Source organism: Girardinichthys multiradiatus, chromosome 3 (genome assembly GCF_021462225.1).
Source record: "Girardinichthys multiradiatus isolate DD_20200921_A chromosome 3, DD_fGirMul_XY1, whole genome shotgun sequence".
Lineage (NCBI taxonomy): Eukaryota > Metazoa > Chordata > Actinopteri > Cyprinodontiformes > Goodeidae > Girardinichthys > Girardinichthys multiradiatus.
The window spans coordinates 17,296,283-17,426,166 of NC_061796.1; the positions used below are offsets into that span (position 1 = coordinate 17,296,283).

Below are 129,884 nucleotides of genomic sequence, written 5' to 3' on the forward strand. Positions count from 1 at the left end.
GAAAGCAGGTAGAGCCTCCGTCATAGCCCTGGCTATAGGTTTAGGGCCATTGTACTGCTGGAAGCTCTCCATTTCTTTGTACTTTCTGACAGTTTTCTCTGTGAATTGGTTGCATTCGATTGTATTTAAGGGTATCTGAATACAAATGCACAACACACTTTTCAGAATTTTATTTGTAAACAAATTTACAACAATGTATCCTTGTCATTTCACTTTACATTTATGGAGTTATGTATACTAGTTTGTGTTGGTCTATCACAGTGTGATTGTAATGTGAATAAATGTAGAAAAAACAGCAGCAGGTCAGAGCAGATAATTCAGCTCTAAGGTTATTATCTTCACGTTGCTACTCTCCCATTTTCACAAATGTAAACACCTGCTGATTTTATACTCTTGAAACAACCTGACAACCAGGTTTCCATTAGTTGCCTGGGAACAACTTCACTGAGATTTCACCTTATTTTGCAGGGAACAGGTAGGTCCCTCTAAAACAAAACAGCAAGAGGCTTTATGTAGAAGGATTGTGGCTTTCATGATCAGTGTGTAATTGGGATTTAAAGTAAAATGTGTCAGCTCTTTTCCAGACTACTGATCGTTGTCATGTGTTCAGCACCTTGAAAGTCCAGATGCAACCCGGCTGCTGCTGCTTCATGCCTGGTTTGCATTATACAAGTACATGTCTGAAAAGCTAATTCATTTCAGTAATTCAGTTCAAAATGTAAAAATCACATTTAACACAGACTCATTACTCAGAATTATATATTTCATACAGAAATGCTATGTTCTGCACAATCATGGGGAAGACTACTAATTTGACTTTTGTCCAGCAGTCCTACCCTCCACATGGAAAGTAAGACACCAAAGGCCATTGGTAAAGCTGACTGTTCATAATGCTGAATCCAAGAACATTAATGGAAAGTTGAGAAAAAAGGGAAAAGTATGGTTAAACAGGATGCTCCAGCAGCAGAGACTAGCCGTAGCCGTGACAACTGTTGCATTTCTTGTGTTAAGTCTATTCTAAGCCAGAGATAACATCCAGAGCATCTTAACTGGGCTTAGGGGAAATTGATCTGGACTGTTGCTCCGTGGTGCAAAGTCCTCTTACAGATAAAAGTAAAATGTTGAATTTAATTTTGATATCAAGGTCCCAGAGTGTACAGGAAGAATTGAGAGGATTCAAGAATTCAAGTTGCTTGAGGTCCTGTTTGGAGTTTCCAAAGTCAGAGATGATTTATGGAGCTGTGGTTTATGACTACAGCTGTCAAATAGGACATTTTAGAGCTTGATGCTTCCCTAGGCTGACAAGCATTATGGAGATGCCAAAGACCTGGGTGTGGTTGACTGGTCAGCTAACTGGCCTGACCTGTTAACTGGTGTACGATCAAAAGGAAGAGGAGACACCAGAACCAACAATGCACACAGGCTGAAAGCTGCAATTACAGCAAGTGGGCTTTCTTAACATCTCTGCAGAACCACAAAGTGAACGCCTCCATGCCATGCTGCAATGATGCAAAAATTCATGCAAATGGAACCTCAGAGGATTGAGTGCAAAAACTGTAGAGTACATGGAAATAGTTAGTAGGCCAACATTTCTGTATCAAACATCATTTTATTAGTATGATGTAATATTCCATCTTTGTGAGAAACTAAATTTTGGGTTTTTATTAGCTCTAAGTAATAATCTTTAAACTCAACAGAAATAAGCACTCAAAATAAATCACTGCAAGTAATCTATCAATTTAATAAATTAATTTAATTTAAATTTTATTTCAAAGTTATTCTAATTTATTATGGTGCACCTGTATTATGAAAGTAGCACCAAAGAATCGGGGGAAAAAAAGTCAACAATCCTCCAAACAGGAAAATCAGAAAATCAAATTCATTGATGGATTCATGCCCGACGGCTGCTAGACCAGTCTCAGGGGAAAACACCAAAATCAAGTCAATAGGAAATATGAAGCTGGAGACTCCAAACACTGAGCAGGATGAAAAAGGAGAATGCCGTCAAGATCCTCAAGGGTTTCCTTCTCTGCTAAAAAAGCTTTTGATAAGGTACCCAAAGAGAACCAGCTGCTGTCAGTAGAAAGATCTACTGAGCCTCAGTGTGAACAGTAGGAAAGCCATACCTCACAAATGATCGAGGTTTTTTTTTCTACCAGCTCCACCTAGTTAGATATGGATCAGTTACCAGTAATATCCATCTGTAAATAGCTGAACAATAGTTGAGTAATGTATATCATAAGTATGTTTTACTGGAGGTAAATGTGAAACAAAATGTTGCAAAGCATTGTATGTAAAAACATCCAAATCAGTAATGTAGTAGCGTCAGTTAAAACTACATAAAATGTTTTCACCATTAATCTTACAGTTTGTCTAAAATCACTTTAATTAGTATTTTAGACCTGAATAATGGAAAAATCTTGTAGGAGCACAATTTGTTGTAGGTCTCTTATAGGACCGCTAGGGGGAGCTATATACCTGGTCTGGAGTCACTGAGGTAGCCTCAACCGTTCCTTCCTTTTTAACCTCAACTGTTAAATCCTTTTTATTTGGAGCAACGTTTTAATTCAGAAACCTCAGGAACGTCTGCAGACAGTTAATAGCATACTCATGTGCATATTCAGATTAGTGCAGTTATTTTGTTTCTCCCTCTGGGTTATATTTTACAAAGCAACAATATTTAGCTAATAAACACATTTATGTTAGATAACAGATTTCCACATATACAGGTCCTTCTCAAAAAATTAGCATATTGTGATAAAGTTCATTATTTTCCATAATGTCATGATGAAAATTTAACATTCATATATTTTAGATTCATTGCACACTAACTGAAATATTTCAGGTCTTTTATTGTCTTAATACGGATGATTTTGGCATACAGCTCATGAAAACCCAAAATTCCTATCTCACAAAATTAGCATATCATTAAAAGGGTCTCTAAACGAGCTATGAACCTAATAATCTGAATCAACGAGTTAACTCTAAACACCTGCAAAAGATTCCTGAGGCCTTAAAAACTCCCAGCCAGGTTCATCACTCAAAACCCCAATCATGGGTAAGACTGCCGACCTGACTGCTGTCCAGAAGGCCACTATTGACACCCTCAAGCAAGAGGGTAAGACACAGAAAGAAATTTCTGAACGAATAGGCTGTTCCCAGAGTGCTGTATCAAGGCACCTCGGTGGGAAGTCTGTGGGAAGGAAAAAGTGTGGCAGAAAACGCTGCACAACGAGAAGAGGTGACCGGACCCTGAGGAAGATTGTGGAGAAGGGCAGATTCCAGACCTTGGGGGACCTGCGGAAGCAGTGGACTGAGTCTGGAGTAGAAACATCCAGAGCCACCGTGCACAGGCGTGTGCAGGAAATGGGCTACAGGTGCCGCATTCCCCAGGTCAAGCCACTTTTGAACCAGAAACAGCGGCAGAAGCGCCTGACCTGGGCTACAGAGAAGCAGCACTGGACTGTTGCTCAGTGGTCCAAAGTACTTTTTTCGGATGAAAGCAAATTCTGCATGTCATTCGGAAATCAAGGTGCCAGAGTCTGGAGGAAGACTGGGGAGAAGGAAATGCCAAAATGCCAGAAGTCCAGTGTCAAGTACCCACAGTCAGTGATGGTCTGGGGTGCCGTGTCAGCTGCTGGTGTTGGTCCACTGTGTTTTATCAAGGGCAGGGTCAATGCAGCTAGCTATCAGGAGATTTTGGAGCACTTCATGCTTCCATCTGCTGAAAAGCTTTATGGAGATGAAGATTTCATTTTTCAGCATGACCTGGCACCTGCTCACAGTGCCAAAACCACTGGTAAATGGTTTACTGACCATGGTATCACTGTGCTCAATTGGCCTGCCAACTCTCCTGACCTGAACCCCATAGAGAATCTGTGGGATATTGTGAAGAGAACGTTGAGAGACTCAAGACCCAACACTCTGGATGAGCTAAAGGCCGCTATCGAAGCATCCTGGGCCTCCATAAGACCTCAGCAGTGCCACAGGCTGATTGCCTCCATGCCACGCCGCATTGAAGCAGTCATTTCTGCCAAAGGATTCCCGACCAAGTATTGAGTGCATAACTGTACATGATTATTTGAAGGTTGACGTTTTTTGTATTAAAAACACTTTTCTTTCATTGGTCGGATGAAATATGCTAATTTTGTGAGATAGGAATTTTGGGTTTTCATGAGCTGTATGCCACAATCATCCAAATTAAGACAATAAAAGACCTGAAATATTTCAGTTAGTGTGCAATGAATCTAAAATATATGAATGTTAAATTTTCATCATTACATAATGGAAAATAATGAACTTTATCACAATATGCTAATATTTTGAGAAGGACCTGTATAGAAACTGATTTAGCAAACCAAACGGCCTAAGACCCCAAAAGCGCAGCTGTTCCATACCTGAACCTACAGGCGGCAGAACTGCTGCAAAGACCCAGCTTCCTTAAAGGGGTCCAATGGGTGATAGAAGCCGATTCAACTCTTTGAACAAACAATTTTTGTGTTGTGCCTTTTATTTTATATAAACAATGCATGTTTAATAAAATGACCCCTTTATTCAAGCAGCACACTCCATACACAATAAAAACTCCATCTACATGGCATAAAATATGAACAGATCAGTGGATCAATACAAATACATTTATCAGTGTTAAGCTTGTCATGATACTGAACTTTCAAACTCGATGCTGATACTAAAAAATACTCTATACATTTTTCTACACTACTTTTTTTTTTTTAAAGGCACAGTGTTCTTTCTAGTTAAGAGAAAAAAAAAAGAGTAAAGAATGACTTTAAACTTCCTTAATTAGAGCGAAAGCAATAAGTAGGGGACAATTCAGCCTTCATTTAGAAAAATACGTCATTTAAAAGTGTCATTAACCTGCTTGGCAAAACTGTAGACAACATTTGGTAAAAGTGTTGCTGTCCTTTATGGAAGTGTGTAGCTTTGATTTAGTCATGCAGTTTTTTTTATTTTAATTGTTTAGCAGTGCGCATCACCGCTGTCGAAAGGAAGTGCTACAACTAATGTAAATAGGTCAGTTTATATTGATTTTGACACACATGAGCATCTGAATATTTAAATTTCTTAGTATCAATTGTTTCAAAATATTGCTTATTATAACCCTAATCAGTGTAGATAGCATAGGTGACTTGAAAAAGATTTATAAATCACTCCAAAAAAATATTTTACAATTCCATTAAATCCTTAAAACAAAAACGAAACTCCTTATGAGAATGATATTGGCAAACGCCGAAGAAATCAGGTTAATTATGAGACGTGCTGCGTCAGAAAGGCTCGTATTCTCTGTAGGAGTTCCTTCTTTACGCTGTCTGGCACCAAGGCTGCAAAAAAGAGACACTGATGAGCTCATTTACTTGACTTTGCTGGTAAGCATGATTGTAAACAGTTTTATAAAATCCCACAATATTCAACTTAGCTGCTGTTCCCGTGTTGAAAAACATGTTATACAGGTCTAAAAGTAAGGAAATGAGGTGGATTTTGTGGAACGTCAAGTTGAAGTATGTGTGTCACAATCTAAACTAAACCTGAAGCTAAACTGGGAAGATCAAACAGCTTGGAATGTCATCATCTGCTCATCCTATAATGTTTATTATTCATTCTGGGTGTTGAACTCAGTGTTTAACTGGGTCTGGAGGAGGTCTGTGTCTATGTGAATCAAGATGGGTGCAACACTGTGGTTGTTGGGGAACAACTCTCCCCAGGGAACTTCCCCCAATATCTATGTGCCTTGTTTAAGTTCACCTCAAAGCTAGTGCTGATATGGCAACCCAAACCCTGGCCGAGTCCATACAACGACTACGGGGGAATGCACTGGATGCTCCAATATTGGTAATGGGTGATTTTAATTAATGTACAGGTCCTTCTCAAAATATTAGCATATTGTGATAAAGTTCATTATTTTCCATAATGTCATGATGAAAATGTAACCATCATATATTTTAGATTCATTGCACACTAACTGAAATATTTCAGGTCTTTTATTGTCTTAATACGGATGATTTTGGCATACAGCTCATGAAAACCCAAAATTCCTATCTCACAAAATTAGCATATCATTAAAAGGGTCTCTAAACGAGCTATGAACCTAATCATCTGAATCAACGAGTTAACTCTAAACACCTGCAAAAGATTCCTGAGGCCTTTAAAACTCCCAGCCTGGTTCATCACTCAAAACCCCAATCATGGGTAAGACTGCTGACCTGACTGCTGTCCAGAAGGCCACTATTGACACCCTCAAGCAAGAGGGTAAGACACAGAAAGACATTTCTGAACGAATAGGCTGTTCCCAGAGTGCTGTATCAAGGCACCTCAGTGGGAAGTCTGTGGGAAGGAAAAAGTGTGGCAGAAAACGCTGCACAACGAGAAGAGGTGACCGGACCCTGAGGAAGATTGTGGAGAAGGGCCGATTCCAGACCTTGGGGGACCTGCGGAAGCAGTGGACTGAGTCTGGAGTAGAAACATCCAGAGCCACCGTGCACAGGCGTGTGCAGGAAATGGGCTACAGGTGCCGCATTCCCCAGGTCAAGCCACTTTTGAACCAGAAACAGCGGCAGAAGCGCCTGACCTGGGCTACAGAGAAGCAGCACTGGACTGTTGCTCAGTGGTCCAAAGTACTTTTTTCGGATGAAAGCAAATTCTGCATGTCATTCGAAAATCAAGGTGCCAGAGTCTGGAGGAAGACTGGGGAGAAGGAAATGCCAAAATGCCAGAAGTCCAGTGTCAAATACCCACAGTCAGTGATGGTCTGGGGTGCCGTGTCAGCTGCTGGTGTTGGTCCACTGTGTTTTATCAAGGGCAGGGTCAATGTAGCTAGCTATCAGGAGATTTTGGAGCACTTCATGCTTCCATCTGCTGAAAAGCTTTATGGAGATGAAGATTTCATTTTTCAGCACGACCTGGCACCTGCTCACAGTGCCAAAACCACTGGTAAATGGTTTACTGACCATGGTATCACTGTGCTCAATTGGCCTGCCAACTCTCCTGACCTGAACCCCATAGAGAATCTGTGGGATATTGTGAAGAGAATGTTGAGAGACTCAAGACCCAACACTCTGGATGAGCTAAAGGCCGCTATCGAAGCATCCTGGGCCTCCATAAGACCTCAGCAGTGCCACAGGCTGATTGCCTCCATGCCACGCCGCATTGAAGCAGTCATTTCTGCAAAAGGATTCCCGACCAAGTATTGAGTGCATAACTGTACATGATTATTTGAAGGTTGACGTTTTTTGTATTAAAAACACAAGGACCTGTACATAGCCTATTAGTCCTCGTTATTCTTTAATTCTTCTTGGTAGTTAGTTGGATTGTTTTAACATAGTAAAGAGTTTGTTGATTGAAATATGTTTAACTTTGAGTTGACTTATTATTGTTAATAAATTCTTGTATTTTAAGAAATTGTGTGAATTCATTCCATATATGTGCAGAGTTTATGCTGTTCAATAATGTCAGAGCTCGTCTCACACCTTTCTATTTTGTCCTAATACCATCGCCTTACTGGGCCGGTATTCAGAGGATAACCTTTAACAGACTGAAATATTATTTGATTAAATATTAAAATATTAATATAAATATTAAATAATATTTTCAGATTCAAAGTCACAACAAGTGATGATCAACGACCAAACAGTAGAGCCAGTGCCACAGTATAAATACATGGGAGTAGTCATTAATGAAACGCTGAGTTTTGAGTTGCAGCTAGATTGCGTGGTAAAGAAAGCACACCAGCGTATGCACTTATATCGTAAGCTCTGTACTTTTATTCTTATTTTATTGAATGTGTTCTTACATTTGCTTGTATTTGTTGGTACGAGTCACTTTCCATTAAAAATAAGAATCACTTGCAAAGTATTGTCAAGGTTTGCAGTAATATTGCTGGCATATTGCTTAATGATTTGAGTTCATAATTCTAAATCCTTAAAGAAAGCTAGGATCATTCTGGCTGATCCTAGCCATCCTCTGGGGGCAGAGTTCACCCTTTTACCATCAGGACGGAGATACAAAATGCCATATCGTAAGACGGAGTGAAAAAAAATCCTTTATCCCCGCTGCTATTAGCCTGCTCAATTCCAGGTCCACATTGTAAAGACTAAATTCGTTTTTTATTATTATTATTTTTTTTTTTGTGTGTGTGTGTGTGGTTGTTTTTGTGTTTTCACTTCTGTCTGCATTACAAATTGCTCCTTGAGGAGAAGTTTACTTGACTCCCACTTGTGTGGGAATACATTTCTTTATGTTCTCTGAGTGCTCTCCAAAAAATAACTGGAGGCACTGACGGCAGTATCCCGGCCCGAGGGCTGTTCTGCATTCAACAGCAAGATTTTGCATCTTATGTATTACGACAGATAACCAGACTCATGATTAAAAATCACATTTTTAACCCAAAAAATTAAAAGATAACACTGTTTGGCCACCGTTTCCTGAGACTATAGTATCAATCTGTTATTTCACAGCTAGCAGGCAGCTACAAACACCCAGAAACATTACCAACACAATCAGGGTGAGTTACCTCTTCCTTTGGGAGTGACCTCCAAAACAATGTCCTCTACGGTCACATGCTCCAAACCCTTTTCTTTGATGACCTCTGCATAATCAAAACACATAAAATATAAATATTAACCTATTAGAAGAGACTAAACTTAAGGAATAAAACAAATGATCGAGTTTAAAGCTAATCTCATTGACAGATTAAGATTTAGTGCACAGCAGAAAAAAAAACAAAAAACTTAATGTTAGACATAAAGCAAAAAAAAAAAGAACTCCAAAAATGGATGTTAAACTACAAAGGAGGCTTAATAAATATCACCTCGGACATCATATGATAGGTAACATGCAAGCGGGTTCTTTAAAGAGTATTAACACTGTCAAATGTACAATACCTGTAAAGAGGATTTCTTTAACATTCACAATAAAGTAATACTGTAACAACATGCTTACCCTTCTACATTACACAGCAACAAAACAAGCAGGCACAGATTAAATGAAGTCTCTAATGTTGAGGAATTTGTTCATATGCAGCTGTGTAAGAATTTGGCTTTTATCAAGAGTTTATCACTTTGGCATTAAAAAAGATAATGACAGATTTTATTCCCTGCAGCTTCTGGTATTACACCAAATTCTTTGACCATTGGACAGAGGCCGCTGTGACTTCTGTATACAACTTGTTCTCAAAGCACCACAGACATAAGCTGATCTGTAATACAGATGGCCATTCCGATCGCTGTTACAAGAAAATGTGCCTTGCTGTAACTTAAAGGGTTTGAACCTCAAACCAAACTTCTAACCTACAGGAGGACTTTCCTGTCTCTCTACAGCATACTAAACTATTTTTCCCCACTAAAATGATCTTCAAATATTAACTCTCTCCCTTTAGCTCTATTATTGTCCAACTTTCTAACAAAATGAAAAGATATCTGACAATCTGTATTTCAGGAGAGCTGCATTTGGCGGCGGTGCTTTAGAGAGCAGAATGAAGTTTGTAGAAGTAACAGTGCCCCCTAGAGTCACAATATTTGACTACCACAGAACTCAGTATAACAGTATAATCTGAGCAATGTGATCAGGCCGCATTGTTCAGACTGGCAGCTGGAGATGCAAGTAAAAACCTCATCTGAGTTCTCTGACATCAGTTATATCTGATATAACAGGAAGTCTAAAGGCCTCGGTGTTAATACACAGGAAGTTCTGGTACTGCTGAGATTGAAAGCTCAGAGCATATTTGAGTCGGGAGAGAACAATTAATTTTGGATCTGGCTGATTGGGCTAACTAAACTGTGGGCAAGTAAGAGCCCCTTTTCTTTCATCATGCACACCTTGGATAGAAAAATGTTCCACCCATGACAAACACACATACACTAAGCATAGCTAAAAAAAAACATCATATTGTAATTTTATGCCTAAATTTATTATCTGGGAACCTTCGTGTGTTCCTGTGTTTAAAGCCAACATTTTTCGTGTCTGATTTTCAATTGAAGCAGAATATGATTTTTTTTCAACATTTGGCCCCAAAAGGTTTCAGAGCGATTGTAAAGAGGAAATTCAGTGTTTTCAGCTTTAAACAGCTAAGAGCCTTAATGGAGCTTTTCCAGCGTAAAGAGTGACCTCTCCCAGCAGTAGACCTTATTTTGAAGGTGAGCAGAGTGTTTTTCTTGTTGTTAACCTGGAAACAGGTAACCACACCAGGGCTGAAAAAGCCTCCTGCATTAGGTAACCATTTCACGATAAAGTCCATCGACAGACAATAGTCTGTGACAAATATCCATTAAAAGAAGAAAAAAACTCAGTACCTTCTCTTAGTGCTGGGCGATAAGACAATACATATCGTGGGGACGATAGAAAAGTGTATTGTGCTACTTCTCTTCTATCGTTTCTAACATAATTTTATCAATTATTCAAGCAAATATTTCATAAAGTAGGCTACGACAAATGTATTAGTGTTCTCACTTTGCATACACTCAGTTTATATAAGTGATAAACAAGAATAAAAATACGTTTTCCACAAAGAAGCTCCGTCTTGTGGTTTTGCGGCATGACGCTGCTTTACGTTATATGACTCACACGCCGGTTTGCGACATGCTTTACGTTATTTAACTCATGAGTGCTGAAAGATGGAGACGCCAGAGGCGGAAGTCTTATACCCGGGATTGCAACAAACAGCTACGCAGGCAGCCCAAGAAGAAGCTCTTTTACCAAAAAGAGGGGGTACGTCTGTTATTTGGATACATTTTGGGTTCAAGAAGCTGCTATCTGTTGTCATTTGATACACATATATTGCTGCATTAAATGTATTTTTCGCATTTGTGACAGTTCAGTTAAATGTCACTTTAAAATAAAGTTGGAAAAAAGTAAGCAATGAAATTATTATGTCATATTTTTCAGAGAATAACTGAAAAATTGTGGTATATCATGATATATATCGCTATTGTGATTTAAAATAGTCTATATCGTGATATATGGTTTTTTCCATATCGCCCAGCACTAACTTCTCTGATGACGTTAACGTTTTCCCACTGGTTATAAGTCACAGAACATTAGCAGTAGCTATTTCAGGGTGACCACACCAAGATTGCAGCACTGTTATATTTGTTTAATGGGCTTATTTGGTTTTTTTATGGAGTATTTGGTGACCTTTATTCAAAGCTAAATACAACTAGCTTATATGATAATGAGTAAATGTTGCCTAACTATGCTATACAATCATTTTAAAACAACAATATTGACTTTCCAGCCCAAATAAACCTGCTAAAACTCAGACAAGTTGGTAAATACACCAGATAAATTCAGTAGGCAGATATGATGATCAGCTGACATTAATCGCTCAACAACGCTGCCTTGTAGATAAATCCGTTGGTTCTTACGTGTGAAAATATTTTTTAACACAATGCTAAAGTGACTCGAGATAATTCTGAATATTATGCCATCTAAATTTCATTCACCTTTTCCCATCTTTAAACAAAAAAAAAAACAGAAACATAGAAGTAATGATTTTTAAAAGGAAGCCAACCCTGCGTCCCTAGCTGCCATATTATTTCTAGCATGCCGTTTTACAGTGTGGCTGTTTGTTACCTTTGCATTGGGCCTTCATTTGGTCCTCCCATCCACACTCAGTGAGCTTAGCTCTCAGCAGCTCCTTCAGTCTGTCAGTCAGATAGACACAGAGAGGAGCAGGTGACTTTTCTGCAAAATGCTCAATTAAATTACTAACACCTTCCAGTTGGCATTTTAGTTTGATTTAAACAAACGCAACAAAAGTTAGATCTACTGTCACACATCCACAGATATGTCTTACAGCCTCTGTGTTTTACCTGATATGTCTAAAGACCATCAGGTCCACCAAGCATGTGTTCTGAAGTGCAACAAATCAAATCACTTTGATCTTTTGAAAATATCGCTACACTCCTCTGCATCAATGGCACTTTTTTTTTTTTTTTTTACATTTTATCCCCTCTGAGGTCCTTCATTCTGTGAAGAAACAGGCGTCAACCAGGTGGCCCTTACTTCCAGGTGACACCAGCACATGTTGTACATGCATTTCACTCTAAAACCTGACAAAAACAGATCCTTCCAGGTACTGTTCAGAAGAACACCATACTTTAAGATGTTGGAGAGGGGAAATCGTATAAAGAAATGCAGAAAATTATAGACTGCTCAGGTAAAATGATCTCTGATGCTTTAAAATGAAAAGCAAAGCCAAAGAGAAGTGGAAGAAAACCAAAGACCACCCAGCATTTCCCTTACCATTACCCAAGGGACACCACTGTCAGGCAACCCCCAAACCCTGAATTGAAGCCACAGTCCACTCAGAAGGCAGTGAAGCATGGTGGTTCAGAAAGTTCGTCACTATGAGGCAGAACCAAGAAATGCAGAAAATGTTGTCAAATCATCCTGGGCTGGAACACCTGTTCCCAGGTGTCGACTCCATGCAACGCAGATGTGATGCAGTTCTCAGAAACAGTGGTTAAACAACTAAATATTAGTGTAGCGATTCACAGAAATGATCAATATTTTCTGTTTATACAGTAAATATTTGAGTTTGTAAAGGAAACAGACACTGCTGATTTATTGAACAGCCAATGTTCGTCTTTACAGACATGATTATTTAGCAATGGTTTTGGCTTTCTAAAGGACAATGTGTGTGTGAACAATTACTGGGCAGATTATAGAGTGCAGAGTTATTACGCAACTGAATGAAAAAATGAACAGTATCCTAACTTACTTGTTTATTTTCATCTCTTAAAAAGAGAATAACTCCTCAAAATTTACATATAAACATCTGACATTTCAAAGATAAAAAATAAAAAAAATCTGTAACCAATAAAGCTCGTCGTCTTTTCAATAACCGTCACAAGCCTGCCATTCATGAAGGCTACGGGTTTCTTGCTGACATCCAAGTCAAAGTGGAGATATTTACCTATGAATGAGCCAACCACAGACCTATCCATCTGATCTGTCAATAACCCCTCTCACGTCATCAGTTCATAAAACCATTGAAGAATCTACCTTCAGATATGTTTGGCCTACTCTTGAGGTTTCAGCTTATGTGTCTAGTTGAGCGGTGGTTAGGTATCTTTCAAGAGTGCTGCATCCCTCTTAAAGGTTTTTACAAAGTTGGTTAAATCTCTCTTTTGGCCCATTTTGCCTGAGGCACAGAGGCTACATAATAAGTATGCATGCCTTGATATTAGGTGTAGGTTTCCTTAGGCCACACCAGGAGACATTAAACAAACACACATCATCTGATATGCTTTAATAAAGTAATTTAATAAAATAAACACTCAAGCTCATACAGTTTGGAGTTGGAAAATATGCATAATAATTATATGGTTAAAATGCTTACTAATCACTATGCATTGTTTATTTAAGTAAATTGTAGTGTTTCTAGAAGATTATATGAAGACATATTATGGGTAAGAAATCCTACCCACCTATCTCTTTCTCCGGTCTCTGTCAGCTTCTGGTTTACCCGTGCTTTTAGTCTGGACTCTTTATTCATTGTGTTTGTTCTGGAAGGAGAAAACAAAAATAAAAGCACAGGTTAGTTAAAGCTCCAAAATAACTCGAACAAAACGTTTATACCAGCGGCTGAACCAACTGGTACAATAATACCGAGAGGAGCCAGCTATATTTAAACTACTAGCAGTAAAGTACTTAGGACAAAAACATTTTGGCTAAACTGTAGCGAGCTTTACACACGCCGAGATTCCACTCCTCGCGAGATTTGGCGCCCTAGTTGCATCAAAGAGTGAAAAATACGACGACCTTTAACATCGCTACATAAAGAAAGCAAGGTACGTTAGCCCTAATAATCCTAACTTTCTATAGTAAAGAAGTAAGCCAGCCGCCTCACTAACAATTTAACATAAAAAAAACATTTACAGTTTCACCATAGAGATCCCAGGATGGTGGAGCGCGGTTACCACAGCTGAAACTCCACGAACTTCCGGTGGAAGGCGGAAACACGTGATGTTCACTCTGAGAATTAACGCTTTCAGTCAGGAATCATCTAATCCCACTCAGGATTTCTTGTAGCTGTTTGATAAGAAAAAGAATTGATATATTGTTTTTCATGATTTTTCGCGTCGTTTTAGGTGGACAACATGCCCCTTTTAGCCAGTGAAATATATGTGTGATAAGCAAAAAGATGCATTTAAAATGAGTGAAAAGTATAAAATAATGTCAAGTTGCAAAATGCTGCTACAAATTTTATACTTTTCTCATTTTGTTTGGTATAATGAAAAAAATTAACTTGTTTCTGAATTCTTCTCTTCCACTTCTCAACCACTTTTTTAGCTCTTGAATCTTAACAGAACATATCTGCCTTCCTCCTGTTGAACTGTGATTTACTTATGAATATTTCTGCGAAAACAAACAAAAAATAATCATGGCAATTAACAAAAAGTAAATGACAATCATAACTGATGTCGATGGTACAGCAGGTAAAGTAAGTACTGAATACAATATTTTTCTCATAAATATATTTGTAATATTTCTGTTGTCATGATATTCACGATGGAATGTTACACGGGATAATTATTGAACACAGGAAGAAAAGGATATGCAAAAAGGCATAATAATGTTCATGCATATGGAATATGCTTTTATCCAAAGCGACTCACAAATAAAGATGTAACAATACAATTAATGTCAAAGCTGACAATAAGCTACTTAGAAGGAAGACCACTATTCAGGCTCTGCCAGAAGTGACTGAGATGACAGTGTAGAAATAAAGTGGAGGCAAAGAGGGAAGAGCAGAAAGAGGTACAGACCAACTAAATAATGCTAAAGAAAATATGAATATTATTGAAAATGTCATTTATCTCAGTAACTCACCTCACCAAACACATTAAATGGATGAATTAAATACAGACTGATGTTTTAAAGCCTTTATTTGTTAATTATGATGATTTTCAACTTACAGCTAATGAAAACAGTCAGTCAGTCATCTTCTATACCGCTTCTTCCATAGTGGGTCGTGGGGAAGCTGGTGCCTATCTCCAGCAGTCAATGGGCAAGAGGCAGGGTACACCCTGGACAGGTCGCCAGTCCATCACAGGGCGCTAATGAAAACATTATTTTTAAATTTAGAATAATCAGACCAATAAAGATAAACATTTTTGATTCAGAAATGTGGGCTTAATGAAAAGTTTGCTCAATACCTGCTCAAGGATGTAATTTTCAAAAAGCTATTTTAATCTGACAAACTAGCCTTATTGGAATGCATACTCTTATTGAACATGTCTGTAGTGCTTTGGAGCGGGTGGAGAAGTACAGGATAAGTGCTAGGGTAGGAGATGCTTTCTGAAGAGCTGGGTTTTCAAGAGTTTCTTCAAGATACCTGTTTTGGTAGCACTCAGTAGGTCATTACATCATCTTGGACCGACACATGAAAAGAATCTAGTCTTGAGTACTGCTAGCCGACAAGCCGTGACATAAGCCTGGCAATGTCAGGGCAGATTTGCTCTGCAAAAGGTGGAGGGGACCACTGACTTGACATGCTTCACAAGGAGGGTAAGCCACACATGTCCACTGTTAGTTGAAACTGGCTTTTTAAAGTTTGCATATTATTGATAGGTTGAGTGGACGGAAAAAGTGTAGTAGGAGACAGTGCACAAGCAACAGGGATAACTGCAGCCTTGAGTGGACAGCGAGGAAAAGCCCATTGGAGAATTTGGGGGATCATTTACAAGTTGAGGACTGCAGCTTGAGTCAGGGGTTCAGAAGTCACCACAAACAGGCATATTAAGGACATGAGTATTCCTTGTGTTGAGCCACACCAAAACCAGAGACATCAGCCATGTCTTACTTGTCATACCTAAGGAGAAAAAAGGCCCGGAATGGGCTGGATGAAAGTAAATGTTTAACTTCATTTAGAGATAAAATTCCCAGTCTGGACGAAGAGTGCAGAGACACAGTCGCTTGAGGCCCAGTGTGAGGTTTCCACAGTCTGTGATGATTTGAGGAGCTTTGTCATTTGCTGGTAGTGGCATGCTGTTTTATAACATCAAAAGTCAGCACAGCAGTCTAGCATGACATTTTAGAGCACTGCCATGCTTTATGGAAATGCTGATTTCATTTTCCAGCAGGACTTGTCATCTGCCCACACTGCCAAAGGTACCAATATCTACTTTAATATCCATTGAATCTCTGTGCCTGGCATGCCAGTAGATTGCTCCGACCTAAACCATAATAATCTGTGCAATATTAATCAGAGTCAGATGAAAGACACCAGAGCCAATGATGCAAACTAAAGGCTGCTATTACAGCAACCTGGGTTTCCTTAACAAGTTAGTAAAGCCACAGGCTGATTCCCTCCATATGTTGCATTGATACAGGAATTTAATCAAAAGGAGCCCTGACCAAGTAGTGTGTACATATACTGTACCATGCATGGACATACTTTTCAGTAGGCTATTTCTGTAATTAAAATACGTTTATTGGTCTTATACAGTCATATTCAAAAATAACAGTATTAAAATGTTTATTTACAGTAACTCAATTCACTAAGTTATAGACTTCTAGACTAATTACACAGACTGATGTTTTCAAGCCTCTATTTTCTGTTATGATTGCCTGCTCACATCACAGTTGTTGAAAACAATATTTAGGATTAGAATATAACAACCAAATAAAAAACTTTTATACAGAAACATGGGGCTAGTAAAAAAGCAGGTTTAATACCTGCATAAAGGTTTATTTTCAGAAGGTACCTTTAATCTGACATACAAGCCTCACCAGAACACTAATTCTAACACGATTCTAAGTTCCTGATAAACTGAATATGGGGTTTTCATTAGCTGTAATTACCATCACGATGAACACTTGAAATATATCACCGTGTGTAAAGAATGACAAGCTTTACTAATGTTCATCTACTGTTAGGTGGTTTGTGAAGCTGTGCTCAGGTAATTATTACTTTCAAATAATCGGGATGTTCATGTTTTGTACACTACCTGCCGATGGTGTACCTAATGAGTGTGACAAGTGTTTTTTTGTTTTTAGCAGGAAGACTATAAGGCAACATCTTAACAATTTAATCCTTATTCTGATCCTTTACTGGACAGGAAATTACTTGAGTATCGTATTTATTCATCCAAATCTTTTCGGTTTGGACCCTATTGGCTTCTTTGGCTGATAAAAAAAAAAGATGTTAAATTATCCAGTGATGACACATTAAGAATAGTTTAAAAAGTGTTCTTCAAAAAACAATGGAAACATACGAATCAATGTCTTTATTAAAAAAAACTTTAGGACTTGTACACCAGATTTACAATCTGTCATATCTGAACAAGGCTTGTCAACTCATTTCTCAGAGCAAGTCTTTGTTTATGCTCAGACACCATCCTTTTGAACATCAGGCCATACAGTGAGAAAAATTAAAAACAGAGACAGCAATGATTTATTTCTGGGAAAGATGTACAAACCAAAACAAAAATAAGTAAATGCTATAGTTTTTGATGAAAACCCAGTGGAAAAAAATTAGATAAGCTGACCTTTCCCCGAATAAATAAACACCAGTTTCAACACGGTTCTTAAAACTGTCCATCAGCACCCGCCCATTTAGGTTAAAAACAATCAAGATCTCTTGAGTTTTCACTTAATCACCCGATAAATAATAAGAACATCCTACGATTTGCAAACCTTTTTTAACAATGCAAGAAACAATTTGCCTCCTTGGACTTGCTTCCATGGAGCTTTTAAAATGCTTAAATAAAATATCATGCATACATATTTTAAATTCTTCACCTGGTTAGGTTGTCATGATAACAGAAGTCATTGTTAAAGCAATGGTCAGGACTTCTTTCTTACAGTAACACATTAAACCTCCAGTTAATAATCCTCTTCTTGGGTGAGGCAATTTCCTTTATTGCACTGGTGGTCCATATTTTAGAAAATGTATGTTTGCCAATCATATCAAAACAGGAAAAGCAATATTTCCTCCACCCAGAAATCCACCAATCACTGGATAATTAACATTAACATTAAGAAATAAATGCCTAGTAATGAATGGTAAACCAGCAGCCATTAGGTTGCCATAGGAACCCACAGCCATCATTCATAGTTTGAATAAATCAATCTATTAATCTCCATCTGCACCAAGTTTAAAAGCTCCAGCTTTCATTTAAACGCTGATTTCCAGTGTAGTAATGGCTTCACAGCACAAGGTGACAAAAATCAAGCCCCGATCATTAGAAAAAAAATTTAATTTACAGACTCCAAAAGACATAAATATTAAAAAAAACAGTAATTAGCAAACAAATGGATGACACTGATTTACAGTGATGCAATCTATAAATTACACTCCTTTTTTTCATGCGAGGCCATTAAAAGAAAGAAATACTAATATTATAGAATTTTTCAAAGTGGCAGAGAAAACTCACTTTCCTTTTATAAATGGTTCTGAGAAAGAAAACATTACATGCCATGAACCAGATTAGGTCAGAACCTAATGGTCTTCTATAGGTGTGTTTGAATTTTAATCTACACTTTGGTGCCTAATCTGCTCGAGACTGATGTGTTTAACAGTGCAGTTGCATAACAAACTGAAAAGGCTGCTGGTAGATATAGGAGGAGGAGGGTAGTTTGTCAACAGATAAAGTAGTGACTGATGATGATCCTGTTGGTAGGACTTCAAAGACTGATGATACATTTGATGTCTGTGCCTGCACCCCAATCCCTGTGGCTCAAAACTGAGCATTTCTAAAATGTTATGAGAGCTTGACTGCAATCTTTTGCTCCTTCTTTAGCATTCTCTGAGCCTCTTTCTCCATCTTCTTCTTCTGCTGTTCAATGAAGCGCTTTTCCCTCTCAGCCATCTTTTGTTCCCTGATAAAAAAGGAAAGAAGCAAGATGAGAAAACAGTCTTGCTCCTTGCATCATTCAGGTGGTTAATTATTGTGCAGACTGCCACCTGCTGGTCATGAAAAAAATCTATAATCTTTATGTGGAAAAATGTTACTGCAATTTAATGTGTAAATGACATTATTTTGAACAATGTTTACAGGAACTATATCAGTTCTAGACAGATCTAATTTACAGGTCTTCATCAAACCTGTAAATTAACAAATAGACATTTTCAACATGGAATCTATGGGAGGAACCACAGAAACCACAGCAGAGAAGCAAACTACCATGGATCAATTGATCAACTGGTGTCAAAGCATCTGAATGGCATCAGTGGGCCCCTGCTGGATCCCTTGCAATTTAGTTACCAGATCAGCAGATGATGCCGTCAATTTGAGACTACACCTCATGCACCACATCGACCATACAGGGACGTTCACTAGGACACTGTTTAAGGACCCATCTCTCAGCGCTGGCCCCCACCTGTCAGTGGAGCACCAGTTTCCTGACTGATCGGCAGTAGCAATTGAGGCTGCGGAGCATCTTCTCCTGCATAAGAATCATCAACATCGGCGATCCCAAGGGTTAAGTTCTCTCGCTATTCCTCCTACACAAATGACTGTACCTCAGCAGACCCATCTGTAGCATCTCACCCTCTTTTACCTGCACTGGTCGCATCTAGGAGAACACGCCACTACAGTGTCTTTGATCTCGCTGGACAACTAAACGACATCTTTGAAGGAACCATAAAGTACGTTCTGCTGTGTGTATCTGGTGAAAGCAAAACTGCTCTGAAGGAAAAAAGCAGGCCTACATTAAGCCTACATCAATGTGCGCCCAACCTATTGAAAAAATAAATCCAGGATAAATTCAAGCTTGTTCACCTTTTTTTTTACTTTAGTGTTAATGCTTGTTGCCTTCCGTGCCAGAAAACAAACAGCTCAAATAAACCATTAAAAGGCCAAAATAAAACAAGATGCATGCATATGATGAGTGTATGTAAACCTACCTGAACACCTCCTCTGCCTCCCAGGCAGCATCAGACTCATCCTCCCAGGCATTAGCGTCCTCCTGCCAGGTTTCCATTTCTCCCAGTTCAGCCTGTGAAAACGGATTGAAAGTATATTAGTGACTATAAAACTATGACTGCCACTTTTCTTTTTAAAGAGCCAAAAGTTATTACTTATGTTATGTTATCAACCTCCTCACTAAAAGTCGATTAGAAAGCTTCCCCATCATGAAGGAAAGCTTTTTCTTCTGCATCTCATTCATAGACATTTAATGTTCAAATGTTACATTATACACACGGATTTTTTTTTATTACTTTCTAAAACATTCAGCTCACAGTTCACACAAAAATGTGAATAAATGAAGAGGAGAAAACCTGCATAATGTTCAAGACAGAACAAGTGTATCTCACAGAGGGCGGATTGAAGGTCATCACATCCTGAGATGCTGCCAGCCTGCTGGAGAATCCTGCTGATCCATCAGGCACCAGGTAGTTCAAGGGCTCCCTCTTTTTCAGCACAATCTACAACGTAAAAAAGTTAAAATAAGACAAGAGTTCAGGCCCAAACTGATCCGTACTTGCTGTTTTTACTGACAACTAAGGGAGAGGGTGAAGATAAGCGCTACTGTTAAAGCATTCAGTAGAGATATCACTCAAGTCAAGGCTGTCTGTATTTTTTCCCCATATGTACATGCTCTCAATATTCTTTCATGTCTGTATTAGCCACGTCCATTTTCCATTAAAGTTCTAAACAACATAAGATCAGTTATTCATTTAGCAGTTTTCCTCTATGTGCATCAACTCTTCATTGATTGGGGCAAAGGTGGTAGGCGTCCTGTAACCGGTGAGTTGCTGGTTCAAACCCCCGCTCTGTCGATCTCAGTCGTTCACCCTCCTTGCCTGCTGATGGTGGTCAGAGGGCTCGGTGGTGCCGATTGTATGGCAGCCTCACTTCTGTTAGTGTGCCTCAGAGCATCTGTGGCTACAATGTAGCTTACCACTGTCAGTGTTTGAATGTGTGTATGAATGGGCCAATGACTGATTGTAGAGTAAAGCACTTTGGAGTCAATGGTTCTACCATTTATAGCACATGTACATATTTCATATTTTGAAAGCAACTTCAACTGAGGCAAACACTTCCAAGTGCACCCATCTAGAAATTGCACGGATCATTCAGTACCTTCTGCGTCTTCCTGATGGTAGGAGCCATGTCTTTGAAGTAATCAGGCTCTTCGTCTGCATCGTTGGGAGGAGGGGACACATTTCCATTACCACCTTCAATCCTAATACTTGTAGGAGCCTCTTCATCCCAGGAACTCCATTCTTCAATTTCTGGCTGTGGAAATCAGGAAGACGAACGATTATTTTATACAAATTCTGAATTCCAGCATTATACTTTTAGTGACTGATGCAGTTACTCACCTGTTTTGGTGAAGATGATGAAAAATCAACTGTTGTTGGAAGAGTTATTTGATCTCCGCTGAGCTTGCGGCCCCTTCCACTCCTGTTTCACACATTTAGATTAGTCGAAAAAATTATATGGAACCATAAAACTTTACTAAACACGAGCATAAGTTTACATTAATGAACAAAGATGGTTCCAGCAAACAGAACCTGATAAATCCATCGAAGTTGTACTGTAAAAATAGCAATTTTCCCTGCAGGGTAGAAATGGTCTTAAAACATTTACTCACTTTTTATAAAGAGGCCCAGTGCCTTGCAAGAGTACTCATACCCATTTACTTCTCACATTTTGTCACATCTCAGCCAGAAACTTTTATCATCTGAGTTTTTATCTGCAAGCCCAACACTTAGGGCCTGATGTTCCAAAGGTTTGCGAGTACCAAACCACACGCAAATCTGTTGGCATCTGCAAAAATGATCTACAACCCAGCTGCTAATCAGATTGCGTGTGCAAAATCAGCGGAACAGCGGGTGCACACTTTTTAGCACAATTGGCTTCGTGAATATGCAAAACATATGATTATGACTCAAGTGTGCAAATATATGGGAGGGGGATATGCAAATATAATCCTTTACCAGCCGCAACGTGATTTATCAAACTTGAAATAGATTGGCGATGCTGTTTTTGCATCTAGATGTAGCATGTTTGAATGCAGGTACTAACTGGGATGCAAAATTTTCTGCTGTCACTGTGGCCAGAAGGAGGCATATAGAATAATAAAGAGAGAGAGAATCATCTATCCATGTGTCAGCAGATATGGGTTGCCAAAAAAAAAAAAAAAAAAATCGATGAGAATAGAGGATTCTATGTAGGATTATCTAAGGTCTGATTTGGAGCCAATCACAAACAGAAGCCATGACATCTCTCCTATGTTAAAACTCCTTGCATCTGGATCATTCCAGCGCACCATCGCTGTCAGTGAGATCATCTGCTGCTGAAGCACAAATCTGATCATGAATATATGATCATCCGCCAGAGAAGCGTGCAACTGCACATTATGCAAAGGACCCACTGTGCTTTGATGTTGATAATATAATTAATAGGAAATAAATAAAGACAATGTAATGCAGATTAAATCCTTCATTTGCAAACTGGATGCTAACATAACTTTTTAGCAGGTGGAAAATCCCCATTTTAAGCTGGCCTATTACATATGGTGACAAAGACACTGTATCCTTTAACCTTGACTCTAAAACAAAACACATTGCCTTATTGACAGTAATATTGTGTCATTTCAGAGCAATCAGAGCTGGATCAGTTGGATTACGTTTTTTGCAACTGTACATATACAATAATAAATTACTTCAGGTCACCAAAAACCGTTTCACCAATCAAACACGTTGTATATCGTTAAAATATTGGCCTAACAAACAAAATGAATTCTGTACAATCATTGGAAAATAATTTATTTTTATCTAGATAAATGTTCAATGTACGTTCTTTGCAGGACAGTGATGTGACTGTGATATTTTTAAAATTAGCAAAGCTATAACATACAGAGAGCGCGACACAGCTCTGCCCTCCTGTGCAATGGCCAGTAATGATTCTGATTAAAGGTGAAGCAGGATGCAGTTTTTGCCTTAGTGGGTCTGTCTGGACCACAAAGCATCTGCTCACAGAACAATTTGAAACTCAACCTTCTGCTTGCGCTATGTACTCAGAGGCGCACTGCGCAAATGAACAGAGAGGGCAAATAATCTCGCCAGGGCAGAGGCTGCAATCACAAACCTGCTGTTGTGAATAGCGACGAGGAAGGTTAACAACCTGTAACAGCTCAGAAAAGCAGGAGCAGAGCGGAACAGAAGGAAAAAATAAATAAATCAGCAACTGGATCATTCATAATGATATGGTGCAACAAGACTGCATGCTTAAAGCAACACAGCTTTTGTTTGCTTTTCCATTTATTTCCACTGGGGCCGGTAGCAGGCAGCCAGTAGCACACGCAATTTCCTCATTTAAATAGAGCGGTCTGTACCTCTTTTGCACCTGTTATCCATTTTATGCAACAAGCCCACTTATTGCACATGCAATTTTTGTTTTTGCGCAAGCAATTTAGAGGCCCTTATTTGGCATCACAGAAGATCAGGGCCTGGGTGCATAATTGTAAAGTGTAAAAACAATTTTACATGGTTTTCAGAATTTCTTCCAAATAAATATGTGAAAAGTCTCAAGTTCCTTTGTCTTCAACACCTCTAAGTCAATAGTTTCTAGAACCATCGTTTGCTACAATTAGAGCTGCAAGTCTTGTGGAGTTTGTCAGAACCAGCTTTGCACATCTAGAAACTGAAAATGTTGCTCATTGGTTTTAGCAAAATAGCTCAGGCTCAGTCAGACTGAATGAAGATCGTCTGTGAATGGCCATTTTCAACTCTTGCCACAGACTCTCAATTTTACTTAGGACCGGACTTTGACTGTGCCATTTCAACATATGAAAATGCTTTGGGCTAAACCATTCCATTGTAGTTCTTGGCTGTATATTTAGGGTCACTGTCCTGCTGGAAATAGAACCGCCACCTCAGTCTCAAGTCTTATGCGACGTCTTGAAGTAGAGCGCATAACAAATAGATTCTCCTGCCTGAGCTAAAGATCTCTGCAGCTCCTCCAGAGGTAGCATGGGCTGCTTGTCTGGATAATGCTTGGATAATGGATTGAACAATTCTCTGTAAGGCGTTCAAAACTTTGGGATACAGTTTTATAACCTAAACCCCGTTTGTAAGTTCTCAACAACTTTATCACTGACTTGTCTGCAGGGTCATTGGTCTTCAATGGGATGCTGTTTGTTCATTATTGTTCTCTACAAACATCAGAGGCCTTCACACAGCAGCTGGATTTATACAGAGAAGAAATGACACATAGGTAGACTCTTTCCTGATGCACTTGATCTCTAAAAGGTAATGAGTAAAGGCGGCTGAATAGAAACGCACACGACACTTTTCAGATTTTTATTTGTTAAAAACAACATTGAAAACCTTTAACTATTTTTCTTCGAAATCATAATTATGAACTACTTTGAATCGGTCTATCGCACAATTTAACAATAAAATTAATTGAGGCTTGCGGTTGTAATGTGAAAAGGTTAAGGTGGGTTGTTGCTTTCCTAACTTACAAGGTGAAATCTGATCTATTCCACGTATAGTCCTCCCTGTAACCTGATGAACACAAACTGGTACAAGTAAACCATGTTATATAGAGCATCCAGTAATTATCAAAATGTCTCCGACACAAATATGTAAAAAGTAAAAGGCCGTAGATTGATCATGTAATATAAATGGATGTATCATTATATAAATAAAACATCTAACAGAAAAGGAATACATATATACATAAAATAAAGACATTTTCGTTATGCAACACGGAGACATTTAAATCTTCTTAAAGCGACAATAGTAAGCTAACACCCTAATCTTTTCATGGTAACAACTCCTTCACATGGTCCAAGTGTACAAAGTATTTCCAGTGATCAACTTTTTCTTGCCTGGTATCAATTGCCAGTGTTGCCTGACTGTGACCTTCATATTTAAGGTCTATAGCATAAGAAAAAAATAAAAACTCACCTGTGTAAACTTTGTCTTCATCCAACAATTAAATTTAACAAACAAGAGTCCCCGAGGTTTATCGGTTTCACTAAACTCTAAATGTTGTGTGGGGCTTCTGCCTACACAACATCTGACCAGATTCACAGGTGGGATAGTCAGACACCCACTTCGGCCATGTGACTGAGCTGTTTGGGTGCCAAGATAAAAAAATATTGCCTTATACAGGTCCTTCTCAAAATATTAGCATATTGTAATAAAGTTCATTATTTTCCATAATGTCATGATGAAAATTTAAGTCATATATTTTAGATTCATTGCACACTAACTGAAATATTTCAGGTCTTTTATTGTCTTAATACGGATGATTTTGGCATACAGCTCATGAAAACCCAAAATTCCTGTCTCACAAAATTAGCATATTTCATCCGACCAATAAAAGAAAAGTGTTTTTAATACAAAAAACGTCAACCTTCAAATAATCATGTACAGTTATGCACTCAATACTTGGTCGGGAATCCTTTTGCAGAAATGACTGCTTCAATGCGGCGTGGCATGGAGGCAATCAGCCTGTGGCACTGCTGAGGTCTTATGGAGGCCCAGGATGCTTCGATAGCGGCCTTTAGCTCATCCAGAGTGTTGGGTCTTGAATCTCTCAACGTTCTCTTCACAATATCCCACAGATTCTCTATGGGGTTCAGGTCAGGAGAGTTGGCAGGCCAATTGAGCACAGTGATACCATGGTCAGTAAACCATTTACCAGTGGTTTTTGCACTGTGAGCAGGTGCCAGGTCGTGCTGAAAAATGAAATCTTCATCTCCATAAAGCTTTTCAGCAGATGGAAGCATGAAGTCCTCCAAAATCTCCTGATAGCTAGCTGCATTGACCCTGCCCTTGATAAAACACAGTGGACCAACACCAGCAGCTGACACGGCACCCCAGACCATCACTGACTGTGGGTACTTGACACTGGACTTCTGGCATTTTGGCATTTCCTTCTCCCCAGTCTTCCTCCAGACTCTGGCACCTTGATTTCCGAATGACATGCAGAATTTGCTTTCATCCGAAAAAAGTACTTTGGACCACTGAGCAACAGTCCAGTGCTGCTTCTCTGTAGCCCAGGTCAGGCGCTTCTGCCGCTGTTTCTGGTTCAAAAGTGGCTTGACCTGGGGAATGCGGCACCTGTAGCCCATTTCCTGCACACGCCTGTACACGATGGCTCTGGATGTTTCCACTCCAGACTCAGTCCACTGCTTCCGCAGGTCCCCCAAGGTCTGGAATCGGCCCTTCTCCACAATCTTCCTCAGGGTCCGGTCACCTCTTCTCGTTGTGCAGCGCTTTCTGCCACACTTTTTCCTTCCCACAGACTTCCCACTGAGGTGCCTTGATACAGCACTCTGGGAACAGCCTATTTGTTCAGAAATGTCTTTCTGTGTCTTACCCTCTTGCTTGAGGGTGTCAATAGTGGCCTTCTGGACAGCAGTCAGGTCGGCAGTCTTACCCATGATTGGGGTTTTGAGTGATGAACCAGGCTGGGAGTTTTAAAGGCCTCAGGAATCTTTTGCAGGTGTTTAGAGTTAACTCGTTGATTCAGATGATTAGGTTCATAGCTCGTTTAGAGACCCTTTTAATGATATGCTAATTTTGTGAGATAGGAATTTTGGGTTTTCATGAGCTGTATGCCACAATCATCCGTATTAAGACAATAAAAGACCTGAAATATTTCAGTTAGTGTGCAATGAATCTAAAATATATGAATGTTAAATTTTCATCATGACATTATGGAAAATAATGAACTTTATCACAATATGCTAATATTTTGAGAAGGACCTGTATAATGAATAAAGTCAGCGAATCTGCAAAATATTGTGAATTCCAGGCTGTGTATAATCTAGGAGGTGATCTCACCCAGGAAGTCTATATTTCAATATTGCTGAATTTCTGGGTCAGTCCTTAATGCTATCATAAATTCATATCGCTCTAACAAGTTTCTTAACGGCAAAAATCGCTTTGCTCTCCATTTAGGACGAGCTGCTTCTTCTCACCAGTAAAAACACGGACCTCCGTGGATCACTGGTTCTCTGCTTTACCGAGACATGGCTGAGTGGAAACATCCCGGACCGCGCATTGCTGATGCCGGACTTCCAGCTGTTCAGAGCGGATCGCAGCGCGGAGCTATTGGGGAAGAGGCGAGGAGGCGGAATCTGCTTTTATATAAATGAAGTTTGGTGCAGAGACGTAAAAGTGCAGGGGAAAACATGTAGTCTGGATCTGGAGTCATTTTCCATAATCTGTAAGCCGTTTTATTCACCCAGAGAGTTTTCCTCATTTATAATAATTGGCTCATATTTTCCACCGCATGTCTTCACTTCTGCCGCGGAAAAACATCTCGCTGAGCTGATTACAGACGTGGAAAAAAAACACACGGACTCTTTCATCATAATACTGGGAGATTTTAACAGCGCAAACCTCCTCTCAAATGAACTCCCCAAATACCGACAGCATATTAAGTGTCCCATCAGAGACCAAAACACACTGGACCATTGTTACACAGCTTTAAATGACTCATATCATGCTGTTACCAGGGCTGCTCTGGGTTTTTTGGATCATTGTCTAATCCACCTCATCCCAACCTACAGACAGAGACTAAGAGCTTCCAAACCTGCGGTTCACACTGTTAAGAAGTGGACTGAGGAATCAAAGCAGACGCTACAGGCCTGCTTTGAATGCACAGACTGGACTGTTTTTGAAACTTCAACCACTGACTTAAACCAACTAACTGATGTGGTGACATCATACATCAGTTTCTGTGAGGACATGTGTGTGCAGACCAAGACCTTCTGCACCTTTGGGAACAATAAGCCATGGTTTGCTTCACACCTCAGGAATCTGCGCAGGGAAAAGGAAGAAGCTCACAGCAGAGGAGATTGGGCGCGGTACAGGCAGGCCAGGAACAAACTAACAAAAGCAAAAACCAACTAACAAAACCATCTCCTCTACATCCCATTCAGGAACAAATTCCTCCCATAAAGCAACCAACCCCCCACCATCAAATCCTCTGCCTGCACTAAAGATCTCCGAGGAAGAGGTAAACAGGCTCTTTCAGCGCATGAAAACAAAGAAAGCTGGAGGACCCGATAACGTCTCCCCATCATGTCTGAAAGCCTGTGCACATCAACTCGCTCCAATCTTCACGAGGATCTTCAACAAGTCACTGGACTTGTTACATGTTTCTAACAAGCCACATGAAGTCCAGTTTAGAAGTAAGCCATGTAAGGAACAAAGCAAACATTTGGAATAAGGGACCCTGGTCAGATGAGACCATATTGTTTCATGCACAAGCTTTAAGTGGAGGAAAACTAACATTGTGCACCACCCTGAACACACCAACCACAAGGTGGTTTCTTCGGTAGGTACAAGAAAAGTCAGACTTGATGAAAGGTCTAAACACAGCGCGATCCTGGAAAGAAAACCTGTTAGAAGCTGTAAAGAGTTGAGACTGGGGTAGATGTTCACAATCTATCAATGCACTGATCGTTCAAGTATCATGGCATGACTTCATCCAAGCATTTTAAAGCGCAGGAAGAGTCTAGTAAAAGCAGAGTTATAAATACAATTGAGAAATTGTGGCAAGGCATGAAAATTCAAGTTATTTGATATAGCCTGAACTATTTTGAAAAGAATGGGAAAGAAAAATCAGTCTCTGCGCATACCCAAAAGGACCTGCAGCTGTTATTGCAGCAAGTTTGGTTCCCAAAAATTAAAAAAATGCAGAATTAGTACACCACACTTTTCTGATATTTATTTGTTAAAAAAAAGAGGTTTTATGATTTTTAGAAAAACATAACATGTAAACTTTTAAATCACAGACTATTTGACTAATACTGGTGCTTACCTGCATATCAGCCTTTTCAAAAGGGAGAGTAAACTGGCTAAGCATGTGCAGATCTTGAACAGACGGAACTGAGAGATGGCCATGATGAAACTGAGCAGCTGGGGGGAAAAAGGGAAGCAAATTTCAGTGATAATCAGAACTCGATAAGCTCCACTAAACAACATTAATATTAACAAATGGCCAAAAATCAATTCTTAACAACTTAATCAGCAGACATAACGATAGTGTATCTATGACACTAGGATGCAGTTCCTCTGCGTTCATGTTTCTGATGTAGTATTAATAAGTTAAACACAATCTTTTAGTGAGCTTAATGCAAACACCGTTTGTCCTCGCGTTGTGGTTTGCACGTCTTCACATACAAATGTATACTCACCTAGAAAGATGTATGCAGGACGAATGATTCCTTCTTATGAGTAAGGAGACACAAGTTCATTTATTTGCTAACCGTTGCTTGCTAGCTTAGCCCACTGAGAAACATTGCATTTTTGAAACCTTTAAAACTTCTTCTCAAACGAGACATTGGCACAGACGAATAATATTGCTGTCACAACGAAAACATACACGTTATAGCTTTCCATACCACAAATATTTCGTGAAAAAAACCCTAAATTCGTGGCGTCGCTTATCTCCTTCCCATGGCTGCCATATTGGAAGTGGGAGGAGCCACATTCCTGTTGCATTTAGGTGCTGTCGGACAAAATAGGTTAGAAAGATTAATTTGCATTCATTTATAAATAGATTTAGCTTTATGCCGCATATTTAATGAACTGCCGTGTATGCAACGTCTACTAGTTAGCCAGAATAAATTAGAGTCTTTTTTTTTATTATTTCACCTGCTAATATTAGACAAATTCACTTCATTGTTGAAGCTGCCAGAGAGAAGGAAAAGAGGAAAACACAGCTACAGGGCAGGGATGTATATAGGTGCATGTACAAATGGTTGGTGTGACCTCACTTCTGGTTCATACCTTAACGTCGTTGTGATAGTGTGAGTGGCAGTTATGTTAAAACACAAAAAAACGAGAGTATGTTGCTGCAGACCATGTGGAGAATCTCCACTGCTCCCAAAAGCTGTGAATTTCCAAGACAGCTGGGTTCCTAGGGTTTTAGAAAGCCTGTGTGACTGTTTAGTCTGTTATGAAACTGTGACCATCAGCAGTAGATAGTATCACACAAGAGGGTAAATTAATAACAAAACCAAGCTTGATGTGTAGTACACAGTTAATAGAAAGAGCCTACACAGCCCTGTTGATGTGATGTAAAAAATTAGCCCAAGATAAATAATTGTTTTTGATGTAACATATATCCTGTACAGTTTAACTGAAAACAAATTAGTAAGATAAAAAAATGTAAAAAACAAAAAGCAGCAACCTGCTTGGTGTGGCATAAATGTCCACACCCTCTAACTACTACTTTGTTGAACGTGTTCTCATACAATTTTCTTTACTGTGCTCAATTGTATCCATTAGCTAAGGTTATCTCAACATCAACTTCAGTGAGAAGATTATATAAAAGGTAGATGTTTTATAGAATTCGAAAGATGGTTGGAAGTTAGAAGAATTGCTGGAAGAAACGTAATTCAGGAAAGGATTAACATCTAGACTATGGCTGGGATACTCAAGACTTAATTCAATATTACACATGCTGGGGAAACATGAGACTGGAAGAGGTGTATTCTGACGGGGAAATTAAACAATAGAACATATAATGTATAACTGTAGTAAATACCAAAACAGACCAAAAACTGAATTAAAAAGGAGTCTTGAACAGAAAAATATCATTGCAGTCTTATAAATCCCTTAAGAAAATGTCCTTCTGATGTGAGCTATAATATAAATTTTATTTGACGGTATCTGGATTATTAAAAAGAACAGCTTTTTAAGCATTTTTAGCAGCTTTTTTTTTTAGCTTATCCTGATTTACACACCTTACAGAACCTTACAGAACCTAAAACGTGTTTGCTAACTACCATTGAAAATCAAGAAGTATTAGGAATAAGCCAATCAACACCAGGCAAGAATGATATTTGTTATTTAATGTCCTGACACTTGAGTGACAGATCTCTGAAAGTTGTGCTGAATCTCTTCAATTGGATTTGGGAGTCAGGAAGAGTTCTTGCTGCATGGAAACAGTCGAATATAGATCCAGTGTTAAAGCCTGGTAAAAATGCAAATGACCCTTCTAATCACAGGCCCATTTCACTTACCTCTCAGTTGGGAAAAAAACAATGGAGATGATTGTAACAGACAGACTGACAAACTTTTTGGAAACCAAAAACTTAATCTGACATTATCAAAGTGGTTTTCGGAGAGAGAGAAATACAATGGACGCAATACTATGTTTGGAGTCAGAAGTAAGAAAAGCCCAAATAAACAAAGAAATGGTGGTGGCTGTCTTTTTTAATGTAGAAAAGACTAATTGTATGTTATGGAAGGACGGATTGCTGATAAAGTTGGCAAAACTGGATATTGCGGGTAAGCTTTATAATTGGGTATTATACTTTTTATTCGGGAGAAAAATTTAAGTAAGAGTTGGTGGCAAAAATGCTAGTTTATCTGTTGTTGAGAATGGTACTCCACAAGGTTGTGTATGTAGTCAGATTCTCTTCAACATCATGATAAATGACATCTTTGACAGTAGTATGGGCAAATCACTTTGTGAAGATGATGGGGCCTTTTGGATTCGGGGACCTAATCTAAAGTTCCTGCAGAAAAAGATGCAGGATGCAATTATGGTGGTGGAGGAATGGGCTAACAAATGGGACTTCAGAATGTCTGAAAGACCCAAGTTATTTGTTTTTTGAGTCGACATAAAGTAGTTTGTTTAAAACTTTACGGAAAAACAACTGAACAAGTGAGTGTTGTAAGGTTTCTGGGAGTTACCTTTGATGACAAGCTTACATGGATGCAGCACTTAGAATCAAATCAAAATAAATGTAAAAAAGTAAATAATTTGTTGAGGTGTTTATCTGGCCAGGATTGTGGGGGCAGCAAGGGGAGCATTGATGGGGATTTAACAGGCTCTCATGAGACCAGTCCTTGATTATGGCTACATAGCATACTTGTCAGCTCCCGAAAGTCATCTAGTTAAGCTCGATAGAAGACAGTCTCAACGGCTGTGTATATGTTGTGGAACTTTTAGGACATCTCCCATAGCTGCTTTACAGGTTTTTACAGGCTGGACAACCTCCGCTGAGGTTAAGAAGACTGAAATCACACAGATGGGTCCAAGTATCCAAACAGTGGCAGGACAGCGGCTGCAGTATATATCCTACAATATAATATTATGATTAAAAGAAGAACATTAGATCATCTTGCAGTGTACAGTGTCATAATGATTGCTATCATAATAGCACTAAACTGGTTGCTTGTTAATAATAAGCATTAGCAAAGCTGCTATTGCATCAGACAGTCAAACAACGTTATTAAGCATTATAACAAGTAAATCATGTTGATTTGGTGTATAAACTGCAATGCATATTGTTTCAATTGTATAATAATCATACTAATGTTCAATTTATTTGGATCCCTGCTCATATAGGCATTGAGGGAAATAAAGAGGCTGATACACTAGTGAAACAGGCCCTGAAGTTGGATGAAATTAACATTAACATTAAATTGAGCAAAGCTGAGGGAAAATCTGTTATTCTGGAAAGGGTCATTAAGATATGGCAAGAACAATGGGATTGTAGTGACACTGGTAGACATCTGTATCAAATACAAAGGAATGTGAGGGGTAATAGGTAAGGTACGTTTATTTATATAGCACTTTTCAGCAACGAGACACTCAAAGCACTGTACATACAATTACAATACAATCACAAAGAAAATAAACACAGATGACACAGAAAAACAAATCAAATGATAAAATCAAACAACAGAGGTAATTTAAAAAAAATAAAATAAAATAAAGAGAATAGAATGATGGATAAGAAAATGGAAGGAAAATTGGACTGAAAACGTAACTAATAATGTTTAGATAACACAGTCAAAGGCCACTTTAAAAAAATAAGTTTTTAATCTCGATTTAAAGCAATTTAGGATTTTGGCGCTTTTACAGTTTTCTGGGAATTTATTCCAGATTAGTGGAGCATAAGAACTAAAAGCTGCTTCTCCATGTTTGGTTCTGGTTCTGGGTGTGCAGAGTAGATTTGAGCGAGATGACCTGAGAGGTCTGGGTGGTTGATACACTGACAACAAGTCTGTTATGTATTTTGGTGCTAAGCCGTTCAATGATTTATAGACTAACAGAAGTATTTTAAAGTCTATTCTCTGAGCTACAGGGAGCCAGTGTAGGGACTTTAGAACCGGGCTGATGTGCTCCACTTTCTTAGTTTTAGTGAGGACGCGGGCAGCAGCGTTCTGGATCAACTGCAGCTGTCTGATTGACATTTTAGGCAGACCTGTGAAGACACCGTTGCAGTAATCAATTCTACTAAATATGAACGCATGAATTAGTTTTTCAAGGTCCTGCTGAGACATTAGTCCTTTAATCCTGGAAATGTTCTTTAGGTGATAGAAGGCCGACCTAGTTACTACCTATATGTGCCTCTGAAGGTTCAGGTCTGAGTCCATCACTACAACCAGGTTTCAAGCCTGACTGGTGGTTTCTAGCTGTATTAACTGAAGCTGTGTGCTAACTTTTAAACAATATTCCTTTGGTCCAAAGATTATTACTTAGTTTGGTTTTGATTCAGCTGAAGAAAATTTTTGGCCCATCCATGCATTGATTTTTTCTAAGCATTTACCCAGCGCTTGAATGGGTTCATAGTCACCTGGTGACATCGTAACGTATAGCTGTGTGTCGTCTGCATAGTTATGATAACTTACGTTATTGTTTATTAACAGGTGGAGGGATGGGAGCCGAAGAGAGGAGGCAGTGATGACTCGCCTCAGGATTGGTCATTCAGGCCTTAATGGATCTCTGTACCAAATAGGAAAACATCAGACAGAAACATGTAGCTATTTTGATCAATCAGAAAGTGTGGAATATGTTTTATTAGAATCTAACAAGTATATAAAAGAATGGCAACACTACTAAGTAGAGAAGAAAGGTAATGTATTAGGGGATACATGTTAAAAAACGAGTGATGGAATTTCTTAAAAATACTGTCCCAATACTCGCATTTCCACCTATGTGTCCCTGAATTGCGCGTTCCCGTTGATGGGTTCGAGTGCGTAGTGTGTCCCAATTCTCCAGAGTGGTCCTTAGCCCCGCCCCCTTTGTGTCCCACATCCGCCCTTCGGCGAAGCCCGCATCTATTTTGGGGAGTCAGTAGCACATAATTGAAATTAAGTTTCAAACAAACACTGGCGCCACGTCTAGAGTCGGTTGTAAAAGCCTCCTTCGGTTCCTGCACGTTCTTCTCCTCAAAACACTTGCTTGTTGCAGTTTTCAAATATTTTTCTTAGCAGCAAGACTGCAAAAACAGCGACGGGTCCCCCCATTTGGGATGTCGCAGTTACGGCGCAGAGGTGCAAGTCGATGACGTAACCCCTACTGTCCCACTTCTCCAATTTTGCACACTTGTAACCTGCGCATATAAACACCTACGTGCTATTATACATAAGTGCACACTTCATAGAGGGGCGTAGGATGTAGTGTAGTACAGATGTCCACACTCCAATCCGACAGATGGCGGTAAATGCACCTTAAGTTGGTTTGCCAACCGCCAGATAAACTCTAAAAGAAGAGGAAGAACAAAGACGCGCCAATCGGCATACGACTTGAACGGAAGTATCATATTTGAAATTTGTCAGTTGGGTATTTTTCATTTAAATATGCATCAGGTCTTATAAATAAGATACTTTTAGTGAGTGTAGTATTTGGAGCAGCATTAACAAGGTAAGGTGAATTTTCAGTTAGCTACATTTACGTTGCAAATTATATACAACGTCACTATGTTACTTAACTTGATATCACACGGTGGATTTATAAGCTAATCTATTCAACGCTGAAAACATTGCTGTTTGCTAGCAAACTTAGCTAGGATGTATCGTCAACAGGAAAGTCGATGTTTTTAAGAAAGAAAGTCTTCAGAATACATTTGTAACGAACATGTCAGTGTTTTTTGTTTTTTTTTTGCAGTTTTACGCATCTAACGTTTGGGAAAAGTTATAAACTTTGTAGCTTAACGTTATTGTTTTCCCTGACGTTGGTAAGTCAAATAACTTTGTCGGTTAGATTTTAAATGTCCATCAGGTATACCATAAATTTTTGTTAGAGTATTAAAGTCCTGAAGAGGTTTGATGGGCATAATTCTGTTTCCAGATCATATTTTATCAGGATTTATTTTGCCATACTTCTTGACTGTGATGAAACACGAGCAAATCCTTAGGAATGTGTTTATTGGCTTCTCGTTTTCAGATGGAAGACGAAGAACACACAGACAGAAAACAGCGGCTCGCCATGCTTTATCAAAAGCTCAACAAAATAAAAAAGTATCTCAACGAAGGTATTGAACGAGTTGCTGCCGCCGCACGAACAATTCAGTTTAGTGTGCCTTTGTTTACAGTCTTCATGACCCCGTGAACTCGCTCGTTTCAGATGACACAGACAACATTAACCAGGTCATCAGCTCAAACTCGCCTGAATCTTGCTTCTCGTATTTGACGGACCTGGAGAAGAAAGAAGATCCTGGGCTGGATCAGAACCATCTCACCAGGCTCATAGATTTTTATAGCAAGGTGTTCTCCAGTATGCCGCTGGGGAAACATTGTCACAATGAAAGCTATGCCAGGATGTTGGTCCGATTCGCAGAGCTGAAAGCGTGAGTAAATGTTACACTTCCAGCAATACATGCAAAGCCCTGTAATATTACCCCGTCAGGGTTTTCATGTTTTATTTTACAAGCACGATAGCCGGTGTAGATTACGATGATTAATGTGATGGACCAACACAAAGTACTGTATATTGTGCAATGGAAGAAAAACAAAACATGGTTTAAAAATGTTGACATACAACAATGCATTTATATTTTGCCCACCCAGTTACAGCTGCAGGTTTACTCGAGCAACACCGAGGTCTCTAGCAGCTCAACACGTACAGAATTATTCATCATTCATCTTTCCATGTAAGCTTAATCAGATTAAAAGCAGATGGTCTGTAAAAAGAAATTCAGCAAGTCAATTGGATTTAGGTCTAAACTTGGACTGTGTCATTCGATGACATGAATATTCTTTGATCCCCTCCGTTGCATTGCAGCTCTGGTTGTATATTTAATCTTGTTTTTGCTGTAGGGTGAATGTCAGTTTTATGCAGGGTCTAAAAGGTTTTCTTTTGGGATTGACCTGTATATAGCTCCATCCTTCTTCCCATCAAGTCTGAACAGTCTCCCTGTCCTTGCCGAAGAAAAACCTATAGCACGATGCTGCCACCACCATCTTTCACTGCGGCGATGGTGTGTTTGGGAGCAGGCAGAGAGCAGCTGCCCGTAATTAGACTGCCTTCATAGGATCAAACGGGAGGACGAGCCCGCTGAATCCACGGAGCACGAATATCAAATATCCAACCTAAAACAAACTTTGCTGCGGTCAGAAGTCCGCAGTTTTGTGCTTTTCTTTTTCTGCTCTCGGTGGAGGAGGACGCTTTTTCTCTGTCTCCCCCACCCTCCCATATCTGCCCTGCTTCAGCTCTTGTCTTCTTTTTGGAGCCTTATTTGCACATCTTCCAAAATTCTGAATCATGGATTTGGTCAGCTGGTCTCTCAATGCAATTGGTCAAATTTTCTCGACAAGAAGACAGGGTGGAGGAGAACCCTCTTGTCCAGATGGGACGTTTTTCTCCAGATACACAACGGACTCCTGGCAGAAGTGGAGGATTGTGTGTCTGTCGATAATGTCAGTCGAGGATGTGGAAGATATGTATATAATTGGATGTTTGATATCAGGATTTCTGCTTTTTGGAGTCAGCGGTTACCTGGCATAACAAGAAATTCGGAACACGTCAGCAGCTGTTCTGGCCATTGTAAGGCTGCCTGGCATGTGTGGAGGTATCTGCAGGGTGATCAATACTGACTGAGATGTTACGTGAGCTGAATCGCAGACTGGATGCGATCCTTACACAGGATCGCAGGCAGGTTGCGGTTTCTGGACTCAGGGGTGAAATAGGATAAATCTTGGAGAAAGTTATTTGCTTGGATCTGGCGAAAGACCAGGAATTTGGCTGTTTGGATTCGCCTTTGAGAAGCACCAGCGAGACTCTCAAGGCTGACGGAAAATTAAGAGTCAGCCTAACCCAAATAATTATTGTTTTTTGAATCTGGCTCCCCTGCACGGCCTTGATGGCTGGCTATCTTCAACTTCTCCTGGAAGTTATGTAAACATGACGCTCTGCTCCCTCTGGCCCCTCCCTTCCCTGAGGACATCTGTGGACCTGCTCAGAACTTTGTGGACGTTTGATGAACATTCCAACGTATCATCAAGGACAAGTGCTTCATGGACTTACTTGCACACACTCACTTGCTCAAGATAAACATATGCACCCCTCACACCACCTTCACCGTTCCCGGCATGATGTTGTTTTGTCAACTTGTTGCTTCTTTGTGCTGAGGTTTTCTGCTATCTCAAACTGTATCCTGCAAAGGATAAAGTGTGAAATATGATTTTTTTTTTTTCCTCTACTTCCCTAATGTGGCCTCTTTTCTCATCTAGCAAGGGCAGCGCCTGTGAGTGGGCAGCAAAGCCTTGGTGACCCGTTCCCCCCCTTGTCTTGTGTCATGATGTATGTTTGGATGGGTTGTACTGGAATTCTAATTTCCCCTCAGGGATCAATAAAGTATCTTTGAATTTGACTTTATTGCCATGTATTAGACAAAAACCTTATCATAAAGCCCAAGATTTTAACTTCTTCAGGCAAACTTTTATTGTTTCTTTCCACTGTTTTCTTCTGTTAGACTTCAGGACGTCAACGAGGCAGAGGTCAACTTCAACGTGGCGATATCTCACAGTCAGAACTTTGCGTTTGTCCACATTGCACATGCACAGTTTGAGCACTCCCGAGGTAGAGAAATGTTCTGTTCTAGCCCATGGTGGGATTTGGGTTTGACTGTTGAAATGCTTACAATGTGTATTTCATGTTGTGTTGTCAGGCAACATAAAAAAAGCCATTCAAATACTGCAGAATGCTGTTGAGGTGGACGCCAAACCATTAGAACTGCTGGAGGCAGCGCTGCACAGCATGCAGTCTGCAACGACAGGGATCTGTTCGGAGGATAAGGAAAACTTGGCATGTTAGTACCGAGTCATTTTATACTCAACAGTTTAGGGAATTGCAAAGTCAGTTTTTACAACACACAAATACCTTTCATATCTTACTACTTAGACTTATCTACATATTGTTTGCTGTTTTCTTTGTTTGTTTAGCATTATCGAATAAAAATGTTCAGGATTGTGTCAAAAAAGGCTCCGAATTCCATAAAGTGAGCAGAGTGTCTGACGGAACCGGCGACTTGCAGCTCTCCAGTATTTTTAGTGTGGGGTAAGAATGAAACAGATTTTTTTGTTTTATTAGTAGTAGTTTTTATCAAGGGAGAACAATAGATTTTTCTCTTTCCTCAGGGCGGAGCCAATGTCTGGGTCTTCAGATGATCAGTTTCCTGGCTGGAGACCAGGATCTCATCATAAAAGAGCAGTTGGCTTGGTGGGGTTCAATCTGCAGAATAACACAAATTACTACAATGTTCTTCAAATTTGAAACCTGTTTTTATGTTGTTTTTTGTTGTTGTTTATAGGCAGGGAGAGTACCTGTACTACCATTTTCAATTCCAGAAGATGATGATGATGTGTCTGAGAAAGTCTCCAAATCCAGCAATGTATCCATTTCCAGGAGTTTGTCCAGGTATCATCTAAATGTCTGTTGTTTTTTTTTTTTCCGTTTTATGTAGTTAAAGATGTATCAGAAGTATTTATGCCCCTTGCACTTTGTCACGTTGATAACACAAAGTTTGCTTTCTTGGATTTTTTTGAGGCAGTTAATAATAATTTTGCTAATCAATTAATCTGTTGACTATTTCTTCAGTTAATCAATTAATAATCGGTTAGCAAAAGGCGCTTGATTGGAGAGTTTTTTTTTTATATATACAATTAGAGGTGAAGCTAAAGCTATGCTACTGGAGGAGTTCTGGATAGTGCTTATTTACCATCAAATCAGATTTTTCTTTCATCTTAAATGCAAAATGTATATTTTTTTTTGTACAATTTTGGCCTAATTACAGCTCCGAGTGGTTTGTTTTTTCAGCAAATGGCATGATTTAGAGTTTGTATACTCTAGTTAACGATTATTCGATTACTAAAGTAATGGACCATTATTCCGATTAATTGTTTCAGCCCTAGTTTTTTTTTTTTTATAGACCAACACAAAGCAATGCAAAGTAGTGGAATGCAAAGAAAATGATGCATGGTTTTCAAAAGAAAAATCCTAAAACTGTAACATGAACATAATAAATATTACTCCTAATTCACTCTGATACCTCTCAATATAATTGAAGGCAAATACCTTGTAGGAGAAACTGCAAGCAACAAGGCAAAGCTAAATGTACACTTTTTGGTCTGCATTTAAAACAGCCGTACATCACCCTATACTGACTCTTCCCATTGTGAAACACGGTGGTGGCAGCATTATGTTCTGGTGATGCTGAATTCAAATACATGCCAGATTTTCAGGTTTTTATTTGGAAAAGAAAGAAATCATTTTCTTTCCACTTTATATGTGCTTTCTGTTGTTATATCACATAAAATCCTTGTAGAATTTGAGGTTTGTGGTTGTAATGTAACAAAATCTGCAGGTTTAACTGGTATGGATGGTTTTGCAAGGAACCCTTTTTATAGAAAACGGATTAATTACCATAATTGATAAACCCAAACTAGACATTATGCATTTGATGTTTACGGTTATCTTTCTTTGATTTGCTCTCAGACAAACATCTGAATTAAATGGGAGCTCAGTACTTGGAATGTCTTCCTTGAAGAAAAGTGTTGAAGGCAGAGGTGCTGTCAGAGATCAGGTGGGTACATAGAAGCTTGTTGACCAAGCTGTCTTGGGTTTCAGTGCAAAGGTGGTTTTAAATCTTCGATTCAATGTGTTACAAGCCATCAGCTCTCAGTCCGGGTAAAATCCAGTGGGAGGACCAGGCAAACTCAACCACAACACTCCTTCAGACACACGACGTGAGAGAGTCCTCCAAAATGGAAGGTAACTATTATGCAAACCTGCAGTATGCTGAATTTTGCGATTGCACAACAGAACTGAGCTGTCAGTGGAGATTAAGTCCCGTTTTCTGTTGTCATTTTACTTTGCAGATGTGACTTTCACTTTTGAACAAATTGTCAACTTCAGTTCTCCTGAGTCATGTTTGACATACCTGATGAACTTGGAGAAAAGAGGAAACCCCCAGACAGACGTCTGCCTTCTCAATAAGCTAAAGGACTGCTACTCAAAAGTTTTTGCCAGGCTGCCAATCAGACAGTACAGCAAAAACACCAGCTATGCCAGAATTCTTGTCAGATATGCAGAACTGAAGGGGTGAGTAAGATTGAAGCATTTCTCTTTATTTCTGGGGTTTTAACCACATTTCTGGCTGCTCACTGAATATCAGAGATGCACCAATCAGACTCTGACCTGCAGATTCTGATTGTAGCTAATAACACCAACTCTTTCATATGAACTACAGGTTTCTCGATAAATGCTGTGCTTCTGAATCCAGTGAAGAAAAGAGTTATAAGATTGTAGTACACTGCAAAAGTATTCACACCCCTGAAAACGTTTCTCATAATCACTAGCTATAATAACAAAATGTATTTTATTATAATTGTATATGATGGATGAAACGATGTGTGTGTGTGTATTTATATATAAATGTATATTCATCTACAGCTCCTTTTATTCTGTACGTGGTAGAACCAGAAATATTTCCTCTAGCATCCTAGAGACTTAATTCCTTTGACCCATTCTTGGATGCAGAATAACTCAATCAGATTGGGCGTGGGGCATCTGTTAACATCAATGTCCAAGTCTGGCCACACATTCTCAATTACAGGTCCTTCTCAAAATATTAGCATATTGTGATAAAGTTCATTATTTTCCATAATGTCATGATGAAAATTTAACATTCATATATTTTAGATTCATTGCACACTAACTGAAATATTTCAGGTCTTTTATTGTCTTAATACGGATGATTGTGGCATACAGCTCATGAAAACCCAAAATTCCTATTTCACAAAATTAGCATATTTCATCCGACCAATAAAAGAAAAGTGTTTTTAATACAAAAAACATCAACCTTCAAATAATCATGTACAGTTATGCACTCAATACTTGGTCGGGAATCCTTTTGCAGAAATGACTGCTTCAATGCGGCGTGGCATGGAGGCAATCAGCCTGTGGCACTGCTGAGGTCTTATGGAGGCCCAGGATGCTTCGATAGCGGCCTTCAGCTCATCCAGAGTGTTGGGTCTTGAATCTCTCAACGTTCTCTTCACAATATCCCACAGATTCTCTATGGGGTTCAGGTCAGGAGAGTTGGCAGGCCAATTGAGCACAGTGATACCATGGTCAGTAAACCATTTACCAGTGGTTTTGGCACTGTGAGCAGGTGCCAGGTCGTGCTGAAAAATGAAATCTTAATCTCCATAAAGCTTTTCAGCAGATGGAAGCATGAAGTGCTCCAAAATCTCCTGATAGCTAGCTGCATTGACCCTGCCCTTGATAAAACACAGTGGACCAACACCAGCAGCTGACACGGCACCCCAGACCATCACTGACTGTGGGTACTTGACACTGGACTTCTGGCATTTTGGCATTTCCTTCTCCCCAGTCTTCCTCCAGACTCTGGCACCTTGATTTCTGAATGACATGCAGAATTTGCTTTCATCCGAAAAAAGTACTTTGGACCACTGAGCAACAGTCCAGTGCTGCTTCTCTGTAGCCCAGGTCAGGCGCTTCTGCCGCTGTTTCTGGTTCAAAAGTGGCTTGACCTGGGAAATGCGGCACCTGTAGCCCATTTCCTGTACACGCCTGTGCACGGTGGCTCTGGATGTTTCTACTCCAGACTCAGTCCACTGCTTCCGCAGGTCCCCCAAGGTCTGGAATTGGCCCTTCTCCAAAATCTTCCTCAGGGTCCGGTCACCTCTTCTCCTTGTGCAGCGTTTTCTGCCACACTTTTTCCTTCCCACAGACTTCCCACTGAGGTGCCTTGATACAGCACTCTGAGAACAGCCTATTCGTTCAGAAATTTCTTTCTGTGTCTTACCCTCTTGCTTGAGGGTGTCAATAGTGGCCTTCTGGACAGCAGTCAGGTCGGCAGTCTTACCCATGATTGGGGTTTTGAGTGAGGAACCAGGCTGGGAGTTTTAAAGGCCTCAGGAATCTTTTGCAGGTGTTTAGAGTTAACTCGTTGATTCAGATGATTAGGTTCATAGCTCGTTTAGAGACCCTTTTAATGATATGCTAATTTTGTGAGATAGGAATTTTGGGTTTTCATGAGCTGTATGCCAAAATCATCCGTATTAAGACAATAAAAGACCTGAAATATTTCAGTTAGTGTGCAATGAATCTAAAATATATGAATGTTAAATTTTCATCATGACATTATGGAAAATAATGAACTTTATCACAATATGCTAATATTTTGAGAAGGACCTGTATATTTAGGTATAGACAGTAATTGGTTTGATCTAAACCATTTGGTTTCTGTTTTTATTAAAATTAAAACAATGCCCACCAGAGTATCTGTTAATTGTTAATATATTTAGACAAAGGAAAAGGCATCATGCTCAGTTTTAGTTCATTTAATGAGCAGCAAAAACAATCCAGATTACCATCTCTTTTTTTTTTTTTTTTTTTTTTTTTTTTTTAAGCAGGGTATTTTGACCTGTTTGAACTGGCTTTTATAGTTGGTAAACTGCTACTAAATATTACCATTTCTTATTCCTCCTGAAGGATTGAAGATCCAGATGAGGCAAGCGATCACTTCATAGTTGCAAGATCCAACTGCAAAGGCTTTGCTTTTGTCCACATTGCACATGCCCAGTTTGAGGTTTCTCAAGGTACTCTTTCTTATTTTTAAAATGGCTGGAAGCATTCACTTGAGTGGCTATTGGACTAAAAGCTTTGTCATCTGAAGAAATAAGTCACAAAGCCTGATGGTTATAATCTGAATTTGCTTGGTTGAGAAAGGTCTAGATGACTCATGTAGGGATAGAAGAGGAATCCTATATGCTGCATGTTGTGTATTCTCTGAAATGTTGGCATATGAAAGGCAATCTGTTGTAAAATGAGTTCTTCCTTCAATTCATACAATAGTATCACAAGTTCTTCCTTGTGTGTGACCCAGTTTAGCAATGTGACATTGTGGCTTTTCTTGCCAATTTCAGGTAATCTGGTCAAAGGAACTTCAATTTTGCACAAAGCTCTGGCATTACATGCCAAACCAGTGGAGCTCCTGATGACGGCCATGTGCAACCTGTCAGCTGGAGAAAAACAACTAATACCCCCCATAGAGGAGGACCCACCCGCAGGTAATGGTTCACCAAAGGAACACCTGTATGGCTCACTTTGAAGCAGGACGCTGCATCTTCTTCTGTTTGTCTTTTTAATCTATAAATGTGTGTCAGCAGCCGTAGCAGGAAGTGGGCCTAACGTTGGTGGAAACCAGGAAGTGCAGCATCTTGCTGGGATGCCTGTGAACCATTCTGTGGGACAACCTAAGCCTGCCAACGAGCTGCCTAAATCAGAATGGAAGATCCCAAAACTGGACGCCCGCCATGTTTCTCCAGAGGTCTGAGGATATTATTTATTTGTGTTTTCTCCATTTTTAAATCATTTATTCCAAATTTATTTAATTTGATTTATTCCTCAGAATAAACGGACTACACCTCCTGATCCCAGACCTGTTCCCCGTCTAGTGAAGTCTTTCCCCACTCCTTCCATCCAATGTCCGTCCAGACTGAACCCACAAACAGTCTGCCAGACACCTAAGGACTGCAGGAACCCACAGCCAAACAGGTAATTGCTTATTTTGCTTACACCCAGTATCTGGGTAGCATCTGGATTGTTTTAGCCTCATAGATTTTTAAAGGAATTGATCTCGGTGTGTATGTGCACTAAATGATGTTTCACACTTCATATCTCTCAGCTTTATTACTCCTGTGGTAAAGCGAGGCCCTGAGGCGGCAGTGGCGCCTCACAGAGCTGAAGCCGTTCAGCAGCCGTGCACACCTCTGAGCCACACACCTGGCTTCCGGACTCCACAGGTGCAGCATGTTTATGGCCTATTACAGATTTTCATCCTATGCACTGGATTTGTTATATTTGTGTGTACTATTAATTGGTCGACATTCCACTCAAAACATAAATCTAATTGTAACTTATGTCGGAGATACTTTCTTATTTTGCCAAGTTACAACTAAAATGTCAATGTATTATGTGGTTGACCAACACCAAGTATGGCATTAAAACCAAAATTCATAACTTCTTCCAAATCAGTATCTGGCAAAAGTAGGGATTTGGCGCCCTGAGTCGGTGCTTGTAGAACTACTTTCCCTGCAGTTACAACAAGAGGTCTTGTGCGGTATGGTATGTACTTGGATTTAGGGTTCCTATGATGTCTGGAATGGCATTTCAATATTTATTTACACAGCTCAGAAAAATAAAGGGAACACTTAAACAACACAATATAACTCCAAGTAAATCAAACTTCTGTGAAATGAAACTGTCCACTTAGGAAGCAACACTGATTGACAATCAACTTCACATGTTGTTCAAATGGAAAAGACAACAGGGGGAAATCTTTGGTGATTATCAAGACACTCAATAAAGGAGTGGTTCTGTAGGTGGGGACCACAGACCACTTCTCAGTACCTATGCTTTCTGGCTGATGTTTTGGTCACTTTTGAATGTTGGTGGTGCTTTCACACTCGTGGTGGCATGAGATGGACTCTACAACCCACACAAGTGGCTCAGGTAGTGCAGCTCATCCAGGATGGCACATCAATGCGAGCTCTGGCAAGAAGGTTTACTGTGTCTGTCAGCATAGTGTCCAGAGCCTGGAGGCGCAACCAGGAGACAGGCCAGTACACCAGGAGACATGGAGGAGGTTGTAGGAGGGCAACAACCCAGCAGCAGGACCGCTACCTCCGCCTTTATGCAAGGAGGAACAGGATGAGCACTGCCAGAGCCCTGCAAAATGACCTCCAGCAGGCCACAAATGTGCATGTGTCTGCACAAACGGTTAGAAACCGACTCCATGAGGATGGTATGAGGGCCTGACGTCCATGAATGGGGGTTGTGCTCACAGCCCAACACCGTGCAGGACGCTTGGCATTTGCCAGAGAACGCCAGGATTGGCAAATTCACCACTGGTGCCCTGTGCTCTTCACAGATGAAAGCAGGTTCACACTGAGCACATGTGAGAGACATGACGGAGTCTGGAGACACCGTGGAGAACGATCTGTTGCCTGCAACATCCTTCAGCATGACTGGTTTGGCAGTGGGTCTGTAATGGTGTGGGGTGGCAGTTCTTTGGAGGGCCTCCATGTGCTCGCCAGAGGTAGCCTGACTGCCATTAGGTACCAAGATGAGATCCTCAGACCCCTTGTGAGACCATATGCTGGTGAGGTTGGCCCTGGGTTCCTCCTAATACAGGACAATGCTAGACCTCATGTGGATGGAGTGTGCCAGCAGTTCCTGCAAGATGAAGACAATGAAGCTATGGACTGGCCCGCCTGTTCCCCAGACCTGAATCTGAATGAGCACATCTGGGACATCATGTCTCGCTCCATCCACCAACGTCACGTTGCACCACAGACTGTCCAGGAGTTGGTGGATGCTTTAACTGGGCCATTGTAACACCTGAATTGTCTTTGTTGTCCTACTGACAGCTCTGCCTCAGCCTCAAGTCTTTTGCAGCCTCCTAACGGTTAACTTGTATTTAGCTCCAACAATTTTCCCATCAACTCAGACCAACATAGCTCTCTCTGCCTAAGAAAACCACCCCCATGACATGATGATGCTGCCTCCATGTTTTACCCTGGGGGTGGTGTGTTCAGGGTGATGTGCAGGGTTGGCCTTCAACAACACAGGGTGGTTTGCATGTTGACAAAAATAATTGAAATTTGTTCTCATTTGACCAAAGCAAAGAGTACCCTACAAGGCTTGTGGCCAAATGGAAACAGGGTTTTTTTAAAGCTTCAGAACACAAATGTTTGGTTTTATTTAGGGGTATCAGAGCAAAGGTCGATAAAACATGCGCACCACACTTTTTAGGTCTTTCTTTCAAAATAATTTTAAATACAAGGTATAATTTTCCTTTTCCAATTATGTACTGCTGTGTTTTGGTCTATCACAAAACCCCAACTGAACTCTTTTTGGGTGTTTGTAAAGCGACAAAATGTGAAAAGGTTCAGTGTATGACTTCAGCTGAAATTCCCTCTAGACTGTCTTAATGGACTATATATGGACTGTTTTTCATTTAAGGCCTTCAGTTCTTTTTCAAACGAAACTATCACAATAAAGGGGAAGCAGTTCTTCGTCCTCAAGATGATTGGACGGGGCGGCTCAAGCAAGGTAAAGAAAAGTATCACTGATGGCGTCAAAAACACAACCCTTCCAAAATGAAGTGGACCTTTTTAACAGTTTTTTCTTTTTTTGCAGGTCTACCAGGTTCTTGATCACAAAAAGCAGCTATTTGCAGTGAAATACGTGGATCTGGAGGAGGCTGATGCTCAGACGGTAGAAAGTTACAAAAATGAAATTGAGCATCTGAACCACCTGCAGCAGTACAGCGACCAAATTATCAAGCTCTATGACTAGTAAGTTCATGCCTCATCTGGAAACGGTGTATTGGTGAATCAGTGGAGCTGATTTTTTTTTTTTTTTTTTGTATGGAAGTAAAATAGTCTCATGAGAATCAAACATTAGTTCATAACACAGAATTTCTATCCTGTGTAATTATTTATTTTTATTTTTTGGTACTTAAAATTTGCCAGCAAAAAATTAGCCTGAAAAAAATTCAACTGTTGACCTGGTTACTCAAGCCAAAGCAATCAGCAATAGATTGATTTGAGCGGCTGATGATGCATTTTAATGTTGGATACTAACCGCCAAGAAGAGTCGAGCAGCTTTTAGCCAATCAATTTATACTCATTGACTGCATGACTCACCAGTTTGCTTCTGCAGAGGCTCTTGTTTTGACCCAGACGGAAGGGACGAAGCTGAAGTTGGCTTCCAGTTGGAGCTTCTGATTCAGGAAACGGTTAAAGGTTTTGGAGCAGGACAAGATCTCAGGTGGTCTAGATACAAAAAAAGCACTGATATGTAAACTTTTACAAATCCCCAAATGTGTTTATAAGATTCTGCTATTGGATCAGTTTAAAAATGATCAAGGTAATGAAAAATGGGGTGGTATTGCCCTTTAACTGTTTCCCTAATCGGACGCTACAACCGGAAGCCAACTTCAGCTTTGTCACTTCCTTCTGGGTCAAAAGAAGAGCCTCTGCAGAAGCATACTGAGTCACATAATCAAATGAGCGTAATTTGATTGGCTAAAAGCCGCTTGAATCTTGGATTTTTTTCTTCTTTTTATTTTAGCGGGAGGCATCCGACATTAAGATTCATCATCAGCCGCTTGACTCGATCGAGTGATGATTGCTTGGCTTGAGTCACCAGAAGGTCAACACATTTGCAGGCAAATGTTTGCAGATGAAATTGTTCCTGACGAATTTTAAGTAAAAAGAAAAAAATCACATATATAATTGTACAGGACAACATTTCAGAGTTATAAATTCAATGTCTAAAATATAATTATTCTGATTCTAATGAGACTATTTTACTTCCATAGTTTTTACCAACCACCTCTAGCTGGTCTGTATCCTCACCTTCTGTTAACATAGGACTCAGTGTGTCATTTTTACTTGGCTGTAACGTTCTGATGGTTCCACGCGTGTTTGCAGTGAAATAACCAACAGCTACATCTACATGCTGATGGAGTGCGGGAACTTGGATCTGAACACCTGGTTGCGAAACCGCCAAACTGTCAACCCGCTTGAGAGGAAGTTCTTCTGGAAAAACATGCTGGAGGCCGTCCATACCATCCACAAACACGGTTCTGGTCTTTCACTTGTTGTCTCCAGCTGCTGTGGCCACATTTTCTCTGTTCTTGTTGTGTAAACCTAACATGTTGTTGTTTTTCATGCATTCTGTGCAGGTATTGTCCACAGCGACTTGAAGCCGGCAAATTTTGTCATAGTCAACGCTTCGCTGAAGTTGATCGACTTCGGCATTGCAAACACAATCCAGCCTGACGTAACAAGCATAATGAAAGATTCCCAAGTAGGTCACCTGTTTTGTCAGATTATTAATAATGTCAGAAAATTGATGAAACATAAGCTTAGCGGGTCAGTTTGAAACTTCTTTTGACTTAAGAACTGTGATGAACTGAAACATGTCGGAACAACAACCTATAGTATACACATCCTTGTTTTCGAGCAAAATCCATTAGCTAAATAGTTCAGTCAAGATAAAACGATAAAGAATTTAAAAAAATGTCCCTGTCTGTTCAAACTCCTTATTTCTTTTAATCCCACAGGTTGGAACGTTGAACTATATGCCTCCTGAAGCCATCAAGGATACTTCATCTCAGCCGGGAAAAGCGCGATCAAAGGTATTCGTCTTCATTTGGCTGATTTTAACCTGTGTAATAAGAATCCTATTAAGAAAATCAGCTATTATAATAATAACAATAATAATGGTGTTGTACAGATCAGCCCCAAAGGAGACGTTTGGTCCCTTGGATGCATCCTCTACTGCATGACTTATGGGAAAACGCCATTCCAGAGCATCACAAACCAAATCGCCAAGCTACACGCCATCATCAATCCCTCTCATAAGATTGAGTTTCCTGACATCCAAGAGAAGGATTTACTGGATGTTTTGAAGGTAAGACACTTTGTTGTAGAATGCAAATGAAATAAGTGTAACTTTATAGTTTCACAACTTGAACTTGTGTAAAACTGCTTTGAAAAGATGTGGCTGGGGGTGAATGTGGTGTCGATCGTGATGCCAGTGGAATATTCTTCTTCCACTTAATGAAGCTATAGGAAAGTCCTGTCTGTGATTTGAGAATATTATTAATGTGTGTATATACACCAACTGAAGCAAAATATAATATCCATCACACTATATTGTCAAACGTATTGGGTCGCATCACCAAATCACTTCCATGGCTGCAGGTGTATAAAGTTTGGTGTGGAGAAACTTGACTGGCCTGCAATTCTGGCTTTCTCATCTATGAACACACTGCTAAACCTTGTGGAAGATGTTTACAGAATAGCAACGGTGGGTCCATCAACAAATTATGGGTTAAGAATAGGATGTCATCAAAGTTCATGTATATGTAAAAGTAGACAGATAAATACGTTTGACAGTCTGGTGTATATTTACATACATATACTGATTAGAAATGTAAGTGATAAACCTGGCACAAAGATGAGGAAGAATGACTAAGAACAACCTTCTGCCAAAAAGAATGGAAGGACTGAGAAAATCAGAACATCAGATCAGAACACAATACCTAGTATTAAACAAAATCTCCACTTTTATCTTATTGCTTTATTATATAATCTAAAAGGAGATGTTATTGGAAAAACGGGGCTTGAAGTGTTCTCTCTCTGTCACGTCTGTTCTTAAGTTACAAATGAGCAGATTAACACTTAATTTTGCCACTTTTATGTCAGCGAGATACTCAGCTTTGATCTCAGGTTCTCAGCCTGCAGGCAAGATGGCTGTCCAGCTTTTTACCTCTTTGCTCTGTCTTTGACGGAGGAGTCTAGGTGCCTGTCCAACAGAGTTTGCTGTTTGGATGGAATGAGTTGGAGCTTCACAATATGTTGCACATTTATTGTTATTGTAAACTGCATTTTGCAAAGAATTGTTACCTAAATATTTAAGTACCATGCATTTAGGCTCCATATGCCTGCACTATAAAGAGTTTTAGAAGGTGAAGTGGCCAGAAACAACTTTTTCAGATCTGTCCACGTCTTTGGGCAACCATTGGCTATGTTATCACTGGGGAATAAGTGCCACCAACTCTAAGCACTTAATTTTCTCTAGCAATTCACAAGGTTGGAGCATATAGAGAGGGACCTTTTAAACATTCCTGAGTCCTTTGTGCTGTGGATCATTAATCCTTCTAAAGACCCAGTGAAGATTTTCACTTCACTAGCAGAGACCACACGGTTTTTGTTTAAAATCTTCTGGTACTTCATAGAGTTTATGCTGCTATGTACTCTAACAAAGATCCCAGGACCTTTTGGTTAAGAAACAAGCCTAGAGCATCACAGATCCTCCACTGTACTTAAGAGTATGCATCGGATTATTTTTCCACATAGTCCTCTTTAGTTTAGCATCAGCGCCACCAGGAGTGTTTGTTGCATATAAGCTCAATCATGGTCTCATCTGATCAAAGGTCTCTGTTCTGCATGTCGGCATTTGTGGTGGTAGGGAAGAAATGACTCTCAAACGTTTCGTCTGTCTCTAGATAACATCTAATGATTGTTGTGGAGACTCGGTGACCTTAAGATGCCACTCTTAAATGTAGTCCTTTAAAAGTGAACTTTGAAGAGTTTTCTACCTCCCTCACCTTCCTGCTCACTATTCCTGCTGACAAAATAAATATGGATCCATGTACCCCTAAATGGCCATCAGCTGAGGTGCGAGGTTATGCAACTGCAATAAAAGCGGAATTTATTCTAAGGGTTTGTGTATATTTGACCTGTTGTTAATATATGTGGGGAGATTGACTTGTGTGTCCAATTTTTGTAGATGTTATTTGATGCATTGAATCACAGGAGACATGCAAAGTCTCTAGCTGACATGCCTGCTAAAGTGACATGCATTCAGCTTGGTGAAAGAACTCATGACAATGTCCCTTCTCACGGCATGATTCATGCTGTCGGTGTAAAGCCAGCCCTGAATTAGTTATAGTCGTGATAATTTAATTCTCTGCTTTTTATCAGAGGTGCTTGGTACGGAACCCAAGAGAAAGAATCTCTATCACAGAGCTGCTGGAGCATCGGTACCTCCAGCTGAAGCCACAGTCTTCTCCTCAACCAGGTACAGATGAGGAAAATAAAAGAAGGCAAGTCTGTTCACTGATCATCTGGTGAAACTGAACTGAGGTTCCTTTTCTTCTGTCAGAGCATTTGTCAAACCATGACCTTCAGAAAATCCTAACGGACTTGGCAGCCCTCCAGTCTCCGAACAGCATCATCCGAGCAGCTAATGTAAGACTAATTTTGTGTAGCATCTTCTAAGACCTCATCTCCATCCCCTCAATAAATGCTAACTCTTGTTTCTTGCAGAATTTGGCAAAATGTTGCAGCACCGGCAGGAAGCTGGATGTCATTGAATGTGCAAAGTCATCGTCCTAAAAGTTCTCAACCATTTCTTCTTCTCTTCTATTTCCTGTTTATGTTGTCTGTTGTTTCATTCAGACCCCTTTATGACCACTGTAGAAGTACTGTGCTGTAAGATGTCTAACCTAACAAACCTGTATTTTTATCTTTGTTCAGTTGCAATATTTTAGCAAAATTAAATGTAAGCTTATGTGGTATCCCATAGAAAATAAACATCATGTTCCAATGAGTTGCTGGTATAATTCTTGCAGCAGTTTAAAGCAAAGCAATGCAACTAGGTGCAATAAATAAGAAGAACTAATACTGTTTGAAAGCATTGGCATGAATCAAACGGCTAGTTTTCCTCATCAGCGTATCATCTACCTCTACAGAGGCCTGGTAAAAAGTCTAACTTTAATTTGTTTATTTTTATTCCCTTCCCCACATTATGATGTCTAAGCAGGGGTAGCTAGTAGATTCTCACTTTTTGATAACCTGGAGGAAAAATGCCACTGTTTTACTATTATTTACACAAAAACTGTTTATTAGAAAACCAGTAATTATTTCTACTGCTGTTAAAATAGTTGTATGAATTAATTATTATACTTAGGATACTATATATCATTTCCTAGTTGCATTTCAATATGTCGTAGCAACGGGGAGTTGTATACTTAACAGCAGCAGAGTCCTCTACTGCCTTTTCAGAATTCTGCATCAGTTGATTTATTCGTAGAAATTGTACTTGAGATTGTCATTTCTCAATAAAATAAATGTAACTGGTCTGGATCTTAAGCCAGCGACAGAAGTCCTGATTGGCCTGGCTGAGTGACTGCTCCTTCATTTGGGGATCTTCATGCTTCCATTCATCCTGTCATTCCTGCTCTCTGATAATAACAGTGATGGTCACGTGACCATACACTTGGAAAAACTTAAAAACAAATGTAAACAAGTTATTTATATACTGGCTGGCAGGACAGAAGTGGTGTACAAGCAGGTTCTCTCTCCAAAATAGATTTGGCACTCCTGAGGTCCATGCTGGATTATGGATGTGTTCCTTGTATGTCGGCTGTTGACTCTAATTGAGCAAAAACCTAGATGCCTTGAAATCTTGGGTCATGAAAACATGTGGTGAAACATTTAGAACAAGACCAGTATCAGCAATGCAGGTGGAAATGGGTGATGTGCCACTAAGAAGATCTGAAATGATGCTGACTGATTCGGCCAGTCTCCAGTGGCATGTGGTGATGCTGCTGCCATCTTAAATGACTGCTGGCAGCCCAGGAGAAGATCATTTATGATATAGCCTTAGAGCTCCACGCTCTTCCATCGCTCCCTGGGTTTCTCCACTACTTGCATGTAGAATTTAATATCCAGAAAGAACTAAAGGGCAAGTAGACACATGGAGCATGGTGTTGCCTTGTTCACAATTACTGATAAATACTATCCATATTTGGTATTAGTGTTCATTGATGGTACTAAGGATCCAGATAGCGGGTCTGCATGTTTCATCTAGAGAAGAAGAGTACAGGTCCTTCTCAAAATATTAGCATATTGTGATAAAGTTCATTATTTTCCATAATGTAATGATGAAAATTTAACATTCATATATTTTAGATTCATTGCACACTAACTGAAATATTTCAGGTCTTTTATTGTCTTAATACGGATGATTGTGGCATACAGCTCATGAAAACCCAAAATTCCTATCTCACAAAATTAGCATATTTCATCCGACCAATAAAAGAAAAGTGTTTTTAATACAAAAAACGTCAACCTTCAAATAATCATGTACAGTTATGCACTCAATACTTGGTCGGGAATCCTTTTGCAGAAATGACTGCTTCAATGTGGCGTGGCATGGAGGCAATCAGCCTGTGGCACTGCTGAGGTCTTATGGAGGCCCAGGATTCTTCGATAGCGGCCTTTAGCTCATCCAGAGTGTTGGGTCTTGAGTCTCTCAACGTTCTCTTCACAATATCCCACAGATTCTCTATGGGGTTCAGGTCAGGAGAGTTGGCAGGCCAATTGAGCACAGTGATACCATGGTCAGTAAACCATTTACCAGTGGTTTTGGCACTGTGAGCAGGTGCCAGATTGTGCTGAAAAATGAAATCTTCATCTCCATAAAGCTTTTCAGCAGATGGAAGCATGAAGTGCTCCAAAATCTCCTGATAGCTAGCTGCATTGACCCTGCCCTTGATAAAACACAGTGGACCAACACCAGCAGCTGACACGGCACCCCAGACCATCACTGACTGTGGGTACTTGACACTGGACTTCTGGCATTTTGGCATTTCCTTCTCCCCAGTCTTCCTCCAGACTCTGGCACCTTGATTTCTGAATAACATGCAGAATTTGCTTTCATCCGAAAAAAGTACTTTGGACCACTGAGCAACAGTCCAGTACTGCTTCTCTGTAGCCCAGGTCAGGCGCTTCTGCCGCTGTTTCAGGTTCAAAAGTGGCTTGACCTGGGGAATGCGGCACCTGTAGCCCATTTCCTGCACACGCCTGTGCACGGTGGCTCTGGATGTTTCTACTCCAGACTCAGTCCACTGCTTCCGCAGGTCCCCCAAGGTCTGGAATCGGCCCTTCTCCACAATCTTCCTCAGGGTCCGGTCACCTCTTCTCGTTGTGCAGCGTTTTCTGCCACACTTTTTCCTTCCCACAGACTTCCCACTGAGGTGCCTTGATACAGCACTCTGGGAACAGCCTATTCGTTCAGAAATTTCTTTCTTTGTCTTACCTTCTTGCTTGAGGGTGTCAATAGTGGCCTTCTGGACAGCAGTCAGGTCGGCAGTCTTACCCATGATTGGGGTTTTGAGTGATGAACCAGGCTGGGAGTTTTAAAGGCCTCAGGAATCTTTTGCAGGTGTTTAGAGTTAACTCATTGATTCAGATGATTAGGTTCATAGCTCGTTTAGAGACCCTTTTAATGATATGCTAATTTTGTGAGATAGGAATTTTGGGTTTTCATGAGCTGTATGCCAAAATCATCCGTATTAAGACAATAAAAGACCTGAAATATTTCAGTTAGTGTGCAATGAATCTAAAATATATAAATGTTAAATTTTCATCATGACATTATGGAAAATAATGAACTTTATCACAATATGCTAATATTTTGAGAAGGACCTGTACATCATGCAAAAATACACTGCCTGGCCAAAAAAAAGTTGCCACCTAGATTTAACTAAGTAAATAGGTACGAGCCTCCTATAGGATAATTACTGCATGGGCGATTATGTTTCAGAAACATCCAAGGAGATTGCAGAAACTACCAAAATTGGGTTAATAACTGTCCAAAGCATTATTAAAACCTGGAAGGATAGTGGGGACCCATCGTCTTTGAGGAAGAAATGTGGCCGGAAAAAAATCCTGAATGATCGTGTTATCACTCAGTTTGAAACTGTAAAGCATGTTTTCCCTTTTTGCTTAGAATGAAATGTTTTTAAAGGATATGTAAAAGGAACTAAACATATGTTTTGTTATTGATTTCACTTTACTTTTGCATGTTCTAATAGAAATCAAAGGCCTTAAACACTTTACATGTGGTATTTCCAAACTTGATTTACTTGTTTATTAATTTGCCTGATAGATGAAGAATCTTATCTAATCATCATTCATTTCACAAAAGAATCCAAATATAGATTGCAGAAAGCATATTGGTGTAAGATTTAAAGGAATTTTATATAAGATTTGTCCAGTAATTTATTTTCATAGCAATGCTTTTGGTGTCAGGGTTGGTGACATATATTTATACTGTGGTGCTATTGTTAAGCTGAACATTATCACAATTCTTTCTGTCTTGTCTTGCTAGGATGCACCAATATCAGCAATCAAACTTTTCTTACATCTAAATGTTATTATTGTACTCTGCATTGGCAAATGAAAATCTCAGATCCCTATGTTATAATGTATATAATGTAAAATGCAAAAAAACAAATGTTTTGAAAGCAGTAATAAAAACCACTGGAGTAATAATAATAGATTAGAAAAAGAATTTACATCACATCCCATGATCACACAATTTACATCATTAGAGTTGCTTTCCGTTCAAGGTTCTTCTGTTTCAAAGTCATGAGCGGGAAATAACAGTCAGAGTTCAATGAATATATTTATTTACAGAATCAACAAACATTTACCAGAGCATCTTTTCCCACAGTTTGCTGCATCCTCTTACATGGCTCGTTGAAAAATGCCAACTTGACTTCCCATGGCTTTCTCTTAACATTAGCTTTCTTCGTGTCACTCTTCAAAAAAAGCAAAGATTTGTGGAGTGTGAGATTTATAGATTTCCCCTGCAGATTTTCTAATCTGATCTAGGACCCTCTGCAGCTCCTCCAGAGATAATGCTCTCCTTGCCCAGCCTGTCAGTATAGGTGGACAACCAGGTCTGTATAGGTTAGCAGTTGCAGAATACCTGTTTATTTTCAGAGAACTAAATGGACACTGTTCTATGAGACGTTCAAAGCTTTGGGAGATTGTTTTATATCCTAACCCTGCTTTTAACTTCTCCACTTCTCACACTGCTGTGCTCCTTGGTTTTCATTATGCTGTTTGTTTACTAATGTTCTCTAACAAACCCCTGAGGCCTTCACAGAACAGCTGTGTTGATACCATGATGAAATTACACACAGGTAGACTTACTAATTACTAATTAGGTGACCTCTGAAGGCAGTTGGTTGGACAGGATTTTGTTTAGGAATATCATATTAAAGGGGGCTGAAAAGCATGACAAACTTTTCAATTTATTTGCCAAGAAAATATTTTCTTTTCCTCACACTTTACAACTATGCATTGTGTTGGTTTTTCACATAAAATCCCAATAGAAATGACTATTTAATGTGACCAAATGTGAAACAGTGTCAAGGGACATGGGTACTCTTCCAAGTCCCTGTGTTTATGACAATGATCTGAATGGATCTTTGGTATTTATATTTCGTATGCCTGATTACTTATAGAACAGTGACCTGATATCAGAATTAGTTCCAAGGTTTCAGTATCAGTACACTTTACCCACCATGTAGACCAAGGTATAGTGAGATGGCTCAATGTAACAATATAAGTCCTTAATTAACACGAAGAAAATAGAAAGTCTACATCTTTCTATAATCATCATCTGCTATTTGTAATGTAATCAAATGAGGGACTGGAATGCAGGACAAATACTGAGTGTCGCTACTCTTTTTAGACAACACACACACACACTCTTGTTTTGCTATATGTAGTGAGGACCATCTGTTGACTCCCATTGACTTCCATTGATTTTCAGTCATTTTCAACCCTTTCTATGCCCTAACCCTGACAATAACCCTAAACCTAACCATTACCAGTGCTTACCTAACCCTAACTTTAACCTAAACTCAATTCACACCTTAGTCCTAAACCTAACCGTTAGCAAAATAGGTCGTGAGGACCAGCAAAATGTCCTCACTTTGGTACAAATGGGCCTCAATTTGATGGTGAAATCGGGAAAATGGTTCTCACTGTGATGCCAAGACAGGAACACACACACACACACACAGTGACACAGACACTTGTGTCTTACCCCTTTGTGTGAAACTCAAGGTTGAGTGAGCTGCTATATACCTATAGTGGAAAATAGAAACAGCTAATGGGAGAGAACCCTGCATTCAACATGTTCTAACTATAATTTTGTTTTCTGTTTTCAATGATCTACAGTGAGACGTTTCTGTACACTAGTCATAGGCATGAATGTCATGTTAGTTTCCCAGACATTTTCAGCGTGAAATGATCATGTTCACAACAACAAATTGTTACAAAAGTACTGCAGATTTTCTACGACTCCACACAAGGTCAAAATTACACATACAAGCTCAAATATATACATACCCGTGAGCTAATACTTGGTTTACTGTCCCTGACCATGTTGCGCTGCGATTACACACATTTTTGTAGCCAAAAGATTTAGGCAATTGTTACTGGATATTTAACTAATCTTTATTGCAGATTTTTTTTTTTTATTGTTTGGTTCATAAATCATTAATAGGGTTGAAGTTGCCATTCACGAAGCCTAATGTTAGTTTGCTTTTCCATTCATAAACAATTGTCCTGTTGGAACGACCTATGTTTCATAATTTCAACCATCCAGCTGTCAATTTAAGATGAAGTTGGAAAACAAATTTTTCTTTATTTCATTTACTTTGTGTAATTCAGTTTACCACCGGTAATTAAACCACCCCACAGCATGATGCTACCATGACTATGCTTGACAGCTGGTCAGGTATTATTGGGTTTGAAAACCTCCCATTGACTCTTCCAAACATTCTTGTTCTTGTGCCCAAGTAGCTCAATCTTTCTCATCTCGCCATCAAATATTTCAGAAAGCAGTTGTCTGTGTGAGCAGCTGTAAATTTCACTCAATCATCTCTATTTTAGAGCAGGTGCTTCCTTCCTACTATGCACCCTTTCAGTCCATGGTGAGTAAACACTTGCTTCACTGTGGACAGGGATAAAGGTGTTCCAGCAGTGTCAAGTTCATGGCAGGTTTGACTCTTAGTCCCTTGGCTGTTCCTTAACATTTAAACAAATTCTCTCTGAAGGCGACAGATTGGGTCTTCATTCAGAGGTGCTCACCCATTTGCAAACACATATTTACAGCTGTTCAAACAGCTGATCTTGGAATTAAGTTATTTAGAAATGGCTTCAAAAGAATTTCTCAACTTATGTAAATTAACAATTTACATAAATAATTTGCTAAGTTATTTATTTTCACAAAGACTTTCCATGAATGCATCGCTCCCGTTGATTATGTATTATTTGTGTCATGTCTTCAGTTGACCTGTGAGATCATCCATCCACCTATTGTCTATTCTGGTTTGTCCCTGGGGGGTTGCGGGGAGGGCTGCTGCCTATCCTGTGAGAGAACATATACAGGGTAAAAGGAGAGCATTTAAACAGCAAGTTTCCACTATCTTAAAGCCCTTCTTACAAGAAATGTCCCGATCCAGTCCCAGACACTAGAATGGATCAGACAGACAGACAGAATTAACCCTTTGGCTTTTTACCTATTTTGTTATATTTCAACCTGTAATTTAAATGTTTTTAATCTTATTTTCTGTGATGGATATGCTCAAAATAGTCTAATTGGTCAAATTAATTTATAAAAAAGAAAAACATTTTGACATATGCATCCATCCTCTTTTGCTATGAAGCCCCTTCACAAGTCACACAATTTGTAAAATTAAGTTTAGCTGTGTTCAATTTAAGTGTCACATGATCTGTCGGTAAAAACACACCTTTTCTAAAAAGGCCCTCAGAGGCTGAAACACCACTAAGCAACGGGCATCACACCATGAAGACCAAGGAGCTCTCCAAACAAGCCAGGAATAAAGCTGTTGAAAAGTACAAGTCAGGGTGGGGTTATAAACGAATATCCAAATCTTTGATGTTCCCATAGAGGCACCATCAAAACCATCATCTTCAAATGGAAATCAGATGGTATCAACAAACCTGCCAAGAGAGGGCTGTCCACCAAAAGTCACACACCAGGCATGGAGAGCATTATTCGGAGAGGCAGCACAGAGACCAAAGATAACCCTGAAGGAGTTGCAGAGTTCCACAGCAGAGCCTGGAGTATCTGTCCATAGGACCAAAATAAGTCATACACTCTATAGAGCTGGGCTTTACTGTATGCAAGAGTGGCCAGAAAAAAGCCATTACTTAGTGTTAAACATAGGAAGGCACATTTTGGGTTTGCCAAAAACCATGTGGGTGACTCCTCTGGTTAGTGGTGAGAAGGTGCTCTGGTCAGATGAGACCCAAATGTAATTTTTTGGCCACCATGGAACAGCATCCAGACTGTCAAACATGGTGGTGGCAGCATCATGCTGTAACAATGATTCTTTTAGTATCATGGACTGGGAAACTGATTTGAGTCGAGGGAAACATGGTTGGTGCTAAATACAGGGATGTTCCTGAACAAAACCTTTCAGTCTGCCTATGATTTGAGACTGGGACAAAGGTTCACCTTCCAGCAGGACAATGACCCAAAGCCTACTGCTGAAGCAACACTTGAGTGGTTTAAGGGAAATTTAAATGTGTTGAAATGGCCTAGTCAAAGTTCAAACCTCAATCCACTTGAGAATCTGTGGTTAAACTCGAAGATCGCTGAACACAAGCAAAAACCATCCGGCATGAAGGAGCTTGAGCAGCTTTGCCTTGAGGAATGGGCAAAAATCCCAGAGGCAAGATGTGGCAAGCTTGAAGAGGCTTATCCAAACAGACATGCAGCTGTAATTGCTGCAAAATGTGGCTCTACAAAGCACTGACGTTAGGAGTGGACAGTTATGCATGCTGACATTTTCTGTTATTTTGTCCTATATGTTGTTTGCCTCACAATAAAAAAATAATAATCTTCAAAGTTGTAGGCATTTTCTGTTAATGAAATGCTGCAAACTCTTAATCAATTTTAAATCCAGATTGTGAGGCAACAAAACATGAAAAATGCCAATGGGGGTGAATACTTTTGCATGGTGATGTATTAGTGAACAATTATTGCCTTTGAAACTGTCCTTTACAAAATCAGTATTGCACACACTGAGTCTGCCATAATGATTCATTTTTTATATATATTGTGCAGTCCTAGTTTTTTCCCCCTACACAATATGAATCAAATGAAGAAATTAATGTATCATTATTTCTAGATTTTTGAAAGTCATAAGGCTTTTATCTAAATTTAGAGAGAAAGATCAGTAAACTATTTATAAACTTTTATAAAGTTTTTGCTCAGCTTAGATCACATTTTATGATTATAACGAAATAGAGCATTGGCAAAGGAAGATTGATCAGAACTATCATTTGTATAATTCTGTATAATTGCATTGTTCTAAAATTAATCACTAATTTCTTGAATGAAAAATATTGTACTGATGATAATATTGTATAAATTAGCTACAGGTTGTTAGACCAACCAAATATGTTATTCTAATTGTTTTTCTGGGGATTTGTGGAAAAGTGGAAGGCAATAGCATCTTTGTTTCTGGTAAGAAACTTCTTGAGCCTTCATTCGTCATTTGTGTTACATTGATCAACAAAACCCTTCTTCCTCCATCACTGCCAAAGCTGAATATTAAATTCCTAGAGTCAGACTCAGCGATAACATCAATTAATCCTGCTGACAATCAGACAAAAGCCAAAATAACCTCCTGGAGGTGAACTATAGTAAACTTAAGTAGACATAGTGTTGAGCTTCATGTGCAGCTCCATGTTCTGCTCCTTCAGGCGCTCATTCTCCAGAATATGATCAGAGATATCTTTCAGCACAGCACTGGAAAAACACAGACACGTCCACCAATAAATATTTACTTTTAACTTACTAATGATGTATGTTTTCTAGCGGTCAGTACCACTTACATGTGCTGCTTAAGAATTTTCTCAGCAGAATCCCACAACTGAACTTTCTCCTCTGGGATGACGTTCCCTAGTCTCTCCCAATACGCTGCATCCTTGGAAATATCCCGGGCATGTGCGAGCCACACTTTGTAAAGCTGCTCGGTTGAGCTATTCCTAAAAGAGTACCATGAGCATGTTTATATTAAACCTAGTTAATGAGATAAAACAGAGATTGTAGGCATCTAACCAGCATACAAAGATAAAGGTTTATAAAACAGACACACCAATCAGACCCGATACACATTTAACTACTTGAATCAAACTTAAAAATGTTCTAGCTGGACTCTTATTTCATCGTGGCTTTAGATCTGGTCAAACTGGCCTTTTATACCACTCAGATTGCATCCCACAATCTCTGAGATATGGATGATCTTATGTTCAAAAGGTGTTTGTTTCGATGCCTGTCAATACACGTCGGAGTGTCTTTTAAATATCAGTTATCTCAGTTGTATAATTGAATAAATGAGAAAGCTTTGATAAACCATAAGTCGTTTCTGATTAATCCAAACTTTAAACAGAGATCAACAGAGAGAGACAACCATGAGGCTCAAATGTCGCACACAGACTCGCCCTCCACTGTGCTCAGAACTGGGATGTTCAGATCCGCAGGTCAGGAGGCCCAGTCTGGTTCACTGAAAGGTGACACCACGAGATCCAAGGCAGATAGTAAGGTGTCCTATCAATTTTTCTCACCGTTTTCTGGCATCAGAACTTAAAAGACTTCCTTAGTTGAATGCCTCATTTTTTATTTAAACGTTTCCCCAAAGTTAACACCAGAATGGTTGTTTTCATGACTATTTTTCAGATAGAGTGCCAGTTTTATAAAGTAACATTTTTAATCAGCTAATGATATTCAGAATGTTCATTATCAATGTCCTTCAGAATTTCCAATTAAGTAATTAGTGTTCATGTTTTTATGTTGACTTAGTTGATCATTAAACATTTTAGTGTGATTATTAATAGGTAATTTTTGGTTCTGTAAAGACTAGATCCAATATTATTATTTAGTTTACAATTGAAATGGTAATATTGTGATCCTGAGAATAATATATTTCGCTAATTCCTTTCATGAAGTGTGGAAATTTAGGCTTCCTGACAAAGACAATTGACCCTTCTGATTAATAGATATTTAGAAAATGGAGTCAGATTAAAATATTTTTTTAATAATACTGATTGACTTTGTTGGGACCCCAGCCATGGATGAACATGACGTGAACATGGGTTACATTAAATGCCAGTAAGAACTCTTCTGGAACTTTCAAAATAAATCAATTAACCTACTTCCACTGAGCCCAAAAAGAGGAGGAGTCAGAGCTGGAATCTTTGACCCAAAGACACCTTTCCCCCTCTGCTCGGTCTCATTCCAGCTGCGGACAGCGGCTAATGGAGGGACCAGAGCACGCATCAGCTGGAAGCCTTTTAAACTGGCGGGTGAGTAAGGCTTCTACTTTGAAGAATCCTTGGAACCAAAAGTGACCACGATCACACTGATCGTATGCAACAAAGTTAAGTAATGATTTTGCTGTTCGAGTATCTGGCATTCATTCATAAAAAGGGTGTAATCAGACAAGCGTGGCTGGACTTTTCTTCTGAGGCCTCCAGAAGCAGCCCTAATTGAAGTTGATTCCCCACTGAAGTTGCCCCAACGTACCTTTGTCGTACAGGTTGACTGGACCAGCTAAACAGCCGACCCCCTCAGCTACCGAGATTAGCTGCAACACTGGTCCTTTTAATGCCCACACGTGAATTACCAGGACAGCTCCGCTTCCCTCAACTCATCACCCAGAAACTTTTTCCTCAGCACGGTTCACATAAGAAATGGTGTTTGGGCAGAGAAGATTAGCTTTAGAGTGAAATAATCTAAATAATGTTCATTTAATGATGTTTGTTTTTGTTTGTGTTGAGAAAACTCAGCTAAGTGCTAGCAGACTAGCTGCTCAGCTAATTATGTGTTCTGTCTTGCGTTTTTAAAGTTAAAACAAACTTTATTAAAAGGGTGGTTTTTAGACACAGATCAGCCCTAATGTACCGTCAACGCGTATGTATTTTGATCCTTTTACTGATGGTATTTTGAAAGATACATGTTTGATTTTAAAGGGATGATAACAAGCTATAAGTTTCTTTTCTTAGCTTGAACCGCTATCGGCTAGGGTAAGACGTGACTTATGACCTCCATCTTATGAGCTCGCAGGCTTTGTCGTCATTTATCCAGAAAAGTTGTTAGTTTCCAATCTAGGAAAATAATATTTCCCTCAAATATTATTTTACTAAATGTGATAGCTAATTAAACACCATAAATACTAATGTATCCAGAAAGCTTTGGTTGTTATTCAAAATAATATTTCCTTAAATATTATTTTAATATTTCCTTAAATGTTACTGTACTAAATAAAGGCAGCTAATTAAACATTGTTGAGAATTAGTCACTCAGAAGCTTGGTTTTATTCAGCAAATCATTTTTTAAAATGTTATTTTATTAAAATAATGTTTTATCTGATCATTGTGAATGGTTGTTTGAAAGTACACCAATTATTGTCTAAGGTCCAAGACTAACTTAACTTCATTTGCAGATTCCTTAAGATAATCATTGGTTCTCAAACATAAATAACATTGCATGGTAATATTACATCACTTTATTGGTCATGGCTTTAATCATCTTTGATTCACTTGTTCATATTGTATATAGTTGATCTTCTTTATTCTTTCATTTTGCTTGTAGTTTAGCTGGATTGTTGTAGTATAGTAAACACTTTGTTGACTGAAATATGTTTGACTTTGAGTTGAATTATTTTTGTTAATAAGTTCTTGTATTTTAAGAAATTGTGTGAATTTATTACATGTGTGTGCAGAGTTTTGCTGTTCAGTAATGTCAGAGCTTGGCTCACTCCTTTCACTCCTTTTCACTATTGTCCTAATACCACCGCCGTATTGAGATATTCACAGGACAACACTTAACAGACCAAATTATTATTTAATAAAATATAAAAATGAAAATTAAATCATATATTCATGATAATAATCACAACAGACTTTAATATGTAAATATTATCAAGTAGTCAATCATTTGAGGCAGTTTGTCTGTCAGTTAATGATCCACCATTAATTATCCAAATCCTTAAATTAGCAGCTGTGAAAGTGGTCCCCAGCTTTGGGTACCTGGGTGTGCACATATCCAATGATCCCGTCTGGTCAGGAAAGCTCACCACCATCTCTACTTTGTCAGGAAACTGAGGAATGCTGGACTGGGAGCTCAGTCCTGAGGAGCTTCTACCACTATGCGGTGAAGAGCATCCTCTACAACAGCATCTCTGTATGGCACGGCAGCTGCACTGCTGCTGATAGGAAGGCTCTGCAGATGGTGGTAAAGGCTGCACAGAGGACTGTAGGGAGCAGTCTTCCCATCACCTCAGATCTCTATACATCACAATACAGGTGGAGGGCCCTCAGCATCATTAAGGACTGCACCCATCCTGCACAGACTGTTTCAGCCCCTCTCATTAGGCAGGCGGCTGAGGAGCAAGACCACCAGCCTCAGAAACAGCTTCCCCCTGAACTCGAGCCACACTCTGTAGACTCTCTTACCCACTGACCTGCACTATACACTTCACCCTCCAAAGGTGCCGTATTTCATTCACTTATAGGTGCAATATTAAGGATTAGATCATGATTTACATGTGTATCTAGTACTTTACAAAGTTAATTTCAGCTTCCCTATTTAACTGTGTATATTTCTTTTTTTTTGCTCTTCGCTGCATATATTTTTACTGATTGCTAGATTTAGCTTTGTTTGATATACTTAGTTTTCTTTTTACCTAAGTATTAGGCTTCTTAATAGGGACCTGAGTCCAAATTTTGTACCTTAACACGTAAATGAGAGCTGGTATGACAAAAAAAATCCTTGAATCCTTGAATTACAGATAGTTCCCTAATAAGAAAATAATTCCTACCTTAGTTGGAACTTTAATCGATTGGGACAGGCTATGTTTTTAGAGTCCGACTGAGTTCCAATACTTCCAAATAGTTTAGGATAGCTCCACATCGTTACAGTGGTCTTACCTGGAATAGCGTTGCTCAAAGAAACTTTTCAGAGCAGGAAGTATGTGGTTAGGGTGGATGAACTCAGACATAGAGCTTGTAACACTGGTCTCACATGCATCCCCGGGTGCTGCACAGCCGCCCACTGCTCCCTAAGGGATGGGTTAAATGCAGAAGGCAAACTTTGTTGGAATGTACAATTGCAAAGACATAGAGATGATTATTATTATTACTACTGATTATTACTAAATAAAAGATACTTATCATCAAGACCGTTGCAACAGAAAATCCACACAACTCTTCAACTTTTCCTCACCTCATTCTGCTCAGTCAGCTGCTGCATGTACTTCAACAAGAAATCAGTCAACTCAGGCAAATCCTTTTCATCGATACCCAGAGTCTAGAACAGAGGATGGCACGTCTACTGGTTCACGTTATGGACCAGGCTGGAATATTTGTGTTGAGAAACTGATTTAAAGCAGCTGAATGTTTGCTTACATAAAGGAGAGAGCCCAGCTTTACAGTAGTCTGTTCCTCAGTAATCAGAGGAGCCAGCAGCTTCAGGACTTTGGGGGCCATCAAGAAGTCCTGGAATGGATTTAGGAAAAAGACAGATCAGTGTGTCTGCATTGTGACTTTTACTAAATTATTTTCTTGCTATGATTAAAAACTGAATTTGTAACGAACCGTTTCATTACACAGCAGCTCCTTCATTTGGTTCTGCTTGTCCTCGGAGCGTTTTCTTTCCTCCCATTCAGGACAGCCGTAGATGGACACTGCTGCCCCTTCTTTGTTCACCGTCATATCCGGACTCTCGAGGTCAGATTCAGCCGAACCATTCGTTATCCCCCGCCTACTCTTCCTGGTTTGAAACACTGACTGGCTTACCTCTGGTGCTGGCATCCAAGGCCCGATGGGACCGGACAGCTCCGTGAGGTCCAAATCAGGCTGCTGCCAGGATACACCAAATACGAGCTGGGAGATCTCTTTGTCTATGGCCAAAGCTCTCCCTGCTAACTGCTTTAGCTCCCCTTCAACCATCAGCCACACCTGCTCAAATTGTCTAGCATCGGCAAGAGAAAGTTGCCTGCATGAAGAAAACAGACACCAAGTCAAAAAGAACCAGGTCTAAAGAGCCAGAGTGGCATTGATTTAAAAATTTAATGGTACTCACCTGACTTGTTCTTTTTTGCGTTCGTACTTCTGCAGGCAGCGTTTGTAATCTTCAGACAAAACACTCTGCTTTTGCAATTTTTTCAGTTGATTATTGTGGAGTTTTTTCAACTTTTTAATTTCCTTCTCCTCCCTGAAACACAGAGCGGTCAGTGCACCAGAGAATATAATTTAAGTTTATTAAAGAGAAGTTGCACTACCTGGCAATCCTGATACTGATATTTTCCAATAAAGTCACAAATCTTTTTAAATCTCCCTGGACTTTTTTTTTTATCTCAGTCTTCCAGCTGCTGAACTTAAGTCTGTGCTGTTCTCTCTCCTTATTCTGTAAAGCCAAGAACAGGACCGTTTAAGCCATAAGTCAAGTTGTAAAAGCATTTCAGTTCAATTCATTATGACATTTTCACATCTGACAGGTTTACAGGGTAAGCCTGACATTTCGCTAAAGTCCTTTTTAAATATACTGCTCTCATAAAGGCTTTTGGAAAGATCTTCACTATGACTTGAGGTTGAGTTGAAATACTCTTTTATGCAGCAGATGTTGTTCCCGTGATTTTCAACACATGCCATGTTCATGGCCTTGAAGTTGCATGACCAAGAAGCTGTTTATTTACATGCTTTTCGTTATTTAGGCTTCTCTTTTCTCGTAACCTCCAGTATAACCTGCCCACCCTCCAACGCTCCACCTTCTATCCATTATCGGGAACTCTGCTCACCACACGTACCTACACCCTGGACTCTGCTCTTGCCTTGCCGACCCCAAACTCCATCTAAAAACCAGCAAGATCAACTCTCTGTTATTGTCGCACTATAGTGTTGGGACCCAGCTGTGGATTTCAACATTAAAACTCCGGTACAAACTTTTCTGGAACTTTCAAAATAAATTGCATTTAACTGACTTTTAGTTTAGTTATTATTATTATTAATGAAAATAATAATTATTAAATTATTATTACTTATTAGTTTAGTTGGATTGTTTTAGCATAGTAAAGAGTTTGTTGATTGAAATGTTTGACTTTGAGTCGACTTATTTTGGTTAATAAATTCTTGTGTTTTAAGAAATTGTGTGAATTCATTCCATATATGTGCAGAGTTTAATAATGTCAGAGCTCGTCTCACACCTTTCTATTTTGTCCTAATACCATCGCCTTACTGGGCTGGTATTCACAGGACAACCCTTAACAGACTGAAATATTAATATTATTTGTTAAAATATTAAATAATATTCTCAGATTCATAATCACAACAATAGCCATCCAGGTTTTCACTCTGCCCACCTTACCACCCCCCCTTCTCTCTCACAGCGATCCATCCTCCCACATTAAAGGAACCCCTCCCGGACCAGACTTCTGCCAGTTTTCTGTACTCAATAAACTGAACTCTGATTCTTGCCCCCTGGGAGCTTTCCTGCATGTGGGTCAGTAGCTTGCCACAAAACATGACACGTTTTTTTTTTTTATATTTGGCCTGCCATTAAAAGTTTAGTGTGATTACTAATTTCCTGTTTCTATTAGTGACCAGGTCCTACAATCATTCAGTTTCAATAACATTGTGATTCTTTCATAATTTACAAATCTCATAATTGATCCTGTAAATGGTGATAGATTTGATATTATGTTCATCATCACTGAGACAAGCAAGATCCTGTTACCCTCTTTGACATACCAGATATTTTGAATCTTCAGCAAAGTCCAAGGCAATGAAAGCATGACTATGCTCCTGACCGATCAGTTGCTTCTTGTATTCCTCCAGTTTCTTTTTCCTCTTGTTCAGATTCTTGAGCTACAATTACAGTCATGTGACAGCCAATGGATGAAAGAAAACTTATTATTGGATTTTCATGTTTGTGTGTGCTTTCTCTTAAATGTAAACTGACCTCTTCGTCCCAAAGTTTCGTCAGGGCTTGATCCATTTCTTCCGTGTCCTTTGTAAGCATGATACTCATTTCCTCCTGACTACGTCTCTGCCCAAACAAACACCACTGTAATTAGCAATGTTCCTTCGCATTTGAATACTAAAGTTTAGCCAAATCCAAGGAATTAATTTCTTTTTTGGCTTTGATAATCATTCAAATTTTAATGATTTCGAAAGGCAAGAACTTTGTGCACAAGTTGGTATTTCTTGTTGATTTTCTCTAATGCACACATTCAAAAATTGAAGTACAGGCTAAAATATAAACATACGTCAACCATTAATATTTTATTGTTGTCCTTTGGCAAACTGCACTCCAACTACAGATTCTTTTCCAGCCATCTACAAGGTTCTAGAAAAATTATGTTGGTATTTGACCACTCTTCTTGTTTGGCTCCCCCATTATTTTTCACCCAAAGAAATCTGACCACTCTCAACAATTTACAAAGTCTGTTAATTCTCATTCTACTTTTTTCACTAGACACCAAAGCATATTAGAAATATGCAGTGGCTTGTGAAAGTATTCATACCCTTTGAACTTTTCCACATATTGTCACATTACAACCACAAACATATTTTATTGAAATTTTGTGTGAGTGGAGGAAGTGGAACGAAAATTATACATGATTTAAAACATTTTTTACAAATAAAAAACTTAAAAGTGCAGTGTGCAGAAGTATTCAGCTACTCTGAGTGCAACCAATTGCCTTCAGAAGTCCATCTGTGTGTAATCTAATCTCAGTACAAATACAGCTGCTCTGTGACGGCCTCAGAGGTTGGTTAAGAGAATACTGGGGACCAAACAGCATCATGAAGTCCAAGGAACATCAGACAGGTCAGGGATAAAGTTGTGGAGAAGTTTAAAACAGGCTCAGGCTATAAAAAGATTTCCCAAGTTTTGAACATCTCACGGAGCTCTGTTCAATCCATCATCCGGAAATGGAAAGAGTATGGAAAGAGAATATAACTGTGAACCTACCAAGACAAGGACCTAAACTTACAGGCTGAACAAGGAGAGCACTGATCACAGATGCAGCCAAGAAGCCTATGGTGACTCTGGATGAACTGCAGAGATCCACAGCTCAGGTGGGGGAATCTGTCCACAGGACAACTATTAGTCGTGTGCTGTACAAATTTGGGTCTTTATGGAAGAGTGGCAAAAAGGACGGCATTTATGAAAGAAAACCATTAGAAGTCCTGTTTGCAATTTGCCAGAAGCCATGTTGTGGAAGAAGGTGCTTTGGTCAGACGAGACCGAAATTGATCTTTTTGGCCAAAATGGAGTCTGCAAAAGACTTGAGACTGGGGCGGAAGTTTACCTTCCAGCAGGACAACAACCCTAAACATAAAGCCAGGGCTACAACAGAATGGTTTAAAACTAAACATATTCATGTGTTAGAATGGCCCAGTCAGAGTCCAGAGATAAACCCAATTGAGAAACTGTGGCAAGATCTGAAAACTGCTGTTCACAAACGCTCTCCATGTAATCTGACTGAGCTTGAGCTATTTTGCAAAGTAGAATGGGCAAAAACTTCAGTCACTGGATGTGCAAAGCTGGTAGAGACACACACTAAAAGACCTGCAGCTGTAATTGCAGCAAAAGGTGGTTCGACAAAGTATTGACCCTTGTCAAAAAAAAGAAATTATGTATAATTTCCGTTCCACTTCACAATTATATACCACTTTGTGTTGGTCTTTCACATAAAATTCCAATGAAATACATTTATATTTGTGGTTGTAATGTGACAACGTGGAAAAGTTCAAGGTGTATGAATACTTTTATAAGCCACTGTAGTCATGACTGAAGGTTATCAATTTGTAACAAAGGCTTCTTTCTTGGTTGGGAGCTTCTTGATGTAAAATTGTCCTTTGAATTGTGATACTGGTGTTTGAGCGGTTTTCCGTTCAGTCAGGCTTGATGGTTCATGATAAAGTTCGTGAAAATCCAACTAATTTCCTTTCATTTCAGCTAGCCGGTTGAAAGTTGTACACAATTGGGTGTTTAACCAAAACAATGATCCCAAGCACACATCAGAGCTGGTTTTGAAATGGAAAGAGAACGATAACATTAAGCAATAGGAAATGCCTTCACAAAGTGCTGTCCTTTCCTAACTTTGCCTTAAAGCCAGGTCAGTCCCATGAAACTATTTTAGATTAACTCTACCCAATCTGCCAAGAGGAGATCCAACCAGAATTATACAAGATGCTTGTTAATGACAACAAAATGTAGCCATCGACAATATGGCATTCGTGCTCATGATGAGTGTATGTAAACATCTAGGCAGAACATAGAAATAAATATAAAATAAATCATCAAAGATTAATTTAGTTTCTTGGTTAGCTCAATCCACTAGAAGCCTGTGGCAGATTCAGGAGCTTTCAACAAACCATTTGAAGTTGACTCTTTGGCTGCACTTGGTCCTACCTGGGTTTGGGTCATCTCCTCTCGGTAGGCTTCAGTCATAATTTCAACTTGCTCCTCAATCAGGGCATGCAATGCAGCAATCTCCTCTGCATTCTTCCTCACTGTTTTAACATGTTTAGCATTTTTGAGCTTGAGCTCCTGTTCACCACAACGTGATCCAAGCCATAAATTTGAAAAACAAAAAACAAACAAAAAACAAAACTGTTTATCATCATCATTACTTTACAAGTCTTGCCTTTGTTGATGAGATCAGAAAGGTATCACAGCATTTTATCTGCACTGATAACAACTGAATACAGTTACCTGCTGGGAGTAATTTATGGTATTTATGTTTTCTTGGAACATGGCGGCATAGCTCTGCTGTTGCTCAATTAGGGCTGTCTTTTCATCCTCAGAATGCGCCCTCTGAATAAGATCCGACCATTCTCTCAATAAATCATCACATTCTTCCTGCATTGAGGCTACATCCACTTCCTGCTGCTCTGCTCTCAGTGCAACACTGATCTATATTTTTATTGAAATGAGACAAAAAAGAACAAATAAAAATAATAACCAATAACTGCAGGCAGTCTGGAAGTTAAAATATTACAAAAACATTAAAAGTCAGGAAATCTCAGAACCTATTACTAAATGTATCCCGGGTGTAAAGGCAAAAGTTTAGAGTTGAATGATCTTGCAAATAATAAAAAATGTCATAAAGTTTGCGTTTGTTTTTCTGTTAGTCTTCAATTTTGGGAAATGAATTATCTCAAAACAAACCAATGAAAAAACAAAAACCAAGTGGTTAGCTGATTTCCTTTTAAAACCCAAAAAACTGAAACACAAACCATTTTTCTTTGCGTGGTCTCAAACGAATGTGCAGAAATTTTTAATTTTGTTTGATTAATCTTTTCATATTTAATAATATTTTAAATAATGATATTCTAAAAACATAAAACCACCTGCAAAGATTCAAAAAACGTTCTACATTTCTGAAACCAACCTCACTCACCCCACCCTGAATGAAGCATAGGTTTCATGTCTCTTCCCTTATTTTGGTAGTGGTGAAAAAGCGCCCCCTACAGTCACAGTACTCAACGTAATTAAGCCAAATAAAACATTAGACAAAATGAATAAGCATGACTCTGAACAGCTACGTAAAGTTAAAAGAAATCAGACAGACAATGAATTCTTTTAAACCTGTCTTTCTCTCTCTTGTTCTCCTGTTTTACTTTCCTCGTTCGCCTCCATCTTGGAGCTTTGCCTTTAAACAAAACATTATTTTGAAAATGATTATGAAATTAAAAATAATAATGCATAAATAAAGAATAAAGGCACGTTTTGTGGCAAACGTAGAGTTATATGCTTGAGAAATGTAGGAGAATTACCCATTTCTTTGAGCTTTGTCCCGCTCTCTCCTCTGCCACACCGCTTGGGCATCAGTTGCAACTTCGGTGTTTGTCGCTGATGTTTTCAGATCTCTCTGCAGACGTTTCCTCCTCTAAAGATAATGGGAATAATATTGCAGTAAGACATAAAACACTGTCTCCCAAAAATAAGACCAAAACAAACTAGAAGACAATAAAGAGGGTGTAAGCAGGATTTTTTTCTTTATGCTGGCCTGGGATTGGGATGGGACAAGACATTTTTTTGTGGGAGCGGGATGGGACAGGAGAGAAAATCCACTCCCGTGTCACCCTCTACTGCACAATAGAAAAAGCGCCCCCTACAGTCATACAGTTACAGTATTCAATGCATTTAGAATTAGTTGCCTGTTTAAGTATTTGGAAAAAAAAACCCACCAGGTTTTGTTGCTTTTTTTGGTGATTTTGTTCAATTGATAAACACTAATTACCACAACACACACGGGTCTAACAGTGACAGAAAGCTGACTATCATCACTACTTTACAAGTCTTGCCTTTGTTGATGAGTTCAGAAAAGTACTACAGCATTTTACCAAAACAGTGATAATAAATGATTAGAGTTACCTGCTGGAAGTAATTTATGGTGTTTATATATTCTTGGAACATAGCAGCATACATCTGCTGCTGCTCAATGGAGGCTTCCATCACGTCCTCAGAATCCTCACTCTGAATAAGATCCGACCATTGTCTCAATAAATCATCACATTCTTCCTGCATTGAGGCTACATCCACTTCCTGCTGCTCTGCTCTCAGTGCATCATTCATCTGCGTTTTTATTGAAATGAGACACAAAAGAACATAAACAAATAGATAATCAAAAAAAAAAAAAAAAAAAAAATGCCAAGTGAGTCTGGAAGTTAAAATATTACAAAAACATTTGTAAAGACAGGAACTCTCCGAACTAGTTACTAAAGTATCCCGGGTGTAAAGACAGAAGTTCAGAGTTGAATGATCTCCTTGTAGTTAATAATAAAATGTCTTAAAAATTGCATTTGAATTTCTGTTAGTCTTCAGTTTTGGGAAATGGATTTATCTCAAAACAAACCAGCAATAAAAAGCAAAACCCAAGTGGTTAACGGATTTTCTGAAACACAGTCACAGATTTCGATGCAATAAGAATTAGTTGCCTGTTTAAGAGTTTAAAAAAACACCAGGTTTTGTTGCTTTTTGCTGTGATTTTGTTCTAACGAGAACACCTAATTACCAAAACACACACGGTACTAACAGTGACACAAACAGGCCAAATAAAGCAGTAGATAAAATAAGTAAACATGACTCCGAGCAGCAACGTAAAGTTAAAATAAAATTGTTTAAAACCTGTTGATTTTCTGTGTCTTCTACTGTTTTACTTTCCTCTGTCACCTCCATCTTGAAGCTTTACCTTTAAATGAAAAAATAGTTTGAAAAAATTACATAATTTAAAATAATACTGCATAAATAAAGAATAAAGTCTGTGTTGTGACTTATCGCAGACAAACTTGACTTACTTGCTGAAGAAATGACCGATTTCTGAGCTTTTTCCCGGTGTCTCCTCTTCAGGAACACTTGATAGTCTGGTAGCTGTTGCCATAGAAACATTTAGACACTGCGAGCTGTTTTTTTCCACTACACCTGCTTATGTTGCTCATGTTGAACCGTTGACCGTTGCCTTTTTAACGGTGTAATTTTTCAAAAATATTTTTTTAACGACAAAGCTTTAGGGTGAAAGTGAAAATAATATAAAACGGATGCCAGTGTTGCGGTCACGCCAGCCCTCGCGGGGTTTTGTAGGTCACGCCAACACAATGGTAGTAATGTATGGAGGACCGATCCTGACAAAATTAAAAATAAAAGCAGAAATATATATATTTGGTTTTTCCTTTTCCTTGGACATGCATTTTCATCAAGAAATGTATACATTTTCCTTTTCCTTACACATGCCTTTGTTCTTTTTACATTTCCTTGTCTCTCTTTTTCCTTTACCGTATGCATTTCTCCTTCATTATGCAAATGAGGAGGGCTGCCTTCTTCTCTCCAGCTCCTCTACTATTGGTCAATATACAGGAAGGAGGAGGATCCATGTGTGTCCCAATTCAAGGGCAGGATCCTTCCAAGTGCGTACTTGTGGGCTGATTACGTCACAGCGCGGAGGGTCTGTCAAATGCGGCAGACAAATGCCTGATTTCAAGGATGCGTTGTGAGTATCCTTCGCGGTCCATCTTTTCCCATGATTTATTGCGGGTTGAAGCGGATTGGTCAAGCAGGGGCAGCCATGGCGGACCACAATGGCAAAAGCTGTGAGTGAACTGTGAAAAATGACACTTTCTGTGACACAAATTAACTTTTACAATGTTTTTAGTGCGGGAATATAACTATGTAGACGTGAAAAATCTGCTTGATTTATCAAGACATTGCTTAGTTTCAAACGCGCTCCGAAGTGTTCAGAGTTTTCTGATCCGATATTTTAATATGTTCTGCAAATGAAGACAAATGTAAAAATTAAAAAAAGGCATTTTTTTTACACTGATATTAAGCAAAAGGTTTTTTTTGTTGTTTTTGTTGTTTAGGGACAAAGAAGCAGACAGGCCAGTTTATTAAACTCAGGGGTTAGAATGACCACCTTTTTACTGGAGCTAAAAACTCAGCCACCGTGGCTTGGAGGTACAATAATAACATTCTTTGCTGTCAGTTTCTGTCCACTTTCAAAAACTCCTATCTTTCTAACTTTCATAAATATCCATCCAGTGATTAACATACTTTTTTGGTTTTCCCTCTTTCCTTTTGTTTGTTTAGGACAATTCTGGAGAAGATGGGCCAACAGGGGAAGGTCACCCCCTTGCAGGCCAAAAGAAAGTGGGACAATATGAAAAGGAAATATAAAATATGTTCAGAAGTTCTCATGTCACACACAAATAAAAAATATTTCTCAAAGTCTTATTGGTTTCTCTGTTTAGTCAACTCTTTTTTTCTTCCTTCTAACTTTAGGATTGCAAGTATTCAGGGTCAGGAGAGGGAGTCGGTGAAAAGCCCAATGCTGCTACTTGGCCCTGGTTTGTCCTTATGGCTGAGGTGTTGGGACAGAGGTCTTCCACAACACCTCCTGTTCTAATTGCCTCCATCCCTGAGGACCCTCCAGGGCCAAGTGGAGCGGTGGGCAACCAGATGGAGAAGGAAGACAGTGAGCCAGCAGGAAGGGATCAGAAAAGAAAAAGGGACAAATATGAGGAGATGATGGAGTTGATCAGGGAGGACATGAGGGTACAGAGAGAACCAGAAGAGAGGAGGACATGAGGGCACAGACAATGGACAGACTGTTTTCCAAAGAATGGCACCAAAATAAGGTGCTACATAAGAAATAAATAAATACGTTTTGTTCAGATAGTTTCTTAAAGTTTTAAGCTGTTCTAATAAATTTCAAAAGGGTTTTGTCACCAATGCATTTTATTTCCATTTGACCTAACAATACATCAACTTCATTTAAATTTCTAAACACAAAGTTTATTTTGAAAATTACAAATAGCATTTTAAACAGAATGTGGAAAAAAAGAACATTCAAACACATCAAGATTACAAGACACAAAAGGCATAAAATAAAACTATGTACAAGTATTTACAATGGCGACAGCAGGATCGACCTGAGTGACCGGTTCCTGGAAAAACATCTTCAACAGAACAAAAAGGCAGATGTCTTTCTAAACAGAAAGTCTCTGGCATTGTGGCTAAATATCTCGCAAGGTCAGAGACATGGATGGGAACTGAGACCTGTGGTTTGTCTTTCTGGATGGTGAGCGAAGCATCACACAGGTGGTATGCAGATGTTTGTGATGCCTCTTTCCGCTGTCCATGTCATCATCCATCAAGTTTAAAGGGCTCGCTGGAACACATCACCTAGATGTAATCAGAAATATGCAGAATTAGAAGATGGTGCTCACAAAATATTACAATTAGTTATACCCCTCAAACATTAATCACATCTATAATATTATACATGCCTGCATACAGTTGTCGTGTTCTGGTGGTGTATATATATATATATATATATATATATATATATATGTATATACACTGCTCAAAAAAATAAAGGGAACACTTAAACAACACAATATAACTCCAAGTGTATCAAACTTCTGTGAAATCAAACTGTCCACTTAGGAAGCAACACTGATTGACAATCAATTTCACATGCTGTTGTGCAAATGGAATAGACAACAGGGGGAAATCTTTGGCGATTAGCAAGACACAATAAAGGAGTGGTTCTGCAGGTGGGGACCACAGACCACCTCTCAGTATCTATGCTTTCTGGCTGATGTTTTGGTCACTTTTGAATGTTGGTGGTGCTTTCACACTCGTGGTAGCATGACAAACGGTTAGAAACCGACTCCATGAGGATGGTACAGTATGAGGGCCCGACGTCCACAAATGAGGGCTGTGCTCACAGCCCAACACCGTGCAGGATGCTTGGCGTTTGCCAGAGAACACCAGGATTGGCAAATTCGCCACTGGCGCCCTGTGCTCTTCACAGATGAAAGCAGGTTCGCACTGAGCACATGTGACAGACGTGACAGAGTCTGGAGACACCGTGGAGAGCAATCTGCTGCCTGCAACATCCTTCAGCATGACCGGTTTGGCAGTGGGTCAGTAATGGTGTGGGGTGACATTTCTTTGGAGGGCTGCATGGCCCTCCATGAGCTCGCCAGAGGTAGCCTGACTGCCATTAGGCACCAAGATGAGATCCTCAGACCCCTTGTGAGACCATATGCTGGTGTGGTTGGCCCTGGGTTCCTCCTAATGCAGGACAATGCTAGACCTCATGTGGCTGGAGTGTGTCAGCAGTTCCTGCAAGATGAAGACAATGAAGCTATGGACTGGCCCGCCCGTTCCCCAGACCTGAATCTGATTGAGTACATCTGGGATGTCATGTCTCGCTCCATCCACCAACGTCACGTTGCACCACAGACTGTCCAGGAGTTGGCGGATGCTTTAGTCCAGGTCTGGGAGGAGATCCCTCAGGAGACCATCTGCCGTCTCATCAGGAGCATGCCCAGGCGTTGTAAGGAGGTCATAGAGGCACGTGGAGGCCACACACAATACTGAGCCTCATTTTGACTTGTTTTAAGGACATTACATCAAAGTTGGATCAGCCTGTAGTGTGCTTTTCCTCTTTAATTTTGTGTGTGATTCCAAATCCAGGCCTCCATTGGTTAATAAATTTGATTACCATTGATGATTTTTATGTTATTTTGTTGTCAGCACATTCAACTTTGTACAGAACAAAGTATTCAATGAGAATATTTCATTCATTCAGATCTAGAATCAGAATCAGAATCAGAAAAGCTTTATTGCCAAGTACGTTTTTGGACATACAAGGAATTTGTTTAGGATGTGTTATTTGAGTGTTACCTTTATTTGTTTGAGCAGTATACATATATATATATATATATATATATATATATATACAGTACAGACCAAAGTTTGGACACACATTCTCATTCAAAGAGTTTTCTTTATTTTCATGACTATGAATATTGTAGCTTCTCACTGAAGGCATCAAAACTATGAATTAAAACATGTGGAATTATATACTGAACAAAAAAAGTGTGAAACAATTGAAAATACGTCTTATATTCTAGGTTCTTCAAAGTAGCCATGTTTTGCTTTGATTACTGCTCCGCACACTCTTGGCATTCTGTTGATGAGCTTCAAGAGGTAATCACCTGAAATTGTCGGGAATGTATGGCTCGCGAGCCAGGTGTGGCTCTTTTGAAAATTTCATCTGGCTCGCATAAAAAACATAATATATTCTCACTTTTTAATCCATCCATCGATTTTCCACTGCTCATGTCCTGTTCAGGGCTGCAGTTGGCTGCAGGAGCAATTGTCCATTATAATTGGATGATAATAGCCTACGTTGGCCATTGCTGGGTAAACAGGTAAACGCCCCCTTTTGAATCAGTCTGCTCAGTCATTAGCTCAAAGCCAACCCTTCGGCGAAGAAGATGATTGAAAGAAAAAAAGATGAGGAGTATCGTACATTTCAGGACGAATGGATCGAACAATTCACCTTTGTGGAGAGAGCAGGTTCTGCGGTGTGTCTAATTTGCAATGAAAAAATTGCATCGATGAAACGGTTGAATGTAGGGCAGCACTTCGACACACGCCATGCTACCTTTGCATCAAAATACCCTGCGGGAGACAGCAGAAAGAAAGCGTGCCAAGAGCTACTGAGCAGGGTGCAAGCTAGCCAGCAGCAACTCTGCCTGTGGACCCGGCAAGGTGACTATGATTTCGCTAGCTTTGCTGGATCTTTAGCAATAGTGAGGAATGGAAAACCATTCACAGATGGCGAGTATGCTAAAACGTTCATGCTGGATGTAGCCAATAAACTTTTTGATGATCTTCCGAACAAAGGCAAGATAATCAAACGGATACAAGACATGCCTCTTTCGGCAAGAACTGTGCATGATCGTACCATCTTGATGGCAAACCAAGTGGAGGAAATGCAAGTGAAGGACATGTATGCAGTGCCATTCTTTTCTCTGGCTTTGGATGAGTCAACAGACATAAGCCATTTGTCACAGTTCAGTGTGATTACAAGATATGCTGCTGGTGAAAAACTGTGCGAAGAAAGTCTTGCTGTTCTGCCAATAAAAGGGTCCACAAGAGGTGAGGATTTATTCAAGTCTTTCATGGAGTTTGCTCAAGACAAAAATCTACCTATGGATAAACTTTTCTCAGTGTGTACTGATGGTGCTCCATGTATGGTGGGGAAAAACAAAGGCACTTCTCCGTGAACATGAAAATAGACCCATCCTAAGTTTCCACTGCATTCTACACCAGGAGGCACTTTGTGTTCAGATGTGTGACGGGCAGCTTGGCGAAGTGATGTCACTGGTCATTCGTGTGATCAACTTTATTCTTGCCCGAGCCATAAATGATCACCAGTTTAAAACACTGCTGGATGAAGTTGGAAGTAACTATCAAGGTCCGCTTTTGCACAGCAATGTGCGTTGGTTATCAAGAGGGAAGGTGCTTAGCCGTTTTGTGGCTTGACTGAACAAAATCTGGACTTTCCTTGAGATGAACGGCATCGAATATCCTGGGCTAGCGGAAACTGAGTGGCTCCTCAAGTTTTACTATCTCCTGGATATGACTGAACATCTGAATCACCTCAACGTTAAAATGCAAGGTATTGGAAATACAGTGTTATCCCTTCAACAAGCTGTGTTTGCTTTTGAAAACAAGCTGGAGCTCTTTATCATGGATCTTGAAACAGGTCGTTTACTACATTTTGAAAAACTGAGGCAATTTAAAGATGCATGCACAGCAAGTGAGCCCACTCAAAACTTTGATCTTCACCAGCTAGCTGGCTTCACATCCAGTCTCCTACAGTCGTTCAAAGCACGCTTTGTAGAATTTTGTGAGCACACTCATCTTTTTAAGTTCATCACCCATCAAAACGAGTGTTCACTAAACACAGCCGACCTGAGTTACATTCCTGGCGTCTCCGTCAGAGATTTTGAAGCAGAAGTGGCTGACCTGAAGGCCTCAGACATGTGGCTGAATAAGTTCAAGTCACTGAATGAACATTTGGAAAGAATCGCACGACAGAAAGCAGAGTTGGCGAGCAAGCACATGTGGACAGAAATTAAAACCCAAAGATCGACTGATTATCAAAACTTGGAACGCGCTTCCTGTCACATACAGCGTGCACATACATGCACATACATGCAGCGTGTGAGTATTGCTGTGTTGACCATGTTTGGATCTACGTATGCATGTGAGCAGTCATTCTCACATCTTAAAAACATCAAGTCCAACCTACGATTATGTTTAACGGATGAAAGCCTCAACGCTTGCATGAAGCTCAACCTCACCATGTACCAACCAGACTACAAAGCCATTAGCAAATCCATGCAGCATCAGAAGTTGCATTAATGGTATTATAACAACATTATTTAAATTTTAATTAACTCTGAGTCAAAAAGGTTCCCTTCCCCTGATTTAAAAGAATAAATTCAGAGGCTTATTATACTCACATTTAGTTGAATTCAGTCTTAAAATATATTATATGGGTAAAATGTATTATATGGCTCTTACTGAAATAAATTTCCAAATATTTTGCTTTCATGGCTCTCTGAGTCAAAAAGGTTCCCGACCCCTGCACTAGAAGCTTCGCCTTGAGAGAGAGAGCCTTAGGTGCTGGTGCCAGAGAGGTTGTTGGAGGGTGGGCCTCGTAAGAGGCTGGTGAGGGTTGAGAACCCGGGCCAGTCAGCTGGTTCTTGATCCGGAAGGTTTTCAGGTTTCTTTGTACTTGGTTAGGTACATTGACAGGAACTGGAGTCAGGGCTAGGAATTAACCTGGGAAGGAGCAGAACAAGGTATCAGACACTACACTTTCAGGAGATAGAAAAACTCAGCAGTTTGGCCGGCAAGAAGTTACCACATTGGCAAAACCCTCAGGCACTGGAGTGCTGACTGCCCAGCCTCTTTAAGCACCTCCTGATGAATGGTTAACAGGTTGCCCTGTCGCTCTCTGGCACCGGCAGCTCTGGCGGCATCTAGAGGCTAAACAGAGTAAGCAGCAGGCATAAAACACAAGGCAAAACCCCAGGATCTGACATGCATTGTTTTTTTATATTCTTACATTATTTTAACCAAATAAATATCCTTATGTCTTTGTGTTATACTTGGTCTAATCTTTTTAAACAAACCTGTGTGGCCTTCACAGATCAGAAATATTCCTAAGGTAAACAATTGTTTCAGAATACAGTGGGAAGAACATGCTTTTCTGCGAAATTGGCAGTATATCAAATACTTGTTCTGTCGGAGTTGTCCTTCTAAACTCCTGCGTGTTCGTTTATTTGGTCAAAGCATCTTAATTCGGCTCGAGAAAAAACTAAACTTAAATGTCTAAGAAAGCAAAACACGGACTAGAGATTGAAGTTGATTCACCCGGCCGGGGAGAGAGTCAGGAACACTTCTCTCTCTTCTCTCCCCTGCCCCGTTCTTTTATTGAACTCACATCACGTCAGAGAATATACATTTTACATTTGTTGTGCAGCCCTTCTCAGTTTTCTCACACATTCTTTTGCTGAAGGTCAGTTTCTCACACATCTTCAGTAATCTTCAGGGAGAGGAGTACCATGCCTCCCTAATACACTGCCAGCTTCTCACGATACAGACAGAAAACACCTGCAAGCTTTAACCTTGAATAATAAACACTCATTGTGTGACTACACTAGAAGCTACTGTTTAAGGATTTTTCTAACTCTCAAAAGCATAACTAAAAACTCCTAATAATAATCAATCTATAACCAGCAAATCCCAAATATATCATAGCTTTAGCTACTAATGATAAGGCATTTATATTTCCACAATTCCCCCTTTTGAAGTCTGTTAAGACTTCACTAAAAGAATACAAAAAGTAAAAGTCTATACCAGAAGCCTGAGCACAGCGGACTCGAATTTAATTCTCAACACCCCTTCAGGCTCCTCGTCGTCATCAGGGATAGCCAACAAAGGCATCATATGAGGGGGTGTGGTTGCCTTGCCTTCAATAGTTGCAGTAATAAAGCGCACAATCAAAAATCTAATACATGGTACACAACAACATCCACACGTCACCATAATAGCAACAAATACTGCTATGGAAATAAACAAAGACATAATTAAACCTGTCCAATGTCCAAACATACCAATCATCCAATCCTCAAATGGGTTATCAATACCTGAATGTTCATGCATGGTGGCAGATAGCGTTTTGAGACCTGCTAAGGCTTTCGACACCGATCCGTCTGGTGCTGTATTGTTTGGAATAAATGTGCAACACATATCACCAAACATTGCACATACGCCCCCCTTTTCTGCTAGAAGCATATCCAGCGCCATTCTATTTTGTACTGACATAAGGGAAGTAGGTCCTGTTTGATCAGCGAGTCCCTCAACTGCATCTCAAGTTAAGTTCGCGAGGCGTAGGATATTGTAATGAATATAATTGATGCGGTCGACATTCTTGTTAGGGGTCACAGGGAAAAGGGCAGCAATAATTGGTATATTCTCAAATCCTGCAGAAATTTGGTCAGCCAATTTATATTCATTTGGTACTCCCCTAGGGACACTTGTAGCATCTATATAGGTGGGGGAGCCCTGACTTAAATGAAATCCAGCAGTGCTTTGTTTCATAATATGCCGTCGCCTTCTGCGGGTGAGAGCTGTTTGTTGGGCATGTTTAGTGGGTAGACGTTTAAGGTCCTTACCTAAAAGAATAAGGGGAGCCTGTAATCTCACCATTGCACACACCCCTATGGTATTCTTAAGAATGTTGGTAAGTAATCTATGTCCAGCACAGTAATAATAGAGGCCAGATCTGGCCCAAGGACCAATAACACTACCTGGTGTAGTAATATTACACCAATCTGACGGGATCTGTCCTACATTAATTTTGGGCGAGATTGATGTAAAGTTAAAACATGTATACGTGCCATTACCTTTATTGGGTGAAAATGGTCCTGTTTTGGTATTGTTAGGGATAGGAGGGAAGATGCTGACTAAGGTGGTGCAGTTAGCTGGAGATGCCTCGGTGGTCAGCTTAAGCATGCAATTATAACCCCAAATGTCCTCTGGGTACAGAGGAGCAGGGTCGGTAGTTAAATGTGGTCTTGCCGCCACGCATGCCACACAATCTGATTTACTTTGTTCTTTGGCAGTCTGAGCGATCCATTGGATCCAGAAGTTATCTTCAGCATATCCTGTCGCCATTTGAATGATTTCTAAGGGTTTTAAAGTGGAATAATCTATTTTAACTACTCTCGGGTTGGTTGGAGGGTCCACAGTGGGTTTACTTCCAGCAGAGGACTGTGTGGAAGAGGTGCCCGGGGTGGATTGCATGGTTTGCGTTTTCCAATTGATTTTGATCATTCCTTGTGCATCTGGCCCTGATTGCCAAACCCCTAGTGTCAGATAGTCATTGCTTGGGGTCCCATATCGGCGATTAATACCTTTTAGAGAGAGAAGGAGAGGATTTACTCCCTTCCCTCCTTTCTTGGATCCTAACGCGTTCTGTTGGATACCAACCTTTCCTTGGATGTCATGAGGGACATATTCTTCAGTGGGGTTCCACCCTGACCCAGACCAGCCGGCCACATAACTCCAACTGCTGCATAGAGTTCCCATCTCGTCGGGGTTACTCATTTTGCACTGGTTCGATGCCTGTTGGTTCATGCATACATAAACATCATACCCTCTCCAGGCTATGTGGTTGCCCCCGCATTTAATGACGTCGCACAAGTCAAATTGAAACGTGGTGGTATCCCCATATGTGTAGTTTAATTCCAACCCCCCATAATATTTGAGACACGCGTTTGGATGCGGAGAGGGGCTGCGTTTCGACACCTTGTATTCAGGATGACTGGAGCATTGCTGGAAAGGAAGTTCACACAACACTCCAAAAATCAATGTAACAATAGAAAAGGAAATAATGCATGAACCTCCCAAAATCCAACCCATATGGGGTAGGGTTTTAGCCTTTTGGCTCATACTTTTATCAAAGTATTTAATACATATCCTGGAATATACAATGAACAAACAAGCCCTGTAAATAGAAAAATAGAAAGTTTTTTTTTTTTTTTTAGTTCAGATCTGTTCTGGGTGGGAGAGCAGCTACAACCACCCTGTGAGAGGGAAGCTCAATCACTTCCGCCTCTTCTGCTGTATGCTGTCCTGGTCTTCAACTCACAGGTGTAGACTGACCTGGAGCCTGAGATTCATACCAGGGGATTTTTCTGCCCCTATGTGGGTATGAATACTTTTGCAGATTGTTGAACCCAAGGTGTACACTAACCTATGGGTATGATGACTTCTCCTCACCCCTAGGGGATTATTCTGCCCCTTCTGTAGGGTGAGGAGGTGGCTCTTCTGTTGTCGTGTTCTCTCTCAAGTTTTCCTGGACTTCCGTGAGAGACCTCTGTGGATTCTCGGCTGCGGTGCACTGACTCCAATGGTACCAGGTGTCTCCTTTACCTTTGAGCCTCACCGCGTGTGAAGTCCTCTCGGTGACCTGGAAGGGACCGGTCCACCTTGGTTCAGACCACTTCCGTTTGATGACCTTCAGAAGGACCCACTCTGCTTCTGACGTGGAGTTCTGGTCCCCAGACGGTTGGGATGGGACCTGTTTGGAGAATGCTGCAACAAGAGATCTATAATAATCACGGTGAGACATGGACAGTTCACATTCATTTAGGAAAGGTAGTCTGGTTTGGGGACCTGGAAATGGTCTCCCTGTCTGTGGTTCATGTGGAGTTAGACCATGCCTCTGATTTACAGAGCTTCTTACTGACATTAAGGCTAATGGTAAGGCTGTGACCCAATTCATTTTGGTCTGTGCACAGATTTTAGCCAATTTGGTTTTGAGTGTTTGATTCATCCTCTCCACCTTACCCTGGGACTGTGGATGGTATACTGTCCCAAAAGAATGTTTGAGCCCCAAAAACCTTTCCACCTCTTTCAGCTCTTCATTTTTAAAGTGTGTGCCATTGTCTGATCTGATTTTGGCTGGGAAACCGTGTCTGGGGATGTAATGGTTGATCAGACACTTTACCACTGCTTTGCTGTCCTCCTTTTTTGTAGGCCATGCTTCTGGCCATCCTGTGAATGCATCCACACATACCAACAGATATCTGAACCCATTCACTCTCTCAGTCATATCTGTATAGTCGATGATGATTTCTTTCCCTGCAATAGGATCCACTGGGAATTTCCCTGGCGCTGGCTTCAATGTAGTTTTGACATTGAACTGTCTGCAAATTTCACATGAGTTTATCCAATGCACTGCCATTGGTTTTAAATAAGGATGTCACCAATATTCAAGATTTTTCAGCATCTGTGTGGTTCCTACATGCCCCATGCCATGGGCTTCCTCCAGGGCTGCTTTAGTGAGCCCTGGTGGCAGGATTGGACGTCCATCTGGACTCCTCCAAAGTCCATTTTGGTCCTCACTGCCTCCTCTCGCCTTCCACATCGACTTTTCCTCTGGTGAGGCCCCCTTTTGTAGTTTCATTACTTCCTCCAGAGTGGGCTCTGGTGTCCACCCTACCTCTGAACACAACAATATATTTTTTGGTTGATACCCAGCACACTGCTTCGCTGCTTGATCTGCCGCCTGATTCCCTAGTGCTACTCTGGTATCACTGCTGTCATGTCCTTTACACTTGATAACTGCCACCTCCTGTGGTAAGAGCAATGCTTCAGCCAACCTTCTCATTTCCTGTTCATGCTTGATGGGTTTCTGTCCTGCTGTCCTAAACCGGCTCAGTTATGGTTGAGGTGCAAACACACCCTCCATTTCTGCTACCTGTATGACCCCTTCTCTTTTCCAATGGTTATAATCAGTCTGACAGAGGGAGGTATCCCAATCATTGTGGTTTTTAGTATAACAATGATCATTAGTGGGACCCTTTGTGAGGTGCCTTGAGACGACATTGTTGTAAATAAGCGCCGTTTAACAAAATAATCTGAACTAAAACTATCTGTGTAGTTATGCTGCTATAGGCTTAGGCTGCTGGAGGACATAATGACCACTTTTACCCTCTTCGCTACATTCTCACACTACTCTCCAATTTTGCATTGTTTGCTGTTATTTCAGCGTTTAACCTTGTTCTCTCTTTTCTCTTCCTAGAAGCTACACCTGGCCTGGCTCTGTGTCTGCCTGTGACACCTTTCTGGAGAATATAAATAAAACTGAATTGAATTGAATTGAATTAAACCCTGTTCTCAACCATTGCTTCAGTTCAACATGCACTGCGCCTTTGGCATATGCTGAGTTTGTGTAAATGTTTATTTTTTGTCCTCCTCCTAATTCTAGGGCTGCGATCACTGCCAAAACTTCTGCTTTCTGTGCTGATTGTGTGTCTGTCAGCCTTTCCGCTTTCATTGTTACAAAGTCTGTCCCTGTGTCCTCCACAACTGCATATGCTGCTTTCAGTCCTCCTGTGTCATGTCTGAAACAGCAACCATCTGTATACAGGTTTCTTGCCTCTGTTAAAGATGTGCTTTGTAAATCTGGTCTGATTTCTTCATTAAACTCCACTTTTTCTGCACAGACATGTGGTTCTCCTGATGTCATTCTGTCTGCCATGTTTATGCCTTCATGTGTGTATGTGATGTTGGGAGCTTCCAGCACCTTGCTCAGTCTCTGTTGTCTCAGTGGTGATAGTGTGAATGTCTTTGAGTTCACAAAAGCCACTACTCCATGTGATGTGAGAATGTGGAGGGAGTGTCCCATAACTACATGGGCTGTTTTCTGGATTATTTTAGCCATCCCTGCTGCATGTCTGGTGCATTCATGATGTCTTTGTTCCATGTTGTCCAACATAACACTTATGTACATTAGCACTGTTCTTATTCCCCCTTTTTTCTGAAACAGCACGCCATTGGCTGTGTGTGCTGTTACAGAAACATCTAAATAGAACGGCAATGTGTAGTCGGGGTGTGCCAAGTGTGCAGCTTGGGATAGGCTGGTTTTCAAAGCTATAAAAGCTTCCTCAGCTTCTCGAGTCCATTCCAGTGGGGCAGTGAGATTTCTCATGCCCTGTTCTTTGACCAGGTCCCTAAGTGGAGCAGTGAGATCAGTGTATCCTGGAACAAAAGATCTACTGTATCCAGTGAGACCCAAGAAGGAAAGCATGTCTTTCACAAAAACGGGTTTGGGATGGGAAAGAACAACTGACTGATGAGTAGGGGACATCCCAGTGCCTGGTTGGGAGATAACTCTACCTAAAAAGTCAACCTGTTTTCTGCAAGTTTGCAGTTTGGCTTTGCTGACCTTGTACCCGGCTTCAGCAAGGTGTGAGAGGACCACGGCCGTGGCCTCCAAGCATTCTGAAACAGTTGGCATTGCCAAAAGGATGTCATCCACATATTGAATCAATGTGGTATGTGGTGGAAGGGGGCAATCCTGTTGAGAGTCTTTAAGAACTTGGTTAAAGATTCCTGGAGACAGAGCAAAACCCTGTGGCAAACGAGTGTATCGATACCTATGTGATCTATAGGTAAAAGCAAAAACGTCCCTGCATTCCTCAGCCAAAGGCAGGCAAAAGAAAGCATTGGCCAGGTCAATGCATGTGAACCATGCATGTTCCAGATTAAGGTTAGTGAGAGCGACATAAGGATTTGGAACTGGGACAGTGGGAGTGGACAGCGCTGCATTAATAGCTCTCAAATCATGTGACATCCTCCATTTTCCTGTCCCTTTTTTCTCTACTGGCAAGATAGGTGTATTCCACGAGGAGGAGTCAGCCGACTCCAACACACCTGCATTCCACAGCCCCTCTATTGTGCTCTCAATGCCCAGTTCAGCAGCGGGTTTATGAGGGTAATGAGATCTCCAGATTGGTTGATCAGAAGTAAGCTGAAAGGTAATAGGAGTACAGTGTATGAGACCTACGTCCGTAGGACCTTCAGCCCAAAGTGTGGAGGGCATGCTCTCTGCCATGATGTCTGTCTAACTGTACATGTTCCAGGGTGCCTACATCTGTGGAATGATTAAGAATGCGATAAGTGTTCCCTGAAGGTGAATAGGAGAGGTTAGGAGTGGAAGAGAGATGCCAATCCTGTAGGGAGAGGGAGCGTTTTAACACACACCCTAACTCACGTGCTTCATGTCCTGGATGGAGGGCTAAAGAAACGTGGGGAACGCCATCAGACCACAATTTAAACCACTCTTCCTGTTCTTTTGATAACTGTACAGAGGCGACAACGCCCTCTGGAGCTACATAAATATCAGTGGTGACAATGTCCCATGTCTTACCCTCCAGCTCTTCAGCAAAGCTTTCATGGTAGCATTCACAGTTACTTCTGTCATAAAACAGTGTGACATGTGGTGGGTCAGGGGGAGGAACATAGGGTGCCAGAGTGGAGATCCAGGATTTCCACCGGAGGAAGGAAGAGAGAACACCTCTGCATGCCGTGATTTCTGGGTGTAGCAAGACCCAGTAAATGTCAGCCATAGGATCGGGCAAGAGCGGGATTAAATACTGTCCATGTGAAAAAAATGTGTTGCTGCCACATGAAAGTTGGGTGCCATTAGGAAGATGCACCTGTAGTCCGTCAGAACCACACAGAATAGTTACGCCCATTTTAATCAACATGTCTCTGCCCAGAAAATTTACTGGTGTGTCTGCGGACACTAAGTAGCTGTGGTTCAAAAGTTGCCCTCCTATTTCAGTTCTTAGGTGCTTGGTGTAAGGTAGGACCTGTTTAGCCCCAGAAAACCCCATGACAGTGGTAGTCCTTGTGGAGAGAGTGTTAGGAGGGGCTTGTTGGATGGTTGAGCATGTAGCCCCAGTGTCCACTAGAAAAGGAAGACTTTGTTCATACACCGTCACGGACAGTAAGGGGTACTCAGTCCCTATGTCCGGGGGGTTCTGTGGGGACCCTCAGTGGTGGTCTGGCCAGTGACTGGGCACATCCCAGGCTGGCAATTGGAGTGAAGGCTGCTGCTGTTGGCCTCCACGTGATGGACCACCTCGTCCCCTTTGTGGGCGTCTCGCAGGCCCTCCCGTTGGTCCATGCCATCCATAACCCACATGTGGACCACGTTTGTAGGGACAATTCCTGCTCCAATGACCAGGCTCTTCGCAGTAATAGCACACATCAGCATTCTCCCACCTCTGTGGCGGTCCTCGCTGGAATCCCCTTCCCCCGGGCCCACGCCGCCCCCTGAAACGACCAGCCTGCGCCTTATAAGGACCAGGGGCCATGGGCTCCTGTGCAAACTTGTCCTGGTGGCCAGGAAAGGGAGGAGCTTGTGGTGGGTAAGACACAGCACCTTCATACATTATTTTAGTGGTTTTATTCTCTTTTTTCTTGTCTCCCGCTTTTTGTTTTGCTTCGGCTAACTGCATTTTTAGTAACTGAGTTTGCAAAGCTTTAAGTTATTCCTCATCCTTCTTGTTTTCCTCTCTTATTTTAGATAAATGGTGAATTAAATGGCGGTCCCATATTCCAGTATCAGCCCCTGCCAAATCAGGATTGTCCTCCATGTTGGTTTTAACCTGTGTGGGTAAACCTCTTAACACAACATCTCTGAACCAATCCCTCTGTGGGCCCTCATTGGCTGGATTAGTACCGGTTTGTGTTTGCCACATGGATTTACACTGGTCCAAATATTCTCTTGGATTGGTATTTGGATTCCATTCAAATTTAGGGATAGTGCGCCCCCTGGTTACAGGGTATAACTCTCTCAACGCGTCCCCTATGTCTTGGGCATGGAGAGAGAAATGAGCTGTGTCTGGGAAGAGAAGGGAGCGAGCATTTGCTTCAACCTCTCTACAGCTGTGTGGTTTCATGCAAGGTGCTGCAATTGCACGGTAGTCACCTAGAGCTAAAGTGGTGCCTGCGGTAAGAGAATCTAATGTTTGTAACCAAATAGAAGCCCCCTCAGTTACGGGTGGGAGCTTGTTGCAGACTGTGGTAAGATCCCCCAAGGAAAAAGGCTTATATTTGCGCTGACCCCCGGACCCAGGTTGATGAAGGAGGGGCAACTGTTTTCTATAGAACCCAGGCTCCCCTCTTGCTGCCACCTTGCGGAGGACGCGTGGTTGCATGGTTTGAGTTTCTGGTTGGGGGGCACTGCGCTCAAGTGTGTCTTCTAGTGGTTCATGCAGGGTTGAGACGATTTCATCATTTTCCTGGGCCTCACCTTCCACACTAGGAGTGTGTGAAGCCCAAGGAGTAGATGTCCGTGGTGGAAATAATCTATGAGGAAGTGTGACATCAGGCCGCCAGTCACCATACACAGCAACAGTCACTGAGCCTACTTGCTTAGATGGGGCAGGTGTTGCCATGGTCATGCTTTGGGGTGAACAATCTGTGCAGGGTGAACGGAGTGAGGGATGGTGCTGAGATGAAGTTAAAGTTGGGATGGGAATTGTTGCACTATCCAAGATTTCTCGCATTTTTCTTAGCTTAAACCCATCTGGGCTTACTTGAGTATAAGAGCCAACAGAGAGTGCTTCAGTAGAAGCTGGATCAGGTACAGACAGAGAGTCTTGTGATTCAGATGAGAAAGAAATTAAGTCCTGTTGTTCGTCTTGTGGAGCTGTAGGGGCGGTACAGTAAGTGAGAGCAGTCTGTGGGCTGGGCAAGCCACGAACAGTTACATGCCCTTCTTTGACGTCAAGTACAGGGTACAGCCCTGTGGGAGGAGATGTAGGTGGGGAAGGAGACTGGGCAGAGCTAGAGGGAGGTGCATACGGTGGTGGCTTGTATGTTACTTCCTTATTCCTGTCAGTGTGTGGTTCTGTATGTGTGGTGTCAGATTTATCAAACATTGCATATTTACCGCCCTGCCATATTAACACCATCTGAGACCAGAATGTCTCATCTTTTACTGCCTTGTCCTTTGTCTCTTTAAACTTGCCTTTAAACCAACCACTGTCTTTGCATTTTTCCTCAGCAAACTCTCTTTTTTTCTTAGCCTTCTTCATATTCAGCCAAAACCATCTTCCAACACTTTTTCTGCTCTTTTCATCAGTTCCATCCTTTTCAACTTCATCCTGTATTTTCTGATCCATTTTTTAATCAACTTTTCAGCCTGTTTTCCATCCTGAGTCTGCTGTACCAGTTGTCTCACAACATACACCTGTTCCTTAAATGTTTTCCACACCGATGCCTCTGCACTTGACTCTGAGTCATCCGTCATCCGTTTCCCTATCAAATTCTCCGTCCATGTTTAGAAGAAAGGTATTCACACCCTGAAAAGTATTCACACCTTCAAAAGTATTTAGCACCCTAAAAAGTTTTCACACCCAAACAAGTATTAGCACTCTGAAAAGTATTGGCACTCTGAAAAGTATTGGCACTCTGAAAAGTATTGGCACTCTGAAAAGTATTAGCACTCAAAAACGTATTAGCACTCTGAAAAGTATTGGCACTCTGAAAAGTATTAGCACTCAAAAAAGTATTAGCACTCAAAAAAGTATTAGCACCCTGAAAAGTGTTCCCACCTTTCTTCACTCCACTCTGTTTATTCACTGGTCAACTGAGGCCGTCCAGAAAATATGGCACGCTGTGTCCCTGGTATCTGGACTATTTTGAGAGTGACATACACACGTCTCAAGACACCTCAATTTTCCCCCAAACCAAGCAGCTTATCAGCACTCTGTCATTGTTGACACCAGTTAGGTTTCCATGCAGGAATGCTGCATTTATTCACCTGCAATGAGAGTCTGGCGAACCGCTGCGCCTCTCTCCAGTCACACCGTATTTTTCACACACTCCTAACAAGTCTGTCTCACAGATTATCCCTTCTGTGAACAGCTCATCGATTTTATGTGTTTGTGTATTATGTACTTTTCTCTGGAGTCCACTAGATGTCCTCAAAGTCTAACTATTCTTGCTGAATTATCCTATTTCAGCTCATAGTTTTCTCATGCTGGTCTTGTTACAAATGTCATTTATAACTCACAGTCATGCTCTCACTGTTACTGATCTTACAGATTCATACAAACTGTTCACAGTAACTTATAGCTTCACAGGACTTCAGACTATGTGTTTTATGAATTACCACATCTGTAATCTGGTTTTATTGAGACAGAACTCGAATAAAACACAGCATTCAAACCTTTGTGTTTTTGCCCGGTCTTAGCTTTCTGACTCCAGAATACAATGAACAACCGTCTTTCAAAACTCAAGAAAACTGTTTACACTTCGACTTCAACCCGGCGAAATCATGAATTCTCGTCAGAAAACATGTGGAGTTGCCAAACTCAGGAAACAGAATTTGTAGTATCTTCAAACTACGGGCCTCAAACCCTATTTCTCACTTTACTTTACTTGACCTCTTTTATATTATATTATCTTAACACACTGGTCTACACATTTTAAATTTAGCAGAACATTTCACTTACTCAGACATCTGACACCAAGAATTTAGGCCTATCGACAATGCCAAAAGAGCAGAGTTCGTTTAAACAGGTTCTGCTTTACCTTTGTTAGAAGTGAGGAGGTACCCCGGTGTCAAGACGTCTTTTGGTGAAGTTTTGATTTAGCCGAAAGTCCTCGCTTTTCCCAAATGGGAAACGTCGGGGTCACCAAGTTGTCGGAGTTGTCCTTCTAAACTCCTGCGTGTTCGTTTATTTGGTCAAAGCATCTTAATTCTGCTCGAGAAAAACTAAACTTAAATGTCTAAGAAAGCAAAACACAGACTAGAGATTGAAGTTGATTCACCCGGCCGGGCAGAGAGTCAGGAACACTTCTCTCTCTTCTCTCCCCTGCCCCGTTCTTTTATTGAACACACATCACGTCAGGGAATATACATTTTACATTTGTTGTGCAGCGCCTTATCAGTTTCTCACACATTCTTTTGCTGCAGACATTTCTCTCACACATCTTCAGGAATCTTCAGGGAGAGGAGTACCATGCCTCCCTAATACACTGCCAGCTTCTCACGATACAGACAGAAAACACCTGCAAGCTTTAACCTTGAATAATAAACACTCATTGTGTGACTACACTAGAAGCTACTGTTTAAGGATTTTTCTAACTCTCAAAAGCATAACTAAAAACTTCTAATAATAATCAAACTATAAGCAGCAAATCCCCAATATATCTTAGCTTTAGCTACTAATGATAAGGCATTTATATTTCCACAGTTCTCCCCACTATATAGGGGTTTGATCACACATGCATGGCACACTTTTCAGATTGTCATTTGTAAAAAGTGTTTAAAAAAGTGTTAAAAACCTTGTATTGTCGTCCTTCCACATGCACCACTTCATGTTAGTCAATTATGTAAAATCACCATAATTTTTAACAGTGTTTCTGTTTGTAACAAAGCAGTAGAAATACTCGTTTACAGCACTGTAAATGCTTCAAACAAATTTAAGAAATTTAAGAAAGTAAGCAGAAAATGCTTTCAAGTGATCTTTTCCGGGTGTTTTGGCACCCTACAGTTACTGACCTGCTGAATAAAGATGAGAATAGCTGTTCTAATGCTACATTAACACTGGATAGTAGAACGTTTAATGCAGAGCATAGACTGCTGCAGTGGATATATTGCTGTACAATGCAGAAAATGCCCAGCAGGGAAGAATTAGTCTATCAGCAGTGAAAGATAAATCATATGGAGTCAGATAATGTATGGTCCGCACAATGATTGCTGCTAATTGATTGATCTTAATCTGAATGCCTAATTGTTTGCAGCAGGGATTATTATTCTCTGTGGTAGGAACTGGTGGTAGGAACTGGCTCTTTAATTTTAGCTCATTCATCTAGTTGTCCTTGTACCTTGTAGTCCAATTATGGGTAAAGTGGAACAGCATTGAAGGTTACTGCCAAAGCCAAAAAACAAAACAAAAACACAAATGTTGTTCAACAAGCAACATTATAACAGTGACATACAGTACATGGCCAAGCATTTCACAGATATATAAAGATCACTGTTATTGAAGTTTCTTCCTAAATGCAGGTTTAAGGCTAAAACACCTCTGTTGAGGGGGTGAAATCATCTTTCCTTTGTCTAAATCACAACCAATAAAACAGTGTAAACAGTAATCTACAATTCAACCATTAAGACAATTAAGCAGTGCTGAACCTTGTGTCTTTTGTCCCCGAGTTCTGAGTTTCTTCTGACATAAGGCTGCATGCTGTCCATGTACGACTACTCCCAAGCGGCAAAAGCCAATTATTGTTTTTAGCACTGCACTACAGCAATGCCTGGCTCAGTTTATTACCAGTTCTCTTATGTTTGAGATTTTTACAGCCCAGATCAGTGCTTGCACACTGTGTAACGCCAGAGAGATTTTTTGTTGTTGTCACTAACCTGCTTGAGCTAGAGATGTTCTCAAATAAAACATACATACATGATAGGACATTTGTTTACATCAGCTTTTGTAGATTGTTTGCACTGCAATAAACATTTACATCTTTATTTCTATGGACATTTTTTTTTACTATACTGCCATTCACCTTTATTATTTTTCAACCAGTTTTTGAAAACCAGAAAGAACAATTTTGACATAAATATTTCATTGGAAATCTGTCAAATTATAAAGCCCAGCTTTGCCCAGCTCACGAAACAAGGCAAAAACAGAAAGGGACATTAAATGTACACAAAATGGCTCTTTGACAGACTTCTAAATGTATAATTATACGTTATTGGACAGACTTTTGCATAAAAAAATTGAAGAGAGTCCAAACTGTCAAAATGCTGCTGACCTGGACGTCAAATTATGATTATGTGTTGAAGGAAAGCAGATTACTAAACCTAAACATGACATTAATGTACAGAGATATAATTAAAGGAGGAAAGGGTTGTAAAAAAAAAGAAAAAGAAAAAACTTTATATTTCGACAAGATTTATTTCTTGGCCAATTATTGTTTTCTCAATATCTGAATAACCTAAAACGGATCAGTCCCAGCTTGACTTTTCACTTTTAAGATGACAATACTCCAGAGGCTTTTGAGTACATCCAACACCTTTGACCGAGTACATGAACAGCTATGTCACATACAACTGAAGATAAAACCTATGTGTTTCACTACTTCAAGGAAAGCAGAGTTGGCACTGTCAGAGAGAAGAAAAAAACAAGGACTATTACTTTTGTATATAGTAATTTTAATTGGTGACAAATTGTCTTTTAAGCAAAATGGTCATTATTCTATGAAAGCTTAAAGCTCTGACTAAGATTTTATAATGGAAATAAGTCCTGCGTTTTCATATTTTATTATAAAACTGAAACCAGTTAACTCAACCTTTTGGCCTCTTAATGACTATGGAGAGATACTGTTCATGCAGATGGACCTTGCTCTCCTCTGCATGCTCTCGGCATCTGTAAAGGGGTTTTAAGCAGCTGTGGAGCCAGATCAGTCTGCTTCAGCTTCCTTAGGTAGAACATCCTCTGCTGGGCACTTCTTATCAAGACAGCTGTATTTAGTGACCATGTCATATCCTTGGTGATGTATGTGCCAAATAATCTGACTGAGCCTTCTCTCTCTCCCTCCTCACTGCTGATGTAAAGAGGGTGGCCTGAAGCTCTCCTGGTCCTCCTGAAGTCTATGATGACTGGTAGTGTTGAGGACCAGGTCATTGTCTGCATACCACTTCGCCAGATTTTGGACTTCCTGCCTGTAGCAGGTCTAATTATTGTTAGTAATGACCACTACCAATGTGGTGTCATCTGCAAATGTAATTACAGTGCTGAAGGACTGGTTGGTATGGTACTGGGTGATTGTGTTTACATGTTGGATACTGTTTATTACAGGGCAATGATGTATATTACTAACTGTGGTTTTCCCCCTTATCATTGACTCCTCTATACTTATGTAAACTGGTCATCCATACCTGCTTGTGGCCACAGTAGAATGTGTTCGTATGTTAAGCCATTCTACCTACTTATTAATCTTTTTCATATCAAAACAAGGTAACCACAATCTTCAGTTGTGAAGACAGTTGGAAAATGGAGGTTTCCAAAGTAAGAACTGAACTGGGAAATGAAGTTTTTGGGTGCTTGGTACACTTCAATGTGAACTTCATCTGCAAAATTATCTCTAGAAGTGCTGCTGCAAACTCTTGGGTCAAGACTCACTGTGTGCATGTGTTTCTAGATATGTTTTTATGAAATGAATTTATCTGATTTGTGATCTTCTTATATGAGCAGCGTTGCTGCTATCTTAGCCAGGTCCCCCCTGCATAAAAATCTATAATCTCAAGCAAATAAACCTGGTTCAATAAAGGACATGATATTTTAACAGTAATAAATGTTTCCTTGCTCAGTCAAGAAAAAACTTTTAAAAGGTCCACTGGACTATCTTGAGTTGGAGTTTTTTTAAAATTTGACAGACAAGACTTCAAAAGACCCGGATGTTAATTTGTGTTGTTTCATGGATGGGTGTCCTTGCTAGAATCCGGGACGGGAACAGCACTTCCTGTGCTGCAGCAACAGTCTTGGGAAAAGCTCACAGTTCCTCTGCATCATGGACAGGACGGCTGTGGTGCCGACCCGCAGGGGTTCCTCACTGCCGCAGTTCAACACCTCAACCTCCACCTTGGCCTTCGACCAACATTTCACCACAAACGCCAAAGGAATTCTGCTTCTGGCGGAGATAGTAAGTGTGACTTTTTTATATATTGAAAGGCAGTCAATCAGAGAAGACAAAAAGATAGGGCACAGTCGGATTTGGTATTCGTTCTAATGTTCATGTATTTGTTTTAATGTTCATGTAATAAAAGAGCAAAGTATTTTCCTATCTAAAATATCTTATATGGTTATATACTCAGAATGGTGCTACAGCTTGCGTACAAGCTACATAAAGCAGCGCGGGCAGATATATAAAACATAATGAATTGAAAGAGAAGATCTGTGTGAATTACTTTAAATTTGTGACTTTGATTCAAAGGGAAATACATTTCAACCATCACCCCCCACCCCACTGAACAAAGTCATAGAGAATAAGAAGCTGTGTTTCTATGAAAATAGGAAGTCAACCAAAAACAGCAAGCAAATCAAGTCTCCCTCCTTTCTGTCCCTCATTGTCTCTCTTCCTCTTCATATCAGCTGGAGGAACAAATCTTGAATAGCTTTTCTCTAAATACAGTCTGGCTGGCTGCCACAAACAGAAAATTTTTCCAAGGATGAGGCAATCTGAGTTGAAATGAAATCAATAGCAGGACGTTTTTTATCTTAGGTAATTAAAAGCCAAACAGAGGGATCCCTGTTAGATAACTGAAACACGTTTGTCATTTCACTTTAAAATAAAACTCTCATTCAGACAGGAGGAAAAACAAATCTTCCGGTGATATGAAATATCCAGCAGGAAACTTTTGTTGGGAAAAGGGAAGGGTGGGTTTGTTTCATAGGGAAGGATATTTAGTCACTCAAAACCACCATTTAAATGAGCTGAGATGGAGGATGGCAATAGGATGGCATTTGGACATTAATAAATAAGACTATTTGTGATGAATCCCTGTTATGGTTTTTAGTGTTTCATCTCTCCTCTCTGCAGCTGAGTGGCATGTTGGTCTGGATCCTGATTGGGGGCACTGATTACTTCCACCTGTCAGCTCTTTGCTGGGTGATGTTTGTGGCCATCCTGCTTTGGATATTAACCATATGTCTGTTAGTGATTTATCTCACCAGAGCCCACAACAGGATACCGCAGATCCCCTGGACGACACTGGTAACCCTTACACACCAACTCAATACTTCAGCTGAAATCTGTCACTTTGTTTGTTTGTGACTTGATGTTTCTGTGTTTGTCTCCTTCAGTCATTGTGTTTTAACTGCAGTGCGGCTGCTCTGTATCTGGTGACAGCTGTGGTAGATGTTATCACTGTGAACCAGGCCATCAGGGGACGACACAACTACAATTGTTGGGCAGCATCAGCAGTAAGCACATACGAGTCAATGCAGACTGCTTACTCTTTATATGGTGGTTATATAATTTAATTTGAGGCTGCTTGTATTATCTGTGCGTACCTAAAGTTGGTAAATTCATAATGAACGAGGCCAAGCTCCATCGCACTCTTATCCCTAATTAACAACATTGGAACATATAAATCCATATTTCAGCTGGATGGCATTTGACCTGGTGCTGTGGGCATTATTATTTTCAAACCATTGTCATAGCAAATCAGCACGTTGTTTAATTATTAGAAATAGATAGATAGATCTCAGTTTGAGAGAATTAGGACTTTTTTTAAATTTCACAATTAGAAAAACATCTCTCAAATCCCAAACACAGGATGGTGCCCATTCCCCATCATTTCCACAAGCTCATAAGCAATTGAAAACATGCTCCATCACACATCTCAGAGCGTTAATGTCACTGCTAGGACCCTTAGATCAACTAATCAGCGATTGCTGTTTGTCTCAAAATCAAGTCTAAAAACTAAGACAAAGCCGTTGTGATTGTGGCCTCCACCCTCTGGGACTCTTAGGCCCTCTATCTGGTTCTGTAGACTCAGCGGAGAGTTAAAAAAAACAAAAACTGCTGAGAACCCATTGTTTAAGATTGGTATTTTAGTAGCAGCTGTAGTGGTGTTCTCATTTATGTTATTATGTCTTATTTCTATTTTACCTTCTTAAAAGGTGCTATATAACTAAAGTTATCATTAGTATTATTATGACACACTGGGAGTGTAATTAACACAACTTATTTTGTTTGTGTTGTTGCCTCATCATACCCCTCAATCCATGCCGCCCTGAGCTAAAATTCAACTCACCCATATCAAAAGCCACCTCTACAACTATGTATAACTATGTAAAGCTCTGCTAAAAGGCACTCAGGCTATACAAAATTTCCCAGACACTCAAGTTGCAGGACAATGTACTTGGAAGTTAAACAATCTCATTATCTTCAATAGATACAGTGAGAACCGGAGGAAAAAAGAAACCAAGAAGCAACATTGTTTAGAGAGCTGTCCTGTTCTGAAGAGTGAACATTTTATTGATGCTTTGATTTAGAATGTGGACAGATTTATCTGTTTTTGTTAAGGTAGTGTTTTTACTTCCAGGAAATTAAGCAAAAACAAATCTCTTTTTTTCTCTCCCTACTATCCCATTTTTGTCTTATTCTTTCCAATCCTTCCTGCTTTCACTGCTTTTAGTTCTTTGCATTTCTGGCCACACTTTGCTATGCAGGAAGTGGCTACCTAAGCTACCGTTTGTGGAAAACCAAAGAGGAAGAGCAGTAGCGCCTCTTCAGACTCTCAGACTTCCTTGTGCATCAATGTCAGTTAAAACAGGAGGGTCGGTTTAATTATCAACCAACGCTGTTGATGCCATAGTTGAAACAATTCACCGATGAACTAAATAAATGTGAAAAAACAACAAGATTTGTGGAGGAAAACCTTATTTTCAATATGTTCGCTGTTTTATGTTTGACTTCAAAATGTGTTGTTGTCCGAAAAAAAGCTTCCATTTGTCTTATGTGCACCTCTCACCAAGTGACCTTGTTATAATCTTGTTATTGTGGAAAACAACTGTATTTGAAGATGACCAAAACACAAAAATACCAACTTAAAAAATAGGAACATTTTTCAATTATGTTTCTTTTTTTAAAGAAGGTTGTACTTACTTACTTTTTTACTTTTAAGTTACTTTGTTAGCATATTTTTATTACGATCTCTCTTTGAGAAACAATCCATATTTTACTTTTCACAAACAGCATGAAGGCAGCATATTTTGTCTACACTTAAGAGTTCCCTGACAATACTGTAGATTTGAATACAAGTGCAATAAATGATGCAGATGTTGAAAATGATTGTTGTTTTTGTTACTTCATTTAATGAATTAAACCACTTATACCTTTAAGTACTTTGGTTCATTTCTGCTGCATAACCACTAATCATCATGTAACTACGCAGTAACTTTTCTTTGTTGCCTTGTTCCATATAGACCACTCGCCAGTAAGCTCCCAGTGCAGGAATCCGGTTACGAGTGCCGTGGCTGCTCAGCAGTCTGAGCTCTGTGTTTTGGGTACAGGAGCCCCTGCAAAAATGAAGTCAAAGTTAGTGTTATTTTCCACGTTTTAGCTTCCCTGACAGTTAGAAATGACGATGGCTGCAGACCTATGATGGCGGGCACACTAACACAGGGCGCCCCAAAGGAGACACAAATATCAGCAGGTAGATGTAGGTTATGAAGTCAATGTTATGTTAGTATATGGATATAGATATGTGCTGTAGATTTGGAAGATTTTCAACTTTCATCATTGTTGGTTGTAATGGTCAGTCAGTCAGTCATTTTCTATACCGCTTCTTCCATAGTGGGTCGCTGGGAAGCTGGTGCCTATATCCAGCAGTCTATGGGCAGGAGGCAGGGTACACCCTGGACAGGTTGCCAGTCCAGGGCAACACACAAACAACCATGCACACACTTATTCACACACCTAAGGGCAATTTAGAGAGACCAATTAACCCAACAATTAACCTAATCTTTGGACTGTGGGAGGAAGCCGGAGTACCCGGTGAGAACCCACACATGCACGGGGAGAACATGCAAACTCCATGCAGAAAGAGAGAGTTGAACCCAGGACCTCCTTGCTGCAAGGCAACAGTGTTACCAACTGTGCCACCGTGCAGCCCAGTTGTAATGTTGTTAAGGAAATCTTAAATTAACAGTAACAAAAGAAACAGACAAAAACACATGCAGCCATCCATTTTTAAATGCAAAAAGCGGGAGCTGCAGTCAAAACATTTCAGACAGTCAAGTCCCTTTTGTTCATACAAATACTGAAGTTACATATCCCATCTTCCTTTGGGTTTGAAAAGCAGGCTGAGTTTTCACATGCACAAAAAGTCTGCGACAAAAAAATCAAAATATAAATTGAACTATTTAAATGAGTAGATACACTATTTTTGCTGTATTGCAAAAAGGAGTAGTATTCTTCTGTAGATGCACCAAAAATTGACTGAGCACCAAATTTAAACCATTTTTGTGTCTTGTTACTCAGAAAAAATTGAATGTTTGCTATTTTTAGTGTTACTGAGGAAAACAGAAGTAGTACAAATATTTTTAAAAGAAAAACATATTTTCTTAAGAGAAACGTAGGCTTTTCATTTAGGCTGCTACGGAGACAACGAGAGAGACCTTAGCAAATAACAGGAAGGCCATTACAACAAGTTGCTATCTTTTACCCTTTTGACCTTTCAACTTATGTCTGTCATGGAATTTGCTGGATTTGGAAAGGCTTCTGGGAACCTCAGAATTAAGGTAAGGATCAATATTCTGTATTGCATACACACAGAGACTGATTGTAACAGTAATGCTAATTCAATTAATTGCTAATACGAAGGCATCAAGAAATAAAGCTTTATATCCATTTTGTATGTTGTAAAATATTAGTAAAACTTTTTTTTGCAGCGGCTACTCTTTACATACACAGTGTGACATCAACTCTGCCCCCATATGAACAATTAATGACCATTCAAAGTCAAGACCATAACAAGAATATTGTGAAATTCATATTCTCAGCACTATTATCTCTCACAATTTTATCCTGACTATTCTGGTAGTTCAGGACAGCTTTCTGTCTGGCCTTTCTGCAAAGTTGCTCCTTTTTATGCTAATATTAAAAGCCATCACAAGCCCAGGAGGATGATATGCGTTTGGCCTCAGCGCCAGAATGAAATGGGCCCAGTTGTTTACCGTGTATTTGTGTTTGCCTGCTATTTACTCTGCTTGGTCACTAGATAGTGTTGGAGTTCACAGGTGCAGAAGGGACAGGTGCTTCGCATTGACTAATTATCCGGAGGTGTATTTAGACTGGAAGCTGCCAGCACTTTGATGCCTGAGTTTTAGCCACCAGTGACTGTTTCCAGACCTCGTTGAGTTCAAGTTGGTTTCCAGACTCTTAAAGAGTATTTTCTGACTTCTGGATAAGGATTCAAGTCTCCAGTTATTTCCTCTGGATCAAGTTCTAGCTGGCAGCTTCCTGGCTCTTCGACCATCCGGATCAGCTCATAAGCGAACCCTGTCCACCCTCCAACCAACTCTCACGCAAGTACCTCCAACCTGTGCTCCACACCATCGATCCACTCTCATCACACAGTCCCGGATCAGAGCTCCTAAGGATCTACCTTCACTGAACTGCTCTTGCGTTACGCTCTCAGACCCCGCATCTCTCATCCCTCTGGCGGTCCATCTTCCTCCCCCCAGTAAGCATAGAGACAAACTGCCTTTACAATAACTGTTTATTTCCTCTGGTCTTACCCTCTCCCCATCTTCTGTGCAGTTGGAGATTTACCAGTCCAGGATCTCAAACCCATTTCACTCCTGTGAAAATAAATGTTTTAAACTTACTATCTATCTCCTGAGTGTTATTCTGCATGTGGGTCAGAGCAATAACAAAAATTATGACAGAATACTCAGGCTAACATGACCCAGCAGAAGCACTTAAGAGAACCTTATCTGAACATTCATCACAGATTCTAGCTCATGATTCATCTCTCATTTCCCTTGCAGAGCAGCAGAGACAGACCAACGTTCAACTTGAACAAATTGCCTCAATGCTCCAACACACTCTGATCAGACAAGATTGCACTGCAGCAGAGGGCGCCAAAGCCTCCCCGGTCTCACAGCAGCTTCCTCACTCTTGTGACGTCACTTCCCCTTACCCTGAGAAATATTCTGGAGAGGTGGGTGATTGTTGGGGTTTTCTTCTTCAGTGTTCGCTTGTTTTCAATCACTCCCCACAATCCTTCCCACATGATGATGTAAAGATTTCTTATATTCTGGGTTTATTGACTAGTAAAACTTTAAGATGGGCTGAGGCTTGCTTCCCCAATTGTAATCAATTTGGGTGTTCTTTTGGTGATTTTGTGCAGGAGTTTAAACAGACATTCTCAGCTGAAGCAGATCAAACTAACACAGCTCGCCACTTGTGGTCTCTAAGACAAAGAAATAGACCAGTCGCAGAGTTTTCGGTTGATTTTCGCACTTTTGCAGCCGCTTCCAGTTGGAACAACTGTGCACTAAAGACTGCCTTCTTTCAGTCCCTTGATGAATCTCTAAAAGATGAGTTAGTATTGCCAGACGAACCTAAAACACTTGATGAATTGATCGCTTTAGCTACTAGGGAAAAGGAGGTCCCGAGTAGAGCGAACCGCTGTGAGATCTCAGGTCCCATTTAATGCCCCACCTTCCACCAGATCTCCTTCTCGGGCAGCAGTTTCCGACTCAGAACCCATGCAGGTTGGGTGCACCCACCTCTCTCCTGAGGAGAGACAAAGACGCAGGCAGGAGAACCAGTGTTTATATTGTGGTTCTCCAGATCATTTCATAGCCTTATGCCCCCAGTGTCCAGTGTGGCCAAAAGACAGGGTCCGTTGGTCGTAGAGGGAAGACCGACGGACCAACACAGTCCCTTCAGACCCCCCCGACTCGTTCTACCTGCCTCTATTGTTTTCAATCAACAGACTCAAAATCTGTCTGCTCTGATCGATTCTGGTAGCGAGCAAAATCTAATCGATCAGGAGCTAGTAGACCGAACTAAAATAGAGGTGGAACCCCTTCCTTCACCATGCTTAGTTTCAGCTCTAGATGGTCAGAGATTGCATAAAATATCTCACTGTACTAAACCTCTAGAACTCATACTTTCTGGAAATCATAGGGAGAAGATTTCATTCTTTGTGTTCCCTGTTGCCCAGAAACCTTTAGTTTTAGGTTTCCCGTGGTTACAAAGGCACAATCTGAACTTAAATTGGTCAGAGTGTCGAGTCAAGTCATGGTCCACTCATTGTCTCTCTTCCTACATCCAGTCAGCTGTCTCTCAAAGTCCCCCTGAGTTAGAAAACATTGATAATGATCATCCAGATCTCTCTCAAGTTCCCACCGAGTATCACAATCTGAGACGGGTTATTAGTAAGGCCCTGCATTGATTATAGGGGTTTAAACCAGATGACTATCAAGAACAAGTTTCCCCTTCTTTCTCTCCTCTATTCTTTTCTCCTTCTTTTCTTTTTTCCTTTTTGCCCACCTCTCTCTCTTCCTTGCTTCTTTATTTTTCCTTTTCATTTCCGTCCCCATGTCCATTGCAATTGAAATAATCCCACAACAGTTTCTAATAAAGTTTCTTTTATAAATATCGAGTGGAGCTTTATAGCGTTAGCTGTAATGATCCACTTGTGAAAGTAAATCTGTTGGACTTCTTCTTGGCACTTAAGACAACAATTCTGATCGCTACTTTGCCGGACAGGACACAATTAAAAAAAGGAATAGCGGGAGCAAATAACGACGATTAAATGTTCAACTGTAAACTAGCCTTCACTGTAAAGTTAATTTTGAAACCGTATCAAAAACAAGGATGCCCCTTCTGCAACATTTTTGTGCAGCTATCCTTGAAAAGTCTTGTGGTTTTTTACGGCACCTTGATGTTTTAATGACGATATTGAATGCAACATTTTAAGTTATGTTTTACATTTTGGGTCTTATCTTGTTAGACGTTCTTAAAGTGAAACCGAAGAAGATGTCCTCCAGATATCTTGTACTGTTCACTGTTTAAACAAACAAAACAGTATTTCTGTTTAATCATAAAGGTCGAGAAGCTGTGCTCTACTGCCTGCCCTCCAGTAACTTATGGTCAAACATTATCAGGAGGAATTGCAGAAACAGGCACAGGCTGGTTGCTCCTCAAGCCAGACATTAGGCAGTCTGGATGAAATATTAATATCAACAGGTTTATTACTGTACATAATAGCATGCGCATTTGTCCTAAGTCAAAACACAAATTGTCAAGCTTGTTACTACTGGTATTGAGGTACACAACTTACTAGCATGGATATGAGCTGCAGCACCTACAGCACCTGTCAAGAAGTCTATAAAAACTTTTGCTGGATTCCAACTTAGCTCCATCTGCTAAATGTTGTCCCTTTTAAAATAAAAAATCACCACAAAACAAAATAGCTGGCTGAAATAGGGCTTTGCATAGCTCAGCCCTTTTTCTCAACTTTTGAGTGCACTCTTAGTCAATGTGATGAAGAGTGATGGGGAAGAGATGAAGACAGACGGAGGGAGAGAGACAAAATGATACACTGACCAGTTGACACACCGAGCCAAAATGTTGCTTCCGATAAGACAAATAATTGGATTTCGCTGTTTTTATTCCCAAAACATTCTTCAATCTTCCAGCAAAATAGTTTTTCAACATGCTTACAGTTTCAGTTTTGAAATCCAAAGAGATGGAATTGCAGACCATCAATCAGCGTTCCAGCCTCAGAGTAACCTGCCCCTACACAGACAGCAACGGAGTGAGCCAAGACTGATGACCAGTCCAGAAACAAAACTGAGAGAGCAGATGAAACCTGGAGCAGAAGTGCTGTTTGACAGAAAGACAGCATCTGACCCAAGTGAACCCAACTAGAGGTACTTTTTCCCATCAGATGATAAGGCAGTATTATGTCACCTGACCTTTAGGGCTTCTTGTTAATTAGTCATCACTGGGATTAATTGATTCTTTTAACACCTAGATGTAATACAGTAATTCATTTCTTGTTGAAACAGATATATTGTACAGATTTTCACAAAACATTTCTCTTTCCTTTCATCAAATGTGCTATTTAGGCTCTCTGGCAAAGATAATTTAGTCTTGAGTCAGATAGATTTGAATGAGGAACTAAACCCCTAATCAACTTTTGTTGCAGATAAACTGTATAAACTGGCCCTTAAATGTGCTTTATGTTACTGTGCTATTTGTGATAATTCATATAAACTTAGGTCATATAAACAATATTTATCCTAAAACCGTTAATGCTGCCTCTTCAATTGAATTTTCCTATTGGTTCAAATGGTACAGCTAGGTACATGCTTATATCACAGCCCCCACGTTCGGGTATAAAACCGTCTCACTCAGTCACACGTCCCCATAGCGAGTCAAGAGTTGGAATTGTTCCTCCGCTGCCTCAGCAGTACCGGATTCGGGCATCGCTGAGTCAGCACCATCAGCCAGTGGCTTGAACTGATAAGGCTCAGGCCTGCTGGGCTCCGTAAAGCCTCTCTTAACCTCCAATGATGAGGGGGTTGAAAAATCATCCACCTCAATCATCCTCCTGACTACATCCCGGCTTAACCCCTTCTGCTCATCCCCTACATTTGGTACTGCCCACTTTGTTGGCATTTTTCAAAATATGTCTGGGGGCAGAGTTATTCTTTTACATGGGGTTTAGTTCCACTTTAAAGATTTAAAACTGATTAAAATACAGTGCCTTGCGAAATTATTCGGCCCTCTTGAACTTTTCAACCTTTTGCCACATTTAAGGCTTCAAACATAAAGACATAAAATTCAAATTTTTTGTGAAAAATCAATAAGTGGGACACAATCGTGAAGTGGAATGAAATTTATTGTGTCAAACTTTTTTAACAAATAAAAAACTGAAAAGTGGGGCGTGCAATATTATTCGGCCCCTTTACTTTCAGTGCAGCAAACTCACTCCAGAAGTTCAGTGAGGATCTCTGAATGATCCAATGTTGTCCCAAATGACTGATGATGATAAATAGAATCCACCTGTGTGTAATCAAGTCTCCGTATAAATGCACCTGCTCTGTGATAGTCTCAGGGTTCTGTTCAAAGCGCAGAGAGCATCATGAAGACCAAGGAACACACTAGGCAGGTCCAAGATACTGTTGTGGAGAAGTTTAAAACCGGATTTGGATACAAAAAGATTTCCCAAGCTTTAAACATCCCAAGGAGCACTGTGCAAGCAATCATATTGAAATGGAAGGAGTATCAGACCACTGCAAATCTACCAAGACCCGGCCGTCCCTCTAAACTTTCATCTCGAACAAGGAGAAGACTGATCAGAGATGCAGCCAAGAGGCCCATGATCACTCTGGATGAACTGCAGAGATCTACAGCTGAGGTGGGAGAGTCTGTCCAAAGGACAACAATCAGTCGTACACTGCACAAATCTGGCCTTTATGGAAGAGTGGCAAGAAGAAAGCCATTTCTCAAAGATATCCATAAAAAGTCTTGTTTAAAGTTTGCCACAAGCCACCTGGGAGACACACCAAACATGTGGAAGAAGGTGCTCTGGTCAGATGAAACCAAAATCCAATTGTTTGGCCATAATGCAAAACGATATGTTTGGCGTAAAAGCAACACAGCTCATCACCCTGAACACACCATCCCCACTGTCAAACATGGTGGTGGCAGCATCATGGTTTGGGCCTGCTTTTCATCAGCAGGGACAGGGAAGATGGTCAAAATTGATGGGAAGATGGATGGGGCCAAATACAGGACCATTCTGGAAGAAAACCTGTTGGAGTCTGCAAGAGACCTGAGACTGGGACGGAGATTTATCTTCCAACAAGACAATGATCCAAAACATAAAGCCAAATCTACAATGGAATGGTTCACAAATAAACGTATCCAGGTGTTGGAATGGCCAAGTCAAAGTCCAGACCTGAATCCACTCGAGAATCTGTGGAAAGAGCTGAAGACTGCTGTTCACGAACGCTCTCCATCCAACCTCACTGAGCTCGAGCTGTTTTGTAAGGAAGAATGAGCAAGAATTTCAGTCTCTCGATGTGCAAAACTGATAGAGACAAACCCCAAGAGACTTGCAGTTGTAATTGCAGCAAAGGGTGGCGCTACAAAATATTAACGCAAGGGGGCCGAATGATATTGCACGCCCCATTTTTCAGTTTTTTATTTGTTAAAAAAGTTTGACACATCCAATAAATTTCATTCCACTTCACGATTGTGTCCCATTTGTTGATTCTTCACAAAAAATTTGAATTTTATATCTTTATGTTTGAAGCCTGAAATGTGGCAAAAGGTTGAAAGGTTCAAGGGGGCTGAATACTTTCGCAAGGCACTGCATATTATTTTATTCAAGGAGACTGATATGACTTTTAATCCTCACTGATGGTACCCATGTATTGTGTATTGTCATATAAGGCTGGGGTTTGAAGAACCAACGTGCAAACAGGTGCAAGGGAGCCACATGATGAGGAGCAGATTTTCTTTAATAATACTAAACTTGAATAATAATAATAATAAACTGGAAGACTTAAAAATAGCAGGACATGGAACATGGGTAGGTATACAGGCATGGAGCAGGTAGTAAACAGGGAAGTTGAGGTAAAGGACATGGAGAGGGTAGTAGCCAGGAGGAGGCAGTGGTGAGCAATGAAAACCTGAGGGTATAAATACAGATGTAGGGTGGAGAGATGACCAGTGAACAACAAGATCTAATCATGAGAAAACATGGAGCAGCTGGTGGCAGAGAGAATGCAAGAGCAACTGAAAGAGGGAGTCATGTATAGGCTTTAGTGATATATTACCCCTATTCAATTCTTTACAGACAGTAATAAAGACATGGTTATGTACAACATTATATATTAAAAGCGTGATGCATTTCAAACATTTAACATTTTAATATCTTTCTCAAACATTAATTGGTGGCTTTACTGTGTTTGTGTTTCTGACTAGGACCTAACGGTAAGTCTTACTAGAACCCTGAAATTTAACTAAATGAAATTTTAGTCTTTATTAACATCTTCTGATGAATTTTGGGGACAAATGAAAACTTCCCAAGAGTTTGCAAAGGTGCCATCTAAACTATTACTTCATAGCTCCATTTCTTGCAGCTTCTAGCGTAGTAATCATCTTAGTAAACTTGTTGACACCCACAAAGTGTGCAGCATTGTTATGAAACAGTCCTTTTCAATGGGTCATTGGGCAAGTATGCTTGGTTCTTAAGAAGGGAGAAAAGCTTTCACAACCAATAACAAGCAAGAAAATAGCTCCTTATATCACCTTTCTAAGAGGAATCACTTCACTGATATTAATAATGAATATGTTGCTCTTCTGAAAACCGCAAACAGTAAAATGAAGGAAATCATAAGTGCTTGTATCATATCTCTTCCTATAAAAGCTACAAGCATGAGTATAATAAATCCAGTCCTTTATTTTTCTCTATAGCTAGTAGATCTGACACTTTTAATATTTGATATAAACAGTGCTTTTAAAAGAAAGTTTAGTTGGAGCATTATTTAATAAACCAAATAAAAAAATCTTTACTAAAGAACCTCAATGCTTCTGGGAGGGTTTAACTCTATTGACTGAATATAGTTCACCTTGAACAGAAATTTGTGAACTTCAGATAAAATATCACTAAGCTGTGCTACAATATGTGTCATCTTTAAAATGCAGAACAAAGGAACTTTATGGACAGGGACCTCTGTCTGATTTGGCCTGAAACCAAGCAGGTGAGTATGTGAAACCCAGGAGGCCAGAGCAGAACGGAGAGAACCAGCGGCACGCTCACAGCATTTCACCTCAGAGGAAAACAAAAAGTGAAATTTGTTTGCACTGGTTTTTACATGTGTGGCTACATAAATGAGTTGTGCAACTCAAGAGGATGTACTTCCCACACATAGTGCTGGTGATTCATTTTGTTTACTAAAATGCTGTTTTAATGGCTATGTATTACCAGTAGATACTGTGACCAACCCAAAAGTATGTCACATATCGCAGGTTATTTGGATAAACTGCTTTAAAACGTATCTAAGTCTGTATTAGAAAATCTTTTACAAACTAATAAACTTTACTTCACTATACCTTCTAGAGTGAGGAGGTATGTAAGCTAAGTCACCTATAACACTTTTTCCCACACAGAAAAAAACACCCCCGCAATACTTTCACCACAACGAAGAACATTCCACTCTCTGTCTGTAAAAATGTACAGACTGGTTTATGTATGAAAGCTCTGCCCACCTGATCAACCTGCATAAGCGTCGGAATGTATGAGAACAGCTTTAAACCTGTTAAAAACGTAACCTGTTGCAACAGTGGCACTCAGGGTTATTGAGTCACAGATTGACACCACAAGTTAAAACAGAGGTCCATAAAAAAAACTACATAGAAGCAGAGCAGAATACTGGCCAAGGATTTTTTGAAAGTAAAGTCTAGTCTAGTCTAAAGTCCAGAAACAGTTTAGAGTGCTGAGAGTTGATTTTGGCAGAGCACCAGAATGTTAATCTGATACTCCCATCAGGGTTAAACTCAAACCCAAAGTAGACTGTGATGCAGGAAACAGACAGCATGTTTTAAAACCATGACAATTCTCACTATTGATAAAGCAATAAAAATGAGTTAAACGTAACTGCACACAGAATCTGTCTAATGCTAAAGAAATATGTAGTGAAAAAACCAAAAGTCTTTCTGTCCTTCAAAAGAATACTGCTGAATTGATTTTTAGACTGTCTTACTTTTTGCACCAGATCGCATCTTTGCTCAGATACACCTAAGCCCGAACTGTTTCATAACTCTGGCAGATTTAGATTTGGAATAATATTCATTCAATCGAGAAGATAAGACAATACACCCTAAACTCTCAATATAGATAATAAAACATTGAAGAAAGAGTATAACATTTTTCTAATTTTATTGACATTCATTCCATCCATCCATCCATCCATCCATCCATCCATCCATCCATCCATCCATCCATCCATCCATCCATCCATCCATCCATCCATCCATCCATCCATCCATCCATCCATCCATCCATCCATCCATCCATCCATCCATCCATCCATCCATCCATCCATCGTTAAGACTTGAAAGTTTCTCTTCACAGATGCTCTCAATCCAATTTGGTTGGGATTGTTTTGCAAACAATTTTAGTCAATTGATGTTCAAATCTGGTAAGGACATTTTCCAAAGACCTGCAGCTGTAATTGCAGCAAAAATATGATCTATTCCACAAAATCTCACTTCAAATTATCCAAAATATCTATTCACCATCACAATTATTTATCCTCTTACTAACTTTTAACCATTTGTCATGATGGTTGTGATGGACTCACATCAAGGGCACAAAATAACTCAGAATCTGCTGTTGTTTTTTTCTGTTTGTTTTGGCAGCAGAACTTGGGTTTCCTTAGAAAGGTTGAAAGTTTTTTTTTTTTTTTTTTTTTACTATGAATGAGAAATGACGAACATCGCTGCGGTTCAGCACTGCTTTTATCTTGTACCCACAAAAATGCTCCATGTAGTCGGAACCTGCTTGCAGAGATAATGCCACAATTTGGTTTTTGCACGCTACAGTCGAGCTCACTCACAGATTTATTTTAACCTCATTAAACATCCATGGTTCTATCTGCAATCTAATAAAACCACCAACCTTACAGAGGTGTAACCAATTAACCCGGATTAACACAGTGCAGTCAGAACTGTTATGCTGTCACAGCATCTAAATGTGTCATCTGCCGCATGCTGTTGGACTGATTATGTCACTAAATGGTCATTTAATAGTAGTGTTAGTTAACAATTGCTGAGTCAGACTTGTACGGGAGCGACGAGGAGGGTGATAAAAAGTGGGAGAGAGAACATTACTGCCACAGATGCTCAAATTGCTTTATAATACTGACATCGAGAATGCACTGCAAGCTAAAACCTTGATTGTGCTAAAATAAAACCTGCCTCTAACTGCAGTTTATGAAAGAAACCTTCAGAGAAGCAGATCCAGTATAAACCAGTTTCTGAGCCCTAAGATTTGCTTCAGCATTTTCACTAACCTGCACACATTTTCCAGCAGGCAGCAGGAAAACAGCACTTTGATTATGAACAAAAAAAAGCGAGGAGAGTTTGAACCAAATACACTAATCTGCTCATAATTTGGATATATTTCAATCTTAGACTTAATAAGCTTGAAAAATAGAGCTTTCTTTGTATCAAATGCTAGAAAAGAAGTTAAATAACAAGCATAAAATCTTATAGTAGACTTGGGAAATTGACATCCCTCAGTAAGCACATGCAGAAGCCTTGGGAGTTTTGGCAACAACCACTAATGGACTTTTGGACAGCTGAAAATCAATGTCACAGCACAGATCAGCTTGTGGTCAGTGTGAGATATTGATTCTATCCCTTTTTTTCTGAATTAAAAATGTTACAGCGATATCTGCCAATTCATACTGTTAAAGGGCAAAAACTCTTACTAGCTCTGCTGAATAAAAAGCATGTTTAGGAGTCAGTGCTGGTAAAATGTATTGCTTAAGCTTACTACACTAGATTGTTGTTGAGGTCTTTGGTATCCCATTTGGTAAGCAGCTTTTTTCTTCTGGATATTCATATCTTTCCAAATTTTGACACATTACAACCACAAACTGTGATGTTTTTAACAGGGATTTTATGAGACAGGGCAACACAAAGTTGCACATAATTGAAAGGTGGAAGGAAAAGGAAGTACATTTTTCAATAATTTGTACAAATTAGATCTAGGTGGCATACGTTTGTATTTATCAATCTTTAATCTGATACTCTTAAATAAAACCCAGGTGCTACCAAATAAACCTACTGTAGGCTCTTAATTAATCAAGATGTGTGTAATTTAATATCAGTATAAATACAGCTGTTCTGTGAAGGCCTCTTAGGTTTGTCAGAGAACATTAGTGAATAAACCGCATCATGAAGGTGTAGGAACCCAGCAGACAGGTCATGGAAAATGTTGTGGAGAACGTTAAAGCAAGGTTAGGATATAAAACAGTATCCCAAACATCTCACAGTGTTCAATCCATCATGTAAATACCAATGTTTAAACTCACTTGTCAGGCAAGGAGAACATTAATCAGAGAAGCAAATAAGAGGTCCATGATAACTCTGGAAGAGCTGCAGAGATCCATAGCTCAAGTGGGAAAATCTGTTAACAGGACATCTAATATGTGTGGACTCAACAAATCTAGCTTTTATGGAAGAGTGACTAAAAGAAAGCAATTGTTGGAACAAAGCCATAGTCCCATTTAAACTTTGCCCCAAGCTATAAAGGAAACAATGAAAGTTTGTGGAAGAAGGTGCTCTGGTGAGACAAGACCAAAATTTTACTCTTTGGTCTACATGCATCTTGCTATGTATGGCTGAAAACTAACCCTGCAGATCCACCTGAACCCACTACCCACATTGTGAAATATGGTGGGGGTAGGTTCTTGCTGTGGGGATACGTTTCTCCATCAGATTCAGAGAAGCTGGTTCAGTAACTAGAGCTAAATACAGGCCAATCCTGGAAGATATTTTAGATTCTAGTTAAGGCCTAGTTAAAGTCCAGACCTTAACAGAAAAGGGGTGGCAAGACTTACATTTTTCTTTTGATGAACACTCTCAGGCCAATCTGACTGAATGTGAGGTATTCTCTCCACTCCTCAGTCCTGACTGATCCTAAATCTCTAGTAGAAATATAAAAAAATCCATCTAAATTAAAATTGGATTTTTGAGAAGTATACCTTTGTGACCCACTTAACATTTTGACATTCTGAGATCCATGAAAGAAAACGTTTCAAACAATCTAATAATAGGATGATTAATTGCCATCCTCTTTCAGACTAGGAAACTGGCTGATTACAGGAATTGTGTAAGAATTTCATGGCTGATTGTTGACCCCAGACTGTCCTCATAGTCTTTAGGTCTGATATCAGAAGACAAACAAAACTGTATGCTTAAACACCATTAATCACCATTACCCTAAATCCTAATACAGGGCTGCCACTGTGAATAAAAAATACCTTATCTATACTCTACACTGTTGTATTGATTGATTGATTCAAAAGGGCTCAACATCATTATCCACTCAGACTCTGGAAACGTCCATAGTTAAAAGTACATATGTTTGGAGGGAACTCTTGCCAGGATGACTGATGAAACATCTCAGATGTTTCTGAGGATGTGAATCTAGTTTCCTTTATTGTACTTAATCTTTTCACTTGAATCACTTTGATTTAGTTTGAACATCAGGGTGTCAACATTAATCATCACTGCACACTGATCACATCTGAATGGCAAGTATTAAATAATTGATTGCTTATGAATGATCAATACTATACTCAGCCTTTGGTGCTCTGAATAAATCTCCAAGGTAAACGTTGAGTGGGAGACAAAAGAATACCTGATAGGGTGGAGCGTGCTCAGATACGTGGAGAGTGTCTGTCAACAGCGGCGTGTTTTTCTAAATCCTCAGTCTGAAAAACAAATCCTCAATAATCAGAAACAGAATAAACAACTAAACTAATGAGGTGGTTTTGACTTTAAAACTTCCAGCCTGTAATGAAAATCTATCTCCAGCCACACACTCCCTTACTCATCCCCTTAACACCTTGATGAATAGGCTTATTTTTTTTCAACTGTCAACAAGTTAGCTTTATATTTTACACACTTAAGGCAAATCAGAGAGAAACACACAAGAGGGGAAATAATGCTTGTGATAATTATAATAATACAGATGTGATTGTGATGGCAGGCAGTAATGTAAAGTCCCTGCAAATTTAACTGTCTTGCATTCAATTAAGAACCTGAGAGATGAAGCTGTGGACCAAAAAACTGCAAATTCAGTCTAGAAACAATTTCAAAGACAATATTTCTAAAGATTGTTGAAATTGAAGTAATACTTTTTAAATGCACTGTTGCTTTTACTGACTATCATCAAAATGTGGAATTTCTAAATCTCTAAGAGGAAAAAAAAAATGCAGCTACAACCTTAATTATTGAATATTTTGTGCTTTTTCCCACAGTATTCATGTTGATGTTGCAATAGTCCAGTAAAGCACCAACTCAATGCAAAAAAATCTTCCATACTCTGCACCACTGATGGGATGATAAGATCTAGCAGGGAAGACAGCCAATGAGGCAGATGGACACAATAAAAAAGGACAATCAAACAGACTGACATACTTTCAAGCCTTTTCTCCCTGTCAACTCACCATTTTCTGTAACTGATCCTTACTTTGACACAATTACTGCATGAATTATCACCAAACGTAAGGACAGAGACCCGAAACAGGTCAGGTTAATGTTTTACTAGATTTTGCTTTCAGGCACTGCTTCACAGAGTTCACTGAATACGTGCAAGTCGTGTGGAGCCCTTGATTAACCGAGGGGGGAGGGTTTCTAGTCAAAGGGGCTTATCTCAGCAATTGATCCGCTCCTATAAATTGTGGGGATGGCACAATTTATTGAGCAAAAGCTCCTTCAGCTCTGAGTCTTCAGCTGAGTCTTACATTTCTCTTCAGCTTTTTAGCATCTACAACTTCATTCTCAGTCATGGGAGTTGCCTACAGTGTTGGAGAGTAAGTAGCTCTGAATCTCTGAAAATTTTGAATGTAGTCCTTTGTGTGCTTTTTAATGTGCACTTACTCTACCACATATTTGTAAGAATACAGGAGAATTAGATTTCTTTCTTTAATAAACCCAACCATATATGAATGTACATGTAAGTCTTTTGTTTTTGGGTGACATTTAATGACTTAATGTAGTTATTTTTGTGACACCAGGAAAAGGTTGGATTTTCAGTGCAATTCTCAAGGCCAATGCATTTTAGATTTCTGAAATACAAAACATAAGAAATTATACTTAATTAAATAATAATGATTTAATAATCTTTAATTATTTCACATTTGTTTTTAGAGAAAGAATTTAGAAAGTAAAACAGTTGAGCCTTCAGGAAAAGAGTAGCTAACGTTTTACTTCATGAAAAACCTCAGCGCTGGAAAGCTAAAGCTGGGAAAGCTTAAAGAACGTTCTGGTTTTCAACTTTTAATGCACATTAGAAACGTCAAAGCTTTCTCAATATGTCAAATTGGATTCATCTTTAAGCAAATAAAGTACATTTCTAAAAAAATCTTTTCTTGAGCTACATAAGTACAACATACAGCTTTGGGGGAAAAAAAGACAACAGAAAACCACAGCAAAACTTTTTTTTTGTTGATTTACTCTTCATACGAACAGATTTCAGTATTTCTATTATATAAACATTTCTTTCATTTTTAAAATAAAAGTATTGTCATTTCATGCATTTATTTGCAGAAGAAAAAGAAAAAAGAAAAAACACTTTGCATGAGTTCAGAAATCAGTATTTAATGGAAGGACCCTGATTTTCAATCACAGCTTTTATGTCTAGACATGTTCTCCACCAGTTTCTGACAATACTGTTAAGGTAATCATCTAATCAGGACCTTGCTGAGTAGAATGATGTGTGCTTGTGCTTGAACTTAGCAATCACTGCATATATATATACTGTATGGTTGTCATATGTAAAGATTCTGAATTCAGAAAAGACATGCCTGTGGTTTCTTAATATTTTTCCCAAATCTGCATGCAGCTTTTTGTTTGAAATTAAATGTTCTTTGCTCCATTTGCTCGCAGGGTTGACCACCTCTACACCTTCTTTGTGCAATGGTCTCCAGACATCTACAATAAAGGCAAGAAGAAGCGCTGCAAGCCTTGCAACAATGTCAGAAAGAAACGCCACAATGCTTATCTTGTGGATAAGGAAGTAAATGGAATCAACAAGGCTTTTAGAAAAACTGTTAGCAAGCCCAAGGTTGCAAAGAAGTGGGAGGTAAGATTGCCTTGAGTAGCTTTACAATCAGACAAAGAACAAACAAGTTACAGTTTGCTAAGCTCTGCGTGTAAGCTATCAACTGTCAGAACATTCTTGGAGAAAATTAAGCCCCTCCTTTCTTACAGTACAGTTAGCTGAGAGCATTACTGTTAAAGCAAGTACATTTTGAAATGATGGAAAACCCATGTTCCTTATATGGACGTCCTTTCTCTTCATCATCTATACCTCAGAGGAGGGTTTCCGCTTCATTTATGAGGAAAAGGAAACTGTTGCAAAAGTTCACCACTGAGCAGCCATGTGTTGAGGTTCCAGCTAAAGAAAGTGAAAGCACCACAGAAATTATATAAGGAGGGAAAGTTGCCTTTAGAGAGCAGACATGTGGAAGCGCAGAGTGGAGAAGCTGACAGACAAATCAGAAACTATGAAGAAAATGCTGGAAAATATCAAAGTGCTTTATTTTGCCAGTGACTGTGCTGAGCCATATGTTGAGGTGAGATTGCTACATGGTAAATATAAGCTAAAAGGTGAAGGGTCTTTATTTGATATCATGCTCTCAAGGGTTTTATTACAGCAGCATAACTCTGAGCCATTGCGACGATGAGAAAATCAAGGATTTTGCCTTAAGACAAATGTTAAACTATATGTGACTTGTCTGTATATTCAAGTGAAAAACAAATAAAACGGCAGGCAAAAATAAAAATGGATCAGCAATAGAAAACAACTGTTTTTCTCACTTTGTGGCATCCTCTGCCCTCCTGCAGATCATCACAGTGAAGGACTCAAAGCGCCGCCTGAGTCTCTGCAGCTCAGTGGAGTCTGAGGTTGATGACAGTGAGTACCAGGAGGATGATTTCCCTGTCCTGAGCCACGAGAGCCAGCTGCTGGATGAATATCACCTGCAGAAGGTTAGTTGGACTCAACAAAACTGTTCAACTTTAGTGGAAAAGTTACATTTATTCTGAGTTTTGGCTTAAAGAGTTAGCACTGGATCCATAGGAGCATCATTTGATCCAAGACTGTTTTTTCCAACAGCTTGTCGCTCACTTGCCTCCAAGGACTCAGGGGTCTCCATGGCAACTGGCGTATAGCACGGTCATCCATGGGAGCAGCCTAAAGACACTCTACAGGAACTTGGCTAATCTGGACAGCCCTGTGCTGCTGGTCATCAAAGACATGCACAAAAAGGTTTGCATCTTGATCTTTGGTTTCAAAACAGATTTTCACACCAAAAACAGAAAACAGACTGGTGCATTGACTAACAAGCTGGTAATTTTTATGTTATCTTTAGGTGTTTGGGGCTTTTTGTTCAGATCCATTCAGAGTCAGTAAATACTGCTACGGCACCGGCGAGACCTTCTTGTTCAGTTTCAACCCTGACTTTCAGGTATTGGCGGATTTTATTTTTATTATCAATGTTAAATCTGCTGTAAATGTAGTATTAGTAAAAAAAAAAACTATATTAATTACTGTTGAAATAACTCAAGGAACACAATTTTATATTGAACTAATACAAAACTTCTGTATGCTTTTCAGTTTTGCATTGGGTTTCAGGACAAATTACTAATGTGTTGTGTTTGAATTCTCTTTAGCTATACAGGTGGAGCGGGGAGAACTCCTATTTTGTCAGCGGTAACTTGGAATCTCTGCAGATTGGTGGAGGAGGGTACGTTTGTTTTTATTCACTGAATCCTCATAGGAAAGAGACATTTTGTAATAAAATAATAGTAAGAAAAAGTTAAAGATTTCGTTTTTTAATTTTTATGTATCTTTTCTCTTTTTTTAGGGGTGGCTTTGCCCTGTGGCTGGATGCTGATTTGTACCACGGTGCAAGCTTTTCCTGCCCCACCTTCCACAACGCTCCTCTTTCCACACATGAAGACTTTATCGTACAAGACGTTGAAGTCTGGACCGTGCAGAACTGAATGGGAGCATTAAGTGAATGAGATTTTCTACTTAAAATTAGGAAACTTTAAGAGCCATCGTATCTGCTTTATCCAGATAAAGCATCCACTGTCAGAACTGCATCGGGGCCTGAGAACCAGTAACTGGTTCTGTCAGTGGGCAACCTGCTTGGTGAACTGGAACTGTTAGAAGCAAGTAGCAACATGCTGTGAGCTTCTGGGTGTTCACCATTTATACCCTGACCATGCCCTTCTATGATCCTAAAGAGGATTTTGGCACAAGGATAACACTGAAGACATGTTTGCTTACAATTTAAAAATGTTATGCATGTATTGTGATATTTGTGTTTACACCTGCTTTTTTGGCATTTCTTTGATGGTAAGAACACTGTAACAGGATAGGAGCTAAAGCTTCCTATCTGAGCTCCTCTAGGAGGTTAGGCTTTAATGTAACTCCATCTGAAAGGAGCAAATCTGAGATGAGGTGAGATAAAGCACAACTTTGCACTACAAACAGCTAAATGTATTGTCAGTGATATGTGGTGTTTGAGGAGGAAGGGAAATCCAACTGTTACCTGCCTGTCTTCTCATGTAATACTACTATGTTCCTGTTTGGAATACATATAAGCAAGAAATAATTAATATTTGAAATCTTTGGCTTATTTTTTAACTTAATTATTTAACTGTGAATCCTTTTTTTACAAAAAAATGTTGAAACAAGAAAATAAAGTATATTTTGATGTATGTCTGTTTTGTTTATTTGTTTGTGCATGAATCTGATCATGTCAGGCAGTTCTGCCGCTGCCACAGTCCCTTTTCCTAAAAAATATTATATTTTATTAAAACTACATAGTATTAAAATTTTTTGGAACTAAAAAGGCTTAATAAGAACCTAATAAAAAGATAAACGTTTTAATACAAAGCGTCTTGAGAAGTAGTTGACTGAAAGTTCAGATTGGTGAAATCTTTTAGCAAAAGGGTTACTTTTTCCTATTTAAACATGACCTTTCTCTAGTAACCAGCAGTTGTCACAAATTGGGATGGGCTGAAGAGCAGACATAAAGACACTGTGACGGGTTTTCAATACATTTACTGTAGAAAGGGGGAAAACTGGACAGTTCTACTTTTGTGTCTTGTTATCTCATTGCTCTAATGAGCCCCACTGTGATTTCCCCGAAATTATAATCATCAGATGCTGGAAAAACAAAAATCATCTTTAAATTGTTTAACAAAATAAGTACAAAGATTTGCATTTACAGGTTTGTCTAAACCCCCTGGTATTAGGTAAAACTAATAAAAAATACAAATTTAAGAAATAAGTTATGAACTTCTTGAGCTGAGAATGTATCTATAGGGAAATACGACTGATTTCTCACTATTTAAATAGAGAACATTTCATTTAACCTATCTGCTTTACTTAGCTGTAGTCAATTTAAGTGTCTTTTTTGGCACTAGGGGCCTTTATTTTTCAACAGTAGGCAGACAGGAAGGAGAGGCAGACATTCCCAGGTTCCCAGGTTCGGGACTTGAACCCAGGACGACTGCATTGAGGACTATAGCCTTTATATATGGTTGCGCGCTAACCCCTACACCACCAGTTTCGCACCTCATTTTAGAGTCTAAAGTAAGAAAAATATTACTTTGAATTTAAACTAATCTTTTCAGTAGGCAGTGAATATATCTTACTTAAAAATAAACAAAAAGTATGGCCAAATATAGACCAGGGAGATCACATAAAAAGGACCAACAGAAGAATTATTCACAAGATCTAAATGAGGGTCCCTATATAGAGGGAACACTTCTGATCCACTGATGAATTCACAACCTCCTACGAAGTAAGCTGGCTTCCCCTCCTTGTGGTGTGGTCTAGTGACCACAGCTCATCACAATGTTCTCTATCCTGCCTGGACAGATCTTCAACAAATCTCAGATGATTGTCCTGCAGGTAGGAGGATGTTTTAGAGATCATCTTTGTTAACTGGTGAGGTGAACTAAATGATGTGGCCTTTAGGTTTGGTTCTATTATGCTGTTTCCAGTGGCATGAGGAGCCTGTTTTTTTGTTCAAGCAGAACGGATTAGCCCTTATCTATCACCTTTCTCCATACATCTTCTTTCTCCAACTCCTTGACTCCAGGTAGTCTCAGATTCTATTTTTGAAAAACATGCAATACCTCAGCTGTGGTTTAGCTTGGGGAAATTAGTAGCTCTCGTTTTTTTATCAACAGTTAAATCATTTCTCCACAAAAAATCAGTAGCTAGTTCAGATGGAAGGAGTTCTTCCTGTAACCAGGAGGTTGTTGTAGTAGATGTAGGTTCGAACCCACGCTCCATCTGTCTCAGTTGTTGTGTCCTGGGAAAGACATTTCACCTGTTTCGCCTGCTGTTGGGGATCAGTGGGCTTGGTGGCGCTGATTGTATGGCAGCCTTACTTCTGTCACTGTGCCCCCGGCAGCTCTGGCTATAATGTTGCCTTCCACTGTCAGTTTGTGAATGCAAGTATGAATGGGTGGATGACTGATTGTGGTGTAAAGCACTTTCGACTCTTCTGACTTGATAATGTGCAATACAAGTACAGGTTGTTTATCATTTTTATCATTTACCTTTTCTAATTAATTTGGGATAGACCAAGTGTCATGATCAGGACCTCTGGACCCAAGCATCTTCTGATTCTGTTGTTCATCCATTTTTACGTGTTTTCCTGTCAGCAAATCAATCACTGCAACTTTTCGATTAGTTCTATTGCTATTATTTTATATTCACACATATAACTTGCCATATTGGCAATGGTATTTTTTGTTGGTTAATGAATCTGTGCCAAAAAATTTAAATGTTTTTCACTGTGACGTACACAGGGAGGAGACTTTATTAACAGCTTTGCAGAGTGTAGCCGAAGCCATGAGAGCAACGTACTGTGTAAGATTTTGTCCACACATGATGGACTGGAACTGCACTGAGGTGTTCTGATTAAGATTAAGATTATCAGTGAGTCATATCAACCCATGCTAGTGTGGCATAACACTACAGCAAACTGTTCCACATAAAACATTGTTGGTGGGTACAAGTTTCTTAAGGACTGTAGCTCTTCAGTTGAGTCAGATATATTTTTAGAAAAAAATATCAAGCCATGTGTGCTTTTTAGGCCATTTCTGTAGTAAAAATATATTTATTATTATGTAATATTCTAAAGTTTTGCATCTTTATTTTGTCTATGTCATTTCAATATTAGGTTTCAGCAATTTTAGGAGCAGAGCTGAAAGTGGTTGCGTCTCATAGATTTCCATATTAGGGATTCCTAACACATCTTTCAAGACATTCCATCAGCAAGTCTATCTTATTATTATTGCCGCCATCTTGATGTTGACTTCCTGAACAGAAAGACATTGTATTAAATAAAGAAATGATGATAAATTATTTCATGTTTTTGTTGTAAAAGCTGTAAACCATCATTATATACATACCCAAAATTTGGGCCATGCTAATGATGTTATTCTTTTCAATAAGTACTGGTGCCCCCCAGGGGTGTGTTCTATCCCCACTCCTCTTCTCTCTGTACACAGATGACTGCACCTCATCGAACTCGTCCGTGAAACTCCTTAAGTTTGCAGACGACACCACTGTCATTGGACTGATCCAGGACGGTGATGAGTCTGCATACAGACAGCAGGTGGATCGGCTGGTCCACTGGTGCGGTCAGAACTACCTTCTGGAGAACTACCTCCACTCAAGACTGTGGAAATAGTGGTGGACTTTCAGAGAACACACCCATATACACCCCCCACATCTTCCTCAACAACACCGTGTTGGTTGTGGACCACTTCAGGTTCTCAGGAACCACCATCTCTGAGGACCTGAGATGGTCTTCACACATAGACACTGTTCAAAAGAAGGCCCAGCAGAGACTGTACTTCCTGAGGCAACTCAAGAAGTTCAACCTTCCACAGGAGCTGCTGGTCATTTTCTACACTGCCATCATTCAGTCTGTCCTGTCTTCATCCATCTCAGTGTGGTTTGGCTCATCCACAAAACAGGACAGGTCCAGACTGCAACGAATAATCAGGACTGCAGAGAGAATAATCAGAGCTGACCTTCCCTCCATCCAGGACTTATACAGGTCTAGGGTCAAGAAAAGAGCTGCTAAAATCTCTGCAGACCCCACACACCCTGCACATAAACTGTTCAGAGCTTTACCTTCAGGCCGCCGCTACAGAGCGCTGTTAACTAAAACCAGCCGCCACAGAGACAGTTTCTTCCCCCAGGCTGTTTCTCTGATGAACATTCAATAGAGTACAAAACAACAGCATACAGATGTTGCAAATGCACCTTTTTATTATTATATATGTGTATATTGTACATTGTAAATATGTATATTCTGTAATGCAAAAACAAAACCAAAGAGCAAAGTGTACCGGAGTCAAATTCCTTGTTTGCATGTACGAACTTGGCAATAAAGCTGATTCTGATTCGGATTCTTTTGTGCTCTAATATCGTGTTATTGTAGACATTATTGTCATCTACCAGTGCAGTGTTTTTGAAATTCTGCTCATTGTTTACATAGCCTGTAATGCCAAATCTGCAAAGTGCTTAATGCAATAGCAGACTTCCAAATGCCTGAATGTAAATAGTGCATGACAGAAGATTACCAAAGTTTCAATTTTAAAAAAATGCTTGGATTCTAACTGTTAATTTTACTTTCGACAGTTGTGAGTTGTATGAGTTGAAACTTGTAGACTGCAGATATAAACTGAACTTTGCGATGTGGAATGCAGAGTTGTGCATGTATCAGCGATAGTGTGCGTAAGCTGATGAACTCCTGGGCTGGGAATTTCTCTGGGCTGGGTACTCTGAATATATATAAGAAACATCAGAGAAAGATTGAGGTAATTAACCCCCCCCCCCCCCCCTTGCTTAAATCAATAACTTACTGTAATTAATCACATTTTGTGGAAAGCTGAGTTCAGCTGCACTTGCCACACCTAGAATGTATTACTATTAGACCTGTAGAATCAAGAAGTCATTTGAATAGAGCCTGTCTCACAACATTAAGTAAGATAATAGATCTTAAAAGGCAGCACACCTTGTCCCTGTCTAAAGAAATTTAACTCAAGATTTGAGAAACGAAAACAAAAACACTGACAGCCTTCTGATATCTTCTGAAAAGGATTGTAAAGCCATTTTTAAGGCTTTTGGCTCCTGTGAACCATAATCCAGTGGGAGCCATTATCTACAAATGGATAAAGCATGAAGCAATGGCAAACTTTCCCAGGAGATCCAACAACTCATCAGCAGCTCGGTCAGAATGTCCCAAAAGAACCTGCAACAACATCTTACAGCCCTTTTCCATTAGTTCCAACTTTACTCAACTTAGCTCTACTCCAACAAAGTTTGGTTCGTTTTCCAATACAATTAAGTACCATCTCAATATGGTTGGGATCGTCAATAGGAAGGCGCCCCACGGTCTGTAAAAGTAATGTGATACAATTTGCTCAGCCAATGGCTGTTGTCAGACTCAGGGTGAAAGAAGAGCCAGAGAAGGCTGCAGGCAGCAAAATGAAGCACTCTGGATAATTACAGGAGAGAGCGGAAGCCATGTTGCAGTATCAAACTAAAGGGTATGAGCACGACAACGTGTAAGGGTAAGTTAATGTTACATAATGTTAGCTTGTTATGGTGGTCCTATACACAATAAGCCCAGCGTGCAATGACTTCACGGTTGAAGATGTAAGTTATTATAATATGTATAGTATTTATTCCTACCTGTTGTGTATGATACACCAGACTTAATAAAGTAACTTTCCAAGCAGACAACTGTAAGGTCAACATGGCAACATTTTATTTCCATAATGGAACTCTTCTTCCATCATCCTTGTGTCTCATCTCCTGTACAGCGGAAGCACAACCACCAGTGGCGTTATGTTCTTACTACACCTTCAACTTAACATCAAATAAACAATCTGCACCACACAGAAAACACCCATAACAATAAACGAGAAGGTTCACGCTAACCTCAAAGCTACAGGTTCATTAATTCTGTGTCTGGACGCCACACTACCCAATCAGTTAAGGACAATCTTCAGCACAATTCGGCTTGTTAGGAACAGCATCCAACCATGCACTAAAAACAGAAACGGTTCCACATAACTGTTGCTAATGGAAAAGCCTAAAAAGTGAGTGGAGTGATGCCAAACTGAACCACACTTAGTAAGGACCAGTGGAAAAGGGTCAATAAGCTCTGCAAGCCTCACTTGCCTTAGTTAATGCCTTAGTTCAGACTTGTAAAAAATGCACCTACGGGATATTTCTATGTCCAAAACCACTGCTGAGCAAAACAGATTTGCAGTTTCTTATTTGCCACATATATATTCATTTTTGTTCTAATAGTAACTTTGGTCGAGTATTTTAAGTATTTTTGGCTTGTGATCAGTGTTTGGTTTTGTCACTTACCTGTAAGATTCTTGGTCCTTACATGGGTTGTGATTTTGGTGTGATGGTTTAATTTCTATTTTAGTGTTAGCCTTAATCTTTGATTCAGTAGATCCTTGTTTGTTAATTTCTGTGTTCTTTATTGATTTTACCTGAGCTTCTCTGTTCTGGTCCCCACTCAGCTGCAGTGCACTCTGTTGTATTAGACTCACCTGGTTCCCATGTCACTGATCATTCCTCATCAGGTTTTCTGTTACCTGCTATGTATGTTTACCATTATCCAGTCTATTATTCCCACCACTGCTCTCCAGTTGAATGATTGTTGGACAACTTGCCGTTGGCAGAACCATAAACTCTGTTCTCTAGCAGAACATCCTGAAGGAGAATGTCTGGCCCTCTTTTTGCTACCTTAAGCTTATGCAACATTGGGTTATGTAGCAGGACAATGATCCAAAGCATGTAAGAAAAGTCTCTGAATGGCCCAAAAATAATAAGCTTTTTTTTTTACTCAGGTTATCATTGTCTGATATTAAAGTATGTTTGATGATCTCAAACATTTAAGTGTGACAAAAATGCTTTACCTAGTTACTTCAGCACATATGGAACAGAGGAACTTCCCTGCCAGTGACCTGTGGTTTGGTTGGAAACTCCAACATTGAGAAGGTGAAATACATGAGGTAGAACTAGCAGCACTTTCAACCACGATTTGTAACCTGAACCAGAGTGAATTTGTTTAGGAAATAAATTTGCATGAGTGGGTAAGCAAATGATAAAGGTGAACAGGATGTGTTTCTGACACAAAATGACTAACTTTGACATGCTGGATATATCTTCAGGCATGACTAAAAAAATGCACCCCAAAAAAAATATATTTGGGTGTCATTTATTTTATGTAAATTAAACAATCTTCCTCCAACATGTTACTTTGTATGCAACTTACAGACCAGCATTCTTATATAGAATAAACGTTCTCTAACGGAGCAATTATGGATAAGAACACATAGGAACATCAACTTTTAATCTACTTTGGGTCATGACCGAAAGAACGAGATCACGGATACAAGCGGCTGAAATGAGCTTCCTCCGTAGGGTGGCCGGGCACTCCCTTAGAGATAGGGTGAGGAGCTCGGCCATCCGGGAGGAGCTCGGAGTAGAGCCGCTGCTCCTCCACATTGAGAGGAGCCAGTTGAGGTGGCTCGGGCATCTATACCGGATGCCTCCTGGACGCCTTCCTCGGGAGGTGTTCCAGGCACGTCCCACCGGGAGGAGGCCCAGGGGACGGCCCAGGACACGCTGGAGGGACTATGTCTCTCGGCTGGCCTGGGAACGCCTTGGGCTCCCCCTGGAGGAGCTGGAGGAGGTGTCTGGAGAGAGGGACGTCTGGGCGTCTCTGCTTAGTCTGCTGCCCCCGCGACCCGGTCCTGGATAAGCGGAAGGCGACGAACGAACAAACTTTTAATCTACTCATATCTGTTCCTTCATTGTTTAAATATTTCATTGTTTAAATATTGGGAGGGTGATCTAAAAAAATGGCCTCTGATTAAGTGTACTAGTTCATTTAACTGAATGCACAACTCTATTACTGTGGACAAAGAAGCTATGAACAATCGAATAAGTTCATATCAGTACATACACATTAATAAGGCTAATAAAGGTTGAGTTTGTGACAACCTTGTGTGCCTCTAAATAGACATGGCCCCGAGTCAGATCCATAACGCTTAATACTGACAGCTGCCTCCCTCTGTGATGTAGTTAGACAATGGTCAGACCAAAATGATAAGATAATAATAAATGAACAAAAAATAAATAAAAAAGGTTAGGATTCCATATTATTATACAAAAGATGTTATCCCATATATTTTTAGACGACACTTAGTCATTTAAAGGCTTTAACTGTGAGATTAATATAGGGTCACCCAGATAACCTTGTGAAAGTCAGTGTCTCATCATAAAAAACTTTGTCCTTCCAGAAGTGACAAGACATGTGAGTAGCAATGGAAAACCTCCCAGGCTGCCATCCATTCATCTATAGCGCTGTGGTGATTGTTGTTCACCGATCATTTGCTAGGCAGGAAAACTTTTCCCTCAGCCCCTCTGTCCTGGAGGCGACTCTCCACATGTCAAGTCATCTGTCAGGTGTTGGAATAATGAAAGGGGGGTTTATGTAGCATCTTTGAATAAACAACAGATAGGATCAGACGCAGTGATTTTGTATAGAAATAAACACATATTCTTTGTTCTCCTCCATCAGGCAATGTAGTTCCGCAGCCTGGTCCAGGAGTCTCTGGTAATCAACTAAATTTGTCACTGCAGCAGCGATGCAGCAACGCGGGAAAGGGATTCAACTGCATCCACACAGGGTCAGTAGACCAAACACGGTTGCAGTTGCAGTGATGAGAGTCTTTGCAGGTGGTTAGTGATTTCAGAATCTGCTTTCAGTCGTTTTGAGAGTTTCCTGAGGCCCTGTAGCACTCGTGGCATTGATCCGTCTGGAGCTGTGTTATTGGGAATAAAATTGCAAGCATCTCCAAACATATATAAACTTAGTGATTAAGTAAATTCAACATCAGATTAATTATAGGTAAATGTTATGGTTTAATGCAAAAACAATACAGATTCCGGCGGTTTGTCCTATAGTGAAATATAATTTAGTTCTTATTTCTGTTTTTTTCCTCACCACTTGGTTGGTTTTGATATGGGTCATATTCTTCTATACTTTGTTTATCTTTTTATGGAGCCTATCCAAAGAGTCCTTTTGAACATGTTCAAACTGCCACAAGATGGGAACAACCATGAAAGGGGTAATTTATTTGCAAACAACATATACACTGTGCTAGTTTTTTAAAGAGGGTTCCACTGTTAAGTTCTTTTCTATGCTCTTTCACACTCGATGTCTTTCTATTGGATATTGTTTGTTGCTCTTGTCCAAATTCTTCTCAGGTTTGACAGAAATTCACATTTGCCTCAAAAGACAGTGGTGTGCAGCTTAGCTGCCCCTGTATTTCCTTTTCTTTTTTTCAGTGTGTATCTATGCAATTCTTTCAGCTAATTTACATGCAGTGGGTTGGAGTAAAGAAGTCCAGTAAATGTATGTTACTGTTTTTCACTTCTTGCTTTTTTTTGGTTTACTCATTGTGTGGGCTTATCAGGTCCTCTCTGGTTCGCACTAGGGACCTACATGGAGCTTTAGCCGGTACGCCATTAAAAAGATAGTGCCAAACAGTTTCTGATTTATTTTTGACTTTTACTAAGTGATATTTTGGCAAATAGGAGTATGCAGTATGCACTTCACTTCAGTGGGCTCCCCCTCTACTTGCTGCACCTATTTACACAAAACCTTGGGCAGGTTGGCAAGCACTTCATGTACTAATCACAATTAATTTGCCAAATATCTATCCCTGGATTGTGTGCAGGATCTTTAGGGAAACCAGTTATCAGAGCAAAGGGAAGGGCATCCAGCCATGTTAGTTTTATGTTATCATGGAAAATCTTGCTAATTTCTTTTCATGGTCTGGCTTACTGTTTCAGCTAAATCTTGAGGCTCTGGGTAGTAAACAAAACCATATCTAGGTTGGACCCCTAGTGCAGTTTATTGTAGGTATCACACTCAGTTACATAGTTATCCACTAGCTCTGTGATATAGAGGTGGCATCACAAGTATTCAATTTTTCTTTGAGTCTTCTATTTGATGATGTGAGGGACTGTGAGATGGCTTTAGCAAGAGGTAAGAGTTTTGCTGGATTAGCTATTCTGGGAATTGATGTCCTTTACATTTCATGATGGTGTGTTGGTTGTAGTGGGGAAGTTTCTTCGTAACCACTGGGGTTCTTTTACCATAACAGGTCCAAAGCCATATAAGGAGTTCCTGTAGGTTTTATACTCCTTTTCATTTACGTAGCTGGAACGGTTTTGTCAGTGCCATAATTTCCATCAGCTGTACAGAGGCAGGCCGATGAGATATTATTTAATTTTCCCAGCCTTCGAAAGGGGTGGAAGGCTGCATCTGAGTGTTGACATTACAAATTAAAAGCATGCTAACAAATTTGGCAATTGTTACTTTTTGGAATTAGAAATTTAACAATACATTTTATAAACTGAGCAGCCCTACTACAAATGTCCTTCTCTTTCAACAGATTTCTTTTTTTCAAAATTGGAGAATGTTATTTTAAGAGTAAGACGTGATGGAGGTTGAAGTGGTTAGACTGCTTTTATTTTGCACCCATGAGAATTTCCCTTAAGTCATGTTCTCGTACTTGCAGTGGAAGCCACATTTAGTTTTTTCTTTCAACCCTGCTGAGAGGCTTGTGGTTAGACTAACTCTGCTTAAAGTCCTTTCCCACAAACTACAATGGTTAACCTTACCTGCTTTTACAGAGTCACAGCTTTTAGTCATTAGGATTGTTTTGCCCTGAGATCTGCTGCAGCAGTTTTATTAACCTGCAGAAATATATTTATGGCCCTTAAATATGACATGGTGCCTATGAACAGAAATAGGGAGAAAGTTTGAACAACAGCTGAACATCCATGCTGACGTTCTTTCACCAAACATTTGCATAACCTGTGGGGAGAAATGTTAATCTGATCAACAAATGTTTACCTTTGTCATAATTTTGACACTTATGCAGTTTACTTGCTTGTATGTAGGCCTACACAAACCGCTGATACAATACAATTTCTCACCTATATGGGAGTGTGATCTAAGCAGTTAATTTCCTGCAGCCTACACACAAACTTTGACATGAGATTACTGAATGTTTATGTCAACCAGTGGCATGCACTTACTGTCAAGCAGATAGACAACAGCTTGTTTTACACAGTGTTGTTTACTGTCTGTTTTTGTTTAATATATTTTCCAATAAGGAAAAAGAACCAACAGGATCTCAGCACACTGCCGTTACAGAAAGGAAGACTAATAACAAACTAACTAAGAAGGTGTTTGCAATCACTTTATTCGGTCTAATTATTTTGCTTATAAACTGCTCAGAACAGTAATCATTTTCAGGTCACTCTTATAAGATTTGTAGTCATAAAGGGCAGAGTTGTTTGCATGCATGTTTCTTGGCACCACTGTGACATCCACTTTTCTAGGGCACACAAGTGGGTGCTTACAAGCCACAAAGAAAAATAATTTTCTCTACTCAAGTACAAAACCTCACTTCATCTTAAATAATAACCAAAATTACAACAAATGACTTACAACATAGTGTGTGTTGCCCAGGTAGTCCCCCAGGGGAAAACAGCAACTTTGCAGGCAGACAGTTCATCTTGTTGTTAATCATGTCTTACATTTATTGCTACACCACTCCATCTATCCTAACAACAGTATTAATGTTATCTTAATCGTTCCCTGTCACATCTTCTAATAAGCCCTCAGTGTATTCTTGAATACACATGCTGTAATTCTTGATTGCAAAATGATTCCAAAACTTATCAACCACTCACCCAGTACATCACTAAAACCATGCCAACATCATTTGCCTCAGTTAGTCATTTTCCAGATACAACAATGACAAATAAATTGGGTAAAAATGACATTTGTAGGAGTTCGAAGGCAAAAACCATTCCTGACCAAAAGGAATGAAAGACCCATGCCACATCTGTTAAAACACAGTTTGGTGATCCCCAAGACCTTTGGCCAAATATTCTGTGGACTAATGAGACAAAAGAGGAACTTTTTATATATATATTTTTTTTTTGCAGCACTAGAGGGCTTTATTTTTTTTCATTTTTGAAACAGTAGGTAAACAGGTAAGAGGGCAAAGAGAGGGGGAGACATTCAGCAAAGGTTGCCAGGTCTGGGACTCAAACCCGGGACAGCCGCATCGAGGACTATATCCTCTGCACATGGTTGCGCGCTTAACTCCTACACCACCAGTGCCGCGCCGACAAAAGTGGTACTTTGTGGAAGGTGTGCATCTGTTTACATTTGGCTCAAAACGGATGACGTACTGGTTTAAGTCAAAATCCAAACTTAAACCATTTTGAAATGAACAGGCAATTCATGCTTGAAAACTCTTGATTTTGCTACAGGTGGCACAGCTAGTTGTTAGGGTAAGGGTGTTGAGGCCAGCCATGGATGGAGAACAACAACCAAACTACACAAACAAAAGAGACTGGTAAAGGCTCTGAATCCCAGAATGCACAGGGTTAACCCATTTAGCCCCAGGAAGGATTAGTCACAGCTGGAATCCCCATGATATCATAGTCCAAACCTGTGGTGCCAGCCATGCTTTTCTCTGTTACCT

The 129,884-nt window shown here is 39.9% G+C and overlaps 6 protein-coding genes and 2 long non-coding RNA genes across 17 annotated transcripts; 4 read left to right on the top strand and 4 right to left on the bottom strand.

Moving 5' to 3' along the window:
- Nucleotides 1–4,532: 4,532 nt before the first annotated feature.
- On the bottom strand, nt 4,533–14,017 carry eny2 (ENY2 transcription and export complex 2 subunit). 2 transcript variants are annotated; one of them, XM_047360248.1, is made up of 5 exons: nt 13,894–14,017; nt 13,443–13,520; nt 11,584–11,654; nt 8,528–8,602; nt 4,533–5,342 (listed from the first exon to the last, which is right to left on the bottom strand). In XM_047360248.1, the coding sequence occupies exons 1-5, from the start codon at nt 13,902–13,904 to the stop codon at nt 5,269–5,271; spliced, it is 309 nt and encodes a 102-aa protein (XP_047216204.1). In that variant the 5' UTR covers nt 13,905–14,017; the 3' UTR covers nt 4,533–5,268. The 2 variants fall into 2 exon arrangements, with proteins under 2 accessions (XP_047216204.1, XP_047216205.1); XM_047360249.1 differs by having other exon boundaries at nt 13,902–13,980.
- Nucleotides 14,018–17,231: 3,214 nt separating this feature from the next.
- Nucleotides 17,232–29,426, bottom strand: ebag9 (estrogen receptor binding site associated antigen 9). The gene is made up of 7 exons (XM_047362105.1): nt 29,137–29,426; nt 28,761–28,858; nt 21,290–21,371; nt 21,048–21,203; nt 20,279–20,389; nt 19,868–19,959; nt 17,232–18,840 (listed from the first exon to the last, which is right to left on the bottom strand). The coding sequence occupies exons 2-7, from the start codon at nt 28,841–28,843 to the stop codon at nt 18,723–18,725; spliced, it is 642 nt and encodes a 213-aa protein (XP_047218061.1). The 5' UTR covers nt 28,844–28,858; nt 29,137–29,426; the 3' UTR covers nt 17,232–18,722.
- A 5,029-nt stretch (nt 29,427–34,455) lies between these two features.
- On the top strand, nt 34,456–51,401 carry ttk (ttk protein kinase). Of its 2 annotated transcripts, XM_047361382.1 has the most exons (26): nt 34,480–34,607; nt 34,851–34,920; nt 35,130–35,217; nt 35,310–35,532; nt 37,657–37,763; nt 37,852–37,992; nt 38,126–38,240; nt 38,321–38,402; nt 38,494–38,600; nt 39,678–39,765; nt 39,851–39,953; nt 40,061–40,283; nt 42,702–42,808; nt 43,136–43,279; nt 43,379–43,539; nt 43,621–43,766; nt 43,897–44,014; nt 46,236–46,325; nt 46,413–46,570; nt 47,711–47,862; nt 47,965–48,089; nt 48,346–48,420; nt 48,519–48,695; nt 50,774–50,870; nt 50,955–51,040; nt 51,119–51,401. In XM_047361382.1, the coding sequence occupies exons 3-26, from the start codon at nt 35,130–35,132 to the stop codon at nt 51,185–51,187; spliced, it is 2,982 nt and encodes a 993-aa protein (XP_047217338.1). In that variant the 5' UTR covers nt 34,480–34,607; nt 34,851–34,920; the 3' UTR covers nt 51,188–51,401. The 2 variants fall into 2 exon arrangements, with proteins under 2 accessions (XP_047217337.1, XP_047217338.1); XM_047361381.1 differs by lacking the exon at nt 34,851–34,920 and having other exon boundaries at nt 34,456–34,607.
- Nucleotides 51,402–57,090: 5,689 nt separating this feature from the next.
- drc1 (dynein regulatory complex subunit 1 homolog (Chlamydomonas)) lies at nt 57,091–73,259 on the bottom strand. 6 transcript variants are annotated; one of them, XR_007037680.1, is made up of 20 exons: nt 73,001–73,259; nt 72,831–72,894; nt 72,078–72,278; nt 71,477–71,589; nt 71,289–71,352; nt 70,413–70,613; nt 70,110–70,247; nt 67,650–67,736; nt 67,439–67,555; nt 65,974–66,098; nt 65,775–65,906; nt 65,288–65,687; nt 65,099–65,188; nt 64,917–65,000; nt 64,622–64,752; nt 60,527–60,679; nt 60,316–60,440; nt 58,625–58,751; nt 58,411–58,506; nt 57,091–58,028 (listed from the first exon to the last, which is right to left on the bottom strand). XR_007037680.1 is itself a non-coding variant. In XM_047361383.1 (18 exons), exons 2-17 carry the CDS (start codon nt 72,879–72,881, stop codon nt 60,341–60,343), a joined length of 2,187 nt encoding a protein of 728 aa, XP_047217339.1. In that variant the 5' UTR covers nt 72,882–72,894; nt 73,001–73,259; the 3' UTR covers nt 57,091–58,028; nt 60,316–60,340. The 6 variants fall into 6 exon arrangements, 1 of the variants encoding a protein (XP_047217339.1); XR_007037679.1 differs by having other exon boundaries at nt 58,835–60,440; nt 73,001–73,258; XR_007037682.1 differs by adding an exon at nt 58,104–58,131 and having other exon boundaries at nt 58,625–60,440; nt 73,001–73,258.
- Nucleotides 73,260–73,656: 397 nt separating this feature from the next.
- On the top strand, nt 73,657–74,350 carry LOC124865345. The gene is made up of 3 exons (XR_007037551.1): nt 73,657–73,789; nt 74,060–74,153; nt 74,286–74,350. It is a non-coding gene; the product is annotated as an uncharacterized LOC124865345 (long non-coding RNA).
- A 19,774-nt stretch (nt 74,351–94,124) lies between these two features.
- cmtm8b (CKLF-like MARVEL transmembrane domain containing 8b) lies at nt 94,125–98,750 on the top strand. Of its 2 annotated transcripts, none has more exons than XM_047356712.1 (4): nt 94,125–95,594; nt 96,492–96,665; nt 96,775–96,874; nt 98,095–98,750. In XM_047356712.1, exons 1-4 carry the CDS (start codon nt 95,463–95,465, stop codon nt 98,244–98,246), a joined length of 558 nt encoding a protein of 185 aa, XP_047212668.1. In that variant the 5' UTR covers nt 94,125–95,462; the 3' UTR covers nt 98,247–98,750. The 2 variants fall into 2 exon arrangements, with proteins under 2 accessions (XP_047212668.1, XP_047212676.1); XM_047356720.1 differs by having other exon boundaries at nt 95,173–95,594; nt 96,755–96,874.
- Nucleotides 98,751–98,793: 43 nt separating this feature from the next.
- Nucleotides 98,794–116,186, bottom strand: LOC124862674. The gene is made up of 4 exons (XR_007036979.1): nt 116,052–116,186; nt 112,867–112,939; nt 112,064–112,150; nt 98,794–98,977 (listed from the first exon to the last, which is right to left on the bottom strand). It is a non-coding gene; the product is annotated as an uncharacterized LOC124862674 (long non-coding RNA).
- On the top strand, nt 113,897–117,962 carry LOC124862648 (nuclear receptor coactivator 7). 2 transcript variants are annotated; one of them, XM_047356697.1, is made up of 7 exons: nt 113,897–114,043; nt 115,119–115,314; nt 116,079–116,222; nt 116,350–116,502; nt 116,606–116,701; nt 116,907–116,980; nt 117,101–117,962. In XM_047356697.1, exons 1-7 carry the CDS (start codon nt 114,018–114,020, stop codon nt 117,237–117,239), a joined length of 828 nt encoding a protein of 275 aa, XP_047212653.1. In that variant the 5' UTR covers nt 113,897–114,017; the 3' UTR covers nt 117,240–117,962. The 2 variants fall into 2 exon arrangements, with proteins under 2 accessions (XP_047212653.1, XP_047212657.1); XM_047356701.1 differs by lacking the exons at nt 113,897–114,043; nt 115,119–115,314 and adding an exon at nt 115,341–115,807.
- Nucleotides 117,963–129,884: the final 11,922 nt, after the last annotated feature.

Excerpts from the sequence above, each read along its gene's own strand:
- cmtm8b (XM_047356712.1), top strand. The coding sequence starts at position 95,463 with ATGGACAGGACGGCTGTGGTGCCGACCCGCAGGGGTTCCTCACTGCCG. Across the intron at positions 96,666-96,774 it reads AGATCCCCTGGACGACACTG|TGCGGCTGCTCTGTATCTGG; the intron begins GTAACCCTTACA and ends TTTTAACTGCAG. Across the intron at positions 96,875-98,094 it reads ATTGTTGGGCAGCATCAGCA|TTCTTTGCATTTCTGGCCAC; the intron begins GTAAGCACATAC and ends CACTGCTTTTAG.
- eny2 (XM_047360248.1), bottom strand. Across the intron at positions 8,603-11,583 it reads AATGAAGGCCCAATGCAAAG|AGGTCATCAAAGAAAAGGGT; the intron begins GTAACAAACAGC and ends TTGATTATGCAG. Across the intron at positions 5,343-8,527 it reads GGTCACTCCCAAAGGAAGAG|CCTTGGTGCCAGACAGCGTA; the intron begins GTAACTCACCCT and ends TCTTTTTTGCAG.
- ebag9 (XM_047362105.1), bottom strand. The coding sequence starts at position 28,843 with ATGGCCATCTCTCAGTTCCGTCTGTTCAAGATCTGCACATGCTTAGCC. Across the intron at positions 21,372-28,760 it reads TTGAAAAGGCTGATATGCAG|GAGTGGAAGGGGCCGCAAGC; the intron begins GTAAGCACCAGT and ends TGTGTGAAACAG. Across the intron at positions 19,960-20,278 it reads TGACCTTCAATCCGCCCTCT|GCTGAACTGGGAGAAATGGA; the intron begins GTGAGATACACT and ends CCGTTTTCACAG.
- LOC124862648 (XM_047356697.1), top strand. The coding sequence starts at position 114,018 with ATGGGAGTTGCCTACAGTGTTGGAGA. Across the intron at positions 114,044-115,118 it reads GTTGCCTACAGTGTTGGAGA|GGTTGACCACCTCTACACCT; the intron begins GTAAGTAGCTCT and ends ATTTGCTCGCAG. Across the intron at positions 116,702-116,906 it reads GTTTCAACCCTGACTTTCAG|CTATACAGGTGGAGCGGGGA; the intron begins GTATTGGCGGAT and ends AATTCTCTTTAG.
- drc1 (XM_047361383.1), bottom strand. The coding sequence starts at position 72,881 with ATGGAGGTGACAGAGGAAAGTAAAACAGTAGAAGACACAGAAAATCAA. Across the intron at positions 66,099-67,438 it reads CTGAAGATTCAAAATATCTG|AATAAGGAGAGAGAACAGCA; the intron begins GTATGTCAAAGA and ends TTGGCTTTACAG. Across the intron at positions 60,680-64,621 it reads TTTGAGCAACGCTATTCCAG|GAATAGCTCAACCGAGCAGC; the intron begins GTAAGACCACTG and ends GTACTCTTTTAG.
- ttk (XM_047361381.1), top strand. The coding sequence starts at position 35,130 with ATGGAAGACGAAGAACACACAGACAGAAAACAGCGGCTCGCCATGCTT. Across the intron at positions 43,767-43,896 it reads AGGAACCCACAGCCAAACAG|CTTTATTACTCCTGTGGTAA; the intron begins GTAATTGCTTAT and ends CATATCTCTCAG. Across the intron at positions 51,041-51,118 it reads GCATCATCCGAGCAGCTAAT|AATTTGGCAAAATGTTGCAG; the intron begins GTAAGACTAATT and ends TGTTTCTTGCAG.